Below are 144,179 nucleotides of genomic sequence, written 5' to 3' on the forward strand. Positions count from 1 at the left end.
CAGAAGGAAATTGCAAACCACTCCAGTATCTTTGTCAAGAAAACCCCAAATGGGGTCATGAAGAATTGAACACGATTGCAAAATGACTAACAAATTATACACATCAGTGGGGTTTTGCATACTGTGGTTTGGAGAGAATTCTGACATGTAATACCTAGAAGTAGGGCAACTCTCTTGGGATCCATGGATGAGAAAGACTGTCACTTCTACAAACATTTTTAGATTTTTATTGGGTAAAATATATTCATAAATAAAAGAGCTGTCACTAAAATTATTTCATTATGATTCCTGTCCCCCAAGCTCTTTTTTTTTGTCTCTTTTTCTCGTGCTATTTCTGTTTTGTTCTTTCTCCCTTCATTTAGTCCTGCCTCCCTTTTATACTAGTAAGTCTAGCTACTAAGGAAAGGTTAATGGTCCGAGTTTATTATATATTTGTTATCTAAAAGCTCAGAACAATTTTATTAAAGATTATGTTATTGAAACTCCTCACACTGGGGAGAAAAACCACTTTTAAAAAGTGGCATATATGATGAGCCCTACCTCTCTTCATGGGAAATTCTAGTAAGGGAAGGTGGTGATTTCAATTTTAGAGATTAGTCTAGAAATGACCTTTTTAAAATAGCCATATAATTAGAGCAATTGATAATAACTGGTCTTTCTAAATGCTCCATTGGCACACACCTACCATCAAGAGATCTAAGGAAGGTCCTCAGAATGTTAGCTGAATGCCTTGTGGAGAGCATACAGGTGGGTATGGTCAAGAATCACTTGGAATAAGACATGGATGGTTTGTGAGATGCACAGCTAAAGGAATCACTTATATCTCAGTGGTCACTGATCCTTCAAACTATTGTAAAAGTTGACCCATCTCGCTAACCCACTTCATCATACGTACATTGAAACAGGGCTTAACTCTTCTCCCTCCTCACCAGTAAATTTGTGCTTACATTCTTCTTCCTGTTCCCCTCCCTATTCCTTCTTTCCAGCTCCCTTTTATAATTTGTCTTCCTATTAGAATGTGAACTCTGTGACTATTGGGTTTTCTAATTTTTTCTACAGTACTTGGCACACAGGAAACAATAAATTCTTTTTCTGTCTATTTATCTATCTATCTATCTATCTATCTATCTATCTATCTATCTATCTATCTATCTATCTAATCTGTTTATCTATTTACCTACCACCTGTTTATCATCTATTTACCAATCTATCATCTATCCATCCATCTCTACTTTAAACATGACCTCTTAAATGGACATTGTCATCAGCATGGTCTAAATTCCTGTGAATTTTGTTGTTTTTATTTAGTCCTTAGTTCCATTTTTCTCAGGTCTCTGGAGGCTAAATTTTTTTTTATTAGGCCCTAGGCTAATGCATACCTGTTTCCTAACAGTGTTACACACACACACACACAACTAATATAATACTTTATCTGTTGTGCACTGTGTGGTCCTTTTTGCCTGTTCTCTTTATGACAACTCCATTTGTGTGTACAAGAGAGTGCATAAAGGCAGTAATGGATTTCCCACAATCACCTAGTGAATTTGTCCAATCCACTGTCTTTGCTAGAAGACAGTCGATTTGAATCTACTATTTTGCCAGTGAGGTTAAGAAAAGGATTCAGAATACAGAAGTTCCCAGTCCTAGTTTTCATCCAGACCTCCTCTGATAGTGCCTCTTACATCTTAGACTCTAAAATTGTCTAACAGGGACCAGTTCAGACTGCCTTAAGCCCTAGTGACCCAAACCATCAATAAACAATCCTGCTTATGGTTTGAGTTAAACTAGATCTGTCAGTCACTATACCTTTCAAGCCTTAAACTCTTGACATTTGTCATTTGACAGAACAAATATTTGGTCTTTCAGGCAGTTCTAAGTTTATTCAGTGCATCACTGTGTGCTATGAAATCACATATACCCTACCCATGTCAATCAAAAAGAGCCCTGATCAGATATCTGTTATTCTGAACCCTAGTCCATTAAGTTAAGATATATAAATTAGATTATAGCATAGGCAGAATTATGAAGGCCAGGGGCTCAGAGACCCCTCTATCCTGTTCCCTTAGGCTTATTAAAATTAATTCATTCTAGTTAAATAAAAATAATAACAAAGAGGTAAAATATAATGGAAAAGAAAAAGCAATAAAAGTAGGGCAGTAAAATCTTAGGAAAATGGAACATGGGTAATACAGTACAATAATGAGGAGAAAGAAAATTATACTTTATGTCACACAATGGTAGACTTAGAATTCAAAAGGACTTTAGAAGTAACCCCAACCAATATCTCCATGAAAGAATTCAAACTATAATACCAAGGACTAGTAATCATCCAAGCTTTGCTTAGTACTTAATACTTCCCATAACAGAGAGTTCACTACTTTTCATGTCATGAGGTGAATACTAAAACCATACAAAACAAACAACAAGGAAGTAATGACATGAGTCACTGTTAGTGCAGCTAGAACATAGTTTGGCTCCTTCTCCTGTAGCGTTTCTACCACTTCCAACATTCCTACAACTAAAAAGCCTTAGTGGAGAGCACTGACTCTTTATGTATATATGAGAATGGAAGGGAGGTGAGAGTAGTCACATGGTTTGTATCCTAAAGAAAGGAAGATATGAATGGAATTCACTTACTCTAATTCTAGTGGTAAAGGGTAGGAACCTTTTAGTCTAGAGGTCTCAACAAAAGGCTCCTTTTATAAGGTGTTGTGCAAGCTTTCAAGGCTGGCTCACAACAGAGCTGGCTATGTATTGATTAACCCGCAAGGCTTGCTTGTTGAGATCACCGGAGCCCATTCTATCAGAGGGGGTGGGGTGCTCAAACAGAGAGGTTGGCTAAGAGTCTGAAACAACTTTGTAAGCCCCTGGCAAAGGGGAAAGTTTCTTTGTTTATTGTTTCAGGCACAAATCCTTTTCTCTATTCTTAAAATTTTATATAATGAATAAAATGGTTAGTATAGTGCTGACAAGAGAACCTAACCCACTGAGAAGAAAGTTAGAAATAAGCCAAAGTCAAATGTTCTCAGGGGAACCCTGTGAGGAAGGATGAATATGATACAATTACACAGGTCTTTAAATTGAGCCCAATCTATCTGTCCTCATTAGACACTGGATTACATCCACCTTTACCTTTGATGAGAACACCAAGAGTATCTCCTATTGCCAATATGACATGTGGTGTCTCAGGTTGCATAAACCAAAAAGGAGATATTGGAGAGCCTGAAAACTAAGTTCTATGATAATTCAATGACAATCCCATTTTTTTCCCCTTATGTCTATGCCAGCTGCTCAAAATCTATTCCATTTTCAGAGCAAACCTCCTTATTCATAGGCCACCTCTTCCAGTAAGCTTTCCCTGATTCTGACAGTTTCACGTGATTGTCCATTCCTGCATGCTTATAGTACTCTACCTTGCTGGTTTAGCAGAAAGAACCATGACTGGAGTCAGAATATCTGAGCTTGAACCCTGATTGCTATGTGTTACCTCTGTGACTTTTGATAATTCCCCAAATTTCTCTGGGTCTGAGTTTCCCGATCTGTTAAATGAGGGAATTGGACCAGATGATAAATAAGATCACTCCCAGATCCAAACCCTATCCTTTTATTAAATTATCTACTCTGCTTACTGGCCTCCTGGTTGTTATATCTATTGGCTTTGGAGCTTTTTCATTAGCTATCCCTAAAATGCTCTCCCTTCTCAACTCCACCTATTGACTTTTCTGGCTTTCTTTTAAATTTAAACTAAAATCCCATCTTTTACAGGAAGCCTTTCCCAACTCTTCTTAATTCTAGTGTCTTTCTTCCATTAATTATTTCTGATTTATCCTGTGTATGACTATTAAAGATGTGCAAGGAGCACAGTCTGCTTGGGGTAGCCAAGTCTGCTGAGGAACCAGTCCTGCAGCTAACTGACCTATTTGACCCAGATCAGAAGGAAATTTACCATTCAGATGAGATCACTTGCTTCTTAAGGAGCCAGCCCAGCTGATCAAGGGAAGTGATTGGTCCATTGCCGATGCTTCAACCTGAAGCAAACTTGGGGATTTTATGAAAGAAGAAAAGACATCTCCGAGTCAGAATCATGATATAACCCTTAGCCACATTTATTCCCTAACTATTTGCCTTACCTTGTTTGTACTTTAAGTTTGAGCTCAGCCATGCCAGATTCTTTTGTTTGTGTGCAAAGGGAGAGCCTGTCCTCCAGCTTAAGTGAATTAGTTAATGCTCTTTTGGAAAAGCCAGCTGATATCAACTGACTGATTATATAACGGCTCCTAAGCATCAGTAATAGAAACTCCAAACCCTCAGATTTAATAGCTAACATTTATATAGCACTTACTATGTTCCAGATACTGTGCTAAGCATTTTATAATTATTATCTCATTTGATCCTCACAACTGGTTAAGTGACTTGCCTGGGGTCACACAGCTGTATGTGTCTGAGGCTGGGCTTGAACTTGTGTTCTGACTTGAGATCTGGAACTCTATCCACTGTAGCACCTAGCTGCTTCTAGAGACCTAATCTAGTATTTCAATATGAATTGGGAGAGTAAACCCAGAGTGGAGTTGGTTACTTCTCCTCTCAGTATTTGAAGGGTAACTATTAATGTATCCTTGGAAATTCCATTTCAGAAGTTTTGTTGTTGCCCTGCCATACAAACCTAAGTCATCACAACAGACAGAAAGCAGTCAGAGGCTGTGCATTCTCTAAAGTGGGGAGGTAGGAAGGGTTACTACATTGTGCATACATGGAAGCAAGTCCATTCCAAACTTTCTTATGGAATGCTAGTTGACCATGCATGCCTTTAGGTAGAGAAGGGTGGGGCAGAGGTGGAAGAGGGCACTACACTTATAGGATTAAGTGTATATTTAAAAAAATGTTCAGACTTCTGGGACCCAGAATGGTGGAGTAAGCAGTAAATCTCCCATATTTACCACTAAACAACCATAAAATAGTGACCCAAAACAAATCCTGAAACATCAGAATCAGCAAAAAGATGGAGTGAAACAATCTTTTGAGCCAAGAAACTTAGAACATAAACAAGAAAAGTCTGTCTCACTCAGGAAAAACGGGAGCGTAGTCCAGAACAGGAAGCATCCCAGAAAGCCAGCAGCAAGTCCCACCTCAGCAAACCAGCAGGACAACCTGAACACACACACACACACACACACACACACACACACACACACACACACACACACACACACACACCATGCCTCAGCATATCCAGGAGAATAGACAGACTTTAACTCTTGAGAACTCTACTGATGCTTCACCACAGCTCTGGGCAAGCAGGGTAGATGCCAACCCAATGGGTGCCACCCATAGCAAACAGGCAGCCACCAGCACCCCACCACCACCACCACCACATGCTTCTGCATAGCCCTGGGCAAACAAGTAGCCTCTAGTGACCAGGCCTCCAGGTGCTTCAATGTAGCTCTAGAGAAACACAGAAACACCCTACCAGCCTGAACACATGGCAGACACCAGCACTAGGAACCTGGCTCAGTACCAGGTAAGCTGTCAGATATCTAAGACCTCCAGCAGGGCCAGCCACCCCACACTGTACCCACTCAGTACAGCACCAGACACAAGGATCTCCCCCCATTGACCTCAGGGCAACACCAATATAGCTCTAAGTAAACAGCCTGGGCCTTCAGCTCCTGGCACAAGAAATCTGAGACAGTGCCCCTTCCCGCCTGGAAGCAGAGCTCAAATTTAAAAGAAAGAAAAAGGCCAAAAAAATTTGAGCAAGAAACAACAATAAAGAATCTGATCATAGAAAGTTATTATGTTGGCAGGGAAGATCAAGACACAAAAGAAAACAACAGTGTCAAAATATCTATGGGTAAAGCCCCAAACATACTTGGAAGTGGTCTCAAGTACAGAAAAAAATCATGGAAGAGCTCAAAAGGAACTTAAAAATCATATAAGAGAGGTAGAAGAAAAATTGGGAAAAGAAATGAGAGTGATAAATTATGGAGAATTGTGAATTATGAAGAAAAGAACCAAGAGTTTGGAAAAAGAAAACAACTACTTAAAAAGTAGAATTGCCCAAATGGAAATGAAGATACAAAAGCTCACTGAGGAAAACAACTGCTTAAAAGTTAGAATTGGGCAAGTGGAAGCTAATGACTCTATGAGGCATCAACATTCAATCAAACAAATTCAAAAGAATGAAAAAAGAGAAGAAAATATAAAACACCTCACTGGAAAACACAAAATCTGGAAAATAGATCTAGGAGAGACAATGCCAGAATTATTGGATTACCTGAAAATTATAATCAAAAGGAGGACCTGAACAGTATCTTTCAAGAAATTATCAAGGCGGAGACAAGATGGTGGAGTAGAAAGATGCACATACACATAGCTCCGAACCCACAACCCATGGAACGGCTACAGGGGAGTAACTCACGGCAAATTCTGCACCCAGAGGCCACGGAATATTGGAGAGAGGGAGATTTCTGTTCCAGAGAGACCTGCAAACCTCTCACAGGGGGTCCTTCGCGCTGTGGACTGGGCGCCGGGACTGGGAGCTGAGGGCAGCCCTGCCGCGGCCGCGGCACCGAGAGGAAAACATCAGAGTGGGCTTCAGGGACAGGATCTCCAGTGGCCACGCGGGTCCCTCCACCCACAGAGGGACCTGCAAACCTCTCCCAAAAGGTCCGTTGCGCTGCAGACGCGGAGCCCAGCCCAGACCTGCCGCGGCCGCAGCACCGAGAGAAACAGATCTGAGCAGGCTTCAGGGATGGGATCTCCAGCAGCCGCACAAGTCCCTCCACCCACAGGTGACGGGGGTCGGTGAGAGAGTCTCTTTGGCGGGTCGAGAGGGGAGTGGGGTGCCCCCATAATTCAGGCCCCCCCGGGAAGTAGAAGCTGAGAGGCGGCGGCAGACTGGGGCTCCCCAAGCGGGCGGGAGCCTGGATCCATTGTGGAAGGTCTGTGCATAAACCCCCTGAGGGAACTGAGCCTGAGAGGTGGCCCTGCCCTGACCTGACCACTTGAACATAATCTCATACTGAATAGCAGCCCTGCCCCCGCCAAAAGCCCTAAGGCTGGAAGCAGCATTTGAATCTCAGACCCCAAACTTTGGCTGGGAGGATCAAGAGGTGAGGTGGGTGTGAGGAGAATATTCAGAGGTCAAGTCACTGGCTGGGAAAATGCCCAGAAAAGGGAAAAGAAATAAGACTATAGAAGGTTACTTTCTTGGAGAACAGGCATTTCCTCCCTTCCTTTCTGATGAGGAAGAACAATGCTTATCATCAGGCAAAGACACAGAAATCAAGGCTTCTGTGTCCCAGCCCACCCAATGGGCTCAGGCCATGGAAGAGCTCAAAAAGAATTTTGAAAATCAAGTTAGAGAGGTGGAGGAAAAACTGGGAAGAGAAATGAGAGAGATGAAAGAAAAGCATGAAAAGCAGATCAGCTCCCTGCTAAAGGAGACCCAAAAATATGTTGAAGAAATTAACACCTTGAAAACTAGCCTAACTCAATTGGCAAAAGAGGTTCAAAAAGCCAATGAGGAGAAGAATGCTTTCAAAAGCAGAATTAGCCAAATGGAAAAGGAGATTCAAAAGCTCACTGAAGAAAATAGTTCTTTCAAAATTAGAATGGCACAGATGGAGGCTAATGACTTTTTTCAAAACCAAGAAATCACAGAACAAAGCCAGAAGAATGGAAAAATGGAAGATAATGTGAAATATCTCATTGGAAAAACAACAGACCTGGAAAATAGATTCAGGAGAGACAATTTAAAAATTATGGGACTACCTGAAAGCCATGATCAAAAGAAGAGCCTAGACATCATCTTTCATGAAATTATCAAGGAAAACTGCCCTGAGATTCTAGAACCAGAGGGCAAAATAAATATTCAAGGAATCCACAGAACACCACCTGAAAGAGATCCAAAATGAGAAACTCCTAGGAACATTGTGGCCAAATTCCAGAGTTCCCAGGTCAAGGAGAAAATATTGCAAGCAGCTAGAAAGAAACAATTCAAGTATTGTGGAAATACAATCAGGATAACACAAGATCTAGCAGCCTCTACATTAAGGGATCGAAGGGCATGGAATAGGATATTCCAGAAGTCAAAGGAACTAGGACTAAAACCAAGAATCACCTACCCAGCAAAACTGAGTATAATACTTCAGGGGAAAAATTGGTCTTTCAATGAAATAGAGGATTTTCAAGTATTCTTGATGAAAAGACAGAGCTGAAAAGAAAATTTGACTTTCAAACACAAGAATGAAGAGAACCATGAAAAGGTGAACAGCAAAGAGAAGTCATAAGGGACTTACTAAAGCTGAACTGTTTACATTCCTACATGGAAAGACAATATTTGTAACTCTTGAAACATTTCAGTATCTGGGTACTGGGTGGGATTACACACACACACATGCACACACGCACACATACATAGAGACAGAGTGCACAGAGTGAATTGAAGAGGATGGGATCATATCTTAAAAAAAACATGAAATTAAGGGGTGAGAGAGAAATATATTGGGAGGAGAAAGGGAGAAATTGAATGGAGCAAATTATCTCTCATAAAAGAGGCAAGCAAAAGACTCATTAGTGGAGGGATAATGAGGGGAGGTGAGAGAAAAACATGAAGTCTACTTTCATCACATTCCACTAAAGGAAAGAATAAAATGCACACTCATTTTGGTAGGAAAACCTATCTCACAATACAGGCAAGTGGGGGATAAGGGGACAAGCAGGGTGGAGGGGATGATAGAAGAGAGGGCATGGGGAGGAGAGGCAATTCGAGGTCGACACTCATGGGGAGGGATAGAATCAAAAGAGAATAGAACTAATGGGGGACAGGATAGGATGGAGGGAAATATAGTTAGTCCTATACAACACAACTATTGTGGAAGTCATTTGCAAAACTACACAGATTTGGCCTATATTGAATTGCTTGTCTTCCAAAGGGAAGGGGTGGAGAGGGAGGGAGGTAAAGAAGTTGGAACTCAAAGTGTTAGGATCAACTGTCGAGTAATGTTCTTGCCACTAGGAAATAAGAAATACAGGTAAAGGGGTATAGAAAGCTTTCTAGCCCTACAGGACAAAAGAGAAGACGGAGACAAGGGCAGAGAGGGATGATAGAAGAGAGAGCAGATTGGTCATAGGGGTAATTAGAATGCTTGGTGTTTGGGGGGGGGAGGGGATAAAAGGGGAGAAAATTTGTAACCCAAAATTTTGTGAAAATGAATGTTAAAAGTTAAATAAATAAATTTAATTAAAAAAAAAGACATAGGGCTGTCAACATCTTTAGAGTCACAAAAAAGACAATCTTAAGAGAAAAACACAACTAAAAAAAAAAAAAAAAGAAATTATCAAGGATAACTGCCCTAATATCCTGGATCCAGAAGGCAAAATAGGCATTGAAGGAATATACTGATAATCTCAGGAAAAAGATCCCAGAATAAAAATTCCAAGGAATGTTATATAAGCCAAATTTCAGAATTATCAGATCAAGGAAAAAAAACTGCAAGTGGCCAGAAAGAAACAATTCAAATATTAGGGGGCCACAATCAGAATTACACAGGACTTAGCACCTGCAACATTGAAGGATTAGAGGTTCTGGAACATGATATTCTGGAAAGCAAAAGAGCTAGGACTACATCACCTGCCCAGTAAAATTAAGCATAATACTTCAAAGGAAAAAAAATGTTCATTCAATGAAATAGAAGCGTTTCAAGCTTTTATAAGAAGACCAAAACTGAACAATAACAACCACAAAATTGATATCCGATATCAAGGCCAAAGGGAAAAGAAAACACAAGGGATTTAATGGAGCTAGAGTGTTTATATCCCTACATGAGAACCATTCTGGAGAGCAATTTGGAACTATACCCCAAGGGCAACCAAATTGTACACATCCTTTGATTCAGCAATACCACTTCTAGGTCAGCATCCCAAAGAGATCATGAAAAAAGGAAAAAGGACCTACATGTGCAAAAATATTTAAAGCTGTCCTTTTTGTGGTGGCAAAATATTGGAAACTGAGGGGATGCTCTTCAATTGGGGAATGGCTGAACAAGCTGTGGTATAGGAATGTCATGGAGTATTATTGTGCAATAAGAAATGATGAACAGGCAGCTTTCAGAAAACCCTAGAAAAACTTGGATGAACTGGTGCAAAGTGTAGTGAGCAGAAACAGGAAAGTGTATGCAGTATCAGAAAACTGTGTGCTGACCAACAATGAATGACTCAGCTCTTCTCAGCAGCACAATGACCCAAAACAAGTAAAAAGGACTCATAAAAGAAAGTACTATCCACATCCAAATAAAGAATTGATGAACTCTGAATGCAGGTCAAAGCACACTTTCTCATTCACTTTGTTCTTTTTTAGTTTTTATTCTTTTGATCTGTTTCTTCTTTTACAATTATGACAAATATTGAAATTACTTTCATCCTTCATTTTCGAAGAGTACCGTGATATCAGAGAAATGGTGACATGACTTGCACCTGACTTTGTTTTGAAAGAGGGAGAGCTGTGAAAGGTCACCAGGCTCACTTTCTCTTTCTGGGCCATCTAGATCTAGCGACCAGATATTCATCGAGATGATTAGAGACAGCCCAAGATGTGATGGGAGACCTTGGCCTTTTAGGCTAAGTCCTTTTCAGGTACTCACTTAAAGTGAGGTAATGTCCATTTATTGAATAGGCTTCTTTAAAAGGTAGTCAGGTGGATGACCCCTGTAATAGAAAAGAGAAAATAAATAGATAAATCACTCTTGGAGGGACAGGACCCTCAGGGTTGTTGCTCTGAAGAGAAACTGTTACTATTGACATTCACTCTAAGTCAGGAGGGTCCAAAAACAGCCACTGAGTGGAGGTTGGGCAGGGACCCTTAGCTGTTCAATCCATGGGCTTCAGAGTGCACAGGGTCCAAGGCTTTAGGGGAAAGAAGAAAGAAGGGAAGGGTAGTGGTTTGCCATTTCCTTTTCCAGGTCGTTTTACAGATGAGGAAACTGAGGCAAACAGGCTTAAATGGCCTGCCCAGGGTCACTAGCTAGTAAGTGTCTTAGGCCATATTTGAACTCAGAGAGATGAGTCTTCCTGACTCCAGGCCCAGCACTTTATTAGCTGCAGCACTACCTTGTCCCCAAAGGATGAGCTATCTAAGGCCATTGAGGGAAATTGTTCTAAGTATGGCTTCCCCTACAACTTCTCTACATTATTATTCAATTCAATTTAATAAACATTTATTGAACTATTGCTTGCAAGGCATTGCACAAGGAGCTGGGAATAGAAAGACAAAAACAGAAAGTTATCCCTGCTCTCAAGGAGTATACAACTGGGCAGTATGGTGCATGAAACTCTGAACTTTGAATTGGAAAGACCTAAGTTCAAATCTGGCCTTGGACTATTATTTACTATATGACTTTGCGCAAGTCACTTAACTGCTGTATGCCTCATTCTCTTCATGGGTAAAATGGGGAAAATTATGGCATCTGCCTCCTAGGGTTGTTGAGATGACCAAAGTAAATATTTGTAAAGCACATATACTAGAAGCTTAATAAATGCTTACTTTAAGACTATGAATAATTAATTAATTTATATTTAGTTTTCAGTATTTTCTTCCATAAGATTTTGAGTTGTAAATTTTCTCCTTCTCCCCTCTTTGACTCCCCCAAATGGCTTGCAATACAGACTCTACAGAGACATTCATATTAAACATATTTTCACATTAGTCTAGTTGTAAAGGAGGATTACAACCAATTGGAGGAACTACGAGAAAGAAGAAACAAATAAAGAGAAGTAATAGTATGCTTTGATCAGACTCCAGAGTTCTTTCTCTGGATGTGGATAACATTTTCCATCATGAGTCCTTTGGAATTGTCTTAGGATCCTTGCATTGCTGAGAAGAGCTAAGTAGATCAAAGTTAGTCATCATACAATGTCTCTGTATGTATAGTGTTCACCTGGTTCTTCTCACTTCACTCAGAACCAGTCCTTAGTAATTTTTAAAGGATGTAATATGTATGGAGGTAAGTCAGTGAAAAGTATATATAATACAAAGTAATTTCAAAGGAAATGGAGCACTAATGAAAGGGTTTCACTAATCTTTGAGAATATAATATAAGATGTGAGATTGTTGATGTGAGGGATTATCAAGGAAGTTCTCCAATTGGTTTAATCAGTTTGCAGAACTATGAGCCTTTGTTCAGAATTTTTTAATTACTTTATTCCTATAAAAGTTATTGACAATATTCCCTTCAGGAGAATAAGCTTCACTGATGACTGTTTCTACAGATGTGGATTGGTTGACTGACTCTCATGGGAAGATGCCTTTGTCCTGGTCCAAGAAATTGAATCAATGCTACTTTGAGTCTTAATTTTGGTGTTTTTCCTTCTGCTTTTCTTTGATGTAGATTCTGAAATACAGCAGCAGGATAGGAGGAGGAATCACTCCCCTTCCCATACCTCACTCCTGGGGACTGTCAGTGGTAGCTTTGGTAGGGGAAGAACGTGTGATCTAAGATAAGATTTCCTGGACACTGTTGTCCCTGATTTTTTGCCTTTTAGTTAGCTGGGGATTTCCTATTCAATGAGATCCTGGAATCTAGCCTTCTGATCTTTTAAGGGGGATTTACAGGGTAACACCAACCTTGGGAGTTGCTTGACAACTTACTGAAAGTTTTAAAGTTTCACTATGTTTCTGGCCTCTATCTAGAGAAAGGAAATTTCTGAAATAATATGTCTCTTAGAGAGAGAACAGGATTGTCCATGTATGGCCCTCTTACCCTATAGCTGAAAGATGGTGAGGAAAAGCCAGAAGGGAAATAGAGAGCAAAAGACTTAGATTTTGATCACACTATTGTCACAAGTTATTCAGGTAGTGTAGTTATCTACCCTAGGAATGGCTCTGAATGTCCTGCAGCCCCAAATTATTTCTTCCTTTTTTGAGGAAGTCTAAACTAAAGGTTACAAATCCAAGTCTAGGCTTAACTGTGCAAGACCTACTAGGGTTAAGAGTTACTCTAATGATAACTTAAAATTTATTTCCCTTTTGAGGGGAATCTAAAACATGGGCCTTATGAAAAAGTAGGACCCTTTTAAGAGAAAGAATTGTTTTGAATATTTATTTATTCCTATGAATCATTTACTCTTCTCCAGTGTTTCTGGGATGAAATAAATGTTTTTTTCTAGTCATTAAATACATGCTATTTTAAGTTCTTGTAGGAATTCAGCACAGCATAGTGCATAAAACTCTGAAGTTGGAGTCAAGAAGGCATATACTGAAATCCCACTTCAGATATATAGTAGATATGTGACCCTGGGCAAATCACTTAATGAATCTCAGTCTGAGCTTCATCCTCTAAAAACTGGAGATCATAAAAGCACCTCCCTCACAGGGCTGTTGAAAAAGATTATTTCAGATAATGAATGTAAAGTGCTTTTTAAAGTCTTAAGAACTATGACTATTATAAGCTCTGAAAACCTTTTACCCCCTATCTGCGGAAAGTTAATTAGTATGTTTTATTCAGTGATTGTCCCAAAGCAAATTATGAGATTGGAGCACCATAGATGTAAGAGAAAATGATTGTTTGAAATTATCCTCAAACTCAGACTTGATCAACAGAAACAAAGCATCAGATGGTGGTCCATGAGTTACACAAATAACTTGGGCCATAAGAAAAGGCCTCATATGGTATCTGAGCTGTGTTTCAAAGGTAGTTGGGGATCTTGAAACTGGCAGCAAAGAGGAAGTACATTTTAGGCATAAGGGGCTACCCCTACAAATGCATGGAAGCAGGAGAAATGTTGAATTGAGGGAGAAGCTAGTTTTACTAAAACAGAGAGTGTGGGAAGGAGAGCATTGTAAGATAATGCTCAGAAGGTAGGTAGCAGCCATTTTGAGGAGGGTTTTAAATGGTAGGCTGAGGACTCTGTATCCATTCCTGTTGGTTTTGTTGTGATTCCTTGTTTCTTCTTCATTCTGGAAGAGGACCAGTGACATCAGGAGGGTGATATCTTCACTTGCAAGTGAATTGGATTTAAGTGAGTCATCGCTGTGCAAAGTCATTATCAGTCTCACTCTTTCCTCCAGTCATCAGAGTCCAAGGGCAAGACATAGGTCAAGATGACTGGCAATGACCCTGGATACAGTGGGAGACCTTGTCCTTTTTAAGCTAAAATCTTTCCCATGTCTCAGTTTGTCTGAAGCAATACCCATTCAGTAATTAAAGGTTAGGTAAGAATTGAGGCAACAGATGGCCATGTTTGTCTTAATCACGTTTAATTCTAGAGACAATAGAGAGACAGCAAAGATTTGTGAGCTAGGAGAATATGTTTAAGAAGATACTGAATGCTCTTTTGCATATTGTTTTATGATATCAGGAGATTGGTTGAACTTCTCTTGAATTGAATAATCCTTTTTTTTTTTTTTTTTTGCACAGAGAAGCTAAGTGATTTATTTAGTGTCACGTAACTGAAATAGGATTTAAGACCCCAACTCCAAATCCAAAACTGTATTCGTTATGTACCTTAAGCAACAGTTTTCTCTTCCTTCTTCTGCATGCTGAGCATTTTTTTCTGTAGTTATATTTGAGGTGTTTAAATTATAAGCATGCCCTGTTGGATTTATCAAAGAAAGGAATTCTTCCCCATCATATCTGACAGTTGATCTCATCCCTGTAATTTTATTTATTTATTTTTAGTTTTCAACATTCATTTCCACAAATTCTGAATTCCATTTTTTGCCCCATTTTTCCCTCCCCCACCCCATAAGATCTTGCATTCTGATTACCCCTTCCCTCAATATGCCCTTCCTTTTATCACACCCCTCCCCTCCCTTATTCTCTCTTTTCTTGTAGGGCAAGATAGATTTCTATATCCCATTACCTATATTTCTTATTTCCCAGTTGTATGTAAAAACAATTCTCAACATTCATTCCTAATACTTTGGATTCCCACTTCTCTCCATTCCTCCCTCCCCACCCATTCCCACTGAGAAGACAAGCGATTCAACATAGGCAATATATGTGTAATCTTGCAAAAAGATTTCCATAATAGTCATGTTGTGTAAGACTAACTATATTTCCCTCCATCCTATCCTGCCCCCCATTTATTCTATTCTCTCTTTTGACCTTGTCCCTCCCCAAAAGTGTTTATTTCTAATTATTCCCTTCTCCATTTGCCTTCCCTTCTATCATCTTCCTCACTTTACTTGTTCCCTTCTCCCTCACCCTTCTTTAGTGAAAGATATACTTTTATACCAGACTGAGTGAGCATGACATTCCCCTCTTAAGCCAAATGTGAACTCCCTTTTTCCCTCTCACCTCCTCCCTTTTCTTCTCCACAGAAAAAGCTTTCTCTTGCCTCCTTTATGAGTGATAATTTGGCCCATTCCATTTTCCCCTTTCTCCTCTCAATACATTCCTCTCTCACTCCTCAATTTTATTTTTTAGGTATCATCCCTTCTTATTCAACTTACCCTGTGTTTTGTGTGTGTGTGTGTGTATGTGTGTGTGTGTGTGTGTGTGTGTGTGTGTGATCCTTCCAACTACCCAAATACTAAGAAAAGCCTCAAGAGTTACAAATATTATTTTTCCATATAGGAATGTAAACAGTTTAACTTTGGAAAGTCCTTTATGATTTCTGTTTCCTGTTTACCTTTTCATGCTTCTCTTGATTCTTGTGTTTGAAAGTCAAATTTTCTATTCAGTTCTAATCTTTTCATCAAGAATGCTTGAAAGTCCTCTATTTCATTGAATGACCATTTTTTCCCCTGAGGTATTATACTCAGTTTTTCTGTGTAGGAGATTTTTGGTTTTAATCCTAGTTCTTTTGACTTCTGGAATATCAAATTCCAAGCCCTTCAAGCCCTTAATGTAGAAGCTGCCAGATCCTGTGTTACCCTGATTGTATTTCCACAATACTTGAATTGTTTCTTTCTAGCTGCTTGGAATATTTTCTCCTTGACCTAGAAGCTCTGGAATTTGACTACAATATTCCTTTTGCAGACTTCTCTTTTTGAATCTCATTCAGGAGGTGATCTGTGGATTCTTTCAATATTTATTTTGCCCTCTGGTTCTAGGATACCAGGGAAGTTTTCCTTGATAATTTCATGAAAGATGATGCCTAGGCTCTTTTTTTGGTCATGGTTTTCAGGTAATCCCATAATTTTTAAATTGTCTCTACTGGATTTATTTTCCAAGTCAGTTGTTTTTCCAATTAGACATTTCACATTTTTTTCTGTTTTTTCATTCTTTTGGTTTTGTTTTGTAATTTCTTGATTTCTAATAAAGTCATTAGCTTCTGTCTGCTCCATTCTCATTTTTAAAGAATTATTTTCTTCAGTGAACTTTTGAACCATCTTTTCCATTTGGTTAATTCTGCGTTTTAAAGCCTTCTTGTCCTCATTGGCTTTTTGGCCCTCTTTTGTCAATTGAATTAGCCTATTTTTAAGGTGTTATTTTCTTCAGCATTTTTTTGGGTCTCCTTTAGCAAGCTATTGACTTGCTTTTCATGATTTTCTTGCACTGCTTTCACTTCTCTTCCCAATTTTCCCTCCACCTCTCTTACTTGATTTTCAAAATCCTTTTTGAGCTCTTCCTTGACCTGAGACCATTGCATATTTATTTTGGAGGTTTTGGACATGGAAGCCTTGACTTCCTCTGATGTAATGCTTTGTTCTTCCTCATCTGAAAGGATGAGGGAGAATACCTGTTCACTGAGAAGGCAACCTTCTGTAGTCTTATTTTTTCTCCCTTTTTTGGGCATTTTCCCAGCCAACTGTCTTGACTTTTGAATCCTTTGTCAATAGGAGGATATACTCTGGGGACCTCTAAGTTCTCAGTTCCTCCAAGGTGGCACAATCAAGGGAGAGGAGTTTATTCCTCCCCTGGACTGCACACTGGTCTAGGAACAACCAAAAACTTTTCTGCCCAAAATCTGCAATTGGAATTCCCTCACCACAACCACCTCCAGCTCCACTGCCAGTGCTCTTTCTCACCCCTGGATGGAGCTCGTGGCTGAGAATCAGGTCAGCTGTTCAATTACCCCAGGGCCTCTAGGTGGCAGCTGCCGCTGCAGTGCCTACTACACAAGGTCCACACTGGGTACCCTTCTCCTGGGTGAAGGGATCCTCCCACTGACCTTCGAGGCTGTCTGTGGCATTTGTGGGTTGAACAATCTGGGAACTGCTGCTGGTGGTGCCCTGAAGCCTGTTCCATGGGCCACATGCTGGGCATCTGCACGCTGCATGCTAGGCTGGATGGCATAATTATCTTGTACTCTTGGATTCCTAAAAAATGAAACTAAGAATGCCCTGACAAATAATTCAAGGCTACTTGTGCCTTTGTTTGAATTTGAACCAGGAAACACCAGGAAGGACAGAGATGAAAATATAACAAAAGTCAAAGAGTTATTCATATTTAAAGAATCATCTAAGGTTGAATTCAAGTAATGGGCAAAGTTTGGGTTTAATTTGTTCATTCCCAAAGGAAATATCTCTCCCTAGTTGGACAAGTTTTGTTAAAATTCACTATCAGCAAAATGTGAACCAAGACAGGTTTTTGCTAAGCAGGTTGATCTAGTGCTTCTTGAAAATTGGTCTCCAAATATGTCTTATTGTAATAACAGTACTACTAAGTCATTTATCAAAAGTTGCAATCCTTCAGTTTTGTAGTTATTGATACCTAACATTTGATAATAATGACAACCAGCATTTATATACAAGTTTAAGGTTTGCAGGTTTTGTTAACTATGTTGTCTCATTTGATCCTCATAATAACCCTGGGATGTAGGTGATTATTTTGGTGCTTATTTTATAGATCAGCAAACTTAGGCAAACAGGCTAAATGACCTAGTGTTATCTAGCTATTAAGTGTTCAAGATAGGCCTGGAACTCAAATCTTCCTGACTTTTTCCTGGACTGAAGTCCAGCACTTTATCCACTGTGACACCTACCTTAACACCTTGCTATTATTAAATGATGACAATATGTTATAATAATTATAGTTTTTGTTATTTAATCCCATCATTTAGTCATTTCCTTCTTTTTGACTTAACCTATAAATTCTCTGATACTGACAGCCCTATATGCACCCATTCCGGCATCAGTAACTATTCTTGATTCCTGCAGAATTGCAGTTCTGTCCTAGAAAGATTTGATTCATTTCAATTCCACAAATATTCTTAGATAAGATAACTCTGGGAGGAGGACATGGATCATTTTTCATCAACCATTCACCTCTGACCTTTCAGATTGCACTTTTTACAATTGAGTCAATTTCCTACCACTTAAATTGTCTGCTTTGTCACATACACTGTTAATACTCACTCCTGCCCCCATGATTCATTCAGATTGGAATCATCTTTGAGATTATGGGTGACCTGGGTCAGATTTTGAGTTAGATAGAAAAATGTTGATTGTAGCTATTTTTTTCCTCTGTTACCTCTTCATTTTGCTCCTTAAGACAAAGGAACTCAAGATAAGGACAAGGATGGTGGCTTGACCTTTTAAAAACCCAAAGGCAGTACTGCAATTCTCCCAGGGAGAGATGGTCTCATGCAAGGAAAAAGCAGGCACTTTTGTTGAATGAGTGCATGAATTCACTATAGCACTCTTTTTTTCTTTTGTTCAGCATGTCCAAGTCTTTATGACCCTTTGGACTATATAGTTCAAAGGATTTTCTTGACAAAGATGCTGGAGTGGTATGCCATTTCATTCTCCAGGAGATTATGGTAAACAGAGGGTAAGCAACTTGCCCGGAATCATACAGCTGGTAAGTGTCTAAGTCCAGATGTGAGCTCCTATCTTCAGGCTTGATGTGCTATCCACTGAGTCACCTAGCTACCATAGCACCTTACCAACACCTAACTGTCTAGGCTAACTTCTCTGACTTTTAGTTTATCATTTTATGATTCTTTTTGATGAAATAAGAGTTAGGACCTAATTACTAAAACATACAAAAATGATCCAGATATATTTCTGTACACATCTCTCTCTTTGCACTTGATCCAAGAACTTTTCCATTTTGTCTCAGTACTGAACACACCTAAAAATGTATTGGAGCTGATTTCATCACTAAGACAAACAAATTCTGTTACTCATTCTCTATTTAGCCCTGCTCATCTAAGCCTCTGGATTCTGATCCCTGATCTTTGCCTCTTCCACTCAGATTTAGGAAAATTTCAGGTGACATTTGGTGGTAATCTGGCTATTTTTACTCAGTGTATGAGAAGAATAAATTGGATAACAATCCAGGTGTGTCTACTGAGACCGGTAGGGAGTATTCTCTTAGGGAAGGGATACCCACCCCTAAAGTCAAAGATAAGGAAGGACTTCAGGGTTCATATGAGGTTTTAGTCTGAAAATAGTGTTAGTGGCATTGGCTTTCAAGTAGCAGTGGGAGGGGAAAAGCTGGGTGGGAGAGGTCCCAAGGAGAAAGGGTGGGTCCTTTGAGGAAGTGACACAAAGGCTTTGCTCTTCTATGTATACATAGAGTCAGTTCATCTGTAAATTGAGATGATAAGCTTCAGGAAAGGAAATTCCAAGTCCTAGCACTTCACAGTTAGAGCTCTGAGCTGGGAATTATAAACCACAGCCAGATAAGAAAGTATTTTTAGCTTCCCCTTTCGGGATGTAACAAAATTGATATACTGACTATCCAAGAGAGGACAATGTCTGGAAGATGCCAGCTGAGGAAAACAAAAAGTGTAGTCAAGTGAACTGTCAACTCTACAGGCTTTGAAGAGGGGAGAAGAAAAAAAACTTCTTGACTTGATTTCTGCTTATTCTTCCACCTACCAAGTTGAATATTTGAATATAATAAGCTGAAAATAGCTAAATCATTCACATTCTTACTATGTATATACACTTAATAAGTATATATGTGTGTGTGCGCACACACACACACACACACACACACACACACACACATATATATGTACTATGACTCTGCTCATTTCACTTTTTATCAATTTATGTAAGTCTTCCAGAGTTTTTCCTGAAACATTCTGCTTATCGTTTCTTGCAGGACAATAGTATTCCATCACATTCACATATAACAACTTGCTCCACTATTCTTCAATTGAAGCATGTCACTTCAATTTCTAATTCTTTGTTACCACACACACACACACACACAGACGCACACACACACATACACACACACACAAAAGAACTGCTATAAATATTTTTGCACAGATAGAATCTTTTCCTTTTTCTTTGATCTCTTTGGGATAAAGACCTAGTAGTGGTATTGCTGAGTCAGAGGGTATGCGTAATTTTATAGCCTTTTGGGAATAGTTCCAAATTGTTCTCCAAAATGGTTGGATCAGTTCATGACTTCACCAAGAATGCGTTAGTTTTCAATTTTTTCTACATCCCCTCCCACATCTGTCATTTTTCATCTCTGTAATATTAACCAATCTATAGGTAGGAGGGGGTACCTTAGTTGTTTTAATCTGCATTTTTCAAATCAATAGTGATTTTGAGCATTTTTTCATGACTACGGATAATTTTGATTTCTTCTCCTGAAAGCTACCTTGTTCATATCCTTTGAGCATTTGTCAATTGGAAAATGACTTGTATTCTTATACATTTGGCTCCATTTTCCATAAATTTGAGAATCAGAGTAATTTGTTGTAAATTTTGTTCTTAGTTTCCTGCTTTTTTTTTCTAATCTTGGCAGCATTGATTTTGTTTGTGCAAAAAAAAAAAGTTAATGCAATCTAGGCAAAATTATTCACTTTACATGTCATAATGCTTTCCCTCTCTTGTTTTGTCATAAATTCTTCCCTTATCCATAGATTTGACATGTAAAATATTCCATGCTCCCCTAATATGCTTATGACCTTGCCTTTTATTTCTAAATCATGTACTTATTTTGATCTTACCTTGGTGTATGGCGTGAGATGTTTGTTGATCTATACCTACTTTTTGCCAAATTTCCTTCTAGTTTTTTTCCCTGCAATTTTTGTCAAATAGTGAATTCTTTTTTCTAAAGCTTTGATCTTTGAATTTATCAAACACTTGATTACTATGGTGATTTATTACTGTGTATTAGGTATCTAAACTATTTTTGTGATTTATCATTCAATTTCTTAGCCAGTATCAAATTGTTTTGGTGATTACTACTTTGTATGTGTGTTTGTCTTTCATTGCCAAAGAAGACTATGCCATCAGAGAAATAATGACATGACTTGCACTTGACTTTGTTTTGAGTGAGGGAAGGCTGCACAGGTCACCAGCCTCACTTCTCCTCCAGAGCCATCTGAATCCATGACCAGATAGTCATCAGGATGACTGGAGATGACTCAGGATGAGGCAATTGGAGTTAAGTGACTTGCTCAAGGTCACACAGCTAGTGAGTGTCAAGTGTCTGAGGTGAGATTTGAACTCAGGTCCTCCTGACTCTTGCACTGGTGCTCTATCCACTGCACCACCTAGCTGCCCCACTTTGTAATAAATGCAGTTTAAGATGTAGGACTGAGATCTATGTCACTTTCCTTTACATTTTTTTCATTGCTTCCCTTGAAAGTTTTGATGTTTTATACTTCCAGATGAATTTTGTGATATATATTTTTCAAGATCTATAAAATAATTTTGGTAGTTTGGTATGACGCTGAATAAGTAGATTAGCTTAGGTGGAATTTTCATTTTTTATTATACTGGCTCAGCTTATCCAAGAGCAATGGGTATTTCTCCAGTGGTTTAGATCTGACTTTATTTGTGTGAAAAGTGTTTTGTAATTTGCTCATGTAGTTCCTGGGTTTGTCTTGGCAGTTAGGTTATTATATTGTCTGCAGTTATTGACATGGAATTTCTCTGTCTCTTCCTGATGGACTTTGTTGGTAATGTATAAAAATGCTAATAGGTTTATTTTATATTCTGCAGCCAATAATCTCTTAAGTTCTGAATTCAAAGACTTTTTTCTCAATTCTCATTCTAACTGACTTGTTTTTAGCATTTAACATTATCATATCCTCTTCTTAGAAGTCACCCTCTCCCTTAGTCTGCCCTCCATGATACTGTCCTTTTTGTTCAGTGGGGGGTATGGAGGTAGGGGGATGGTGTGGGGGTGGGGGGCTTCCTCCTACCTCTCTGACTACTCCTTAGTCCACTTCGCTGTTCTCCCATTCAAAAAAAATGAGTCCTCTCAAAATTCCAATTCTGAGTTTGGGGAGGAGACTTATGTAACTCTTGATCTTCATTTTTGCCTTTTGGAGATAGACTAGTCAGCACCAAACCTGGTCCTGGGAACTGGAAAGCATTTATTTTCTGATCAAGTATGAAATGGTTGCCTTGGAACAGGTACATGGCAAAGTGGCATATGATTGTACCCAACCAGAGAAGAGAGATTCTGAGAGTGGACTTTCCCAGGTCAAGAGAAGGTAGCAGATGAAACACCAAAATTCTACAAAGAAGACAAGGCCAAAAGACACCTTCTCTCTCCCTGTGTTGGTGTTACATGAGGAGTGAGAAAATATTCACAGCTTCCAAATACAGGTAGCAACTGAGACATAGAGAAAATTTCTTCAGAAAAATGTAGTTGCATGTATATGCATTCAGCTTGAGGCAATGGATACTTGGAGTGAACTTCCCCAGCTCAAGAGATGGTAATGGAAAGAGCACTATAAGAGTTCTTGTGGAAATACATGGCAGAGGTAGAGTTGAGCAGGCCCATTTAGACATGGAGAGGACTCCTAGCCTTGGTGGTTGCATCATCAGTAACATCAAGTTCAAGTACTCCAGAATTCAAGAGTTTAGACACTAGACCTTTGAGGGAGATAAAGTAATTTCTTGATCTATCACACCTCTAGTAAAAAGAATAGTTCTCCATAGTTCTTAAGGAATAAACAGTGCTTTGCTTCTACACAAAACCAGTTATTGAGATGATGCTGGTTCATTAAGAAAGGGATTACTTGGTTAGGAATCATCAAAATATGTTTACCTTTCTATGTAAGTCTGTGGTGGGCTAGATTGGGTTAAACCCAACATCTTAGAATACCGGTTATGGCTCTTGTGAGTCAAGGCACTCTTTAGCAGAAGTGGGGCAGTTTCTAGGTGGGTTGATATGGGACTTTGCTGTGAGTTCTTTGAACAAGGAATATATAACTATAAATTTAACATTCTACTGGGGAACACTTGAGATCCTCAGGGAACTTCCTTGCAGGTTATTTTTATCTCCTGTGGACTGCTTTGATTTACTTTTACTGTCTTAAGATTACTTTTACCAGAAAGTTACTTAATATATTTTTATTAAAGAAATGGTATCTCTCGGTCAGATGTGGAACTAGGACAGAGTTTAAAAGACAAGGCATTCCAAAAGTTTTGAAGGATTAGAAACAATCTACCTACTTACTGTAATATCATTTGAGTTGCCAATCTCCATAAGCAGAGGGAATTTCCAGAGTTGCCTACAGGGATGAAATAAAGAGTTCAAGTGGAAAATCAAAAGAAAATAAACAAAAAATCCTTTGTATTTAGTGACCCATATATATTCATTGCTCAATCTGCTCCCTCTCCCTCCTTAATTTCATTGGCCCCTCCTCATATAGGTTTTTGAAGCTAGGGATGATTTTGTTGTTAATCGGCACCTAAATGTGTATGGACTTGGATTCAATTAAAATGATCCTTGAAGGAATATAAGGCTACTGAGAGGTAAGTAAGGAGGCCAGTCATTCCTGGAATAGGAGATAACCTCTATAAAGGCACAGAGATGAGAAATGGAATGCTTGAGTTCAGGAAACAGCAGGTAGTCCAGTTTGGCTGGGAACATAGATGGAAGGGAAAATATGAAATAAAGCCAGAAAGTTAGCTTCCAGTCAGGTCGTTGATGGCTTTAATGGCTTTAACTGATAGGCTGAGCTTTTGTCTCAGAGGAAATAGGGAGTCACTGGAGATTTTGGAGTGGGACAGTGGAGTAATCAAATGTAGGCATTGAGAAAGATTATTGTGGTAACTGTGTGGAAGATGGATTAGTGAGAGGAAATACTTAGAAACAGTGAGAATTTCTCCTTTTCTAGAAACTGTACCTATTATAGCTGGTAGTATATTGGATAGAATACTAGGCCTAGATTCAGGAAGATATTAGTTCAAATCTGGCTTCAGATGCTTACTACCTATGTGACTCTGGGCAAGTCATTAAATATTTGTTTGAGTCAGCTTCTTCAACTGTAAAATGAGGATAATAATAGCATTTACCTCCCAAAGTTGTTATGAGGATCATATAAGATGCCATTTATAAAAAGAGCTTAGCACAGTGCTTAGCACATAATGGGTGCCATATGAACATTCATTCCTTTCCCTTTCTCTGTTAGTCCTAGGTCTTTGAATCCAGGCAGAATAAGTGTAATATAGCTTCTTTATGGATGTCTTTTGAATTCTTCAAGATAACTCATCTTCTTACTAAGGCTTCTTTTGGCTAGTCTAATAATAGCTGACATTTATAGCTGACTAGGGCATACAAAATACTTTGTAAAAAAAAATCATTTGATTTCTAAGCATCACTCATTCTTTCAGCTAATAATATGCCTTGCTCTTCAGTTATCTCAAGATCTTAGGTACTTTCACAGGACCATAGATTTAGACCTAGAAGGGACTTTTGAAGTCCTCTAATCAAACCTCTTCATTATATAGATGAGAAAACTAAAACCCCCAGAGATTAAATAACTTGACCAATATTGTGTACGTGTGTGTGTGTTCATCCTTTATTGCCTAAGAAGACCATGCTATCAGAGAAAGGATGACATGACTTGCACTTGACTTTGTTTTGAGTGAGGGAGGGCTGTGTTGTGTAGGTGGTAAATAGCAAAACAGCTTAAAATCCTCAAGTTCTGGTTCCAATTTCCTCCTCTGACTGTGGAATCATTTCGAATTCCCTTCCCCAAACTTCACCCAGAAGAAAACTTGATACTTGGGATACCTTTTCAGGGAAGACTATACAGGAATATTAGGAGAGAAATGTTGAAACATTTTTAAAGAGGTATAAAGGAGTATAGAAGGTCATTTATAAGAAAGCACAGATAAGCAGGACATTTTTGAAAGTAAAAGGCTGAATATATTACGTACTTTTTATGAAAGCAAGTGATATCAAACAAATTCACAGTTGTATAAACAATCCTCTTCTTTTGTTTCTCTTTGTATAAGGAAATGTTCCTTATTTTTTAGTATTAAGTTCAGAATAAAAATGAAATAAAATAAAAATAAATTTCATCTCATTTGATTCAGTTCATTGTTCTAAGATGATTTTCATATCTTAGCTCTGTCATCCTATGCATCAGTTATCCCTCCCAGTTTTATATAATCAGAAAATTTGGTAAGTATACCAGAGCTGTTCCTCCAAATTGACACGAATCCATTAATGGATCCTTTTTTTGGTATCCTAAGAATTAGTTCATCTTAACTTGCTGACTTGAATTAACTGAGAGTAGCTAAGAGTTCTCTCAAAATCTCCTTACTTAGCTTGGTATTCACCCAACAAAATAGTGTTAGCCATTATAAAAATTTCTTTCCAAGTAGTCTAAAGATCACTCTTAGCTGAGGCAAAAGAAGCAAAATAAAAACTATGTCTTCCTTTTTTCTACCATCTTTCTACATCAGTAAGTTGCCGAGCAGCCGCAATTGTTGAAAGTATTGTATTGGAAGCCAACCCTTGGGCCTCAGTTCCATCATCTGTAAAATGAAGAAATTGGACTAGATGACTTCAATGGTCCCTTCTAGCTCTAAATTTATCATTCTTTGATCTGTCATCATTGTCCCATCAACCCCAAGCTGTAGTCCTATCTCTTCCTTGATCTTCCTCTTGCTTCCAACATAAATATGAAAAAGCCCCACTTTTGTCCTTATCATTTGTAGGCAGTCTGAGCTTATTATAACTTTAATGCTTCCAAAGATAATCTTCCAGGGCTATGCTTCACTTTTTATATCAACTTTGCTGTGTTTTTTTTCCACATTATCTGCTTTTGCTCACATCTTTTCAAAATTCTCAGCTAGTTGACAAGTTCCCTTTGTATCCATGTCAGTCTCTTTATACAGTTTCCCTTTTTCCTCTTTATCTAAATTATCTTTTTGTTTATGACTGATTTTTATTTGCTAAAGCATTATATGATTTTCCATGGCTATAGCCTAACAGTAGTGTTACTATATGATCTTGAAAGCAATGAGTAAATTTCTTTTTAAAATGTTTTATTAGACTTTTGTCTAATTCCAACCAATTTTCTACCCCTATGTACTGTAGTTAAAATTACGGAACTTTGGTATAAAGTCAACAACCAGGCACCACAGAGTGCAAGAGTATCAAGAAAATAGAGGTATAAATTTAAAAGGGAGAAGAAAGAGAGAAAGGGGAAGAGAGATGTGGAAATTAATACGGAAATGGAGATGAGAGAGAGAGAGAGAGAGAGAGAGAGAGAGAGAGAGAGAGAGAGAGAGAGAGAGAGAGAAAGAGGAAATAATTAAGGATAGATAACAGGTATGGAATGGGGACAAGAAAAAAGAATGATGATGATGATAATGATAATAGCTAGTACTTATATAACACTTTATTATTTTTATTTGCCAAGAACTTTCCATTTGAAATTCTGCTTGGTTAGAACAGGATGCCCCCCCCCCCTCACTGGGTACCCCATGGTGTTCCCCCACCCCTTTGCAGTTTCCTTTTGTGCATTGTCTCTTTCCTGCTAAATTGTAAGCTTTTTGAGGGAAGGGACTGTCTTAATTTTTCTTATTTGTATTCCAGTGCCCTTAGCACAGGGCCCAGCACATAGCAGTGACAGTGAATATTATAATGTTTTGATATGTATTGTATCATATTATCTCATTTCCCCCCTCACAACAACTCCATAAGTGGGTTCTATTTTATGCCCTTTTATAGATGAGAATATTGAGGCTTAGAGAGGTGAGGTGACATAGGCAGTAATTGTCTCAGGCAGGATTTGAATTCAGTTCCTCCTGACCCTAAAAGCAGTATGCTATTTACCTCAAATAATAATACTCTTAAAGCCCAAACCATGGCACATAGGAGGAGTAGATGATGCAGAAGGAGTGGGGAAGGCAATAACAAGGAAAGAGAATTATAGCTAGGGAAATTTAGAGTGGGGACTTTTTCTACACTGAGACCAACAGTAAGTGGTTGTGAAGGCCTGGTAGGATCTCTGAAATTACAACTTGGGCTGTAGTGTTATCATCCACTTTGGTTTGCACTACAGTCGTTACAATATTTGACAAATCATCAAAGTCAAAGAAATATACAAGGCAATAGAGGTTTTCAGACTGACTAAAACAATCAAGAAGATCAACTTGACAGGGAAAATAAGAGAGTGGTATTCCTTCATAGTTTAGTGCTATAAGAAGGGAAAATACCCAAGAAGCAAAGAGAAATACTTGTAGCCTGTCTTTAAGAAATGCTTAAAGAAAGGACTGACTCCTGAGGATGGCAAACTATAAATGTGCATGAAACATGAATACTTTTATCATAGTATAATACTGTCATTTAGAATTCTTCTACACTGGCTTTTCCTTACATTTCCAATCATTTTACGCTTCTCTCCATGTGCAACACTGACCTTCTTGCAGTTCTTTGAATATAAACCTCCATTTCTCATTTCCATGCCTTTGTGCTCATTGTTCCCCAGGTCTGTAATGCTTTTCCCCATCATCATCTCTTAGTTTCTCTGGTCTTCCTTCAGCACTCAGCTTAAAGAAGACTTTCTGGATAAGGCCTTTCCTGGTCCCTGATCTTTTGTCTTACCCTCTTGTATTACCTTCCATCCTTTCGGAATACATCTTTTTTTTGTGCCTAGTTATTTACATGTTGATTTTTTGTGAAAGGGAACAGTTTTCACTTGTTTGTATCCCCAGAGCTTAACACAGTGCCTTCCACATAGAAGGTTTGCTAAAAGTTTATTAACTGAATAGTAAAATTAGGAATGGATCTTTAATAGACAAGGATTTCAGACTGCTTTTGATTAATGGTGCCCTTTGCTTTAAGTCATATAACTATGTATTGACAATGAGTATAGGCCAGCTATAAGAGATAACTTCACACTTAAGCCTAGGTTAGAGAAAATAAAAGCAGTTGCTAAAATATAAAAAGAGAAAGTCAGAGAAACTGAAGTCATGGATGATTATCACTTAATATAACAATAAAAATTATACTTAATAATAAAATGGATGACAAAATAATATGAATTCTCAAATGATTTTGTAAATGAATGGGCAAATTTAGACAGGAATTTTGGAAAGACCTTCTTGAGTTTAATGGCAGGAATTCAAATAGCTGACCAATTATGACAAAAATAGAGTAATTTTAAAAAGTTGACATTTGCCATAAATTCTGTGGACAAATGTAATCTTCCACAATATTTGGCAGAACATGCAAGAAGATTTTAGGTCATATATACAATAGCATATTTTGTGGTGGTTGTCATGGTTAGAACTATAGGAGACTGAAAATATAACAAATGCCTGTCAAGACATGGCTTATCAGTAAGAATTATACACCAGAACCTCACTATCTTTCAAGGACCGACAGTTAACAAATCCTTATGCTGTAAATATTCTTGAGAACTCTACCAATAAGCTGTATGGGAATCTGAATTATCTGCACTATAGCCCCAATCTCTCAGACAAAACTTTGATCCTTAAAAAATTTTAAGAACAGTATTTTTAATGGATTTTACCATAGTTTTAATTTCATTAATCTCCAAGCTACACTGAACAACATATGTTCAAAATACAGAGATCTTGCAGAAGAACTCAGAATAATGTGGAAACAGGATGTGTTATGTATCATCCCCACAATTCTACCTACTATGACAGTTATAGCAAGAATACTTTCGATGAGGCTACAGAAGATGAGTTTAAAGCTAATGCTTTTATTCAAATACACAATAGTGGCTATTTTATCTCCTGTTACTTTATTTTATCGACAAAACATTGACTACAAATAGATAATAACAATTATAGTATAGCAACTTGTCCAAGGACCAGTCTGTCTGAACTCCATAAAACAAAGAGGAATAATTTTTATTTATTTAACATATATACAATATAATAATAATTTTATTTATTTATTTAATAGTAACCAAAAAAACCATTAGCATCCTAGTGTAGTAGATAGAGCCCTAGACTCAGGAGTTCTATTCCCATCTTTGCCAGTAGTTTAAGAGTTTACATTTATATGATTATTTCAAGGCTTTCAAAGTGCCTTATTTATCTAATCTCGTGTGACCCTGCAGCAACACTGTGAAACAGACATGAAAGATATTATTATCCACACTTTACAGATGAGAAAACTGAGGTTCACAGATATTAAAGTACTTGTCAAAAATAATACAGACAGTAAATACTGGAAAAAGAGTTGAACTGAGACCTTCCTGACTCCAAATCCATACTGCTACAGACTATGCCACAAAAGAAAATGCAGAGGGAAGGGACAGGTATGGAGACATTTGCTAAGACTGCTGTACAATGTACTATTGAATTAAAATATAGAAAATAAGGTGATAGATGATCTTTCATAATTTTTTTAGAAGTTGAGGGATAAAGTGATAATAAGTGGAGGAATGATGATGTTAAAGAGGTTAAGAAAAGTTTAGGTAAAGCAGGGACTGCCTACTCCAATATTTAGCCTAAGATAGGCTGTACGTGCATATACATAGACACATACAGAGGGCCGATTGAGCTAGTTTTTGCAAAGAAGGTTCTTTGAGGGCACGTAATTCAGCTTCAAATCTGCCCAAAGCTAATCCAGAGGCCTTGTCATCTCCTTGAGCAAACCCAATCAGCAGCCAAAAGACTCAGGAACTGGCAAAGTCTCAGTCAATATTGGCCTCAACTGTGGAAACCTGTAACCTCAGCAACTGGCAGCTGAGCCCCATTTGATTCTGGCTCCGGTAATACAATATAAAGATAATACGGTTCAATAGACTATTTCAAAAAATGATTTATGATATAAAACACCCTTGATGAAAGCACAATCTTACCTAGTCAGCTCCCACACAGAGTTATCATGCAATTTAAAGTGAGCTCTGAAAGAAATGCCATGTCCTTTCTTAAAGTGGAAATCCTTGAATCCTATAAGAAGAGAAGTACTTGGCCCCTTTGGATTGATCTTTTACCAGGACAATCACTCCAAAGCTCAAAGGATGTTATTAACTCATCTGGGATAGTGAACAAATTAGATTCAACCAATATTTTTGAAGTTTGAACTGAGTATGTAAGGCACTGTGTTGGGTGCTGCTGATATAAAAGTGTGTAAATAACCTAGGTGCTGATCTCAAGAAGCTTACAGGATGATCAGGATGATGATGATGATGATGATGATGATGATGATGATGATGATGATGATGAAGAAGAAGATGATGGTGGTAGTGGTGGTGGTGGTGATAGTGACGATTGACAAGGGACAACATGCCATATGGATAGAGAGTAGCCTCAGATACATGGAGACCTAAGTTTTAAGTCTTACCTTTGGCTAAATGAATCTGTTCAAGTTATTTAACTTCTCAGTTCTCTAGGCCAGAGGTGCCAAACACCCTCAGTCCTAATGCTGATACAGTACTCTCTAGTGGCCTAAACTGAATTAAATGAAGTAGGAAAATATTTAAGAAAATAAAAATTTAGAAAATAGGCAACATAATGTTTTTAAATGAACTCAATATGTATGGATTACTGCCCTCTCCCCCCCCCCAATTCAATTCAAGTTTGACACCACTGTTCTAGGCAACTCTCTAAGGTTACAAATAACAGTAAAGGTGCTATTCTACATTTTCATTAGTAGAGAGAGTTTTCTCCCCGGGAAGCCCTATTCCAAATAGCAGACAACATTTACATGATGCTTAAAGTTTAAGCAAAGTATTTCACATATATAATCTTATTTGATCCCATGAGAGACATGCTATTATCTCTGATTTACAGATGAATATACTGAGACTGAGAGGTAAAATGATTTCCCCATGATTATAGAGCTACTATATATACATGTCTGAGGCAGAATTTGAACTCAGATCTTCCTGACTCAAAGTCCTGCACTGTATCCACAATGCTGCGTCACAGACATTGCAAAGGAAACTGAACTAAATACAAAGAAGTTTAGGTAAAATACAATTGAAAATTTGGACAGAAAAGTATCACTTTCCCTTGAAATGGGTCCCCTATTTATAGTCTTAGGAAGGGCTATATTATTGAGAGATTAAGTAACTTAATCAGTGTCACACAGCCAGTATGTGTCAGAGGAAGTACTTGAACACCAGTCTCTCTGGCTCTGAATCCAGCTCTCTATCCACTGCTCCATGAATATACTCTTCTAAGAATACACACAATAAACACAGGATATTTGGTGGAGAAGAACACGTTGCTGGAGGAATCAGGATGGGTAGACTCTACACAGGTGGTGATATTTGTTCTGAACTTTGAAAGAAATTAGGGATTTTAAGAGATGGGGGTAAGGAGGGAGAGTATTCCAGCCATGGAAGACAGAACAGCCCATGAAAAGACTCAGAGATCACAGATGGAATGTTCTCGGTGATAGACCAAATTGTGGAGGCTCTTAAATGCCAAATAGAGGATTTTATACTTGATCCTAAAAGCAAAGGAAAACACTTATAAATGAAGACTCCCCAGAGGCCCACATGGTACAACTGTGCTCCGCCAGGTACTTCCTAGGCTTTCTTAAGTCAGCTCTTCTCTCCACTGGCAGTCAACCTGTCCCCAGAATGACAGAATGGCTCTGAAGAGTTTGTATTTTATTTTAAAAGACCAATGAAGCACATACCGATTCCCACTTAAGGGAAGATTCCCTAGGGTTACCACAAAGTTTTGCAATTGTGATCTTCCATGAAACCCAAAGAGGTGTCTGCTCCTCTCTCTGCTAACAAACCAATCTATGCCCCAAACAGCAGAGTTGTGGCCGATTCTGCATCCACCAAACTGAGTACCCGTCTTTTCATTCCCTCAAATGTTTCAGCTAAATTCTGCATTTTTTACGGTAAATCTCCCTTGTTCTTTCCATCTCTCCTGAGTTAATTCATTGCATTGCTTGGTATGAGGCTCTCCTCAATCTTCTACTTATAAGAATATCTGTCTTAAGGCAAAACTGTCTCCTTTGGGCTCCTCTTGTGGGATGGCACTGAGAGGCAACTACCAGTTTTAGAATCATGTTCTAGTCATAGGTTTTTGAGTTAGGAAGAATATTGGAGGTCATCTAGTCCCAGATTCCCCCAATTTTGTATGAGGGCACAGGCCCAGAACATTTAAGGGTCTTGATCAAAATCCCACAGTTAGAAATCAGCAGAGTCAGAATTCAAAGCCAGATCGAACTCAAAATACAGTACCTTTCCCACTATACTGGTTTATAAGTGGGGCAGCACTGCCCAACCTGCTCATTCACGGCATTATTCTTTCCTTGTATAACCACTAACTGAAAAGTCAGCGGGACATACCCTTCTGTAGAGTACCTTGTATTTTATGTAGATAAACCTTTATAAAACTATGCCTTTATGTTTATAAAATGACTTTCTATGCATTTGTTCATTTGATCATTTCAATGTTATAAGGGAGCTAGAACTGAAGTCATTATACCCATTTTATAGATCAGGATACTTAAAAAAAAAAAAAGTTCAACATGGCAGAGTCTTCTGAGTTTTCTTGACCGTTGAAGTATTTTATCCATGACCAGTTTAAGGCAGTCTCTTTTACTCCTCTCTTCATGGAAGAAATTGTATTATGCAACCCCTAGCCTCCTTTTTTTATGGTACTCATCAAAAATTCTTTGCTGAAGGCTCCCTAACCGTATTTATTGCTTTCTATAGAATTAGAAGTTACCTATTGTGGATTTTTGCATTGTCAGTTCTAATTGTCCTTGCTATCATGGTTGTGGCCAAACTTCTTGGACATTTCTCCTGCTTTCCTTAGTTATTGTCATTCTTGTTGTTTTAAAACATGTTCCTTTTTTTACCTGCTTAAATGAGGAAAACAACTTGGCCTTCAGTTACAAATGCTGGAATTTAACAGATAAGCTGCACGTTCCTCCTCCACCATTCCTTCTCTCCTCCCCTCCCAAAAAAAAAATCAACTATGAAAAAAATGATGAAAGCCTAAGAATCTGTTCAAAACTCAATTTCTTCCCTCAGAAACAATTATTTAATTTGGAAAAAAAGTTTGGACCTGGCCTAATAGCATACCGCAGAGTGTGGTTTGGATTGAGCAAGTTAATGAAAACATTAACTGACACAGAACAACCCTTATGAAGCAAAAAGCCTTATGAATCTTGGTGATGATACACTTTTGTTTCATTTCCCTTCTTGGAGAATGTGGTTTGGCCTGATGAATTAATAAAAATTAAAATGCCCCTAAAGTAAACAGATGCCATTTCTGACATGTTGCTGATTAGAGGAACTAAAAATTATAATGACCTTGCTAGAAGCAATGGAAATTATTGATTTTTTTCAAACACTGACAAATCAAATCAATACATTTTTCCCCTTCAAGAATTTGGAAACATTTTTTTGCAATAAAAAGGACATTCACAGAAATGATAGGAACACACAAACCACTGAAAGGGGAAAAAACATTACAGTATTCTGCCTTTTCTTCTGCTAGAGCATGAGTATTACATTGTTGTCAATCTAGAATGTTTGGAGAATGGAGAATTCTGATTACTTGAATATCCATGTTAATTGAGTAATTAGCACATTTGGATTAGCCATATTGGGAGAATTAGAATACAATAGAATACAAGAATTAGAATACAATAAAACTTGTATAATATTCAAATGAGAGTGAATGCAATTTAACCTGGGGCTCTTATAAATTTCAGATATACAAACAAACCTTAAAAATTCTGGCTCTATCTCAGTGTTTTGGTTCTTTGAATTCTGGATAAATGATTATTTAATAATAATAACTCAAATATATATATATATATACACATACACATACATATATGTGTGTATACACACACACACACACACACACACACACACATATATATATGTATATGGTTTGAGGTTTCTACAAAGGTAGAGAGTACAGATGTTACTCTTCCCATTTCAATACATTTTAACAGTCAAGGAAACTGAGGAGCAGAGAATTTTTGATTCCCCCAGAATTAGAGGCAGGATTTGAAATCAGATTTTGACTCTGAAACTAGCCTGTTTTCACAATATTTTGCTTCTTTGAGTTGATGAATTCCTCTTTAAGTTTTGTCCTTCCAACAGCCTTTCAAAATTAGCAGCATTTTTTTCCTTTACTGTTAAGAAAGAGAAAAAGTCATCTAACAGGATTGCCTCCACTTCCTCACGTTCCATTGTTTCTTAAAAATGACTTCTTAGTCTAGTTTCTAATCCAGACAATCAGCTGAAACTGCTCTCTCCAAGGATGCTGATACCCCCTTAATTGCTGAATCCACTATCCTTTCTCAGGCTTCCCTTCTCTTTTCCCAGTTTTTAACACTATTGATCATCTCCTAGTCCAAGATATCTCCTCTTGCTGTTCTCTGGTCATGTTCATTCTGTTTCTTCCTACACTGGAAACCTATTTGCCCCAATCAGCAAGAGTTCCACATAACTATCCCCACTCAGACTCAGATTCACCACACTACCAGCTGCTTCTCTCTTTGCCATCTTTATACCAAGCATTTAGGAGGCACAGTGGCTAAAATCAAGGATACCTGAATTCAAATCCAACCTCTGACACTTATTAGCTGTGTAACTTTAGGCAAATTAATTAACTTCTATCTATCTCAATTTTCTCAACTTTAAAATGGGGATAATAACACTTCCATTCCAGTGTTGTTATGAGGAACAAATAATCTAATATTTTTAAAGTTTCTGACTCATAGAAGGAACTTAATAAAGTTCCTTCCTTCCTTCCTTCCTTCCTTCCTTCCTTCCTTCCTTCCTTCCTTCCTTCCTTCCTTCCTTCCTTCCTCTATCCTATTTACCCTTTCTTCTTTTTCTTCCACACCCTCTCTACCTCCAACGATGGGAATGGCAATCAGAACAATATTGCCATTCCTGGAAAGGTCATGTTTGTCAATTGTCCTGTAAAGCCACTCATCATCCCAATGATTTCCCAGGCCATATCACCCCTCCTTGGCCACTGTGTCCCTTACATGTGTTATCTTCCCTATTATAAGGTAAGTTTATTGAGGGCAGAAGTTTCCTTTCTATGTCTGTATTTTTCAGTCCTTAGAATGGTGTCTTATTTTCATTTGTTCATTTATTCTTCCCTGGGTTTTCATGATTATCTCTTGACTCTTATCCTTCCCAATCATCATTCCCTAGTCTTCCTGGCTGTCTCATCATTCATAACCTACTCTCTTTGTGTGAGTGTGTAATAGCAATTTAAATGGAAAGACCTTTCCCATTCATTAATAGATCCATGTCACCTCCTTGAATTATCGGGAAGCCTAAATCACATGTGTTGGGAAGAGCTTGCTGAAGGGGTGGAACAGGAAGGGTGACACGGAACTGGGAGGTAGTTAGTGAGAGTGTTCAGGGCAGAGGAGAGAGGATGCAGGCCAACATGCACAGCAAGGTTCTTATTTGTTTGTGAGAAGACCCTGGCAGGGTAGGGGAAGCTCGGGAATGACTTTGTCCCCAGCAGTGATAATGTGTATTGATTTCTTGGCTACCATGACAGATTTAACTTTCTGGTTCTGGGATGTGGCTTTCTGGTATCTGAATAAATGTTTTTCTTCTGCGTTCTATATGGAGAATCTGTCATACTTTGTGATTGAGAGCTACACTGGTACATTCATAGCCACCAACAGTGCTGTGAATATTGCCTGGGTAATACATTGTATACCCATAAGGCTCTGTCCTGAGCCCTCTTCTCTCTGTCTGTGATCACTGTGTAATCTCATCAGTTCCCCTGGGTTCAACTGTTATCTCTTTATATAATACCCAAAACTACATATCCAGTGTCCATGTCAGTCTTGGAGTCCACATCACCAGCTGCCTCCTGACATTTCCACCTGGAAATCTGATAGACATCTCCATTTCAACATATCCAAAATGAAGTTCATTGTCTCCTTTACAAACCAACCATTCTTTCTAACTTCCCTATTACTATTGATGACATTCAGATTTGAAACCTTAACATCATTCTCATTTCTTCCCTCTCTCTACTGTCCCTTCACCAGAGCCATTTACTTACCAATTTTTGTCAGTTCTACCTCCTCAACATGTTGCACATTTATGTCTTTCCCTCTATGCATTTGAATATTGCCCTGGTCCAGCCTCTCATCACTTCTCTCCTGACTATTATATTATTCTCCTTATTGATCTCCTTACATCTAATCTGCACCCTCACTAGTCCATCCTCCACACAACTGCATAATTGATGCTTAAAGCACAGGTTCAATAATATCACTATTTTCATCAATTACCTTCTCTTACAGCCTTTTGCCTGTAGGAAGAAATACTAACTTCTGTTTGGCACTGAAAGCTGTTCATATCTGGCTCAAACCAATTTTTCTAACCTGATTACAAATTATTATCCACCATATGTTTTACATTTCAACTCTGCTAGTTTACTTGCTTCTCCCCATCTGTGACTTTCCAGCTCCCACTGCATATCTTCGTACAGGTTGCACCTCTGTTTTTCCATGCTGGTTGGTAGTTGTTGCCCCACCCAATTAGAGAATCTTAAAATAAATTTGATCTAAGGTGAATTCTGGCTCACTGTGTTCTACTCAGGCTTGGGTAGGGCTAGATCCTTTGTCTAGATTGTCTATGACTGAAGGTGGTCTGGAAGTAAATGGCATAGTCAAAGTCACATTCCCTCAGCTTCTTATTAGAATAGGACCACCTTTCATTATAATATTCATTCTCTCATTACTTGTTAACCAATCAGAGTTGATTGCCACCCTCAGGAACACCCACACTTCCAAGATCATATAAGCATTGAATGGGTTCCATGAGGGGTGTTTGGCAATTGAGAGTATCACTGGCCTCTTTTATTAATTATATGATACCATAATTAGTAAAATAATTACCCAGAAACTTGTTATACATTACAGAACGTATATTTTATATTCACTTCTGGATATACATGTTGTCTTCTATCACAGAACTGAAGCTCCTTGAATGCAGGAACTACTTCATTTTTTAACAGAGAGAGATAGAGAAAAAAGAGAGAGAAAGGAAAAAGCAAGAAAGGAAGGGAAAAGGATAGGTTCTGAGAAAGAGAGAGAGAGAGAAAGCAAGAGAGAGTGTGTACATTTGTTCTGACTAAAAAGCTTAATATTATTGGCCATGGGGAAAAATATGAATCTTATTTCAAAATGTTACCAACTGAAGAAAACAGCATGACTCACACTGTGAGAACATGACAGTGGCATCAATACCCTCTTGTCTGAGAGTCAGTCTTCCTCTCTGTCTTTGGCACAATCACCGTTATGCCTTTGTTTTCTTGAATTATTATTAACTTCATTTAAAATCTCCAAACCTATTTTCTTGTAAAGGAACTGAAGTTTTCCAACAGTTTTCCGACTGTTTATTCTTCAATTGCCATGAAAATTCCAGCATCTTTGTCTCCTTTCTTGTCCCTTCCCCTCCTCCAATCCTCATGTCATTGAAGTAGTCAGTAGAGCTAGAGAGATACTCTAGTTCCAAAAAAACCCCCAAAAACCCCAAAGATAGCCTCTAAGACACAAAGAAACAAGTTGTTCTTTTCCATTTTCCTTGTTCTGGCTTTCATGAATGCTTCTGATGGTACATGCTGTCTTCCTAACCCTGTTCCATGGTACAGGAGGAAGGCAACATGGTGGAATGAAAAACATTGTGAGTCCATTGAATGAACCTAAATTCAAATCCTGCCTCTGTCATTAACTGCCTGCCTGATCTTGAGCAAATCATTGTTCTGCTCTGGTTTAAATTTCCTCTTTTTGGTTGCTGTTTGTCCTTCATTCCTGAAGAAGAATATGACTTCAGGAAAGCAATGCCATGACATGCAAGTGAATTGGATTTAAGGGAGGGAAAGCTGCGCAAAGTCACCAGCCTCACTTTCACCTCCAGAGCCTTTTGGGTATGGTGGCCAGTTATAGATCAGGATGACTGGAGATGACCCAGGATGTAGTGGGTATCCTTGGCCTTTTCAATCTAAGGTCCTTTACAGGAATCAGTTTGACTGAGACAAAGCCTCAGAATTTCCTCTTCTACATCCACAGAAATCAGTATGGCTTATGTGGGGCTAGAATGTAACCCAAACAATCAGTAAATTTTGTTGCTAGAAGATAGGAAAACTGAAGGAAGAAGTGTGGATCAAGGACTGAGGCAGATGGGTATGCTTGACTCTTTATAAGTATTCACTGGTCACATGTGCTTCACATAAAATATTTTCTATGCGTGTATATTTCCAGATCCCATGTGTTTTCATCATGTGCCTTTCTTCACTGGTGGTATGGCAACCTATGAATGAGTATACAAAATTCGGCACAGGGTATTTTCACTTAATCTACTGTGCTCTCTCATTAGACACATTTGTTTTCAGCTAATGGTTCCCTTGGTTAGTTGATAAAAGTAAAAATATCAAGGAGATATGGATTTAATGGTTATAGACCCATAAAGTTCCCAAAATTTGGGTTAACTTTTCTGGGGACCCTTGTGGGAGGGAGATCTCAGTCTCCCTGCATGTACAGGGAACTGAAAGAGATATCTAATAGAGGTGTCATGGTAGCAAATTGGGCACTTCATCCAGAATCAGAGGACCTGGGTTCAAATCTTGAGTGTCAATTACTGTACTATGTAAAATTGGATATGCCACTGAATTCCTCTGGGCCTCAGCGGTTAAATTAGATTAGTAGTTGGATTACATTAGATTTGGCCTCTAAAATCCTTTCCAACTTGAATCCTGTGATTTTACCATTCTCTTTGTCCTTCCTCCAGTGATTCCTTTGCAGGGGTCCTTAGTGCCAACAAAGAGACCAAGAATTCATAGCTACTGTGGTTTACATAATCTAGTCCTGAGGCTTCTGAATCACAAAAAATTTCTAGGAGGAGAAATAAGCAGATACGCACTTTGCTTTCACAAACCTTAGAACTTAGTCCTTGGAGTTCACCAAATTTGGGACTAACAAAACTGTTAGATAATTTGTTGTTTTGATGCTAACTTGAAAAAACAGAGAATTATTATCTATAAGGTAACTCAAAGGCCATCTAATCAAGCAATCTCATTTAATAAATGAGGACACTGAGGACTGAGGAAGAGAAGAGACTTTTCCAAAGTCACATGGACAAAGAAAGTGTTTTACATCAGATTTTGTGTCTCATTTTCCAAACAAATCTTTCTTATGGAAAGCCTCAATACACCAAAGGTCTATACATTTGCCTCTTGGAGATTTAGGAGGAGAAGACAGGGATAAACAATGGAAAAGTCTGGAAATGTACTGGGTAACATCAGTAACTCTCCTCTCAGAAGGTATCACCTGATTCAAGATCACAGATGGGTCCTCTTCATCATTTTTCACTTTAATACAATAAGCATTAAACACTTACTGCTCTTTGCCAGGCAGTCAGAATTCAAAGACACAAATGAAAACTGTCTCTGGCTTCAAGAAATTTGTATTCTACTGGAACTTTCCACTTGATGTAGAATTTTCCCAGTATTGTACCTTGGTATTTTCATCTTAACATTTTTTCTGAACAACTATGCTGGTAGCTTAGAACCTCATTAGAGACTGCAACTGTGTATGTGTGGGTTACCATTACTAGAGAAACAAGTTCTCTTTGTTCTTGGGTTACATTTTCCTGCGTTAAAGAAAAATGTGGTTACTATTAGTCTGGAACACATAACCTGCTATTTTTAGAGGAAGGATTTGCTTTAGAATATAATCTAGAATTTCATCATGTAGAATATAATTGTCTTTGGGTTAAAAATTGTTGACTGTGGAAACTAGCTTATGAAGCAAACAAATAAACTGATTTAAAGTTTTGGTTTGGTAACTTGAAATTTATTATATATCTCAGTAAACCTAGAATCATAAACATATTGAAATGTACACAACTTTTAGAGATTATTTTTAAAATTAAAATTTATTTTTTAGTTAATGGATATTCATTTTTTCTCCCTCAATAAATTGGTCTTTATTAAGTACCTACTGTGTGCCAACCTTTACCCCACTGGGGAAAAAAAAAGATAATTCTTGTAAGAAACACACACACACACACACACACACACACACACAGAGTCAAGCAAAACTCATTCCCTCATTAGTTGTGTCCAAAAAATACATTATTCATTCTGCTCTCTGAGATCATCATCATCTCTCCTTTAGGAAGCGAGTAGTATGCTTCCAATAATTTAGTCAAACTCCTACTTTTGACAGGTGGGGGGAGGGTGTGAAGAATGAGGCTCAGAGAGTCTGTTACTTATCTAAAGTCTCACAACTAGAAAAATGGTAAGATCAAGAATAAATCAAAATTTCTTGAGTTTCAGTGAGTTATACTTTCCAGCCAGCCATTGTTAATCAATGGTAACACAGTTCTAATGTACCACACTAGGAATTGCAAATTTACCTTTGTCTTTGAGTTACAGAATCTAAGATTTTCAGAATTTGAAGGTGTGCTAGAGAAAATCAACACCAATTTTCTACCTGAACAAAAATCTCCTCTACAAATGCTTATCTTGCCTTTGCTTAAAGACTTTTAGTGAATATAGGTAGGGGGCAGCAAGACACATTATCTCCCAAGGCAGCCCGTTCCATTTTTAGAAATTAATGATTAGTACAAATACTTTCCCCTTGTGTCAAGACTAAAAAGACCTCTTTGAAATGTCCATGAATTATTTTTAGCTCTGTCATCTGCAGCCTCTCCTACAAATCCCCACGCCCCCCAAATACCTGAACACATCTACTGTGTCCCTACAAAATCTCTTTTCGAGATTCTATTCCAATTCTTTCAAGAAAATATCCGGCAGGATTATTTGAAGGCTCTTCACTAATGTAGCTGCTTTCTTATCTAATTAATAAAGTCATTCCTAAAATATGACTCCCAGAATTCAGCACAGTGCTTCAGATGTTCAAATGTGGTTTGCCTAGTATAGAATACACTGGGGTTAGGAAAGTGATATATCTGAATATATATCTCTATATATCTATCTATATACATATAATGTATATATGTGTGTGTACGCATATACATATATGCTAATACTAGAGCTTATAAGAACACATTGGGAGTAGGGTATTTTTAAAAGGATGTTGGTAAGCTGGGGAAAAAAGTGTTGTGCTTCATCCATCATATCTGATCCTGCAAGGTCCTTTCACTTTCAAATGTCTCTCTGATTCATCTCTTTGATTCCTCATTTTCAAAGCCATAGTATACATTAATACCTTCATTTCTCATACTTCAATTACTTTACCAGTTTTTCAACTGCCATCTGTGACTCCAGGTCCTGAATTCTCCAAATGACAAAGGAGCTGAGGAGACTAATCTGAAATTTACCATAATCAAGATTTGAATATGAGATTTATTTGACTTTGAAATGCAAAGGAAAGAGCATATTTTAGAAATTTAGAAAACAAATGGATTAGGTTTGGATGGTCTTTTAAATTTGGAGAAGAGTCAAAGACAGATTCCATGTCTGGGTAACTAAGTTGATGAATATGTTTCTTATGATAATAAGAAGGTTGGTGATGATCAGACAAATAAAAGGACAGGGAGAAAGGGAGATGAGAAGCATGGTCTTTACAATTGTAGCCTTTTTTAAAAAAAAAATTGAATCCATACTTTCATCTTGAAGTAATGAGTGCATGAATAAGTTAACACTTTGGGGGCCATTGTGTTAATTTGTTTTCTGTATAATTAGGTTTTAATACAGTTTTGGCTTATCTATTTAATTATCATACTTTTACAGTTTTGGTAATAATTTAGAATGTGCTAGATTTAGTGCTATAAAATGTTATATAAGATTTCTTCATGGAATTCTTCCCTTTTTATTTCCAGTAACTGGCCTTGCTGTGCAAACTGTAATTATTTTCATGATGATCTTTTTGCAAATGCTTACCATTGTTATTGCAACATTAGATGCAACAATATCACACAAATATTTCCTGTTACCTTTAGGAATATGATAAAATCAACTCTAACAACTCCTTGCTTTGTTTCTCTGAAGAGTGAGTTCCTATGAACCATCCTTCCATTTAGGTATGACTTCTTTCTTCTGATTTTGTTTATAGAAAGAATTTCAAGATTGGTTGCTTAGATCCTCAGCAGTTTGTCTACTCAATAATCACTGGACAAGGATTTCACCTTTAAAATATCAAGAGTTACATCAAACTTACTAGTCTAAAAACTATGGGAGAAGTTTCTTAGTACCCTTTGCCCCCCTTAACACTGGCCCTGTGTCTATCAAAGAAGAAGAGGGCCTTAAATGACTAAGAGCCATTTCATATTTTCTTTGTTCCATGTGTTGCCATGGCCAAAAAAGTCACCATGGAGTAATCAGGGCCCTTAGAGAGCAGACAATCTATTTCAAGGTCCATATTGATGTCCCTTCGGCATGGTAGAACATTTCAGAGCCTATGCTCCAGTAGTACAGTCTTCAAGAATTCAGGATCATCTCCAGATCAAGATAAAACATCAAAGCAGGGTTATTTGGAATGATAACAACATAAGATCCTCCAGGCTAGTCATGGTGACACCTTCTGAATTCCCAAACTCTGGGTGTATGAACTTGAACACTGGGATACTTGGATGAGCAGACAAAGATCTGGTCTATTGTCTACATGATACCAGAATGTGTGAAAATTGGGCATCAGATAAATTCAGTCTATCAACAAGCTCACTCCAGAACTCCAAACAGAGTTCTCAATTTCAGACTTAAATAACAAGATTTAGAACTGGAGGGGTCATAGAAGGCCACCTAGGACAATTCCATTTTCTTAGATATATGGAAATTAAGGTCCAAAAGGTTAAGTGATTTACCCAAAATCACACAAGTAGTAAGTAGCAAAATAAGCATTCAAAGCAAGGACCTCTGACTCCATATCCAGCATTTTTCCATCTGACAAGTGAAACCTACCTGGGTAACAATTTTAGCTCTTTAATCATGAGGTATAGGACAGGATGTAGTAAGTCAGAAAATGGGAAACTGTTTTAGCTACAGAACATTAAAATAAAGTCAAACACTGAGACCTGAAATGAGGGAAAGAAACTAATTATTAGAGATTAGAATGCTTTATAAGAAAGTATTTGTCTTCTTTAATCTTAGGTTGTTTTATGACCCATTCCTTTTCCAGTCTGCAGTGATAAAATAAGGAATAAAATATTTTAGCATTTCTTAGCTGGAATTGGTTAAAAAAAAATTCTAACCACAATGACATTCTTTCTGGGTAGTGTGATCATAAATCACTTCTTTCCCTACGGACTTAATTAAATTCCGTGAAAGGACCTCAAATTCCTCCCTATATCTATCATTTCAAAATAAAAGATATTTACTTATTACACATACTGGAGAAATAATTAAATTCATTAAGAAATAAAACAAGGATGTCTTCATAAATCTAATTCATCTGTTAAAGGTACTTTATTGCTTCATTGAGTAGCTTTGGATTAGAGGAGATATGGTAATGCCCTGATACTTTACTCATTAGGGGAAATGTAGAACTACCTCTGGGTCATTCCAGGTCCAGTTTCTATGGGATGAATTGGGAAGCCCCTCCATTCATTTCTGTCAATCTCTTCATCCTGCTCCTCTCCTCCCTGATTGTTTAGACAGGTCTCAGACAGAAAATTGGAGGAGATAGATTTTTATTTACACCTAGAGATGAGCTGTTGTTCATCCTCTGATCTGAAGAGGACCAATGACATTACAGGGCGATGTCTTGGCTTGTGCATGAATTAGATTTGTGAGGCAGAGATGCACAAAGTCATCAGCCTCATCTCTCTTCAGAGTCATCAAAGTCCAGTGGCAAGACAAAAGTCAAGAAAACTAGTGATGGCCCAGGATACAATGGATTACCTTGGCATTTTTGATGTCTAACCAATCTTTAAGTGTTCCACAGTGCTTGCTTTAGCTGCCTTCATGACCATTGAAATGAATTGTTCTCTTCACCCAGTCCATGAAGGGAAGTTATTACATGCTTGGGGTGTGGGGGAGCGTCCCCCTAACTCACCAGTGGGTTTGAGTCTTGTCAGTTACCCTTAGCCTGGTTTAACTTGTCATCTAAGACAGTTTTACTAGTGTGTGGCCACTGTATATGCTTCGGCTGCTTGGTGGCACATGAGTGTTGAGTAAAAGGTGGATACCAAAGGTGGATGAACATCCCTGAAAAGAGCTTGGCAAGCCCTCACACTGCAGGAGCTAGTGCTCCCTGAAAACCCCCATACACTTGGTTAAAGGAGCTTGGTTAAAGCACGACCAGAAGAGGTGAATTAAGGGACTGGCAACTGTGAGATCTGAGTGAACTGGGTTATCAAAAAAAAAAAAGACTAAACAATAGGTGGGCTGGGGAAATGATGTGTCAGGACTGAGGAAGTATACAGGCTTTCAAACTAAGCTGCCTAAAATAGGAGACAAGATGCAAGGCTAGAATGAGGAAAACAAAAGTGAGGGGAAAGCCAGAAATGAAGACAAAAATGAAACTTTTTTCATCAGTCACTTCAAAAATAAGGTAGCTCCTTAACAAATAAGCATTTCATTTGATAGGAGAAGTGAGACAATTTCAAGTATTATACTTGAATAGATTAAACACTCAGATCTCAATTTTTTTTTCTCTTTAACATTTGCCTTTTAAGGAATCAACATGGGTCCATGGAAAGAGAATTAACCTTGAAGGCAAAAGGCCCAAATTCAAATTTTGTTTTTTCTGTTTTCTAGATATATGACTTTTGGTAAGCATGCTGCCTCTATGGATGTTTCTCTGTTTCTTCATCTGTAAAATGAATGAGTTAGACTAGATGAAATCTATGGTTCCCTCTACTCCAAGATCTATGATTTTATGACCCTAACAAATTAATATATCAGTGTATGTCTTTCCCAGATATCTATCTATTATGATAAGTCATATCAGCTTGTTAGAATGATAGTGGTCATTTCAATGAATAACTATGCTAGCATCACAAATAACTAAACATTATCTGTGTAGGGATGTCATGTAATATGTTGGTTTTATGGTAGAAAAAGTTCCAAATCTTGACATGTGATAACTACATAATATAATTCCATTCATTTGCCAATAGTTTGTTATTGCTAGCCATAAAACCAATACATGTAAGTTCCCTGGACTAGAGAAATTTTTTGTTGAGAAACTATGCATTAACTGTATAATAGAGGCAATGTGACATTTTGGATAGAGAGCAGTCTCAAAACCAGAAAGTCAACAAGCATTTGTTCAGCTAAATAAGAATTTATAAAGTACTCACTATCTCCTGGGCACTTTGCTAAGCACTGAGAATACAAAGAAAGGCAAAATCAGTATCTTCACTCCAGCAGTTCACATTCTAATGGGAGACCTATGTTCCACTCCTACTTCCAACATATACTGGCTGTGTAACCTTGAGGAAATCCCTTAACCTCTACATGCTTTAGGCACCCCTCTAAGATTTATAGGTTGTTGAAAATGTGCCAGCCTGTATTGGTAGAGGGTATTTACTCATCTAGGAATTCCTTTTCTATATTAGTGAAATTGAAGGTCCAGTTCCTATCCCCAAAGTATTGTAATAAAATCAGCATGGCTTAGTGGATAGACAACTGGTCTTGGAGTCAAAAAAGTATGCATTCAAGATTTGTCTCTGCGTATACTCTCTCTATTATACTGGGCATTAAACTCTCAGTGTCTCAAAGTACTCTCTAAGATTTTAAGTATCAAGGCAACTCTAGACCTATGTTAGAAAATGCTTTCCCAATGAGATTTTCCTATACCAATTAAACTGTCTTTTTTTTCTTAAAGAAAACTATATAATGGTAAATGGGAAGAAAAGAACATTTTTGTAAAATGAATCAGGATGATAACAGCTTACATTTACATGATTGGTACTTTACATACACAAATTCATAGAGCTAGAGTGGGAAGTGTTCTAAGAGACTATTTACTAAAACAGCTTCAGCTTACATACAAGGAAACTAAGACCCATGGTCATACAAGTAACAAGCATCCAAGGCAGGATTTGGATCCAAATTCTGTGACTGTAGAATGATTGTTTTTTCCACTGTTGGACATTGTATTCTAAAAATTCATTTTGAGAGTCACTCTGTGGTAGATTAAGGTGAAGTTTACAATCCAGTCTTAGATATGAGGAAACTGAGATATGGTGAGGTTAAGCAGCTTGTTCAAGGTTGCACAAGTGGAAGAGGAGAGAATTAAATTCAGGTCTTCTGACTTTTAGTCCGAGGCTTACCATGCTAAGGAGGAAAGAAGAGACGAAGAGTGAAGAGAAGTGAAGAAGAACAAACTAGGCAGAAGGGCTTCAAAGAAAGAATAAATCTACTCAGATGCAAATTTGGTGTAACAAGTCTGAAAATTAAACCATTTAAAATGGTTTTGCTATAATACAGTAGTGTTAAACTCAGGTGGAAATGTAGACCACCAAACTGTAAATAAAGGTCCCTGTGGGTCTCATATTGACTTAGTTTTAAAATGTAATATCATCTATGTTTGAATTTATTTTTATTTACTTTGTTACATATTTCTCAATTACACTTTAATCTGGTTTGAGCTATATTAGGGCATGTTGCAGGCTGTGTGTGTGTTTGATACGTCTCTAGTCTAAAGGCCTGGGGCCAGGATGACCACTGATAATCAGCAAAAAAGAACAGTAGAAACATTTAGACTGGAGTTGTGGAAAGGCATAGAATGGATAGTCAATAGTCTAAAGCTGTAGAAAGAGAGAAGGGAAAAGTGATGAGAAGAGTTTCCAGAATCTTCTTTTGGTGGTCTTAATTTTGCTTCCTCACTTCTGAGGGGATAAAAAGCATTTATAAGTGTTGTCCTTTGCAATCTCATCTTCTGTTCTCTCCTTCCCTCCCCTCACTTTCTTTCTCCTCTTCGTCTTTATTCCCCTTTCCTTTGTCCATTCCCCTATTTTCAGTTGGAAGGGATGCAGTGTTCATAAGAAATAACCTATCTAGATCTTTCTTTTGCCAACCTCAAGGACTGTAGATGTCCTAGCTCATAATTGTCCCAATGGGCACAAACAAAAACTCTTTCAGTTTATGAACAACTTGAAATAACGTGTCTCATTCACACTCATTTCCTGCTACTTCTACTAATCTTGGCAATTCTTTACTATGAAAATGCTCTTGTATGCTGGTAATACCTTGATCTGTGCAAAGTAGCATGGCCCTCTGACCCAGCTGTGCTTCAGGTATCTCCCCTCTGTAACTCCTCTTCCACAGAGTTGACAAATAATCACCCTACAACAAAAATTAAAATATATCATTCCCTTTCTGAACCATCTTGAGTGTCTCTTCTCCTGAGTTGCCTTCTCTTCACACAGTCACCATCTTAATTCAGGCCCTTACCATCTCTAACCCAGATAACCATAATAGCCTGCTAACCGGTCTCCCTGCATCAAGGATCTCTCACTCCATTCCATGCTCTACTCAACTTCCAAGTTAATTTTTTCTGGACTAGATCTGACCATGTTACTTGCCTATTCAGTAAACACTAGTGGCTTCCTATTACCTCTAGGATCAAATATAAACTCCTCTTTTTGCTATTTAAAGCTCTTGCTAACTTAGCTCCCTCTTATCTTTCCATTATTCTTATACTTTATTCTATTCCAGAACTCTACAATAAAACTTGTTTTTTCTTGTCTTATCTTGTGTCTCCCATGATTAGATTCATCTCAGCTTCTTAAGCATCCTCAGCTCCCATCAAGATTTAGCTCAAATCTTGTTTTCTGTAGGAGGCTGTCCCCCAGTCCCTGCTACCTCCACCCCATTGCTAATGTCTTTCCTTCTGAGGTTACTATCTGCTCTGTATAGTCCTTGTATATACATGATTGCTTGCGTGTTGTTTCCATTAGAATATTAATTCCTGATGGTAGGTCTTTGAATCAGTGGGGAGATGCCAAAGTGAAATTCCTAAAGCATACATCTGGCTATGTCACTTCCCTTTTCAATAAAGTTCAGTGACTTCCTACTACTTCTGGGATTCAAACTTCTCAGTTTGGCATTTCACAATCTGATAACAACCTACTTGTCCAGTCTTCCCATGCATATCTTTGAATCCCCAACACTTAAGAAGGTGCCTGGAGCATAATAAGAGCTTAATAAATGACTAACACCTGAGTTCTTTACATTTCATACTCTTCACATTCTACATTTTACAGATCCATTCCCACCATGCATTCATCATTCCACACAATGTGGTCATTTGCTATTCCCAGAACTCAGAAATCCATCTCCCACCTCTGGACTTCGTAAGGGTTGTAGTCCCCATTGCTTGAAATGGACTCCCTCATCACCCATGCTTATTAGAATCCTTATCTTCCTCCAAGATTTAATTTAGGTGCCACTTTCTATAGGGAGCCTTTCTGATCCTCTATGTTGTCAGTAGCTCTTTCCCTCCCATATCATTTGTGTTTACTTCACCTTTACATTTTGTATCACCCAGTAGAATGTAAGTGCTGTGTCCTACATATACTTGATTCCTAATGAATGTTTGCTGAAATAAACCACACGTTTCTGACTCAACTCCATGGTTATATACATAACCAGCAGATTGTCTTTTTCAGGATAAACTTTGTCAGACAACATAAAGCACATTTAGACTATCAACCAGTTCTTGTGCTCTCAAAAAGCTTTTTAACCAATTTTCTGCTTTCTGCTCATGCTTATAGTGATTCCACATCTACCATTCTCCTACAGAGGGAGGGATCTCCATTGGAAAGACTGAGGAACTGAGAGCTCCTTATGACCATGAGTATTCAGGCAGAGATTAGATGGCCTCTTCATGGAAGTTGGAGAAGTGATTTATAGATACATTCATTCAATCAATCAAAATGAATTTATTAAGTGACTACTATGTACTAGGCACTGTTCTAGGTACTAAGGAGCCAAAGGTAAAAATGAATTGCTTCCCCATCTTCAAGGAGCTTCTATCCTACTAGAGAAGATAATTACATATTTTGGGGTATACAAAATATACATGTCTGTGTGTTTGTGTGTATATATATATGACACATATGTTTATGTCTATATATCATATATACACATTATATGTATTACATACACATGCATATGCAAGTATGTATATTATATATATACACACAATATGTATACATATACATATTATACATAATATATATCTGCATGTATATGCAAAAATGATACAAGGACATTCTGAGGTGGAGGCACTAATGATTGTGGGATCTGCAAAGGCCTCCTATAGCAATTAGTACCTGAGCTAAACTTTGAAGAAAATTAGGGATTATAGAAGGAAGAGGTAAGAAAAGAACACATCACTGTCATGGGGAAAAAGTAACCTATGCAAAGCTATGGAGTAAGGAGGTAGAACTTTTTGTGCCAGTAACAGCAAGGAGGACAGTTTGGACTGAAAAGTGCATGAAGGAGGGAAGATATTCATAGGATGACAGGTTGTCAGCAAGTTGTGAAGGGCTTTAAACGCCGAACTGAGAAGTTTGGATCCCAGAAGTAGTAGCAAGTCACTGGACTTTATTGAAAAGGGAAGTGATACTCAGATATGTGCTTTAGGAATTTTACTTTGGCAACTCTGTGAAGATAGAATTTAAGGTCCTTGAGAATAAGGCTTATATGGCATAAAGCATAATGGCCCCTTTGTCATCCCCATTCACTTAATCTCAATCTGTCCCTCTTCATTGGCTCATTTTCTTCTGCCTGCAAACATGCAAATTATCTTCACCCTGAAAAAGCCCTCACTTGATCCTTCCACCCCCACTAACTATGGTCCTATTTCTCTTCTACTCTTTGTAGCCAAATACCTTGAAAATGCCATCCACATGTGTGCCTTCATTTTCTCTCCTCTCATTCTCCTCTTAACCCTTCATAACCCTCACAACCCCTCATTATCATTCCACTGAAACTGTTCTCTTGTTACTAATGATCTCTTAGCTACCAAATCCAATGTCCTTTTCTCAATCATTATTCTCCATGACCTCTTTGTAGCCTTTGACATTGTGGATCATTCTATCCTCCTTGATACTCTCTTTCCTTTGGGTTTTAAGTACATTACTCACTCCTGGTTTTCCTCCTTACCTATCTGATCAATCCTTCTTTCTCTCCTTTGCTAGATCTTCATTCAACTCACACACTTTAACTATAGGTGTCTCTCAGGGTTCTGTTCTAGGTCTTCTTCTTTTCCATCTCTCCTACTTCAATTGTCTATTTCATCATTTCCCATGGATTTAATTATCATCTCTGTGTTAATGATTCGCACTTCTATCTTTCTGGCCCCAAACTCTGCCAACCTCCAATCTTGCATCTTCAACTGCCTTTCAGATATCTCAAACTGGATGTTCAGTGGCCACCTTAAATTCAATAGATCTAAAACAGAACTCATCTTTATCCTCAAACACTCTTCTCATCCTACCTTTTTTATTACTTTAAAAGGCAGAACCATCCTCCCTGTCCCCAGACTCATAACCTAGGAGTAATCCTGTATTCCCATATTCTTCTTCTTCTTCTTCTTTTTCTTCTTCTTCTTCTTCTTCTTCTTCTTCTTCTCCTCTCTCTCTCTCTCTCTCTCTCTCTCTCTCTCTCTCTCTCTCTCTCTCTCTCTCACACACACACACACACACACACATACATACACATACACACACATGCATACATCCTACCATATGCAATCTGTTGCCAAGGCCTGTCAATTTCACTTTTGCAACATTTCTCAAATATACCCCTTTCTCTCCTCTGACACAGCCATCACTGGTACAGGCCCTCATCATCTCACATTTTGATTAATGCAATATCCTGCTGTGGGTCTCCCTGCCTCAAGTCTCTCCCCACTCCATTCCATCCTTTGTTCAGCTACTAAAATGATTTTCTTAAAGCACAGGTCCAACTATTTCAACCTCACTCCCCACCCCTACTTAATAGACTGCAGTTGCACCCCATAATCCCTAGAAACAAATATAAAATGCTCTGACATTCAAAGCCCTTCATGTCCTAGCCCCCTCCTACTTTCTAGTCTTCTTACACCTTACTTCTCAACATGTATTCTTCAATCCAGTGACACTGGCCTCCTGGCTGTTCCACAAAGACATTCCATAGCTCAGTTCCAGGCCCCCAGGCTTCAATGTTCTTTCTCTTCTACTTCAGGTATTGACCTACCTGGCTTCCTTTAAGTCTCAAATAAAATTCCACCTTCTAGAGCAAAACTTTGTCAGTCCCTCTTAATTCCAGTGCCTTTCTTCTGTTAATTACTTTCTAGTAAACCTGTATATAACTTGCTTTATATATTTTTGTTTGCTTATTAGCTCCTCCATTTTAAGCTCCTTGAGAGCAGGGATTATCTTTTGCCTCTTTTTTTTTTCTATCCTTAGCACTTAGGACAGCACCTAGAATATACTAGGCACTTAATAATGTCCATTGATTGATTGATTGATTAGTTAGAGAGCTGGCCGTGAAGACAGGAAGACCCAGGTTCAAGCCCTGCTCCTGACATATATGGGGTGGGTGACCCCGAGCAAATCACTTAACTTTCAGTGAGGGTCTAGGCAAATTCTCTAGGACTATAAATTGTAAAGGGAGTGCTAACCTTTGGCAGAATGGATCTTCCTCTCTAGGAATTTCCTATATCAATGAGATTGGAAGTCCATTCTTTATCCCTAGTACTTGGCACATAGTAGGCATTTAATAAATGCTTATGGATTGATAGGTCAGAGAAGACAATGACACAATGCATGAACAGTAATCAGGAGGCAGAGTCTAGGTAAGAGGTGATAAATTCCTAGACTAGAGTGGATGGCCCAGAGAGTGGAGAGAAAGGGAGAAATGTAAGAGATGTTGTGTAGGTAAGGGAATCCAACAAGATGAACTCTCGGGTCCCTCATGATGCTATTTATTTGTTTTATCTTGTCTTATTTTAATTTGAAAGCACAGCCAGAAGGTTCCATCCAAGACCAGAAAATAGAATTGCAGCTGTGAGATCTCCATTTCTGATCCATAAAGTGATGATAGAAATAACATATGTGTGACCTAACTTCCTAGGTATTCTGCATATTATCTCATGAAGAACTGGAAAATAATATAAACCTTGTTAATTTAGTCTGGAAGTCTGGAAATGCTCTAGTACTTTTAAGAAATTATATTTTCTAAAGAGAAAAAAAAATGTCCAGTGACTGAGACACCACAGTGAATGTTTGGGATGAAAAGCCCAAGGGCATTTCACATCTTCAACTATTTCTGAAATGTTTTCAGTTTAGCAAAACCTCAAACACATTTTATAAAGCCCTTCTTCTACTCTTCCCCCAACTTTTTAAACTGACATGCAAAACAAAGGAAAATCTACTCCATATGTCTCTGATTGATTCACACTTAACCCACGAAAAGGCTTGTGGAGAACTATTTGCCATTCAATGAGACCTCAGAATTCAGGTCAAGCTACTCTGAGTCCCTGAGGGTTTCTTGTGATGTTCTGTGCAGACGATCTATTCAGAGAGAAAAAGGAAAAAAGCCCCCACAGAGATCCTTCCCTGCCCTATCCCTTGTAGACCCTAGAAAGTAACATTGATGCATCATCTTCCCACCTCTATAGAGGCAAGGAGAGGAAAGGCAAGAGTTTTAGGAAGCAAGAATAACAACATAAAAGAATAGGTTTGGTAGGAAATGGACAGGAATAGGAAATGCCAATCAAGCAGTCAAGAAGTATTTTAGCCCCCATTATGTGCAAGGCACTGTGGACAAAAGACTTGTAACTGTTGAGTATGGGGAGCAGATTCAGGAAAGTTTTCACATTTGAAATATTCTATCTACTTGGATGAATTAAGGCTTCCATTCCCATCCTTGGGGGAATTATCATCTAAGGCCTTCACAGGCTTTCACAGACAATGTGACACAGTTTATAATAAATTTGATATAATAACCATCATCAGGAAGGGGAGGTTCCTTACTGCAGGGGGAGGGTCTAGTGTTATTTCTCCCTTTGGAACTGTCCTCTACTTTAAAACCCAAAAACGTCATGAATCTATAACAGCTTCTGGAAATAAAGTAGTGGAGAGAAGAAAAGGTGTTCTCATAATTAATTTCTAAAACATTAGTGAATTGTTATTGACAGCATCAAAGGATTAATTTTAAAATATGTTTGTGCTGATAGTTGGAAAACTGGCATATTTCAAAGTCTGTAATTAGCATGACTCAGTTGTTTTTCTTGCTGTCAAGAAAACTGTTGAAATGTGTTTCTTTTTTTTTTCCACTCTACATAATTATGCTCTGGAAGAAGAAGACAAGATTCTTGATGGATAGAACTGTCCAACCTAGCAGATCTGGGAAGAATCTGAAACAGAAATCTGTGAGGCCATACTGGATTCAGAGATTGTACTCAAAAACAAATTGAAACATTCTCCATCCAAAAAGCATAGGACAATATATGAGATTGGCTCAGAAGAGAAAGGGAGTGAGTATTCTTTTCCAGGACTCTGAAACAAAAAGTGATATAATTGTTCAAATTCGTTGGTGTGGTGCTTAAACCTCTGTTAACACTGAAAACTTTCTAAAAATGGGAATGTGGTAGGCTAGGCTTATAAATTCATATTAATTGTGCTTCATATTCCTCTAGTATAGTCATATTTCCCTAGGGGGTATCAAAACCAGGCTGAGGAACAAAGTGCACAGACTATGATATTTTACTGGGCCTAAACTCTGAAAGGATCGAAGGCACTGCAAGAAGGCTTTACTCACTGGAAAAGTCACTACCTGCACAGCTTTCCTAATTCATTCAGAAACCCAGACTCTATACATTATATTAAAAGAATTGCAGATGGTTGGATTGGGCATCTTAGATAAGTTTTCTTTGAATCCAAGACATATTCCACTTATAATTGGTCAAGATAATATGGACCCATCTCTGACATTGGCTAGCTGTGGGGGAAAGTCAGTCAGTGTCCCCAGTATTCTTATCTATAAGATAAAGGTGCTAACATTTATTTATAAGTTACTGATATCACAGAAGTGTTTATTAAATTAAACTGAATTGGTCCCACTATGTCCCCTAAATTCTTTCTTTATTCTTTAATTTTCATCCCTTACGTTTCATTCTTCTAGCTTAAGGCTTCTACAACCGTTAAAATATGAATGCCCCTGTAAAAAAAAAAATGAGAGTTAAACTGTTATTAGTTCTCAGCACCATAGGATTTTAAATCTTTCTCAAGGACAGATTTGCTTAGGAATCAGTGCAAAAATATCAGGATATTAGGATTTTGTGATGGTAAAAAATAGAGAGGAAAAATAAAATCTCAACATTCAATGCAACTTTAACCAGTGTGGAACTATCTCTCATCAGGCTCATTTTCTTATGAAGGGTCACCCCCTCACACACAGCAGGCTCTATTTCTCCTGATGCTTCCTGTTTTCTGTCTTCTGAATACTGACCATTTGCCCAGCTTGAGATAAACTCCTTTATTTTGTTGTATGCTAATTTATTTTGCATATTGGTGGTTGTGTTTCTCAGTGTCATATCACAGGATCATAGAATCACTAAGTCAGAAATTCAGAACCAGAAAATACTCTAATGGCAACCTCCTCATTTTATAGATGTAGAAAATGAGGCAGTTTGTTGATCAGTATCATAAATTTTTGGACACATGAGCCTTTGTTTGGAATCTTTGATTTTCAATATATATGGATTGGCCAATTACTACCTTGTAAAAGGCCAAAAGACAACTTTTGAATTAAAATACATGATCATAGATTTATTTAGTGTTGGAACATCAGGGGTCTTGTAGTGTAACCCTCTTATTTCATATAGATGAAGAAGCTGAAGCCCAAAGGTTCAGTGACTTGTCCAAGGTCACACTTCAAGTAAACTTGGTCTTTTGACTCCAAATACAACACTCTTTCCACTGTGGCACTGCTGGAGTTGTATCTAAGATGAAAGGTTTGGCTACCCTTGAGAGGATGAACTCTGCAGGAAGGTCCTATACATAGTCGATAAAAATGAGTCTCAACAGGTTGGCTCAGCATTTTTTCAATATTTTTCACTTTTTATCTCTTCCTGCAAGAGCTCAGTAGGTTGGAGCTGGTATTGGGTTGCAGCTTCCCTACAGAATAATAATAGCCGCCTTATAGCAGGACCACATAGGAACTTTGTGAAGGTGCTATCTACAAAGCTTGAATATTGGGACTTGATATAAAAGAACATGGAAGAACATGGAATCTACATGTGACCTGATGAGAGAATTCATGGACAATAACCTAGAACCCCTGTCTCCTAATTAGATTTCACTCCCCTTCCAAGGCCCCTGAGTCATGAGTTTCATCAATATAGACTGATTTGTTTCTCATACTACAGGACTTAGAATAGAAGTGGGGAACCTGTAGCCTTGAGGCAACAAGTGGCCCTCTAGGTCCTCAAGTGCATTTGTTTGATGGAATCTAAACCTCACAGAATGAATCCCCTTAATAAAAAGATTTGTTCTATAGAACTTGGACTCAGTCAAAAAAATCACACCTGATTTTTTTAATCACACAAGGCCACATGTAGCCTTGAGGCTGCAGGGTCCCCAACCCTGACTTAGAAGAACCCAAAACAGGGAGAAACAGGAAGAGTCAGAGGCTATGTCCTAGCATCATTAAATTTTATAACTTAAAGGGACCTTATCCAGTTTCCTGATTTGACAAATGAGAGAAATAAACCCGGAAATAGGGAAATGACTTCCTAACAGTCACACAACTTATTTGTTTATTTCACAATCAATACCTGGCATAAAGTAGATGCTCGATAAATGTTTATTGATTGATATTGATATAGAAGGGTTAGCAGGATCACCACATAAATCAATAGATTTAAATCTGGAAAGGATCTAAGAGTCCATCAGGTTTAACTCTTAGTTTGAAGATCTTTGCAATGACACAATTTGAATAACACCAAAATTTAGAGTTGACAACCTTCACATGTAGCCAAGGTGGGGCCAATTTCCTCTTACTCTGCCTGCTACTGGCTTATCTTTCCTGTTAATTCTTATCCTGGGTTCTAAAACAGTCAAAGGGTATACCAATTACTCAGAAGTCAAACATGACACAATGAAAAGAGTGATGAATCTGGAATCAGAGCAGCTGGGCTTGAATCCTAGCATTGCTACTTGTTTTCTGCATGTGTTTGGACGGATTACTTAACCTTTCTATCCATAAATTCTTATCCATTATTCTTATCCATAAATATGGAGAATGTAGTCCAAAGTCCCTTCCAATTCAAAATCCATAATCCCACACTTTTAAAGCATAATTCTCCTTGCATTATATACATTTTTTTTTGTCTATACCTATTTAGGGACATAGATTTCTTTTTTTGTTTTATTATATTTACTTATTTATTTTTAGATTTTGACATTCATTTCCACAGAATTTTGAGTTCCAATTTTTCTCCCCATCTCTCCCCTGCCCCCACCCCATAATACCTTGCATTCTGATTACCCTTTCCTTCAGTGTACCATCCCTTCTATCATACCCCACCCTTCCCTTATCCCTATCTTCTCTCTTTTCTTGTAGGGCAAGATAAATTTCTATACCCTATTACCTGCGTTTCTTATTTCCTAGTTACATGCAATAATAATTCTCAACATTAGTTTCTAATACTTTGAATTCCAACTTCTCTCCCTCCTTCCCTCCCTTTCTATCCTCACTGAGAAGGCAAGCAATTCAATATAGGCTATATATGTATCATTTTGCAAAAGACTTCCATAATAATCATGTTGTGTAATACTAACTATATTGCCCTCTATCCTTCCCTGTCCCACCCCCTTTTTCTATTCTCTCATTTGACCTTGTCCCTTCCCAAAAGTGTTTACTTCTAGTTACTCCTTTCTCCCATTTGCCCTCCCTTCTATCATTCCCTTCACCCCACTTGTCCGCTCCTCCCCTACTTTCCTGTAGTGAAAGACAGATTTTTATACCAAATTTAGTGAACATGTTATTCCTTCCTTAAGCCATATGTGAAGAGGATGTTTCACTTTTCCCGTTTCACCTTCTCCCCTTTCTTCTGCATTGAACAAGATTTTTCTTATCTCTTTTATGATTTATAGCCTGCCCCATTCCATTTCTCCCTTTCTCCACCCAGTATTTTCCTCCTTCACCCCTTAATTTGTATTTTATTTTATTTTTATGGATATCATCTCTTCTGATCCAATTCAACCTGTGCTGTGTGTGTGTGTGTGTGTGTGTGTGTGTGTGTAATCCCTCGACCTACCCAAATACTGAGAGAAGTCTCAAGAGTTACAAATATTATCTTTTCATGTAGGAATGTAAATAGTTCAGCTTTAGAAAGTCCTTTATGATTTCTCTTTCCTGTTTATCTTTTCATGCTTCTCTTGATTCTTGTGTCTGAAAGTCAAGTTTTCTATTCAGTTCTGGTCTTTTCATCATGAATGCTTGAAAGTCCTCTATATCATTGAATGACCATTTATTCCCTTGAAGTATTGTACTCATTTTTGCTGGGTAGGTGATTCTTGATTTTAATCCCAGTTCCTTTGAATTTCTGGAATATCCTAATCCAAGCCCTTTGATTCCTGCCAGATCCTGTGTTATCCTGATTGTATTTCCATAATACTCAAATTGTTTCTTTCTAGCTGCTTGCAATATTTTCTCCTTGACCTGGGAATTCTGAAATGTGTCCACAGTATTCCTAAGAGTTTCTCTTTACGGGTCTCTTTCAGGAGGTGATCAGTGGATTCTTTCAATATTTATTTTGCCCTCTGGTTCTAGAATATCAGGACATTTTTCCTTGATAATTTCATGGAAGATAATGTCTAGATTCTTTGTTTTATCATGGCTTTCAGGTAGTCCCATAAGTTTTAAATTGTCTCTCCTGGACCTATTTTCTAGGTCAGTTGTTTTTCCAATGAGATGTTTCACATTATCTTCTATTTTTTCAAAATTTAGGTTTTGTTTTCTAACTTCTTGGTTTATCTCATAGTCATTAGCTTCCCTGAACTCAGTTCTCTCTTTTAAAGAACTATTTTCTTCAGTGAGCTTTTGAACCTCCTTTTCCATTTGGCTAATTCTGCTTTTTAAAGCATTCTTCTCCTCATTGGCTTTTTGAACCTCTTTTGCCAATTGAGTTAGCCTATTTTTCAAGGTGTTATTTTCTTCAGCATTTTTTAGATCTCCTTTATCAAGGTGTTGACCTGCTTTTCATGCTTTTCTTGCATCTCTCTCATTTATCTTCCCAGTTTTTCCTCCACCTCTCTTACTTGATTTCCAAAATCCTTATTGAGCTCTTCCATGGTCTGAGATCATTGAATATTTATTTTGGATGTTTGGGATACAGAAGCCTTGACTTCTGTGTCTTTCCCTGATGGTAAACATTGTTCTTCTTCATCTGAGAGGATAGGAGAAGATATCTGTTCACCAAGAAAGTAACCTTCTATAGCCTTATTTTTTTCCCTTTTTTGGGCATTTTCCCAACCAGTTACTTGACTTTTGGGTCCTTTGTCAAGAGTAGGGTATAGTCTGGGAATCTGTAAGATCTCAGTTCCTCCAAAGTGGCACAATCAAGCATGTACACTGGTCTGGGAGTAAGTAGAGATTTTTGTACCCAGAATCTTAGCAGTTTCCCCTCCATAGACACCTGGCCTCCAGTTCTGCCAAGCCAGCTAAGGCTGGGCTGGGCTCCACTCCACGTCCCATGCAGCAGATGTTTCCTGTGGGCCTTTCAGGTCACCCTGGGCTGGAACTCTCCACTCTGTGGTTCTCCACTCCTGCTGCTTCAGAATTTGTTGAGAGTCCCTCTCTACAGGTATTTTATGGGCTGTATGGGGAGAGCCTGCATATGTGTGTCTTTGTACTCCACCATCTTGGCTCTTCCCCCCTCAAACATTCTCAAAGAAAAGACCAGAGCTGAATAGAAAATGTGACTGTCAGATACAATAATCAAGGAAAATATGAAAAGGTAAACAGGAAGGAGAAATCATAAGGAACTTATTAAAGTTGAGCTATTTATAGTCCTATATGGAAAGATGATATTTGTCACTCATGAGACATTGTTTGGTATTAGGGCAGTTGGAGGAAATATAAATGAATAATTAGCTAGCTAGATAGCTAGCTAGATAGATAGAGGGTATAAGGTGGGTTGAATATGAAAGGATAATATCTAAAAAATAAAATTAATGAGAGAGGAATGTATTGGGAAGAGAAAGGGATAAATAGAATGAGGTGAATTATCTCACATAAAAGAAGCAAGGGAAAGGTTTCCTAATGGAGAGAAGGGAAAGGAGGAGAGAGGGAGTGAGTGAACCTTACTTTCATTGGATTTGGCTTAAGAAAGGAATAATATACATACTCAATTGGGTATTTTATCCTACAGGAAAGTAAGGAAGAAGGGAAAAAGGCTGGGGGGGGGGGTTGATGTTAGAAGGGAGGGCAGATTATGGAAGAGAATAATCAGAAGCAAACACTTTTGAAAAGGAACAGGGTCAAAGTTGAAAATAGAATTATTGGGGGTGGGATAGGATGGAGGGAGATATAGTTAGTGTTTCACAATAAAACTACATATGTATAACCTATATTGAATTGCTTACCTTCTCAATAAGTTTGAGTAGGGAGGGAAGAAGGAAGAGAATTTGGAACTCACAGTTTTAAAAACAAGTGCTAAAAATTCTTTTTACATGCAACTGGGAAATAAGCTATACAGGCAATGGGGTATAGAAATCTATCTTGCCCTACAAGAGAGTACAAGGGAAGAGCATAAAAGGGGGGATAAAAGGGAAGGTAGATTGGGGGAAGGAGTAATTACAATGCATGCCATATCAGAGTTGGGGGAAGGGGAGAGATGGGGAGAAAAGTTGGAACTCAAAATCTTGTGTAAATGAATGTTTAATACTAAAAACAAATTAATTAATTTTTTAAAAATCATAGTTTCCAACCACTAAAAAAGAAGGGAGAAAATTATATTTTCTTATGGTTTTTTTTATAGTCTTAGTCTTTATAATTGTACAGTGCCTGATTTTATTATTTTTCATTCTTTCCAAAATAGACATTTTCTTAAAAAAGGTATATCTTAATCAGGATAAGTTTTCTATTGAATTCACCCTCCAAAAGAATTCTTTAATGACTTACTTTGTAAGATGAAGAGTCTTACAATGAAGATTTTTTATTTTTTAAATTCATTTATTGTCTAAACATATTTTCTTGTATTGAATTTACTTAAAGTGAGGAAAATCTGTAATTTCAGAGTAGAAATGCTCAAGATTTCAATCTCCCAGAGCTTTGTAAGGTTTACTTCCACCTTAGGTTTCCAGGTATACTGCTGTGATTTTGGTATATTTTACTCTACTGCTATCATCTTTAGATCCATTCTAATGTGTTCTTTCCCAACCCCATCCCCTTTCCACATGCATAACTCTTTTTATTTATTAGCCTGCTTCCATTTAGCCTGTTAACATAAATTAGTTTTTACCAAGGAATATTTACTCCAATGAGGTGGCAAAGTGGAGAGAATTCCAGATCTGGAGTCAGGAAGATGCATTTTTGAGAACTGAAATCCAACCTCAAACATTTGCTAGCTTTGTGACTCTGGGCAGGTCACTTAAGCCTGTTTGCTTCAGTTTCCTTATCTGGAAAATGATCTGGAGAAACAAATATCAAACCACTCTAGTATCTTTGCAAAACAAACAAGCAAACAGACCCAAATGAGGTCTCAAAGAGTCTAATGCAACTAAAAGTCAACCTAAAAATTACTTCAGCCTTCTAGCAAAGAGAGAAGTACCTATATTTCCTCCCAAAAACTATGGGACACACTACCTCCTTGAGGAGAGTGGGCCCAAACTTAACACAGTTATACATAGCACTGGTCTCATTAAGTTCATTTCCAAATGTGGCATTGCTGCTATTGTTGAAGTGGATGAGATACTTAGAATTGTTCTTTCTACCTTTGGACTTAGAGAGATCTCTGCATAGACTGCTCTCCCAGACTTCTGGTGTCTCTCTCTCTCTTGAACTTTCAAAACTCACATCATCATAGCTAACCTCAATTTTCTTCACCTAAACAAGGGAATAACAACTTCAAGAGCACAGAGAACAACATACACATATTGCCCTCAGGTGAGAAAAGCCTTGGCCTCTCTACTTCCCATTATCTCTCTCACCTGTATGCAGACAGGCAGGAAAGGGACAGAACAAGAGCAAGGCCCTGAATGATGGCCTTTAGATTGCATTCCTAGTTCTGGATACACAGTCAACCAATAGACCTAATCTTAATCATGTGGTTAGAAGAACAGAATGAGATTCGCAATATTTGCACATGTTTCCAATAGGGGAGCAAAGGAATAGACTTAATGAAATAGAGATATGAAGAGCAGAAGAAAATAAAAATCCTGAAGTATAAAAACAGGAATCAAAAGAAGTAAACATAATTGAACAATCACAAAGAAATAAAAAAGAATAAACTACTTGCCTTCTAACAGGAGGATATTACATGTGTCTCCTCTGAACCCTATGATAATCAGGAGTCAAATTAGAGAAGGGAGAAAGTCTAATCAGAAAAAGACTGATTATAGTTCTATTATGTCTTAATGATCTTAAAATAAGAATGGAAAGGGAAGGAAAGATGAATATGCTATAAGGGGAAAGGAAGAAGAATGTTATAGAAAATGATCTCATATAATCTGGGTTTAAAAGTAGAACTCTATATCAATAATGAAATGTGGGGGGGGAACCTAACATTTGAACTTAACTCATCTGACATGCTCAAAGGAGAGATGAATATGCACACTAACACATACAGAGTTGGGTACAGAAATGAATTTCATTTAACACAAAAAAATGGAGAGGAAAATGCATAAACAGTAATTAGAGCAAGGGTAATTTGTCCTAAGAAAAACAAACTTTAAATAAGGATTACAAGATACATGTTTAGCTCTTTTTGTAGTGGTAAAGAACTAGAAAATGAGGAGATATCCATAAATTAGAGACTGGCTGAAAAGTTATGATGAAGGAATATTATTGTGGTATAAGAAACGATGAAGGGGATAGTTCCAGAGAAAATTGAGAAGACAATGAACTGATGCCAAGTAAAGTGAGAAGAATTGGTAGAACCATTTCTACAAAGACAATAGTATTCTAAAGACAGCTAACTCTGCAAGATTTAGGAAGTCTGATCAGTGTAAAGACCAACCACAATTCAAGAAGACTTATAATGAAACATGTTACCCTCTTCCTGGTGGGGAGATAAAAGACAGAATGCAAAATGTTATATATCATTACCTTGGTCGTGTACTTTCCAGGGATGTACACATTGACAATGAGGTTGATGCATGCATTGCCAGAGCTAGCTCAGTGTTTGGAAGACTCTGAAGAAAAGTTTGGGAGAGAAAAGGTATTGGACTGACTACCAAATTGAAGATCTACAGAGCCGTTGTGTTGACCTCATTGTTATATGCTTGTGAAACATGGACAGTCTACCAGCGCCATGCCAGGAAACTGAATCACTTTCATTTGAACTGTCTTAGGAAGATTCTCAAGATCCCCTGGTACCAGACACTGAGGTACTTGCTAGAACTGAACTGCCAAGCATTCAAACTATGTTCAGAGAGCACAACTCCTATGGACTGACCATGTTGTTTGAAAGCAAAATGTACACTTGCCAAAAAGACTGTTTTATGGAGAACTTACATGGGACAGGTGATCACATGGTGGTCAGAAGAAATGATACAAAGAAACTTTAAAGGTCTCTCTCAAGAACTTTGGATTTGATTGTGTGACGTGGGAGACACTGGCACAGAACCACTCAGCATGGTGTGCCCACATCAGAAAAGGTGTTGTGCTCTATGAGTAAAGCAGAATTGAGTCAGTGCAAAGGAAATGTAGGATGCCCAAATTTGGATTATCCATCTCAAATGTTCACAGGGACAATCTGTGCCTAATCTGTGGTAGAGCATTCCAAACTCGTATTGGTCTGAGCAACCACAGTTGGAAACATTGACATTTGACCTTATCATAGTGATGTCATTTTGGTCCTCTTCAAGAATGAAGGGCAACCAATCAACACACACACACATACACACCCATACACATGTATACAAATATATGTATGTATATACACATGTATATGTAAATATGTAAATATACACACACACATATATATGGGTATATATAAATATGTAAACATATAAGTATATATTAACATGGTCAAATTCAGGAATTGGATTTACTTGATTACGCATATTTTTAGAAGAATTTTTCTTTTGCTTCCTCTCTCAGTTGGAGGAGGGAGAAGGAATGAAGGTTAAAAAGTCGATTTTTATTCATTGAAAAAATAATTTTGAGAAAAAGAGGGAATTTCCTTGAATATCCAGAAGCCAAAATGATGGAGTAAACTGTAAGTGTTCTCACCTTACTCTTGTTGACCTTGGAAAACCCAGATAATGTTGCCTCAGGAAAATTCTGGAATAGTGGAGTCAGCAGAAGTGGAATGGCAGTCTTTCAGCTCAGGAGACTATATCACATGCAGAGGCACAAAAACATTATAGTAGAGGGAAAGAAGGGAGGGAGATAAGCATTGTTTGAACTTTACTCTCATCGGATGTGGTTCAAGGAGGGAACAACCTACTCAGTTGAGTATAGAAATCTAACTTGCACTACAGGCAATTGGAAGGAAAATGGGAAAGAGAAAGGAGGGAGTGGTTAGAAAGGAGGAAAGACATAGTAAGGGAAAGGAGAAGGGGGTTAATAGAAGGGAGGGAAGACTGAGGGAGGTACATGGCACTTACACAAAAACTGAACATATAACAGGGCATAAAAACCTCACAATCCAGTGCAGAAAGACAGATAGTCAATGCATCCTTCTCAGGTCATGATGCAATAAAACTATTTGTAATAAAGGGCCATGGAAAGATAGACTAAAAATTAATTGAAAACTAAATAGTCTTATCCTAAAGAATGAGTGGGTCAAATAACAAATCATAGAAATAATCAATAATTTCATTCATGAGAAAGACAATAATGAGATACCTGCCAAAAATTATGGGATGCAATGAAAGTAGTTCTTAGGGGAAGTTTTATATCTCTGAATGTTTACATGAATAAAATAGAGAAAGAGGAGATCAATAAATTGGGCATGCCACTGAAAAAGCTAGAAAAAGAAAAAACTGAAAATTCCCAATTAAATACCAAATTAAAATTACTGAAAACCAAAGAAGAGGTTAATAAAATTGAAATTAAGAAAACTATCTAATTATAAATAAAACTAAGAGCTGGTTTTGTGAAAATTTTATCATAAAATTGATAAACTTTGATTTGGTCAATTTGATTTTAAAAAAAAGAAAGAAGAAAACCAAATTATCAGTATCAAAAATGAAAAGGGTGAACTCATCTCCAATGAAGAGGAAAGTAAAACAATAATTAGAAATTACTTTGTCCAACTGCAAGCCTATAAATTTGACAATCTGAGTGAAATAGATGAATATTTACAAAAATATAAAATGCCCAGATTAACAGAAGAGGAAGTAAAATACTTAACCCCATCTCAGAAAAAGAAATTGAACAAGCTATCAATGAACTCCCTAGGAAAAAATCTCCACAGTCAGATGAATTTACAAGTGGATTTTATCAAACATTTAAAGAACAGTTAATTCAAATACTATGTGTATATATATGTATGTATGTATGTATTCTTCACCAGTTTTTCCAAATAGTCCATATATGTGTGGACTATTTGGGAAAATTGGTGAAGTACTCCTACTAAATTCTTTTTGTGATGCACATATGGTTCTGATACCTAAACCAGGAACCAAAACAGAGAAAGAAAATTATGCACCAATTTCCCTAATGAATATAGATGGTACTGGCTAAGAAATAGGGAGATAGATCAGTGGAATAGGTTAAGTTAGGTCAACATTTATAGCAATCTACTGCATGACAAACCCAAGGACCCCAGCTTCTGGGCTAAGAACTTGCTGTTTGACAAAACTGCTGGGAAAATTGGAAAATATTATGGCAGAAACGGGGCCGAGATCAATGCTTAACAATGTATACCGGAATAAAGTCCCAATGGGTACATGATCTAGGTATAAAGTCTGATACTATAAACAAATTAAGGGAGCAAAGAATAGTTTATTCATCAGATTTATGGAGAATGGAGGATTTTATGACCAAACAAGAGGTAGAATTATGAAATGCAAAATGGATAATTTTGATTACATTAAACTGAAAAATTTTTGCACAAAGCCAATGCAACCATGATTAGGAGTGAAGCAGAAAACTGGGAAAAAATCTTTACAATTAGTGTCTGTGATAAAGACCTCATTTCTAAAATGTATAAATAACAGAGTAAAGTTTATAATAATACAAGTCCTTCACCAATTGATAAATGGTCAGAAGATATGAACAGGCTGTTTTCAGAGGAAGAAATTAATGCTATCCTTAGTTATATGAAAAAAATTCTCTAAATCACTATTGATTAGAGAAATGCACATCAAAACAGCTCTGAAGTATCACATCACACCTGTCAGATTGGCTAACATGACAAAACAGGAAGATGATCAATGTTGAAGAAGATGTGGAAGAGTTGGGACACTAATTCATTGTTGGTGGAGCTGTGAGCTGATCCAAACATTCTGGAGAGCATTTTGGAACTATACCCAAAGGGCTATAAAACTGCATACCATTTGACTCAGCAATACTGCTTCTAGGACTGTATCCAAAAGAAATCATAAACATGGGAAAATGACCCACATGTACAAAAATATTTATAGCAGCTCTTTTTGTGGTGGTCAAAAACAGGAAATTGAGGGAATGCCCATCAATTGCAGAATGACTGAACAAGTTGTGATTTATGAATGTAATAGAATTATGACTATTATGTGTTTGTCCTTTGTTACCGAAGAAGATCATGCCATCAGAGAAATAATGACATGACTTGTACTTGACTTTGTTTTGAGTGAGGGAGGGCTGTGCAGGTCACCAGCTTCACCTCTCCTCCAGACCTATGTGAATCCAGTGACCAGATATTCATCAGGATGACTGGAGATGACCCAGGATGAGACAATTGAGGTTAAGTGACTTGCCCAAGATCACACAGCTAGTGAGTGTCTAGTGTCTGAGGTGAGATTTGAACTCAGGTCCACCTGACTCCTACACTGGTACTCTATCCACTGCACCACCTAGCTGCCCCTATGTAATGGAATACTATTGTGCTATAAGAAATGGTGAACATGAGTTCTTTGAAAAAACCTAAAAAAATTTATATGAACTGGTGCTGAGTGAAATGAGCTGAACCAGGAGAACGTTATACACAGTAAGAGCTACAATGTGAGAGGACTGTATCTGATAAATTAGCCATCCACAGCAATGCAAGGACTTAAAACACTTTGAAAGGACTCATAATGGAAAACGCCATCCACATCCAGTGAAAGAACTACATATAGACTGAGGTCAAGCCCAATGTGTCCAACTGTGACTGGTTAGATCAATACAAGCTTGGAAAACTACCACATTTCGGATACAAATGGTCCACTGATCCCTGAGGCAACTCACTCCACTTTTAAATAATTCTAATTTTTAGGTAACTTTTTCTTTCATTAAGGTAGTATTGACTTCTTGGCAGCCAAGATAAACAGAGGGAATGAGGAAACACATGGTAGGTGCATGACAAGATTGTGCATACAAAAAAATTGTATATGTTAAAAGTCGCTTTAAAAATGTCAAAGATATTTTTGACCAAAACAAAAGATCAGATAATCATGCCTTTTCCCACATTCTTCTATTGACTAAACATTCTCAGATCCTTCAGAAAATCTTGAATGAACTTGTGGGCCTTTCACCATACTTTGGGCATTCTCTACCTTATCAACATCTTCTTCTGTGATGGCCCTTGTATTCAAACATTAGATTTTCAGATTTAGTTTGATCATGGTAGAATGCAGTGGAATTGTCATCTCCCTAGTCTTTCCAATGTCCATCCATATGTTTTAATGTTTTTTAAGCTTTTTGGTCTCCTATCAAACTGCAGCTTTATATCGAGTTTGCAATTCACTAACACTTTCACACTTTCTTCAAACATCTGGCTCACCATGTAGTCCTCACCTTGTGCATCTAGCACAGCGCTTGGCACATGGTAAGCATTTAATAAATGTTTATCCATTGATGATTGATCTAGAGTTAATCTTTTCAAATCCATGTTTCAGACTTTGAATTTATCCCTTTTCATTTCATTTTTTTTTTGGTACCGTAACAGTTATTTGGCATGTCAAGAAATTTGAAAACCCTTATTCCATTTTCAAGTGTATTAACTTCTTCCCAATATTATGTCATCTAAAAGTTTGATAGGTTTGCTCTCTATGCTTTATCTGCACGTTGATTTAAAATGTTGTATGACACAAGGACACACACAGATACCTGAGACACTCCACTGGAGTCCCTGACAAATTAACATCAAATTTCTGACTATTCTGTAGGTCAGTTAATGACACCACTTCCATGTTCACTCTAGCATTCATCTCTGAAATTTTCGACAAGAATAATGTAATAGATTTTGACAAATAATTTGCTGAATTCTTTTAAAACTATTTTACAATATTTTCCAGATTACACTAGACTAATAACCCTGGCAAAGAGGAAATAAGCTTAGTCTGGTATGATCTGTTCTTGATGAAGTCATGTAGCTTTTCCTTGTTCACTGCTTCCTTACTCATTAACTGTGCCTTTGTTATTACATTCTTAAAATTTTCAAGGAAATGAAGCCAAATTAAAATGTATTTACAATCTCTATTCTCTTTGCATCTCCACTCCTGCAGCATTTTCCCCATTTTCCCTAAGGATTTCCTTTATTTAATTTGTGTCTTTTGGTGCCAAGATCCAACCTAATAGAAAGTGAATTAGACTGAAGATGGATTATCTTCCCAGCTCTGTCATTGTCTAAGACCTAGCAGTGTGGCTTTGGGAAAGTTACCTTGCTTCTTTATGGAAATAGGACCAACTCACATGTCTATAAAGCTTTCAAGTTTTCCGAAGTGCTCACAGCAACTAAGTAGATAAGAGAAATACTATATTTCCATTTTATACATAAAGAAACTGCAGCCATGAAGTCAAATCACCTGGCCAAAACAAAACAACTGCTAAGTGTCAGAGGTGGGATTTAAAATTATATCTACTGACTCTAGGGCCAGAACTCTTTCTACTATACTATCCCAAGTCTATTGACTTGGAATGAAAGGACCTGAGTTCCATTTTTAACTCTGCTAAGATTCACTTATGGGATGCTATTTTAATGTTATTTCACTTCTCTGGGGCTCAGTTCTTCATCTATAAAATGGGGAGAGGATTTTGGATCATATGATCTCTAAGGTTTCTTCCAGATGTTAATTCTGACCCCATAGCTAGATAAATTTTAAAACCCTATTTCAGCTTTAATATTCCTTGACATAAGATCTATGGATTTCAATGAAAAATAGTGAAGAAGAGAAAGCTAAACAAGATTGATTGGAAATAATGATCATAATCTAATACTCAGAGAAAACCTATTATCTGGGTGTATGAGACAAAGTGTCAGAAAATGAACCCTGAGACTATAATTTTGCAATACTTAGTTGTGACTTTCTCATTCCAGTTAGCCATTTGCCCTTCGAGAAACAAAATAAGTCTGGTTATAGGTGCTGAGGCAGCAATTCATTAGCCAAAGGCACCAACTTCTACAGGGGATGTATGAGTATATAACCTACTTATACTGATGCTACCTGGCTAGTTATTTTCCTATGCTGGTCCAGTTTCTTCACTGGCTTCAGCCTATTCATTAGTTCCCATTCCTATGCATTTCTTCCCAACTTCATTGATTAGTTCTTTCCATATCTAAGACCTGTGATCTATATGTTGTAGAAAGGTCCCTTAGAAGGACCTGAGCTGAACCTGTAAAAATTATCTGTGAAGAAACACTTCCTATTATCTCCAATGCTAAGGTTCTGGAGGAGGCAGTCCAGTTTCCTAGCAAAGGGCTTTGACCTTGACCAAGGATTTTGGTGGGGTGGAAGGTGGGGTAAGGGTAGAAAGCACGAATTGACAAGAACCTTAAAGAATTTTTTTTTTTAACAATAGAAAGGAAAGGCCCCTAGATACTTCAAACTCTTCTTCCATTAGTTCACTGTTTTTATTTTTTTATTCTTTTAAATAAATGCATTTCCTCTGAAGAAAGGGCAAGTTGTAGAAGGCTCATTTAAATCCCTTTTAGTTTGAGGTTTGAAGTAGATGTCTACACTAAAAGCACTTGTTAAAGAGAAAATATCTCTGTCTTCTCTCTTCTCTCTCTCTCTCTCTCTCTCTCTCTCTCTCTCTCTCTCTCTTTCTCCCTCTCTCTCTTTCTCTCTCTCTCTCTCTCTCTCTCTCTCTCTCTCTCTCTCTCAAAAAATTAGGTGGTAGGAAATGTGATGAATCATCCAAATGTATGCTAGAAGCTATTACACTGAGAAATGAAAAATAACAAAACCTGTGTAAATTTACAAATATTCAGCCATACTAAAAAGCAAGGAGGATTGTGCTTTATTACCTAAAGAATTGATTTTTTCCAACTCCAATCTGCCTCTCTCTGGCATATTTCACTTGCAAATATAAAAACAAAACATTCTAGTTCCTTGACAATTTAGAAGCATAGCTTTTTCGTGGATGAAGGAATTTCATAAAATGTTGTGTAATATAGTAGCTCTGTAGGTTAGCTGAGCCTCAGCATGATTTACTGATCTGGAATTATAGATCAATTATTTTATTACATTATAATTCAAATTCATTCAGTCAAGTATGGTAGGGAACCAGACAACATGCATCCAACATATCCAAGTTCAGTTTTGGGGAAAAGTATGAATGTCAATTGTTTTTCCTAACAAAGTCCCTTTCATCCTGCTCCCTCATCATCCCCTCCAAGAAGAAGCAAGGTCATTGGCAGAGATTGGATTAAGGATTTATTCATTTATAATTACTTGTGATTGATTGATTTATTCAATTCAGATAGCTGGGCCTTCTGTATTTGCATAAATTATGGTAGTAGTTTCTAACACAACCCATACATGTGTATAGATTATTCTCATAAAGATTTTGTAACAATGGATGGAATAGTAGGCATATCAAAATGTGATTTTTCATATGACTAAGTTTATACGGTATTTAGAGGAGTAAATTCAAAGTTTTGGCATATCATTCTATCTTTTCTCTGTCTCCAAAAGAAGCTGTATGTAAACCATCTTAGATTAGAGTTCTTAACCTTTTTTGTGTAGTAGACCTCACTGACAATTTAGCAAAGTCTAGGGACCCCTTTACAGGATAATATTTTTAAATATGTAAAATAAAATACAAAGGAATCTAATTAAATTGAAAAAGTTATTAATATGTACATATACGTATACATAGATAGAAGGATAGATAGATAGACAGATAGATAGATAGATAGATAGATAGATAGATACCCTGACTCCAGATTATTAATCCCTGACCTATACAGATGTGTGTATTCATCCTTTGTTGCCAAAGAAGACCATGCCATTAGAGAAATAATGATATGACTTGCACTTGACTTTGTTTTTGAGTGAGGGAGGCCTGTGCAGCTCACCAACCTCACTTCTCCTCCAGAGCCATCTGGATCCAGTGACCAGATATTCATCAGGATGACTGGAGATGACCCAGGATGAGGCAATTGAGGTTAAGTGACTTGCCCAAGGTCACACAGCTAGTGAGTGTCAAGTGTCTGAGGGGAAATTTGAACTCAGGTCCTCCTGATTCCTACACTGGCGCTCTATCCACTGCACCATCTAACTGCCTCTATACAGATACAGTTAGAAGAGATGAGGTAGAGTGGTACTCTCCAACAGTAATAGAAACTAACATTGATAGGACATTTTAAATACATTATTCCCTTTGATAATGATAATGATAAGGTAAAAAGTAATTAGATGTGGTGGCTACAGTGAGAACTTTGGAGTCAGGAAAACCTGTTTCAATCCTCACTCTGACACTTGTCATATATGGAATTAAATGACAACTTTTCTGAAGCAAAAGCAATTCTCTAAGAATATAAGATATAGCAGGGTGTATGGGGCATTTAAGGAAGACTAGCACCTCTGGTAAGAGGGCTGGTCAAGCCCTTTTCAGGACTGCTCCTCACCATTGGCACTCACTCAGCTCTTACCTGTGATTCTAAGATGCTGTAGCATGCACAGCAGTCACACCTCCATAAGCCATCTCAACAGATGAGCTAAAATGAGGTTGAGGATAAATGCTGGGCCTCAAACCCCTTGGTGGGTAAGGGGGATATCTATCTCAAGCATGTGAAGACTTGTGGAATTGGCTTAATGTGAATAGGATTGTTCATACTATCTATAATGTGGTTTGTGATCCATTAAACACACACATATACACATATGTATATGTATATGGCCATGTTTTATTTATACATATATATGTATATGCGTACACACACACACACACACACACACACACAACATGGTTAGTTGTTGTCCTTTGTTGTTGAAGAGAATCACAATGACATCACTATGCTAGAGTCAAGTTTCAATATGTCCGCCTGTAGCTGATCAGACCAATACAAGCTCCAAATGTTCTACCACAAGTCAGACACAAACAGTTCATGTGAACATTTGGGGCAAACACATTAAAGCTGTGCATCCTGTGTTTCCTTTGAGCTGTCTCCATCCTGCTTTGCTCATAGAGCACAGCGCCTTCTCTGATGTGGACATGCCATGCTGGGTGGTCCTGTGCCTGTGTCTCCCATGTCACACAATCAATTCCAATGTTCTTAGGAGAGACCTTGAGAGTGTCCTTGTATCGCTTCTTCTGACCAACACGTGAACTGAACGCATGCCTTGAGAGAGTTCTCCATAAAATAGTCTTTTTGGCAAGCATATGTTTTTGCATTCAAACAATGTGCCCAGCCCATCAGAGTTGGGCTCTCTGAAGGAGAGTGAATGCTTGTCAATTTAGTTCAATAAGGACCTCAGAGAGGTTCAAGGGATTTTCTCAAAAACAAACAAAGTGAAAGAGGAGAATATAGCAAAAAAATTGAAAAAGAAAACAAAAATCCACAGATATTATTCTTCCTCCCCAAAGATAATTAGGGAGATATAAAAAAAAAACCCTCATTTTTATGTGTCTACTATCCCATGCATTGTTATAAAATCTTTATGAGGATGATCTATACACATTGTAAGAGTGACCTTCTGGACACAGATGGTCCAGCTATCTGGATTGAACAAGGTACTCAATGTCTGGTACCTTATCTTGCCAGGTGATCTTCAGAATCTTCCTAAGACAAATCAAAAGAAGCCAGTTCAGTTTCCTGGCATGGCTCTGGTATGCTGTCCATGTTTCACAGGCATGCAACAATGAGGTCAGAACAATGTCTCTGTAAACCTTTACTTTGGAAGTCAGTCTAATATCTCATATATCTATTATCTATCTATCTATCATGTATGTATCTGTGTATGCATATATTTATATGTACATGTACACAATGCATATATGTATGTACATACATATACATAAATAAACACACACACACATATATATACATATATATGTGTGTCTGGGTGTATAAAATGAGAGGGAATATATCTGAGTTTAACAGGAAGTTGAATATAAAGGTCAGGCCCTTGTGATTTCTGGTAATGACAGAAGAATGAAGCAAAGTGGCTCACCAGGAATTGTGTTCAGATTATGGAGAGGGGAGTAGGAATATGTATTTATATAGAGTCTACTATGTTCCAGGAACTGTATTAAGTGCTTCATAAATATAATCCCATTCAATCCTCACAACAACCCTGTGAATTAAATTAAAGATATTCTGTTTTCAACTGAGGTCTAAAGGACAGAGAAAGAAGAAATGTTCAAAATCAAATGGATCAAAATATCCAGAGGCTCATTTAGGGTGGGGAGCAATGGACCCATTTGTTGATGCCAAGAGTGCATGGAGTTAGGAAATTTGTGACATAGACCAGCTTATCAGTGCAAAGGAGGCCAGTTGCTAGAGGACAGAGAACAAATGGCCATAATCTATTTTAGTCAACTAACAATTGACTACATATGGTGCCTCAGTTTTCTGACATGCAAGATGGGCATGGTAATGTGTTCCTATGTTTTCTATTAGTAAGAAAAACAGAAAATGTCAAAAAAGGCAAAAGAACTGTCAACATTTTTATCCAAACAACTCTTTCCTTCAGTGAAAGTAGAACCCTGCCATTTGGATTCGAATATGTCATAGTCCCATTTGTGTTATATGAATAAGTAGGAAAAATCACAAAAGAAAATGAAGATAGGAAAAACACCTAGACCAATCGAAATATACACAAAATAGTTCTATTATAGAGTTAACAGAATTTTGACATGTTCAAGGGATTTTCTCAAAAACAAACAAAGTGAAAGAGGAGAATATGGCAAAAATTTGACAAAGAAAACAAAAATCCACAGATATTCTTCTTCCTCCCAAAAGATAATTAGGGAGATGTAAATACACTCATTTTTGTGAGTCTACTATTCCATGCATTGTTATAAAATCTTTATGACAATGATCTATACGCATTGTAAGAGTGATCTTCTGGACACAGATGGTCCAGCTATCTGGATTGAGCAAATAAATCAATCACAAGTAATTATGATTGAATAAATCCTTACTCAATTTTGAATTGAATGGTAACTGAATTTACTTTCAAAGGACTCCTGAAGGAAATTGTCCTCAGCTACTGTGAGGAAGCAAGATAAGAGGAAAGACAATTTTTTTTTCTTTCTTGACCTCCCCTACCCCCCTGATCAAGTGATCTTATGAACTTATAAACATGGGAAAGCTTAGAGTAGGAGTGGGGAACTTGTAGCCTTGAGGCCACCAGTGGTCTTCTCGGTACTTGGGTGCAGCCTGGTAACTGAGTCCAAACTTTACAGAACAAATCCTTTTATTAAGGATTAAAAAGTGCCTACATAGTGTCTAGCACATAGTAAGTACTATATAAATGTTAGCTATTATTATCATCATTATTATTGCTATTACATGATTTCGATTTCTTTCTCTAAGCTTTATGAAAGCTTTTTGTTCCATGTAGATAATTTGGGGAGTATGAATATTTGGTATGCAATATCTATTATCCTGGTGATTTCAGGCAACAAATCTGTCTGTAATTGCCCAGTCTGATGTTTTAAAGTTTATATTTGTAGTACAGGCATTTATCTCATATCATCTTATGCAACATAGAGAGCTTCTGATTATAATTCTAGCCACCTGGTCCTGCCATGCCAAACATTTGGTAGGTGTTAAATTTTTGCAACCTGCAGTAATGTATTAAAATATTTCTATTATTGATTTGCAAAAATCTTCATGGATAATAGCCTGATCCCTTAAGGATGTCTTCTGCAATTGTGATGGTGATGACCTGATCCTGAATCATCACCATTAACAACTTTTTTTTATGCACAAAGATCCATGACTTAACCTATATGTTCAGTGTTTTTTTTTTTTTTGACATATTGATAAAATATTTTGGTATGTCTCCCTGTTTAATGTGGAAATAATATTTAGGAGGGAAGATAATTAATTTAGGGCTAGACAGAAACATAAATGACTATTTTTCTGGAAGATGATATACTTTTATCAATTGTTACTGTAATAAATGTGTTAGAGACTTATTTGGGGAACTATTTTTCATGTGGATATCAAAAATGCTAGAGTTCTCACTATAGCTGACTATTTTATATATATTTTCAAAATATGAATAAGCCATGAATACAGAAGTGCATTAAAGACTTTGTGATGATAAATGAAGAAAGTATAAAAGCTACATTGCATCTCTTAGACTTTGGAAAACATCCTTTTTTCTCCTCATACAAAATATTTCATTTTGAGCATTTATAAATTTTTTCAATGATATGAGCTCTCAATGCTTTATGTAAGTAAATATGTTTGTCCTGTCTTCAGAGGGCTTATTACTTTTTTTATATTTTAGTATAGATACATGATTCCTTCAGGTAAGGAAGTTGAAAATAGTCTTGCATCTGATAAGAAACTGGTAAAGTCTCTTTCTAGTAATTCATGTGCCACTATGAAGTGTATCGGACAATAATTATGGATCTTGTCCGTCTCCACCACTTTCCAATTTTGTAGAGAAGAAAGACTTGCAGTACTTTCCTTGGGATGAATATTATTATAACAATATGTAGCATTTACCTCACAATCTGTGAATATCAATACAAAAAGTGCAAAATCAAATTTGTATATAGATTTTCATATTTTAAAGATGGTGCAAATGTTCAGTGTCCTTAATAATCATGAAAGAGAAAATGTAGAGTACACTTATGGCAATTTACAAACATTGATTAAGAGTTTAGCAGTCTTCAACTGTTTTAAGAGCTGTTATGAGTAAGAAAGAAAAACGACGCCAATGAGTTAACGTAAAAGGGATATAGATTTTGGTAGCATTTGAACTTACTGAACTATCTGTCTCATGGAGTAGTGAGTTTCTCATCATTAGAAATGTTTCAGCACAGGCTGGATAATATAATATTATTGTTTATTATTATATGTTACACAAGTGCAATTAGAAAGATGTGAATCTAAGCTCAATATAAACTTTTATAGAGGGAAGTTTGCATTGATAGAGGGATCTAGGGAAGTAAAGATGAACTTAAAAGGATGTGCAAGAATTCATTAAGCCAAGAATTGAAGGGAGGACATTTCTATCATATAGAATATGCATTCAGTAGGAGGTTAGATAATGTTCAAAGTACCCTATAGAACTAGCCATCACCAGGATTTCTGGCATACATGGCAAACATGGTGAAATGAAACCACCCTTGCACCAGCTTTTACAGACAAATAAAGTTAAATGTAACTGGAAAGAGGAGCTCATCTGGGTGGCAACAACATGGATTAGGAAGGGTTCCATTTAATAGCTTCTTATTTTAACAAATTATTCTTAAGCAACCTATAAAAGGAGTAGAGGTGCTGTCATCACCTTCTTATGCACAGTGCAAAGCCCCAGTCACCTCACCCTAATCATAGTTTGGTTCCTGCCAACTGTAAGGTTTCCTGAGTGACCATCACATGCTCTGGTTTGAGGACCACCAGACATGGCTTTCTGTTTCCAAATATTAACTCTATCATCTGTCACTCCTTCATTTTAATTTTATACCGTTAGAATTTGACAGTTTTCTTATCTTCAAGAGGTCTTTCTATTCAAAAGCAAATACCCCTGGCCAGTGAGTAGGCTTGTCAGCTAACATCTTGACTGAACTGGCACCAAGTATAATGTGGAGGTATGGTGGGAGATTGGCAGGAAATTCCTAGGGAAATTTTGCCAACATCACAGTCTGGTTCAGGGCCTACCTCAGCTCTCATCTGAATTCTAGTCATGTTACAAAACCAAACTATATGTGGGGACTGGGGAGGAGATGAAGAAAGGCAGGTGGGGCAGACAAGATTTCCACAGGGATTTTGCTGGAAAGCTTTCTTCTCACTTCACAAATCTGACTTGAAATCAGGAAATGTCGAATGCATGTTCAGAACAATTCTTGTTGAGGCTACAGTCCGTTATTGCTATTGTCCATAACCACTTCCCACAGTTTCCCCCAGGAGGAAGGCCAATTGCCTAATTTTCCAGAAAGGAAAAGTAAGAGGGTGAGAGATTTCTGCTATTTACTCAGAGCTATGTTTCTGTCAGACTCCTTTTCCCCTTCCCCACTCCCATGCCATGTGCATTTCTTTTTCTGGTTTCGCCTGATGGGTGCAAATGTTGAAAGGGTATTTCATGCTCCACTGAGCCAGTTACTTACCATGCTAAGGCACCAACAGCCAACAGCTGTGTAAATGAACTTATTTCTAGCAGGTTCTCATATCTCAGTAAAGCAAGGCAAATGTATTCAAAGCTTGAAATGTGCTTTTTTAATGCAGCCTCCCCAATGACAATGTGACAAGATCCTTAAAAAAGATTTGTAGAAACCAGAAGGAATATTAGATTAGGTTGGGAATCTTCCCTGGAGACTGCTGTTCCAAACAGTATTGGAAAATGAGGATTCATATATATTTAAAAATTTAGTTTTTCCTTGTACTCTGTAAACCTATGAGATCAGAAAGCTATATAATTTCTAATGCTATGTAATTTCTAATCTGTTTTCATTTTCATCAGGCTGAAAAGTATATATTCTGTAAGTGTTTCCACATAGGAGGATACACACACAGACACACACGTATATGCATATATATACACATACGTGTGTATGTATATTTAAATTTCCTTATTTCACTCACACTGGATAGTATAGAAGTATGTATATTGCTGGATTGCTCTCACTAAACATGGGAGGTTTAACCTGCTACATTTCTAACCTGGACTAGTTGGCCCCTTGCTACCTCAGACTCTCCAGATTGATGCCAGACTTGGAGATATTCAATTGGCTTACTCTACTACAACTCAGAATTCCCAAGCTCAGTAGATCCACCAACCTCAGTCACTTCAGTTGTAAAGATTATAGGCCTGGGACCTGTTATCATATCATCATATCTTTTAAAATATCTTCACTCTTCTCTTCCCTACCCTCTTTAAAAAAAGGGGGGAAATCATGTGATCACAAATATAAATTGGAAGGGATCCCAGAAGCAATTTAGTCCAATCACTTATTTTAAAGGTGGGAAGGAGGTCAGGTAACTTGTCCAAGTTTATATAGGTAAGAAGCACAGCAATGGAATTTAACCCAGGTCGTCTGACTTCAGAGCACCACCCTTTCATTCTGGAGTGAGTGTGCTGTCCATTGTACCCAGATACCTCTTACTACTTTCTTAAACTTTCTCCTATATAGAGAATTTGATTCAACAAGAATTCAAGAATCTACTATTTGTCAGGTACTGTGATCAGTGATACAGAGTAATGAGATAGTCCCTTCTTTTAAGATATCATAATCTATTGGAGGATATTATATCATAATATAGGTATCAACTTAATGGACAGTTCTGGGGCTTAGAGAGAGAAAGACATGGGTTCTCATCCCTACCCGTGATTCTTACTAGCCATGTGACCCTGGGCAAATTATTCGTATGCCACAGTAATGCTCTAAAATATGCCCTAGTAATAACTGACTTAGTCATGAGCAGGTTTTGAGCTGTCATGATAAAGGAATTCTCATACTGGTATACTCATATATCTGTTAAATGAGATGGTTGGATTAAATGACTTTTAAAATCTCTTCCATCTTCAGAGCAGTAATCCTGTGATATTCTGTGGCATTTTGATGACTAAAATTCCAATTTTACGTAACAAAATTTAAGGAAATAAATAACTTTAAATATATTACTTTACATAAATTTAGGATATAAATTTATCTCAAGATTAAGGATAATTTAAGGAAATTTAAGGTAAATTTAAGAAATTCTCATTTTTATTTTCACTCAGAGAGTCATAACTTTTTAAAGATGGAAAGGACTTTGGGAATCATCTACTCTGAAGACATTATTTTATAAACTAGGACAAGGGAGCTCAAAGGAGTTAAGCGCTTGAGGTCATGTAGCTATTTAATGGCAGAGCTGAGGATAAAACCTGTCTCTTGGCTCTTAGTCTAATTTGTTGGTTCTACTATACTGTACTGCTTATCTCTTCCTAACCAAAGCTCTTCAATCCTCAGTTGGCTGGAAGCCCAAGGCTTAGGGGACCAGGAAAGAGAGAGAAGCAATTTAGACATATCTCCTAGACCACACTCTACACCTGAGCTTGACTGGGCTGGCTCCCTATGTTTGATTTCAGTCATATTCCCATCCCACATAAAATTACCTGCTTCTTCTCTCCTTTTTTAACTTCTCTGGACTAAAACTCTAACCCATCTGATGTGTAAGATCTGACCCCTACTTTTCTGTCTGTCAAAGTGTTGAGATCAAACATCTCATGATCTGGCCCCTTGCTATACAGGTTCTGAAGTCACTGATACCTGACTGGGTTCACTATTTTCATTCTGTCCCATGCCTACAAATAACATTCAGTTTCAAGCATACTTTATTTAAAAGTAAATACTCTTGAGTTAAACTGGACAAAAGAATATGAATAAAAAAATAAATAAAGCAACTGGACAAACAACTTCCCAGAACAGTGGTGGTCAGTGGAATCACCTTTGTTTATGAATTAGAGCAATTGAGTTAGAATGTTTGTATCTATCCCTGTGCCACCCCACCATCCCCAGATTCAAATTACATTATAAAGGCAGACAAACATAAACACTCATATACACAATCACGTGTGGTTTTGTGATCCAGGATTGTTTAGTCAGAAGAAATTCTGACCTAGGATCACAAAAATATACTATTGATTTTCTTTTGGTTTTAGCCTTAACCCCTGGAAGTTTGAGAAATGCTGATTTCACAATAATTAATGACGTTTCCTCTCCAAAAATACTTATTCTTCTCTTCTTTTCTGTCTCACTCTCCTGTCCCACTGTGCCCAACTAAAGCTTGCCACTTTTTCAGTCCAAATATGATAATTAGGAAGACCAAAAGAAAAAAAATCCAAAGGTAAGGGGAGGGAAAACATGTGTTCCAAAAGTCTACCTAGATAGTCAAAGACAGACAGTTGTTCAATATATGGTAAGTGGACAAGGGAATGTGTGTGCTGAGATAAGCTTTTCTTTGTCTTTTATTAGCTGATATTTCTCCCTTTTCCTACTTTAATTTATTTATCACATATTTTATAATATATGAATTTTCATTATATCAGATCAAATTGTGCTAAAATAGGAAAAGGATATGTATTCATAGTATCCCATTAGCCCCCACACATGCACATAATGGTGCATTAATTTGCCATGATCAGAAAATGAAGAAGGTGTTATATTCACACAAATATTTCAAATTATTAAAATTTTTAAAATTAAATATTAGGTTTTTTCACTTAATAAAATCTATTTTCTCTTCCTTCCACCTCCATGCCCCACTCCTCCCTAGAAAAAAAAGAAAAGCTTTATAACAAGTAGCATAATTAAAAACAAATTCCCATATTGTCCATGTTTAAAATGTATGTTGCAATATATGCTTTGAATCTATAACTTCTTACATTCATGCAAGCATGTGTTATGACAAGGGATTATTAATTAGAAGAAATTCGGATCTAGGATTACAAAATGTATTTTCTTTTGATTTTAACCTCAGCACTAGAGAGTTTTGAGAGGTGGATAGCTTGTTTCATCAAGAATCACCTGGAATTGTGTTTGACCTTTGCATTGATCAGACTTCTTAAATCTTTTAAAGTTGTTTGCATTTGCAATGTCATTATTGTATAAATTATTGTCATTACTGTATTAATTGTTCTTTTGGTTCTTCCCACCTCACTTTGAATAAGTTCATTTAAGTCTTCCCAGATTTCTTTGAATCCATCCACTTCATTTCTTACATCACAATAGTATTCCATTACTTTAACATATCATATTTTCTTTCAGTCATTACCTAATGAATGGGTAATTATATGGTTACTTATTAGTTTCCAGGCTAATTCCACCAAACAAAGAGTATTTATACTTCTGGACATGAGTCACTTTCTCCTTACTTTGATCTAGGAAACGCCTGCCACCTAGAAGGGATTTTAAAAAATGCTTGATAAATTGAAGTAAGCCTTCAGTACAGACATTGTTGATACTCACTAGTATCTGCCATCCATTCTCTCATTCTATATTTTTGTACAGTTCTTAGCTTGCCTGGTCTCTGACAATAGTCAGCGTCTGAACTGAGATCACATCTATGCTGCCTTAGACCCTCTCAGTGGTTCAGCAGCAACTGCCATCTTTGTCTAGTCATTATCTCCTCCAGACACAATCTCCTTGCTTTATAGGCAAACTATCTCCTGAAAAATGGAATCCTGAGTGTTTCTCCAAATGAGTGGTCATATTCTAGGTCCTGGCATTCTGGGAAATGCAGTTTCTGATCTGGTATGTCTCCCACATTAAGAGAAATTGCATATGGGATAGTTCTGGTTAGGGCAGTCCTGTCTCTCCTATAACTTCCTATCAGAGAAGAAAGTTATATGAGAATTATGTGGTATGTCACACCTTGAACCTATATTCCTCTTCATCTGCCATTTTGATCTTGACTTCTGCTTATCCATAAAGCTTCAATTTATTTTTCCAGTGGATTCTAATACCTGTTTGTGACCACATGTCAGTCTATCTTAAGATTGTCATTAACTTCCTTATGTTACCAAACCATTGGCTATTCTCTTCCCCAGGCTGTATTCTTGCCTGACCAAACACACTTTCATTTGATCCCTGTTCCCACCATCTCAGCCAGCCCGCTGGACTATAACTGCTACTTATCTGCCCACTGACCTGGGGCACAGCCACCAAAGCTAACACTAGGCATTAGGACAGTTTGTCCTAAGCTGTCATGCTTTTCTAGTTGGTAATCATTATTTTCTCTTCCATTGTCAAATGTCATATTTCACTTTTCAGTTTGTATGCTTTTTGAAGTACTGGAATTCCACCCTGATGTGGCCAAATTAACACACTTCCCATCATTTTTTTTACATTACAGCTTTTATTACAACTTGAAATTCATGTGTGTATGAGAGATATAGTTGATTAAGAATTTTTTACAAAGGAAAACATTATCCATCCTCTTTCCCAATGACTTTTCCCAGGGAAAAAGTCCATGACATTATGTTAACAATTTTACAAGAAAGCAGATGTGTGTTCGCAGCTCTCCTGGGAGTGGAAAATGGACCAAATTAATACACTACACCAAACAAGTTCAGATGTGTGTTTCAGAAAGTTATTCAATGACTGGAAGTGTTTATTTAAACCAAACCATATTCTTTCATTAGAAAACTGAGAAAGACAAACTTGAAAGTTAACCTTTTACTCCTTTTTCATTAGATTGCCTTGGACCAGTTACTTGATTGCTGCTTTCAATTTTGTAAATTGTGGATAAAATTTCTTGGTGCCTCTCTCTTTCACTCAGTCCTTCTAAGGGATAATGCAGTAAGTATTTATTATAAAGAATTTGGTGTTCCTTGGAGAGGGTGAACATACTATGTTAAATTAATTTTCCCTTTCTTATTTCGAAGACACTAACTTATTATTATGGGAACATATCTACAGATCCCTTAACATGCTTAGATGAAACTAGAGGCAAAAAAGATAGGCTAAGGTTTCAGAAAAGATGATTATTAGCAAGTCAAAAGGAATTCGTGTTATTATAGGTGTTTTTAGTTGTGTCCAACATTTGGTGACCCCATTCGGGGTTTTCTTGGCAGAGATACTGGAGTAATCTGCCATTTCCTTCTCCAGGTCATTTTGCAGATGAGGAAACAGAGGCAAACAGGCTTAAGTGACTTGCCCAGGGTCACGCAGCTAGTAAGTGTCTGAGACGACATTTGAAGTCAGGAAGATGAGACTTCCTGCCTCTAGCTAGGAAGAACACTCTGTCTATTGCACCACCTAACTCTCCCAGCTGTAGCAGCAGAAGCAGCAGCAGTCATAACAGGAGTAGTAGAAATGGTAGTAGAACTAATAGTAGCAGTAATAGAAAAAAATAGCGAATCACTGAGTGTGATGACGTCTCTCTGAATTGAGGTAAATTGTCCTTTGGTGATGGACGTAAAATTTATCACTATCCCATACTTGTTACCTGCTCTTTACATGTTCATGACAAGGGAGACACCAAAGTGTGATTGGAACAGCACTTTTATTTGAATTCTAATACATGAGTCTGATAGACTGGTTGATTTGCAAGGAAACTTCAAGCTCTCAGTCTGTATTACAGATGTTATATGTTGAGAAAGGGGATAGAGTGATAGGATGGAGTAGTGTTGGTAAAAGGAAAGGGGAAGTGATGGTGTGCTGAGCCAGCATCAATGGTTAATACTTACTTTACAAGGAACCCACCTAGGAAAAAGTGATGCTGGGAATCAGGCCAGCAGGGTCGAGTCCTTTGGTGCACAAAGGCACTAGGTTATTTTTTTAAAAAAGAAAGAAAAGAGGCCTATCATTTCCAGACAGATCTCAGATGGGTTGAGACCCCGTTCTATAACATAAACATACCCAGAACTGAGGAAGTACAAAGGGAAATGTTTACTGAGAACGGGCAGGATTGTGCAGCAGAGTTTGGGGAGACAATACGAGAGAGCCAAAGACCAATTATACCTGTAGTAACAGAAGTGGCGCCTGGAGTTTTTCCCTATTCCACCTGGAAATGTTAATCCTATTTTAATTGTGAAGTAATGGAATTTGCAAAACATGAGAGTCCATTGTCTAATTCATAATTTCTAACCTGCCAAATTTAATACGATTATTGCTAAAAAAAAAAAAGTATGACAATGTACTTAATAGCATGATTAGACCTGAAACCAGAATTGGGCTACTAGGCCTTTTTCTTTGAGCATTGAAATTTATCAATTTTAGTCTTTTAGCAGCCTGAAACAACTGAGTTTAGCAAAAGGCTAGTAAAAAGAATCAAGAAGCCTCCTCCTCATGCTGAGCACATCCTAGAGAAGCTCTCCTCCAGCCCTCAGCCTCAGCAGTGTTTGAGACTTCATACGTAAAAATTGCTCGTTATGATGCTGAAGATGGCATCATTCATTCAGCAACCATTTGCTGGTGTACATAGCACTATATGTAATACATCCATCTAAGAGAAATATGTTTGGTCCTCATGACAAACTGTGTAATCTTGGACAAGTCCCCTTCTTTCTCTAAGCCTTAGATTCCTTATCTATAACATAACTAGGTTAGATTAGATATCCTCTGATATTCCCTCCAGCTCTGACATTTAGGAGTCTGTCATTTTAGGATTTATTAAACTCAGATAAGCTGTGCATAGAACATAGAGGCTGGGTTATAAGGACCTTTGTATACTAAATTTTACCTTACTCAAGCCTATCCCCTTATAGTTTAGTTCAGATATGGGAATGAAATGAGATGCCAAAGGTCATTTAACAGTTAACAAAAAGAGATTTATTTGATGGTAGCAGGGGAAGAATATTCAGCATGGGTATTCAGTGAGGACTCCATGTTGATTCAGTTAAGCATAAGTTCCTGGAGTTGACTGTCTGTCAATTTATAGTCAGAACCTTCTGGCAGCTAGGTGGTGCAGTGGATAGAGCACCAGTGCAAGAGACAGGAGGACCTGAGTTCAAATCTCACCTCAGACACTAGACATACACACTAGCTGTGTGACCTTGGGCAAGTCACCTAACCCCTATCACCTCATCCTGGGTCATCTCCAGTCATCCTGATGAACATCTGGTCACTGGATTCAGATGGCTCTGGAGGAGAGGTGATGCTGGTGACCTGCACAGCCCTCCCTCACTCAAAAACAAAGTCCAGTGCAAGTCATATCATTATTTCTCTGATGGTGAGGTCTTCTTTGGCAACAAAGGGAGAACACACACAGTCAGAACCCTCAGAGAGGGAGCTGGAACTCCAAATGGCCTCTTGTAATCAGGCAACTAGGAAATCAGGCAGCTAGGAAACCTGAGTCAATCAAGTGTCAAAGGGAGTTTCAATACCTTTTAAGGAAGTAAAAAACAGCACAAACAAACCCTGGCCTAGGATAGGGTCTTCAAGAGAAACTAGGGGAGCCTACATGGCAGGAGATTAGGAAATACTGCTCCTTTCATACAAAGCAATGTGTCTTAGTACATGACTGCAGTCAAACTATCTAGCACTAATGCTTTGATCATGTTTGTTGAATTGAATTTTATATACCAGGTAAATAATATATGTTGGATGAATGACTAAAGTAATGAATTAATGAATAAATATGAATAAAGGAATCTGTGCCCATACTACCTGAAAACAACTAATTTAAACCCTCATTTATCATTCCTTCCCACTTGTCCAAAAAAGTCCAAGAACCTTGATCTATCGATTCAAGTGATTTCAAAAAAACCAAACAAACCCCAAAACAAAACAAAACAAAAAACTCTTTGGGCAGGTAGGTAGCAGCACAATGGATAGACTACCAGGCCTGTATTAGGAAGGCCTGAATTCAAATCTGACCTCAGACACTTCTTGCTGTGTGACTCTAGGTAAGTCACTTAACTGATGTTTGCCCCAGTTTTCTCATTTATAAAACAAAGACAAAAATATCACCCACCTATCAGGGTGCTCGTAAGAATCAAATGAGTTAAGAATTGTAAAGCATTTAGCATGGTGCCTGGCACACAGTAAGCACTATATAGATGTTAGATAGTAGTATTAATTATGGACCTTGTATATTTGACTGTCCTTCTGCCCTTGGTAGAGATGGAGTTTGGGGAAGGTCATTTTTGCCATACTTCACAGAATCATAGAATTTCAACTTTGGGAGGGATCTTTGGGATCATCTTGTTTGACACATATCTTCAGCGAGGAAGACCCCTGCCACCTCACAAAGTAATTCACTTAACTTTTGGATATTTCGGGTAGGAAGTTACTTTTTTCTTTCATGAAGTCTAAAATTTCTTTTTTAGTGAGGACAATAGGAGCATAGATTTAGTCCTTAATGGGATGTTACAGGTCAACTAAGGGGTTTATCATTTTACAGATGAAGAAACTGAGACTGAGTTTAAAGAACTTTTTCAAACATCTCAGATCGAATATTTCAGGGATAGGATTCATCTAAGGTCCTATGATGTCAAATTTAATATCCATTTCATTGTTAACATGATGCCTTTTATCATTTCTGCCTTTGGGGTTCAAGCAAATGTCTAACACCTTTCTCACATGACAACCCCTCAAATACTTGAAGACAGTTGGTGTTGTTTGTGTCCTTTCTTCTCAAAGAGGACCAATGACATCACAAGAGTGATGCCTTGACTTGTGGGTAAACTGGATTTAAGTAAGGCAGAGCAGGGCAAAGTCTTCATCAGCCTCACTATCTCCTCCAGACTCAGTGAAGTCCAGTGATAAGACAAGTGGGGATTACCCAGGATACTGTGGGTGACCTTGGCCTTAATGCTTATGAAAAGTACTGACACCTTTTTTGCAATGAAGTTTGGTTTCTGAAAGGAGAAGAAAAAGAATAATGATTTAAGGATAATTTATAAGATCCACTTGTGAAAAAAAAAAAGAATCTCCGAAATAAAATGTTGAGTTGAGACAGGACCACTGTTTGGAGGACCAGATAAAGTACTGCTCCTCAGATGAATGTTCTGAAAGGACCTGGTAATATACAATAATATAAATTACCTTTATAGAGATAATGATGTCTTCAGGGTATTGTGATCCATTAGCTTATTTACATGTAACAGTTTTTAGAGCTCTAAAAGTTATTGCTGACAAAATTATAAATGAAATCTTGAGAGGCCTTGGAAAGGTTATAGAAGGAATGTTGAGTTCATCCTTGACTGAGGGATCATTTCTTGATCTTTACTTCACGAATTTACTTCACAAAAAAATGCACCAGGATACTATAATTTGAGGCACTGGCATATATAAGAGGCCAGCAAGATCAGAACTTTTAACATGAAATTTGAGGAAAAGGTAAATAGAGGAAGAGGCAGGTGAATACATTGAATTCAGGTTAAATCATAAGGCAGTAATCAAAAGCAGAGAGGGCTTCTACATAAGAAAACTGTGACATTAACTGTTTTGTTGAAATCATACTGATTGAAATAGAGCATAGGTTCCCAAAGTGAGTGATATTACCCTCTGAGGGTGCTGGGATGATCCAGGGGGGCTGAATAAAAATAAAAAGGGTAGTGGCAGCATGAAGAAAGAAGCAAATTCTGAAAAACTGTTCATACATATTTCATCTGTTGTGTAATAAAGTTGTAGTGATTACATTATTTTCTAAATAAAGAACACAAAATGCAAGTTATAACTGATCAGTGGTTAAGTCTGCCAACAGGTCTTAACAAGGAAGTGTTGGCAGGTGAGCCTGTTGCATAAGTCCAGCATGCACCATCAGGAATATGTGTCTGTAATAACTTATTTACAACAGGATATTATACAGTTACATAATGGAATGCTGCATCATCAAAATTGCAATGCAGGAGAAACCACACAAACTTACAATCAATTAAGATGTGTCATTTAAAAATATTTTATATATTTTTTGAAGTGATGAAATTTTTTTTTAAAAAAAGGGTTAAAGAAAATATATTTTTCCAAAAGTGTCCAGTAGGCCAAATAAGTTTGGAAACCTCTGGAATAAAGGAAATGTTTTATTGATTAATTGGTTGTTGTTTTTACTGTTGTTTGTCCTTCATTCTGGAAGAAGATCATGACATCGGGGAGGTGATTTTTTTGGAGCAGTTGCTGGAAACTCATTGGAAGGTGTTTGAATTCTTCTACTCTATGAACATCTATGAAAATTTATTTAGATCTAAGAGAAGTAGAAAGGCCAGAATGATAAAGCACTAGGTTTAGAGTAAGTAGACCGGAGTTCAGATGCTCTCTGGGATAACTTCTTAGCTGTATGATCATAGATAAGTCAATTCTCAGAGCCTCAATGTCATCATCTACAGAACAGTCCTAATAATGTTCATTTGTTGTTGTTCAGTCTTTTCACTCATATCTGACTCTTCATGATATCATTTAGGGTTTTTTTTGGCAAAAATACTAGAATGGTTTGCCATTCCCTTCTCCAGCTCATTTTACAGATGAGGAAACTGAGGCAAACAGGTTTAAGTGACTTGTCTAGGACTGCACATTAGTCTAGGACTAATAAGTGTCTGAGGGCAGATTTGGTCTTCTTGACTCCTGGTTCAGGAGTCTATCCTCTGTGACATCTAGTTGTCCTAATAATGTCCATACCAACTGTCTTACAGGGTTGTTCTGAATAAAGCACTTTACAAACCTTAAGATACTGTGTAAATATGAGTTATTATATCATATTATCTATAGATATCAGTAGACTTTTCGGTATTTATGACAGGGGAAGCAATCCCATGGGCACATGGCTATATTTGACTCTTCAGTAATTATATGTGACCTTTAAAGGAAAGACCAAAAGATCTTTGAAAGACCTAAAATAAATACTATGATGATATGCACACAAGGATCTCTAACTAACTGGCAATAGGAAAAAATTGTTTCAAAGCAATAACATTGTTTCAGGAGAAAAATAATATAATCCTTTGCCAATGATAAAAGGAAATTTTAGTTCCCATTCCAACAAGAAGTGAAAGACAAAGAGGCAAATTTGAGTCTAATATAAATAAAAACTTTCTTAACAAAGTCATCAGAAAGAGAAATAGCCTGTTTGTGTAGTTAGTAGATTTCATCCTACTAGACATGTTTCAGTCAAAGCTAACATCTGTTCAAGGGGCTATTTAGGGGATTCTTGGTTAGCCTGGAGGATAGAGCTACAGAGGTCCTTACTAATTCTGAGATTCCATAACTGTGGTTTTAGGGGCATATTGGCCATTCACTTTTAGGATATGAGAGTAAAATCAAAACTAAAAGTTGTCATATTCCTAGTAAACAAGGTCTGGAATAAGTCAGGCCCTAGAATAGAACTATTTAATTAATATTATCATTGATAAGGTTGATGGTGATTATAATAGTAAAAATGATAATTAATATTCAGATATTGCTTTTTAAAATTTAGCAAAGCATTTTATGGGCAGTATCTCAGTTTATCTTCACAATAGTTCTATCAGGTGAAGTACACATACACACATACACAAACACACAAACATGTACACACACATATAGTATAAAATAGCAAAGTATATATAGTAGAGTATAGTATAAAGTGCATAGAGTATAGGGTATTTATAAATAGTATATATATGTATATATGTATGTGCGCATATGTGTGTCTGTTTTACAGATGGAATAACAAGTACAAAGAGATTTAAGCATCAGAGCCTTGAATCTAGGTCCACTGATTCCTGACCTGTACCCATGCCATTGTATCTCCCTTAACCACTTACTAATTGGTCCCATTCTTTTATTTACATTGTTTCCTTTCTACTTTATTCTTATCACTATAACAGGTTGTTTTTCTCTTTTCTAATCAATTTAATTCAACAAATACTTACTGTATCTACTACACTATCAGAAGGAGTTCTGTTAGGTGTTAGAAATACATGTGAAAAAAAGCAACACACATTTGATGTCCTCATGAAGCTTATTTCTTACTAGGGTCTTGGAAGCATTATGACAGGCACACAGATAAATAAGTGTAATGTGTACATAAAGTAATGCAAAGTGATTTTTAAATAGAAAACATCAACAATTTTGGCAGCTAGATGGTGCAACGGATAGCTTACTTGGCCTGAAGTCAGGCAGACTCATCTTCTTGAGGTCAAATCTGGACTTAGACATTTATTAGATGTTTGAACTTGGGCAAGTCACTGAACCGTGTTTGTCTCAGTTTCCCCATCTGTAAAATGAGCAGGGGAAGGAAATGGCACATCATTCCAGCATCTTTGCCCAGAAAATCCCAAAGGGGTAACAAAGAGTAGGAAACAACTGAAAAAAGTGACTCAACAACACTAAAGACTTTGGCTACCTCTTACTTTTTCTTGAAGCTAGGCTAAGTCACCATGGAAATCTTTATTTATGGGTAAAAATCTAGTAGCTTTGCTGTAAGCAAAACCTTGAATTTTCATTGTGTGACAATAGAAGCTGAGTCAATAAAGACATGAAACATCAGTGTGGGTGGTATCAGTCATAATTTTTGAAGATCTATAAATGTCTTTTGGCCTCTCCCTAGAAGTAATTTCAAAGAAGAATACAGGTAGCATTTTGCTGTACAGTATGGCTTGTTCATACTCATCCTGGATTATGCCAGAGGGCAAGATCATATATTCCCAAACATGATAGTTAAATGTATTAGGGATCAAAAAAAAAACTGCCAAAGGTAGTATGTGAAAGGATTTGAAGCACTAGCACAAGCATGGGGTTAAGATATGAATTGAAATGTAATTCATAGTTTGTATTTATGTAACACTTCATAATTGAAAAACTATATATATACATATATATATGTGTGTGTGTATGTATGTATGCATGTATCATTTCTAGAAAGGTATCTTTTTAAGCTGCTTCTTGAACACATCAACACTTATGTTTGCCATGTTTATTTTCATTGCTCTTTGGGGTCCCCTATAATTTTAGATTGACTGAGATGGAGGTATCTATGTTTTCACAGTCAAGTCACACCAATCTTCATCTGGGGAAGCAATGCCTCTGGAGAAAGGGCTAATCATCCTCACCACCTGCTAATCAGTGACCCCACACAGGGCAAGCAAGCTAACCTACCTGAAGCAACAAGGCACCCTGAGGGAAAGACAGAAGGTTGCTACAAGTCAAACACCAGCATTACCTTGATTATCATGGCCACTGAGACCCTGATGGGGATAGCCCAATACCCAGAACTTGAGAGCACTGGGAATAGTAATATTAAATAACACTGAAGATGTATTAACAATAGCTTTGCCACCACACCCTAAGGACTATTGTACTTTTCATTTTTGACTCATAGCTTCACAAGAGAGAAATAAAAATAATAAAAAAGCATAAAAACTTGAATCCATAGTGGCAAATCTCATTAAAGAGAGAAAACAATTGTTTGGAAATTAAAATACACAGAAGGAATGGACAATTTGGAAGGAGAAAATCAAAAAGCAATAAAGTTAAAAGAAAGCATGATTTCTATAAAGAAAAACATAGGATGCAGAGAGACAAATGAAGTTTCATAGGTCTTCCTGCACAAAGTCAAAAAACCCAGACACCATAATACAAGAAACAGTGAGAAAAATTCTGAAACCAGAAAACAAAGTGCCAATTAAAAATATACAGAGATCACTTTTTTGGGGGGGAGAAAGCTATTAAGCAAACTTCAAGACAAAGAGTGGCTAAATTAAAAAAAATACATTGACATCCTCTAAATGACTAAGAGAAAGTCTTATAAATATAAAGAAAAAAATTTGAATAACATAAAACTATTCTGTACCCACCAGAAACCACAGAAGGGAATGGAATAATGTGAATTAAAGAGAAAAGAACCTCAAGAGGCAACTCAAGGTGCCATAGTCTATAAAACTGAGCCTATTCATCCATTTTAAAAGAAAGATTGGTGTTTGAAAAATGATGATTTTTAAGCTTCTTACAAAAAAAGTGGGCAGATTATTTCCTTCACAAATACCTCCAACAATAGAAAGGAAGATCAACAAATACATAAACCAAGGAAGATACAGGTAATAAAATATATTACTCTAGAAAAAAGGAAAGAACCAAAAATGAGAAAGAAGTCTATAAAATTTATGACAATTACAACAAAACAAAAACAGAGGAATCATTGAAAGACTTCTTTGTAGAGGTTTACAAGGAGATAAGGTTGAAATCAGAAAGGAAAGGAAAGACCTGATAGTAGAAAAAAACAGTCCTGAAATATCATGGACTAAAAAACCCTCATAACACACTACCTACAAATAAATCAAAGCGTTTTGTGGGACCAAACTGAAGAATTGTAGGCATTTATAAAAGGGGAGAGAGGGGGAAGTTGATAGAGAAGAATATGGGATGTAGCCAAATCAAGCCAATGGTTAAAAATTAAGAGAACATAATTTCTATAATCTTTTAGGAAGAAGAGGGCCTGCCGGATAATGGATGAGGTAGTAAAGGGAAGGATTGAAACAGGAAAAAATGAAGAGAAAAATCTTGATTCACTTGTATCATAGGATCCCACTGAAGAACATTCTGCGGGGACAGGAAGCAGGGGAGATAGATATACGTTGTGGACCTTACAATGAAATCTATATGGGTGTATCTCGCTCGAAGTGAGAATGCTATAGGACCTTAGCCTAAAAGGGCCAGGGTCTCACATTGCATTCTGGGCCATCTCCCGTTATCCTGTTGATATCAGGCCACTGGACCCAGATGGCTCAGGAGAAGAAAGTGAGGTTGGTGACCCTGCATAGTCCTCCCTCACTCAAATCAAAGTCAACTGCAAGTCATGTCATGTCATCGTCTTGATGTCATGGTCCTCTTCAAGAACAAAGAGCAAACACAACAACAACAGTGAAAGGAAATGACTTCTGAAAGAATACTTAGCCTCCACGGACAATATTCATTCTCAGAAAGGGACTCAGAGAGTGTTCCTGGGGTGGGGGAGCACTAACACCCAGAAAGGTGGAAGGACATGAACTCAGAGAGAAGATTTCATGGCAAATAAGGGTGAGAGGAGAATCAGGGAAAATAGGGTAGTAATGAAATGGACAATCATAGATAACAGGAAAATTTCTGACCTGGGACAATAATTCAGTGCTTTCTAGTCTCTCTGGCAATTGGTACATCTGAGAGTGAAGCACAATAACAAAGTTTAGTATACATATGGTGAATTTTAAAAAAAGTAAGAGTTGAAATCTCGCCGTTAGAAAAAGCAATACATAATCATGACATAAAAAAGATAAACAAGGAAATATCATTAGGCTGAAACACATACAAAAACCACTCCCAATATTAAATGTACATTCTTTAAGCGTCTTAACTTCTAAATTTAAAAAAAAGAAAAATTGGCCAAATTGCAAAAAAAAAAGCATACAGAGAAATAAAATAAAATAAATAAAATAATAATAAAATAATAGCAGGGGACTTTAATTTTCCTCTCATTATTTTTTACAAATCTAACAGATTAATAAAAAAGAAGTACAGAATTTGAAAAAATGGTATATTCTAAATGAGACTGCTAAAGAATATGTGTATTTCTAAATCAAACTATTAAAGAGATACTTTACAAAACTAGATAAAAATAATTAAATTCATTTAGAGAAACAAAAGATCTAGTATATCAAGGGAAATAATTTTAAAATGTAATATCTAATGGGGAATTGTTCTTCCAAACTACATTATAAAGTAGCAATCTGATACCAAAACCATTTTTATTAGTTTAAAAATAAAGTAGATCAATGGAACAGACCAGATAAGAGAGAATGAGAAACAATGGAACTCAATATTCCAGTATTCAATAAACCTAGAAAACATAAATTTTATAAGAAAAGACAACTTATTTGATAAAAATTGATGAGAAAATAAACTGCATTATACACACAAAATAGAATATTACTGTGCTCTAAGCAGAAATCATCATGTGAAATACAAAGAAACATGAAAATATTTGTATGATTCTATGCAGAGAATGAAGTAAGAACCAAGAAATCAATATGCAAAGTGACTAAAATAGTGTAAATGGAAAGAATGATCATAAAATAAACAAAAGTGAATCTTGCAAAATTGCAAAGGGTAGGCATTACTCCAAAGAAGAGATGTGAGAGGTAGTTACCTCTTGGCCCCTGTCCCTCACATCACTGGAAGTTCACAATTATGGTATATTTCACATGCTTTCAGATAAATATACATTGACCAATTGGAGGGTTTTTTCTCCCTCTTCCTTTTACTTTAAAAATAGTGTTTGTTACATAGGAAGGGAAAGATACTAGGAGAACTTTTGGTGATAACCAAAATGTTTATTTGGTGATGTAGTTTTTTTTTAAATCTATTTTTAAAAAACGAAAGCATCTAATGAGAGTTTACATACTTTTTCCTAGGTGACTGACAGAGGTAGATAAACAGGTTCCACTATCTACTCCATCAAAATCCTGACTCATATTGGAACAAAATGATTATGAAACCAAACAAGAAACTGGAGGAAGTGACTTCTCTTACCCTAAAATAATACAAAATGTCAGCAAGACACCTATAGACAGTAGGAGACCAGGCCCTAACTAGCAAAGCAGTGCCAGTGAAACAAAACCTCGCAGAATGACCACAGAAAGGACATGTAGCCTATAAGGCCCTGTGACCAGAGCCATTAAGGGAAGAGGTCTACTTTAAGAATGGCACAGGGTGGTGGGAAAACCCCAGAGCAGGGACCTTAGAAACCAGAGAGTAATTCTGTGCAACAGCCAGTGATTCCTCTGATGCTGTAACACTCAAATTCCACCTCAGGGTTTCTATTCCCTAGGACTCCCCTGAGATACCAGAGACAACCCTAAAGAACTAGTGCTCTGAACTTCAACTATCTAGAGGGGCCAACCCTGGGGGATAAAGGTAAATGTAAAACCAAAGGGAAGCCAAGGTTAGAATAAACAGGGCCAACCACTTCAGTTAAAAGTGAAGGGAAGGTGGGGAGACAGCCTGGCCTTGGCAGGGAGCCCAATTCAATAACTAAAACTAGAGAGATGTGTACATCAAAAAGAATACCAACTAATATCAACAACTACAAGCAGAGATTCAAAGCTAAAAAATGATTTCCTATGAGAACAATGTGAATATCTAGAAGAATTGAAGTGATAAAGAAATTAAATAAAAGATCTGAAAGAATTGGGAGGATAAATAACTTGCATGAAAAGTCATAAAACTTTAACCAAGACTTATACTCCCTGAAAACTAAAATAAACCAAATAAAAATAAATGATTTGTTGAGATAGAAATATATATATGTATATATACACATATATAATTTTGAAAATTGAAAAAAATAGAACAGATGTAATGTGTTTATATATACATCTGACCCGAAAAGGAGGTCAAGGAAATGTTATTTTACAATCCCTGAAAATTATAATTTAAAAAAAGTCTGGACATTAGATTTTAAGAAATTATGAATGAAAATTATCCAGATCTACCAGAACTAGAGGACAAAATAAGGAAGAAGGGAACCTAGTAATTATTGCCTGAAAGATACTTCCAAAAGATGTTAAAGTAAAAACCCCAAACTCTCACATCAAGAAAAAAATACTGCAAGTATTCAGAAAAAAAGTCAAAGTGCTAATAAATTAATCAGGGTTATGCAAGATCTTACAGCTTCTCACATAAATGAGAGAAGATTCTAGAGGATAGCATATAAATATGGGGTGAGGGGAGTTCTCTCACTTTAGCAAAAGCAAAATTTCTGGAAATCCTGGAAGCAAACAGTTCTGAGTAACAAATACTTCAGAATTTTAGAACTGGAGACCTTAAAGATCATTTAATTTGATCTATTAATTTAATATCAGAGGGAACTTAGGTCCACAGATGAGGTGGTTTATCCTTACACATAGAGGCTTTCAATGACTGGGCAAGAAGGAAAACTTCTCAGCATAATTTCTGGTGGATCCCTATTATCTCTGGCATCAAATACAAAATCCTCTTTTTACCTTTCAAAGGTTTTCAAACTAAGGTGCCTCCTACCTTCCCAGGCTTCTTCCACTTTCCTCTTTTTTACTTACTGTGTGATACAGTGGCCCTGGTTCCTTGTCTTCTACAACAAATCATTCTGTCTCTGAATTTAGATATTTTCACTGGCTCTCCCTCATGTCTGGAATCCCTTTCCTCCTCAACTCCATCTCCAGCCTTCCCTGGCTTCCTTCAGATCTCAGCTAAAACTCCACCTTCTAAAAGAAGTCTTTCTTGAACACCTTTATTATTACCTTTCCCTTGTGGACTCTCCCCAATTTTTCTGGTATGTATCTTTAAGGTATTTTTATTTACATGTTGTCTCCGCCATGGGATTGTGTGGTCCTTGAGAGCAGGGACCATTTTTGGCCATTATCAGTACACCAAGCACCTAGCATAGTATCTGGTGTATTGTAGACATTTAATAAATGAATGTTGACTTGACTTGATGCAACTTCAGTCTGTAACTCTTCCACAGCCCAATCCTCTTTGACCCAGTGGAGATGACAATATTTGTCCTACTCACCTCAAAAGAATTTTTAGGAAAGCCTAAAGAGGTGATGATGATGATGATGATGATGATGATGATGATTCAGCGTGTGTGTATGCATAATATGTATATATAGAAGTTTTGTTGTCCATAATATACTGTTCAAATGTATATCTTTATTATGCACTTTGCACATAGAAAGTGCTTAATGAATTTTTACTGTTCATGATGAATAGATACACAGAGAAAGAACCTAGTTCTTGTCTGTGATTCTTTTAGGAGAAGGACCTTTTCTCACTCCTTTCCCTAAAGACAAGCTTGGACTTTTCATTTCCCAGATCTAAAGTAAATGAATTTTTAATTCAAAGCAACAAAATGATTCCATAATTATGTCATAGACTTAAAAAAATCTATTTGCCAAGTCTAACTTCAATTACCATAAATAATTTTGACATATTTAGAAATACAGGCTTTTTTTATCTTAACAAAAGGAATGTGTTTGACTCCACACTACCAATGATGATTCCCTACTGGGAACTGACTGCACTAGGATGGAGTCAATACATACTTAGGTAATCTGAGGCCCATGAAAGTCCAGACTTGCCCTAAGTCAGATAGCTAGTAAGAATTAAAAGGAGGATTTGAACTCAGGTCTTCCTGACTCCAATCCAGTCACTCTACTACACAACACTGCTTCTTTTGCTAACATATCACCAGTGACACAATAAAAAACAAAATGGAAAGACTCCAAATTTTTTTTAAAGATCCCTATAACAGCATAAGTCTGAATCTTGTGAAATAGATCTTGTACCACAAAAAAAAATCTAAATTTAAAAAAAAATTAGAAAAAGATGCACATTTTCTGAGTATGAGCAGTGTATGACTTGTTTCATTTCACTATGTATATTTATTACAAAGGTTTTATTTTCTCCTTGTTATGTGGGGGTAGAGTGGGGTGGAAGAGGAAAGCCCTTCTCCAAAAAGAGTGTCATTGAAGCATTTTTTAAAAAATAAAAGTGGTAAACCAAAGGAGGATCAGAAGGAAACCCACATGAGCAAGACAGCTTTGAAAGGGACATATTGAATTTATTATATACTAAAAAAGAAAATCAATCTGTACGCAAAAAAAAGATTCATGGTTTCATGTGCAATCTACATTATCTACTTTACTTTGTATATGGAACTGCTCATTTTATTTGGTGTTTTTTGAGTTCAGAATAACAACTTTAAAAAAAACAGTGGACAGTGATCTCATTTTACAAGGAATTTGCTATTTTAAAAGAGCAATGTTCTTTGAAATAATTGCCTCCCATTCTGTGATTTAAAGTAGAAACTGTGATTTTAAAATTATTAATTCATGGGCTTTTTTTGGTTCATTTAGGAAGAAAATGTTGAAAGTTTCATTCTTTTGAATGAATTTATCAGCAATTTCTTAAAGAAACGAATTCATTAATAAAAATGATGTTGAATATTCACTTTTGTATTTAGTGTAGAGTTTAGCAAGTGAATGTGCTTTTCCTCCAGTTTTTGCTTTGCAGTTCATTCCTGATTTAAAATGGAATTTGTTTAATAGAAATCTTTAAGATCTCTTCTTTTTAGTAGCAATCTGTGAGCTTGTTCATTCTGTCTGCACAAGCTTGGTAGATATACCTCTAAGCCCAGAACAAGACTCATTCTTATTTATGTTGTGGACTTAGATTTTCTTCAGGAAGAAAACATTAAAAAGTTTGCTTGAACTGTAAGGGCAAGCTATATTCCAAGGAGCTAACTTTCTGTTCCTTCTTACACACAGGCCAGATTTTCCCTTGAATTCCTGCCTATGAGCCATATGTGATATACAAACTCTTCATATCTGAGAAAACATAAGAAAGTGCTAATGGAATACTTAAAATAAAACCATGCCTTTCAAGTTATTGTGGTCAGCTGGGGAAGTGGGGAGGAAAGTTTTTGAATTCCATTTGTTTGATATTGGTGTTTGAAAAATAAAAAGCTGGCTTGTTCGTTTCTGAGCAGATTTGGGGAGTGACAAGTCCAAGCTTATTTTGGGCAGATGGTTCCTGACTATCCTAACCTGATTTGGGTTCTGGGCTCACATGACACTTCAATAAAGTTTACCATGGGTTATGAGAGAATGTGGTTGAGTGCTTTGCTAAATTTCCAAACACAAATTCATCCAAAAAGTATTTCTGGCAACCTTAAAAAACGGAAAGCTAGAATTCTTATTTGCAACTTGGCAAAATAAACTCAGAGTAAACTAGGTTAGACAGGAATCCCTTATAGGCAAGCAAATTCACTTCAGTCTGAGAGAGGTAATTTGATTAGCAAAGTTCCTAGAAATACACATCAACAAAAGACATGGGTTTAGGGGGAAAAAAATCCAAGATGCAGCTCTCCATGTTTCCTGTATCCACCTGCTCTTTCCCTTTCTTTGTCCTTACGAATTGGGGGAGGTGTGGAGAGAAACCTGGTACCTTTGGGTGAGTTCCTGTATAGGAACTCACTTTTCTATTTTGAAAAGTTTTCCTTTTTAAAAAACATCTTATAGGTACATCAATATTCCATTTTAATTCCTCCCTCTAACCCAAATATGACATTGATAAGTAGAAAAATATGAGGAAGTGATGAAGTCTTAAGAATAGGTACTCTTCAACGTACCTTTTAATTGTAATTACATTAATAATGATGATAATGGCAATTATAGCCATGGCCAATAGTCCTGACTTTTCTTGTCTCTGGATTTTGATGACTCAGGAAGAGAGAGCGAGGCAGATGACTTTGTAAAGCTCTGCCTCATTTAAATCCAATTCACACGAGAGTCAAGATATCACCCCACAATGTCAATATTCCTCTTCGAAAACTGACAAGCAACAATGGCGGTAATAAATAATGATAGAAAACAAATTTGTTTTACATGAAAAATTCTTTCCAATCTGGCTTCAGACTACTTTTTCAGGGTTATAGCATACAGTTTTGCCTCATACATTTTATGTTTCATATAAATTGACTTGTTTGTTATAGACAACATTCCATCTCCTGTCTTTGAACCTCTGCCCAAATTGTCCCCCATTCCCTGAAATGTTTTAGAATGCCTAACTTGTGTCAAGGCTAGTTGAAGTGTCAGAGGCATTGACTGATACCAGTGATTTCTAATGCTCTTGCCCTTCCACATGTGATTTTTAATTTACTTATTCAAGTACATGTCATATCAGTTCAGAAGAATATAAGCTCCTTGAGGTCAATGACTAATTCATTTCTATCTGTGCCACGTCCTTCGCAGAGTATCTGATACAAAGCAGACACTTAATAAATGCTTATGGAATTGAATGGGAGAAGGAAAGAGAATAGACATTTATATACTGTCAACTGTATGCCAGGCACTGTGCTAATCATTTTACAACTATTATCTCATTTGATCTTCACAACACCCTGTGAGGTAGGTGCTTTTATTATCCTCATTTTATAGTTGAGGAAGCTGAGGCAAACAGGTTAAGTGATCCGCCTAGGATCCCATAGCTAGTAGGTATTTGAAGATGGATTTGAACTCCAGTCTTCCTGATTACAGGTTTAACGTCCTATCCTCTAGGTCAACTAGCTGCCTCAATAATGAGTAACGGAGTATTGTTCAGGATCTGGAATCGTACCTTCAGTCAGAAACTCTTTAATCTACACTTCTACCCCAGAGAGAGCCATTAGTTTAAAGTCATCGTAATCAACCAGAGATTTTATTCCTATAGTGCTTTAAGACATATGAAGGGCTTCTGTGGCAACTGTTCTGAAGGAGTATTGATAATGCTATTTCATTGTTCAGACTTAAGGTTTTATCTGGGTAGGGAGTTTCCTGGTGAGGAAACTCAAAGCTCCCTTTGCCAGTGCAGATCAGCCACAAACTTTTCTCCCACTTGCTCTCATCATTGTTTGAAACATTGAGAATTTAAGTGACTTGTTAGGAGTCTTATAACCAGTATGTGTCAGAATCAGAACTGTAATCTGATTCTTTCTGACTTGGAGAACAATTCTCTATTTAACATACTGTACTGCTCTTCAAGGTCTGAATCAAGAATTTTTTTCATTAGTTTTAGGGAAACCCAGGTATGGAAACTCTGTCCACCAATATGGACAAGCAACTTGGAGAAATAGAGAGATAACTTGGTCACTATGGTTACATACTTAATATTTCTCTCTGTCTCTCCTGCTTTGTTTCTTTCCTTCTTTCTTTCCTTCCCTTCTTCCACAATTAGGGTTAAGTGACTTGCTCTGGGTCACACAACTAGTAAGTGTCTGAGGCCAAATTTGAACTTAGGTACCCCTGACTCCAGGACAGATGCTCTATCCAATGCACCATCTAGTATTCTCTCTTCACTCCATCCCAACACCATAGCTAGTATTTCCAAGGCAGGACTTGAATATGAATTCAGGTTTTCATGGCTCTAAGGCTGGCTCTCCATCATACATATATAATTATCTTCATATTTTAAATAAGAAAATCAAGGGGTAAAAATGTTTTTACAGTACTGTTTTATTTGAAAAAATATATAGGGGTGGTGATGATTGGAGATCATTTGGCTGAGCCAAATGAAGGGCTCCACTTTTCTGTTTTCAGCCTAGCCATCTTTGCAGCCCCATGAGCACCATTTGTTAACATCTCTCCTGTCACTACATGCAACAAGTACAATGACCCTGATGTCATTGCCTCAGTTATCTTATTTTTAAAGATGTATATTTATCTTCTTAAATATTTCCCAATTACATGTAAAAAATTTTTAAATCTTTTTTAAAATTTTGAGTTCTAAATTCTCTTCCTCCTTTCTTCCCCCCCCCCCTTCACTGCAGAAGGCAAGCAATTTGATTTCAATTTTAGATGTGAGGTCATGGAAAACATATTTCCATATTAGCCATACGGCAAAGGAAAATACAAACAAAATAAAATAATAAAAATTAAGGAAGTTAAAAAGTGCCTCAATCTGAATCCAGAGTTCATCTGTTTTCTTTCTCTAGAGGTGGACAGCATTTTTCATATCTTTTCTTTGGAATTGTCTTGGATGATTGCCTTGATCAGAATAGCTAAGTCTTTCACATTTGATCCCTCATTACAAAATTGCTGTTACTGTGTACAATGTTCTGTCTCTGCTTATTTCACTCCTCATTATTTCATGCTAGCCTTTTCATGTTTTTTTCTGAAATCAACCTGCTTATCATTTCTCACAACACAGTGGTATTCCGTCATAACCACAACTTATTTCACCATTCCCCAACTGATAAGCATCTTCTCATTTTCCAATTCTTTGTCACCACAAAAAGAGTTGCTGTACATATTTTGGTATTACTTGGTCCTTTCCCCTTTTATCTCTTTGTGATAGGAAACTTAGTGGTGCTATTGCTGGTTCAAAGGGTATACACAATTTTACAGCCTTTGGGATGTAATTCCAAATTGTTCTCCAGAATGGTGGGAGTAGTTCACAACTCTACCAACAGCACATCAACATCCCAATTTTTCTACATCTACTCCAACATTTATCATTTTCCTTTTCTGTCACGTTAAGCAATCTGATAGGTATGAAATGATATTTCAGAGTTGTTTTAATTTGCACTTTTTCTCTAATCAGTAGTTATTTAGATATTTTTTTCATGTGATTAATGATGACTTCATTTTGCTTCAGTTATTTTCTAATGGAACCTTAAGAAAACAAGTGATTAGTAAGGTAACATTTTTCAAAACCAACACATGCCACATGTGTAAACTGAAAACAGCTTTTTTTTGTAAATATCATTGCCAGTAAATTACATGTAAAGATGGTTTTCAACATTCATTTTTATAAGATTTTGAGTTCCAATTTTTTCTCCCTCTCTCCCTCCCTCCCTCTTCTCTCCTTCCCAAGATGGCAAGCAATCTGATATAGGTTATATATGTGAAATCATATTAAATATATTTTCATGTTGGTCATATTGTGAAAGGAGAAACAGAACAAAAGGGAAAAATCACAGAAAAGAAAAAAGTGAAAATAGTATGCTTCATTCTGCATTCAGATTTCATAGTTCTTTCTCTGGAGGTAGATAGCATTTTCCATAATGGGTATTTTGGAATTGGATCATTATATGTCTGTCTTAGATCACTGTATCACTGAGAAGAGCTAAGTCTGTCATCAGGTGATCATTGCACAATGCTGCTATTATTGTATAGAATGTTTTTCTGGTTCTGCTCACATCACTCAGCATCAGTTCATGTAAGTCTTTTCAGATTTTTCTGAAATCTGTCTGTTTGTCATTTTTTACAGAACAATAGTATTTCTGTTCCATTCATATGCCACAGTTTATTCATTCATTCACAACTGATGGTCAACTCCTCAATTTCCAGTTATTTGCCACCACAGAAAGAGTTGCTATAGGTATTTTTGTACATGTAGGTCCTCTTCTCTTTTTTATGATCTCTTTGGAATGCAAATCTAGTAGTGGTATTGTTAGATCAAAGGATATGCACACTTTGATCACCTTTTGGACATAGTTTCAAAGTGCTTAAAGCCATCTACTCTTAGAATATAGATTGCTCTGTCCCACCATAATTATAGTACAAAGAACTGGGTTCAAATTCTAATTCTACTACTGTTTTGTGCTGTCAGCTTGTCAGCTATGACCAAGTCATATCATCCTGCTAGATTTCAGTATTCTTCTCTGTGAAATTAAGCAGGGTGAGGGTATAACATGCTTGCACGTGGGATGGGGAGGATCAGGATTAGATTTAGTGATTTCTAAAGACCTAATCAATTTCAGGATTCTAGGATTTTCATACCTCAACTTTGATCTGGGCCTGTGATTTCTGCTACTATAGAAACTTTCCCTACTTATGCATACCAGCAACTCATCTATAGCAGGGGTGTGCTGGACCCACCTTATAACAGTTGTTAAATTTTCAGTGTTGATCACTTACACCTCTGAAATCAGCAAGTTACAAGTCATGGTTGATTTGTTCTTTTGTTTTCTAGACTGAGAAAGTCATGGAGAAGATAATGTAGATTAAACTAAAAAGTGTGTGATGTGTATTTTTTTTCAGAATGACAATTAAATATTTACCATCATGCCACTGTTTGTACTTTATAGCCTTCAAAAACTTCCAAAGACACTAATGGACTAAGTAATTTGCTTATCCTCATGCAGTAATTATGTGTCAGTGACAGGGCTAGAACCTAGTTTTCATAACTCCAAGATCATAATTCCAAGCTGCCTTCAATAGACTTTAGATTAACTCTATGATACCACTATCAGAAAGGAGTGTCATTTCTCACCTATGTTTTTTCCTTTTGAAAAAAAAAATTGGTTGAACATTGAAGGAAATTATATCCCATTCCACTGATGACCAGTCCTTTGGTTTTTGTATCAAAATGAAAATGAAAGAATCAAAATGTGTCTCAGAGATCATCTGGTCCAGCTCACCTGTTTTATAGATGAAAAAACTGAGGCTCATTTTCTCTTAATTCTATCTTCACAAACAACAAATTATAAAGTAAAAGGACTCCAAGATAAAATTAGATGGATTTTCTAGAGGCAAAAAATGACTTTAGAAGGGCTTTGAGAAGTAATACCTACTGTTTTAGAGTTTCCTCTTGCTTTTGAAATATCTGCATGCTGAGAAAATGGAGGCTGCCAACCAGATCCTATTATAATTGTCTGGTCCATCAGGCACTGAGTCAATGCCGAGGGGGGTGGGGAAGGGGGAAGAGGATCTGTGAACTAAGGGTTTTATATCCTCTCAGCTCCACAAATCACAGAATCAGACTGTGCTTAATTATTCCTATAATTTTCTCCAACTCTACGGACTGTATAACAAGAAGTTGTCTGGGAGTCTATTCTAATGAGATGAGTGGAAGAGGAGGGGAGAGGCAGTTTTGGGGACCACTCAACATACAAGAAAAACAGTGTGCTACTTAATTAAGAAGCAGCTAGCTGATGTTTTAAAAAAGAGCTCTTCACTAGGAGCCATAGGTTTGCTTATAGTCCTAAGCCAGTATTATTACCTCTCAGTGCCTCAGCTTCCTCATCTGTATGATAGGGAGAGTAAAATCTGCTCTGTCTACACAGTTGTTGAGAAAATCACATGACATAATAGTTGTGAAAAAAGCTTCAAAAAGCATGAAGTACAATAGAAAACACTTTGTGTTGACCCCCTAATTACCTTTAGAAAAAAATTTTAAATCCGTAGTCTGACTGTGGATTAATATCCTCCAGCCCTATTATGACATACATGTCCAGTTGTATTTCATATTACTTCATTTTGTGCACTTCTGGTTCTAGTCAGGCCTGCAAAATGCTCCCTATACTTAGCAATCTATCTCCTAACTTCATATCTTTGTACATGTAGTTCCCTTCATTTGGAATGGGTTCCTTTCTCATCCTTCTTGGTGCCTCTAGTTTCCTTCAAAGCACATCTCTTGTGCAAAACCTTTTCTGAACCTATCAACAGTAATGCTCATTCCACTCTTGAAGTGATTTTGTATTGTTTTGCAGGCTCTTTGTTTTTGCTTATCTGTGTGACTGTCCAGTAAAGTATCAGGACATTGAGGATGTTTTGTTTCTCATTTCATATCTCCAATGCCTAGTATAGTAACCAATGTGTAGCAGATGGCAAATTACTGTAGTTGAACTGAATTGATTGCCAGTTAAAAAGGAATTGAGTGTCATTGGCACTAATTTTGGCTCAGTCTTGACTATGTTCCCTACCTCCTCCATGCCCAGGAAACTCCAACTTCCTATTAAAGGACTATGTACCTGGAGAAAGCCAGTTAGGTTTATAAAGAAACCATATACTGCATTTCTGGCTTGACATCATTTTAAATGTATTTTGAGTGCCAAGTTGCTACCCAGAGCTGAGGTTGACACTATTAGTTTGGGTTTTTTTCCCTCTTTGTGTGTTTTTGTAGCAGTTAAGCACGGATATCTCAGATCCAAGGCAACCAAATTGTTTCAAAAGGCAAACAAAGATATAGCTGAAAGCTATCAACCAAGCTGGCACCTCACTCAGTCTTTTTCACAAATCAAATTCAGGCAGTTTAATTGTAGGAGATGCCTAGGAGTACTTCAAAATGAATGACAGATTTATAAACAAACTAAAGATAACTAGGTGAACCCCCTATAAAGACAGCTTTCTGAAATGGAGAAAGTGTCCTTGGACTGGAATATTGACAGTCATGCTGGTTGGGGTTGCTCTCAAAGGTGACTCTTCTTCTACTCTCCTGCATTTCCACCAACATATGTTTACATTAGTTTTATAATGAAACGAATGCTTTCTGGGCCGGGGGAATAAAGAAAAGAAAAGGAACTATTTCTGGTTTCATTTTATTGGTAATAATAACTCCAGGAAGCCAGGCAGGTTTCCTAGATTTAGGATTTTAGAGCCAAATTATCTCTTTGCCATCTCTACTCCATCTCCAACCCTGGAACCTCCGCACATCTCCTAATGGTCAGAAGCTAAGAGAGATATGTTAATTTTTGGAGGTCAACCTGACTATCAGGGAGTGGCTTGGGCTACATCGTGGGTGTCAAGAAAGAAGAAATCATATCGCAGTAGCTGCTTTTATTGCTCGGTTTTTTTTTTCATGTTCCATACTGTTTGTTGATATGGAGTGACAGAGGTGAGAAATGATGACATGAGACTCAATCTTAGTCAATCCATCAATAACTGTGCAAATCCAAAGCCCCAAGCACTGTGTTAGGTACTGGGGATACAAAGATGAAAATGAAATAGACCTTACACTCAAGGAGCTTACATTCTATTGGAGAAATATTTGTATTAATGTTTTGGAATATTTCATGTTTTTTCTATATTTTCTATGTTGTATATTTTTCTACATTCTAATTGTTAATATTATTAGAAAGTTTAAAAATACTTACTATTGTAAAATATTACTGGATGAATACAAACATGTTGGGAACAGAATATTTGTCCAAATAAATGAATGATCAAAAAAAAATAAGCAATAAGAAATCTTGCCTGTACAAGTGTCATGACAAAATAGGATATAACAGAAACAAAAGAATGGGAACAGTCACCATGAATCAAGAGTTCATCAACCAGTGACCAGTCCTCTGGGTGATAGTCTTGAGAATGCAAGTATAACCTGGAGTCAGAACCACTCTAGCTTGGAAAAACTTGCCAGAGCTTACATTCCGTTGGAATAGCCTTCAGGAACTCTGAATCTACTCCACACCACAATGAGCAATCAGGCTCAGGGAACTGTAAAAAATGAAAATCTCAATAACAGCATAATAATTTTGCTGTCAAGATTTTATTGTTCATAGCTGTATGTCCTGGCTTATCGCCTGCTAAAACATTTATTTTTTGAAACTGATTTATTTGATTTTGGCAGAGAAGACTTGAACCAGCACCACTGTGTACTGATGCCAATGACCTGCCACATAACTGGTTGGCTCAGTTTGTTAGAGCGTGGAGATGAAGAAAGTAACCACGGGGTTCATTTTCTGCATAGGTCAATTAGTTTTGCTTACTTTACTGCTGTAAACTGCATTCCTAATCTTAGGTAGCCATGTCAAAAATAGATACTATGGGAAAGAATATGTATAGTTCTAGGGAAATGCATCTCGACTAGGAGAAAAATAATTCAAGGTATATATAATCCTTACTGAAGGTCAATAGATACATAGATAGATAATTTCGTGTATACTATGTGCCAGTTACTGTGTTGAACACTAAATATACAAACATAAATAAAATTTCTCCCTCAAGGAGTTTACATTCTACCAGTGGAAGAAAACATATAGAAGGGTATTATAGAAGAGGAGGTGGATGGTGAGGATTGATTCCCAGCAAGTTAAGGTAAAAGGGTCACCTATTTATTTTAGGAGGGAAGCCAAGGGTGAAGGGGTTCAGGTTTCCAGAGGAATAGAAATAAATGATCAGAAAGTGAAATGGTAATGGTGTGGAGGCCTCGTTCCCAGAGCCAAGGATGCAGTAGCTGACTCCATATTTCTCATTGGGTGAAAAAAGTTAGAGTGTGGGGCCATCACAAGGACATTGAATCAAAAACTTCATCTCTTGTATGTGGAAGATACTTTGTTGCACAATATTTCTGATGACATCACTTTTCCTTCTCCTCCTCATTATACCTTCTAAAACAATACAGTCTTGGGGGGTGGGGGATGACAACCAAACCATTCAAGGTCTACCAATAGTTCTATCAAAATTTGCATTCAATTACAATATAGAGAAGACAAAAATCCCTGAATATGTAATTAGAAGACCTGGATTTGAGGCTTACCTCTTTCATATTCTAGTTGTGTAGATGTAGAGTATCCAACAGCCCTCAAACCCATCAGTGAGTTAGGAGGATGTCTGCCCAAGTATGTGAAGACTTTCCCTGGTGGAATGGGTAGATGAGAACAATTTGTTCCAGTGGCCATGAAGGTGACTGAAGCAGGTACTGTGGAGTACTTAGTGTTTGGTCAAGTACTGAAGACTCCAAGATAATCCCCTGCATCCTAGACCATCACCAACTGTCCTGACTTTTGTCCAGCCACTGAAATTTTATGACTCTGGAGGAAAAAAGTGAAGTTGAGTAATTTGTGCAGCTCTGTCTCTCTTAAATCTAATTCACTCACAAGTCAAGACGTCATCCTGTCATGTCATTGGTTCTCTTCAAAATGAAGAACAAACAACATGTGGGTTTAGGCAAATTGCTTCATTTCCCAGGACCTGTTTCCTCATCTATTATGTTCTGGCCTTACTTACCACAAATGTTTTATAGGAAGCTAAAATGAGAATGTATATAGAACTCTCTATGTCATAGTTATGAAGTACTTTATAAAAGTAAGCTATTATTATTGAGCTACTGTTATTAAATATTTTTATATCACAACATTCATGAGGGAGTACTTGCTAATGCACTCTGGAATTCTAAGAAACAGGAAAACATCAATATTAAATGCAGTTTATCTCTTGCCTCAAATTACCCTTCTAATGTAAGACAGCTCAGTCTTTTGGGAGAAAAAAAGAGAAAACTACTGATTTTAGGATATTTATGGCCATCTAAAGAGGCAGACAATGATTTTGAGATATGGCACTTTCCAGTTGTACATTATCAAAATGTCAGGCTGTCTTTGTTAGTATACTAGTCTTTAAAGGAAACAAAAAGCACAGTGACATGCTATCTCTACCCCTTTGTCAGCAGTCAGGTCTGAGAGCTTTGTTTACTCTGTAAAGTAAAGCTGAGAGGAAGGTTTAAGTGATTTGAAGGAAAAAAAATCCACCAGGACAAAAAAAGTTCTTTTTCCTCCCTGGCAACCCAAGTGTGCTCCCTATCTCTTTGTACCCTGCCATTCACTAAAAAAAAAAAAATTAGTTTAGAACAAAGAAACAAAAATTCCATTCTGTTCTCTCTCAGAATTAATTAGAGAATTTGGAATTTGAAGGAGAGGAGGAGGGAAGGAGGCAAGAAGGTAAGGATGCCAGCCCATTCATTTTATAGATGAGGAAATTAAGGTCCAAAGAGGAGAAATGACTTTTCCAAGATCTTACAATAGTAAGTAGGAAAACTTAAATGTGAGCCTTGATGATCAAGAAATGGTTAGAAAATAGTATTAAAAAGTATTTAAGTGGTTTGGTGGACAACAAGTTAAATATGACTCAACAGTTCAATATAACAGTCTAAAAGGTGAACTGTAACTGTGTGACACATTAAGAGGGGCATAGCTTCCAGAAAGAGGGAGGTGATGATGCCTCTATAAGATATTGTGGTCTGTTCTGGGCAACATATTTTATGAGAGACTTTGCTAAACCAGATGCTTTATACAGAAGAGTGGATCAGAATGGAAGAGTGAGATCAGCAAAGATAGTAGAGTAGGAGGAAGCAGAAAAGCCCAGCTCTCTCCCACAACTATTTCAGGTAAGAATTAGGAGACAGACATGGAGGATAAAGTCTGTCTAGGAGGGTTCCATGGAAAATCTTCCAACGTAGACTCCACTGGGGCCTTCAGATCTGCACTAGTGTGCGAAAGCTCCCATATCAAGTGGGAATGGGCCTGACAACGTACAAGGAGCAGGAATAGGTGCCAACTGACATCTTTGCTGCTCATACTTGCAGTGGGTCTCATAGGTGGCTTAAGAGGTGTGGGCCAAGGCAAGAAGTGACAGACCTAAGGCTATACACTAAACAAGCAAAAATAGAGGCTAGCAGTTGCTGTATGATTCTGAACGTGGAGCAGAGTTTTGGATTTAACCTCCAGCACAGTGTGAGACCAGTAACTGAGTAAACAGAGCAGAGGCATCAGACCAACATGAAACTTACAATTCCTTTCTCTTAACTTGAAAATATTCTAGTTAACTGACTGGGTCTGGGACCAGCAGCAGCTTATTAGAGCTCTAAGGTTAAGTCTTACAATTTTGTCACTAAACCCAAACTAGAGTCAGGAGTGTGTGAAGCTCAAACCAAAATGACAGCCATCAGATAAGTGTTCAGGCACTAAGCCTTAGCTGCTCCACAATACAGGACCCAGTACTCAGAGAAAACAGTAGCAAAACCTGAGAAAATACAAAACAAATCCAAGCAAGTCTCAGATATTCCTTTCAGAAGTGTGTAGAACCTGGTTTTTATACAAAAGTAAAACTGGCAAAAGCAAACAAACAAATAAAAAAAAAAGACTTTTACTCTAAAGGGTGAATGTGATAACAGAGATGTCCAAGACATAGAACCACAACAGGATGACTCCAAAACATCTTCAAGTAAGGCCTCAAAGGAAAGGACAACTTGGACACAAATTCTAATAGAAATGCTGGAAGTAATGAAGCAAGAATAAAAGATTTTGAAATGATTTTGCATATGACATATGTAAAGAATTTGTTCTAAAGAATTTTAAAACAGAAATGAGAGTAATGGAGGAATGGCTTGGAAGATCAACAAATTAGGATTAGCTGTCTTGAAAATTGGAAGTTACCAAACAAAAAGAAATGCTAAGAAAAAAAAAGTGAAAAGACTGAAAAAAGAAGAAAATGCAAATTGTTGCATATTGAAAAAAATTGACCTGGAAAACAGATCATAGAGAAAAAAAGTTTTAGATCCTTGGACTATTCAAAAGACTTGGCATGGTTCCTATCTCTTCTCCTAACAAAAACCAAAAAAGATCATGGACATCATATTTCAAGAAATCATGAAAGGAAACTTTCTAGATCTCTTATAAACAGAGGACAAAATGGAAAGATAATCCACCAATAATTCTTGGAAGAAAAGCCTAAAAGCAAAATTTCCAGGAAAATCTGAGTAAAATTCATAGCTTATGGGTCAAGGGAAAAAGAATACTGACATAAAGAATTTAAGCAAAATAGCAAAAGGTTTAGCAGCTACCACAGTGGATACAGTACAGAGCCTGGAGTCAGGAAGACTCATCTTTGTGAGTTAATATCTGGCCTAAGACACTTACTAGCTGTGTGACTCTGGGCAAGTTATCTAACTGTTTGCCTCTGTTTCTTCATCTATACACTGAGCTGAAGGAGGAAATGACAAACTACTCTAGTATACCCAAATGAGGTAATGAAGAGTTGGACATGAGTGGAAAAAGACACAACAACAAACAATAGAAAACAGAGAACTTGCAATATGATATGACTAAAGGCAAAAGCTATAAGCTTATAGCCAAGAATAACTTGGTTGTAAAAGCGAATATAAGAATAATCCAAAAGGAAAAAAATAATTGGTCTCTAATAAAATAAAGCTCTTCCAACATTCCTGATGAAAAGACTAGAGCTGAGTAGAAACTCAGAAATAAAAACATGGGAGTTAAAAGAAAGATAAAAAGGAAAATAAGAGCAAATGATCAGAAGAGACACAAGGAGGGGGTGTTTATACTCTAATAGTAGGAAATAACAAAGAGGGAATTAAATAAGACAAAGCACTTGAAAATAGCTTTAATATGTTGTGATGAAAAGAAGGGGAGGAGGAAAAAGATGGAAAAGTGAGGGACAATTTGTTGTTGTTCAGTCATTCAGTCATTTCCATGTCTTCATGATCCCATTGACTATAGCACGTCATGCTCTTCTATCTTTCACTATCTTTCAAAACTTATCCAATTTCATATTCATTGGTGCTATGATAATATCTATCCATCTCATCCCCTGCTGTCCACTTTTTCTTTTGCCTTTGACCTTTTCCAACATCAGGATCTTTTTCCCCAAGAAGTCCAATTTTTGCATTATATAGTCAAAATGTTTAGGCTTCATCTTCAGTAGTTGACCTTCTGGTGAATAGTCTGAATTAAATTCTTTAAGTATTGAGTGATTTCATCTCCTTGCTATCCAGGGAACTTTCAAAAGTCTTCTTGAGCACCACAATTCAAAAGCATCAATTCCATGGCACTCAGGTCCCCTTACAGTCATACATTGCTCTGGAAAAAAAACAAAAACAAAAACATAGCTTTGACTGTACAGACCTTTGTCAGCAAGGTGATGTCTCTGCTTTTTAGTATGCTGTCCAGATTTGCCACAGCTTTCCTGTCAAGGAGAAAGCATCTTTTAATTTTATGATTACTGTCACCATCTGCTGTGATCTTTGAGTTAAAGACTATAAACTCTGAAAATGCTGCCAATTCTTATCCCCTCTACTTGCCAAAATGTGATGGGACCAGTAGCAACATCTTAATTTCTTGTTTTATTTTGTTTTTGCTTTTTCTTACATTAAGTTTCAAGCTGGTTTTTGCTCTTTGCTTGTCCCACATACAGGTTTCTCAGGAGACGAGTGAGAAGATCTGGTACTCTCATCTCTTTGAGGACTTACCACATTTTGTTGTGATCCACACAGACAAAGAATTTATTGTAGTCAATGAAACAGAAGCAGATGTTTTCCTGAAACTCCCTCATTTCTTCATAATCCAGTGAATGTTGGCAAGTGGGTCTCCGGGTCCTCTACCTCTTTGAAAACCAGTCTACTCTTCTGGTTCACATTTCACAGGCACACAACAATGAGGTCAACACAATGGCTCTGTAGACCATCAGTTTGATAGTCAGGCTAATAATACCTCTTCTCTCCCAAACCTTTCTTTGGAGCCTCCCAAACCCTGAGCTAGCTCTGGCAATGCATGCATCAACCTCATTGTCAATGTGTACATCCCTGGAAAGTACACTACCAAGGTAAGTGAACTTATCCACAACATTCAAAACTTCTCCATTTGTGGTAATTGATGGTTCCACATATGGATGGTGTGGTGGTGGCTGATGGAGTACTTGTATTTTCTTAGTGTTAATTATTAGGCCAGAATTAGAATAGGCAACAGAGAATTGATCCCTCCACTTTGGTGTTGGCTTGTAGCCTTTTCAAATTGAAGAACTTACCATCAGTATGGTAGTTGACCTTGATGCAGTGTTCATCCTCATTGAAAGCATTTGACAACATGGCTGAAAACATCATGCTAAAAAGCATGGGAGCAAGCTCACAGCCCTTTTTCACTCCATTGGTGACAGGAAAGGCATGAGAGGATTGTCCACTATCCAAAACCCAGGCAAATATGCCATCATGAAATTGGTGTACAATACTGATGAACTTCTCTGGGCAGCCAAATTTTAACATAATTTTCCATAAGCCCTCATGATTAACGGTGTCCAAGGCCTTGGTCAGATCTACAAACATTGTGTACAGACCTCTGTTCTGCTCCTGGCATTTCTCCTGGAGTTGTCGGGCAGAAAATACTACATCGACTGTTCCTTGGCCCTTTCTGAAGCCACACTGTCTCTCAGATATATGACCATCTTCCAGGTGAAGGATCAGCCTAAGGAGGACTCTAGCAAGAATTCTGCCAGCATTGACTAAGAGAGAGAACTTCGCCCCACTGTGATTGTTGCAGAACAATCTATTCCCTTTACCTTTGTAGAGATGGCCATGCCAGTGCCATGCCAGGAAACTGAATCCCTTCCATTTGAACTGTCTTAGGAAGATTCTGAGGATCACCTGGAAGGATAAGGTACCAGACACTGAAGTCCTTGCTCAAGTTGAACTGCCAAGCACTACTTTTGTTAACTATGACAGTTACTCCATTTCTAAAGAACTCTTACCCACACTAGTATATGTAGTGAAAATCTGAACTACATTCACCCATTGTTATCCACTAAATTTCATTGATACTCAAGATATCCATGTTTAATTTTTCCTTTTCCTCTTTGACCACATCCTTCTTATCTTGGTTCATATCTTACGTTCCATATTCCTATGCAATATTGATCTTTACAGCATTGGATTTTCCTTTTGTCACCAGACATAACTACATCTGAATTTCCTTTTTGCTTTTGTCCACCTACTTCATTAGTGCTGAAGCTGCTTGTAGTTATCCTTTGGTCTTCCCCAGTAGCATATTAGACACCTTCTGACCTGAGGGGCTCATCTTCTGATGTAAATTCATCTTTTTTTTTTTTTTATCATTTTAGTACTGTCCATGGAGTTTTGTTGGCAAAAATACTGGAGCAGTTTTCCATTTCCTTCTCTACCTTTTGTCAGAACTCTTTGTTACACCATGTGTGTCCTGAGTAACCCTTCACAGCAAAGCTCATAATTTCATCAAGCTATCCAAGTTCTATGCCACAACAGGGTAGTGATGGGGGTCATGGAAGGACAAAGTCAAAGGGAAATTATCACACATAATTGGTGTGTTCAAGTAGAAAACTATAAAAAAAAAAGAGAAAGGGATGAGGAGAGAGATTAACACTTGAAACTAACTTTTTAATGTAACAGATCAAAGAGGTCTATAATACAAAATCATATAACTAGATGAAGAAATACATTTCACTCAACAGGGAAATGGAAGGCAATGGGGAGAGAATTAGTAATAAACTAAACAAACTCTAGCCTCAGAAAGTTAAATTACAAATTGGCTGCAAAAGTATATAATCAATCTAAGAAAGAAAGAAAGAAAAAGAAGAAAGAAGAAAACAAAGAAATGAAGAAAGAAAGGAAGAAAAAGAAAGAAAGACAAAGGAAAGAAAAGAGATTGAGTTCTGATTGAGAGAAAAGAAAGAAAAGTTGGGGATAGAAACATTAATTAAGCAGAGGGCAGTGGTGCTGAACGGACTCCTTTCTGACTGTCTTTTTTATTCTTTGTTCAGTCTTGTTCTTTGTCTTGCAGCCAACAGAGTTAAATAAATCTGTTTGTGTATTTGTGGCTGACCTTAGTATTCATTGACAGCTGCAATTAATTTGTGGTTTTAGTTTTTCTGACATTATATGACCATGATACTTATTTGAATAGTTACACAATAACCTGAGTACATGAAAAAAAGGGAGGTCACAAAGAGTCAGATACAACTGAAAATGGCTAAATAAAACAACCACAGGAAATTAGTCAAAACTGACATACATAGACAATGGAAAATTAAAAAAAATTTCTTAAGAAAAAGGTCTCAACTAAGTATATTCCATCAGAGGAGGACAACCTTGGATTCAAGTGAGCATTAAAGAAAAAAACCTCTTCCTCCCTCCACATACAAAGGAAAGGGTTTGAAAAAAAGCTGATCACAGGAAACAAATCATAAATCAACTTCAAAAAAAAAAAACCTCTAGTACCAAAGATCAAAGATCTTCACAAGTGAATTCAAGCAATCATTCAAAGAAATTCTAATTCCAATATTATATAAAATATTTGCAAAATTAGCACAAAAAGAGAGTAGGAATGGTGGGAGATTCTACCAAATTCTTTCTGTGACATAGATGTGGTCTTGATATGTAAACCTGGAAGAAAATATTAAATCAGAAAAAAGAACATTCTACACCATTATCTCTAATAAACACAGATGGAAAAAAATAGAAAAGATTAAAACAATGGATTACAAATAGCTCAAATAAATCATTTCAACAAACTTTTTTATTTTTGAAGATGCCACAGAGTCATCTTCTGCTTCTTCACATTTTATCCTCGTTGCCTATAAGAGAAAATGCAAAATCCCTCTCCCTGTCTTTTCAGTCTTATATCATGTTGCTATCCTGAGTGTATTATCTGTTTCATTCAGACTGACCTACTCATTATTCCCCATACTTGACATCCCATGTCATTCTTCCATGACTTTGCACATGATTTTCTTTCTGCCTGGGTAGAACACACTTCCACTTCACCTTTGACTATTAGAATCCCTAGTTTCTTTCAAATTGTAGCTTGGATGTTGTCTCTTCAAGGCAACTTTTTCTGATCTTGTCAGAGTTAGTAATCTCTTTTCTCCTTGAAATTATTTTATTTACTTTGTATAGTTTTGTATTTATCTATGTGCATAAATGAAATAGCATCCAAATATTTAAAGGAATACCTAACTGACTTATAGAAAGAAATGTATAGTAAAACAACAATAGAAGGGGACTGTAATGTTTGCCTTTGATACACAGAAAAAATCTAACCAAAAGTTAACAAGAAGTTAAGTTCCTGAATGGAATTTTAGAAAAGTTAGATATGACAGATTTCTGTCAATTACTAAAGAATAGATATAAGTATGCATATTTATCGATTGTGTATAGCACCTTTACAATAATTAAACATGTACCAGGACACAAAACATTATAAATAAATGCAGAAAAGCATAACTATTGAGCACATATTTGGTAGCTACACTACAATAAAAATTATATCAATAAAGAACATTGAAAAAAATAATTAAAATTAGAGGTTAAATAATGTAATCTTAAAGAATAGGTGAGTCAAAGAACAAATCAAAAAATAGATAATTTCCTTAAAGAGAATAATAAGGAGGTAGCATTCCTATATCTTTGGAATTCATCCAAGGCGAACTTTAGGGGAAAATTTATATCTGTAAATATGTCTATCAACAAAAGAGAGAAAGAGTAAGTCAATGAATTGACCATACAACTAAACCAACAAATATACATTTTCTTAGCAAGCATCAAATTTCAATTTAAACTCAAAAAGTGAAAATCTGAAAAATCACACAAGAGATTACCAAAACTGAAAGCAAACACATTACACCAAATTAATAAAAGTAGTAACTGGTAAAAAAAAAACAAACAACAAAGGCAGAATAGCCATCAGCTGATTGATTTTAAAAAGAAAGCAAATTACCAGCTTCAAAAATAACAAGGAAAACTGAAAGGAAAAAACATTACTAGAAACTATTTTGCTCAATTACATACCAATAAAACTGACTGGCTAAATTAAATAGATGAATATTTACAGAAATATAAAATTGCCAGATTAGTAGAACAAGAAATAGAGTATTGAAGTGGCCTAATCTCACAAATAAGAAATTGAACAAGTCATATATAAGCTTCAAAAGGTAAAAAAAAAAAAAACCCAGACCATATAAAAATAAAAGTCAATTCTCTCAGACATTCAAAAAGCAATTAATTCTAGTATTACATCAATTGGTAGAAAAGATAGGAAAAGAACACAACATTCTGAATTTTTTCCTGTAATTCAAATGTTACCCTGATCTTTAGCCATGAGGGAAAAAGAACACTATAGACCCAGATACCTCATGACCATTAATGAAAATAAAAGTTTAAATAAATTATTAGCACCAGGAATGGTGGTATAAATTTGTAGTGTCTGCTGCTCGGGAGAGTGAGGCTGGTGAATTGTTTAAAGGAATTCTGAGATTCAGTGTGCTAAGAGGGCCAGACATCTATGCTAAAAACCAGCACAAATATAATACGTCCAAGAGAGGTGGGAGCTAACAGATTGAATAAGGTTGATCAGCACAGGACAGAAACAGAGAAGGTCAAAGGGCAAGAGTGGGATCAGATGCATGAGTACACACTAACAGCGTATGCTACCCAGGGTTGTTGTAAGGATCAAATGAGGTAATAATTGAAAAGCGCTTAGCATATTGTCTGGCACATTAAATGCTATGTTGATGCCATGATGTTATGATGATAAAAGGTGGCATAGCTTCTGTTTATTTGAGATTACTCTGATTTTTAAGACAAAGCCATCAAAAAGGCTTGGTGAGGTAGGGACATCTAGTCTCAATAGATGGATATATATGCATGTATTGTGTTTATATGTGCATTTGTGTTTAAATACATATATATATACATGCATGCATATGTGAATATATACCTATGTTCATACATATATATAAGTATATATATATATTTATATGTATGAAATATATATGAACAGAGAGACACAGCAACTTAAACTTACTATAGGGATTATATGCTATGACCAAGTTGGATTCATTTGAGGAATATAGAATTGGTGAAATATTAGGAAAAGTATCAGTATAATAGATCTTAGTAGTAGTGACAAAGCCCCAAATTATGTGATTATATAGATTCAGAAAAGCCTTTGACAAAACACAGATCCCATTCCTATTAAAATAACAACTAGAAACTATAGGAATAGCCAGACCTTTCCTTAATATAATAATTAGTATCTAAAACCAAGAGTCAGTCACATATACATGTTACATATATAATTACATAATATATATGTCATATATAATATATAACATATAATATCTGCATTATGTATGTATTATATATATAAAATAGAATGAATCCCTTGCAATGTGACCAAGTGAAAAGCCAGACTCTCCATTGCCACTACAGTTTGCTATAGTGCTAGAGATACTAACTAAAGCAATTAGAAAATAAAAGAAACTGAGATAGTAAGAACTGATAAAAAGAAAATTAAATGATTTCTTTTGTGGATGATATGATAGTTTACTTAAAAACCTTATAGTGCAAACTAAAAATTAATTCAATGAATGACTTCAGCAAACTTGCAGAATCTAAATGAAACCCACAAAAATCATCAGCATTTCTGTACATTTCCAATAAAACCTAACAGGAAGAAATGGAAAGAGAAATTCTATTCAAAATAACTAAGGAATGTATAAAATACTTGGAAATCTACCTGCCAAAACAAACTCAGCAACTGTATGAGTAAAATTATAAATCATTCTGTATAGAACAACAGACTTAAATAATTGAAAAAAAAATATTAAATGCTCATGGGTGGGCTGAGCCAACACAGTAAAAATGACAACATTGCTTAAATTAATTTGATAACAATCACATGACCAAAAAGCCACATTAGAGAGTTTTTAAAATAATAATGAAATTCATCTGAAAAGAAAAAATATCAACAAACTCAAAGAAAATAATGAAAAAACAATGAGGCAGAAAGAGTACTTAGAAGTATCAATTCTTAAACTATACTTCAAAAGCATAGTCATCAAAATGATTTGGTACTGGTTAAAAAATAGGGTAGCCATTCAGTGGAGCTGATTAAGTAAATGACGTATGGAAGCAAATTAACATAGCAGCCTGGTGTTTATTGTATCCAAATATATCAGCTATGTGCTCCAGTGGAGAAAGTACTAGACTTGGAGTCAGGAAGATTTGAGGTCAAATCTAGCCTCAAATATTTACTAGTTATGTCAATTTGAGCCAGTTACTTAACATTTCTTAATATCAATTTCCCCATCTGTAAAATGGAGATGATAATACCACTTACTTCCCAGGGTTGTTGTAAAGATTCAAATGAGATAATATTTATAAAGTGTTTTGCAAATTTTCAAGGAAGAAAGGTTAGGTGACATGGCCAGGGACACTTAGACAGTATGTATCTGAGTCTGGATTTGAACTCAGGTCTTCCTAACTTCAGGTCATGTGCTCTACTCACTATGCCATCTAATTGCAACTAAAAGGCCCTCATAATGTACAAAATATCCTCTAAAAGGACCCATATGCACAAAAATACTTATAGCTGTTCTTTTCATGGTGGTAAAGACCTGAAAATTAGCAGGGTCCCCATCAACTGAGGGATGCTTGAAAAAATTATGGTACGTGAAGTTGATGGAATACTATTGTGATATAAGAAATGATAAAGGGAATGGTTTCAGAGGAAACTGGTAAGATCGGTATGAAATGAGGCAGAATAAAGTGAGCAGAACCAGGAGACAATATGGATCATGATGGTCAATACATACCAACCACTATCTTGGATACAGGAGCTAAGATCAGTTAGCAACAAAGGAATTATACATACCTATACATACATACATACATACATACATACATACATACATATATATATGTTTATTTATTTCTTTTTAGTTTTCAACATTCATTTCCACAAAATTTTGAGTTCCAAGTTTTCTTCCCATGTCTCTCCTCTCCCCACCCCACCATGCATTCTGATTATTCATTCCCCCAATATGCCTTTCTTTCTATCACACCCCTCCCTTCTCTTATCCCTATCTTGTCTCTTTTCTTGTAGGGCAAGATAAATTTCTATACACTATTATCATATCTCTTATTTCTCAGTTGCATGCAAAAACAATTCTCAACATTCATTCCTAAAACTTTGAGTTCCAACTTCTCTCCCTTCCTCCTTCCCCACTCATCCTCACTGAGAAGGCAAACAGTTCAATATAGGCTATATATGTGTAGTTTTGCAAAAGACTTCTATAATAGTCATGTTGTATAAGACTAATTGTATTTCCTTCCATCCTATCCTGCCCACCATTTATTCTATTCTCTCTTTTGACCTTGTTCCTCCCCAAAAGTGTTTGTTTCTAATTACTCTCTCCTCCTATTTGCCCTCCCTTCTATCATGTCCCCCACCCCACTTATTCCCTTCTCTCTTACTTTCCTGTAGCGTAAGATAGATTTTCATACCAAATTGAGTGAGCATGTTATTCCCTCCTTAAGCCAAATATGATGAGAGTAAGCTTCACTTTTCCCCTCTCACCTTTTCCCCTCCATTGAAAAAGCTTTTTCTTGCCTCTTCTATGAGGGATAGTTTGCCCCATTCCATTTCTCCCTTTCTCCTCCCAATACATATTCCTCTCACACCTTAATTATATTTTTTTAGATATCATCCCTTCCTATTCAACTCACCCTGTGCCATATATATGTATATATATGTACACACACACACACACACACACACACACACACACGTTCTCAGTTCTTCCAAGGTGACATAATCAAGGGAGAGGAGTTTACTTCTCTCCTGGCCTATGCTCTGCTCTGGGAGCAACCACAAACTTTTCTGCCAAGGATCTGTGAGTAGGATTCCCTCTCCAAAGCCTCTACTAGCTCCACCAGCCAATGCTCCTTCTCTCTCCAGGACCATAACTCAGGGCTGAGACCCCAGGTCAGCTGCTCAATTATCCCAGAGTCTTTAGGTTGAGGGCTCCAAAAATGGATGCTGCCACTACAGTGGCTGCTGCTGGGTGGGGCCAGAGCCCGTTCCCTTCTCACTTGGGTGAAAGAGCTTTCTCACTGACCTTTGAAGTTGCCTTTGGCATTTGTGGGTTGAGCAATCTGGGAACCACAGCTGCTACCCGGGATTTTGTGCCCTGAGACCTGCTCCATTTCTGTCCCTGTCACTCCACATGGCCAAGGCTACACTGTACTCCATGGGCTGTGCTCCACTCTAAGTCCAGTGTGATAGACTTTTCCTATCTGACTTCCAGGCTGCCTTGGGCTGGAAATCTCTTTCACTCTGTCTTTTTGTGACTTCTGCTGCTCTAGAATTTGTTTAGAGTCATTTTTACAGATATTTTATGGGCTATGGGGGAGAGCTTCTACAAATCCATCCTCCTAGTCCACTATCTTGGCTCTGACCCCCCAAATGTATATTTTAAAGAGCAAAAAGCATAATGCAAAAGCAAGTTACCATGTGCCTTGATTATCACTTCATTATCTCAAGCTACCATGTGCCTTAATTATCACTTGATTATTCTGTGTCACATTATCAAGTACATCCTCACTGTTTAGACCACAAGTTTGGCTACATGACATCCTAGGATAATTACCTAGGGGATGAGGGTGGGCAAATGGCATTATGCATGTCACTCCTGGAAAAAACAAAAATGAGAGAGCAAATGTCACTTAGGTCATTGCCAGGTTAGAATTACAGAGGTTGGAGGAAGTGCTTATTAAAAAAAAAAAAAAGACTTTAGGGATGGATCAGATTCTGGATGATTCTGAGGCACAGACAGAAATTCCAGTGACTTAAAATACCTGAAAAGATGAAACCAGTTGAGATCCAAAACCATCTGCTTCAAGGGAGAGAAAATGTCATCTTTAATTCTGACAGGGATCTGTTTGTTTCTGTTTTTTGAGGCCTTGCAAGTGGCCCCAGTTTGAAGTGCTTTGATTTTTGGTTTATGGAAAAGAAGGTAGAATTCACTGATGGATATTTGTCAGCCATTTATGGAGCTTTCAAGATCATCCAATCCTATCTCTTCAGTTTGCAGATGAAGAAACTTGGATTTTCAAGGGTGAAATAACTTGTCCAAGGTCACACAGATAGTAACTGGCAGAATCGTGGCTAAGCCACAGACTTCCTGTTTCACAGGCCAATTTCCTTTCTGTTATGCCAACTGACTCCCAGAAACTGCATTTAATTCAAGCCAAATACTTTGACACTGACTTAAATTAGGATGTGCCATACATACCTCATTCAGACTTCAATTGTGTCCAAGACATGGACAGTTTATTTTGACAACTTTTAAAAAAATAATAAAGCAATCTCTTTGTCTCCAAAAAGACAGCATTTTTCAGGGTCACAAGATCTAATTCTGAAATCTTGACTGATTTAAGTTCTAATTGGATCATATAAACTCAAATCTCTTGATCAAAGCAAAATTTTCCATTACCCTTCTTATTAAAATGTCATATCACAGCTACAGGCATATTTAAATTTAAAACTTGGATGCTTTTGTTCAGAACCAGCTTCAATAGCCCAGCATGATGTTCAGATTAATCCAGTTAACTGACAGCACAAGATAAAAACCAATGCCAATTTTTCCTCCCCTATCTATACTGGTATTAGTAACACAAGTTTTGCCTTCTCTGCCCAATGGATTTACCAAGAGAAGTGCTAAGATATTTATATCCATTGCAATATGTTTGTGTTTGGGAGGTAGATCCTTGAAGGCTATTCTAAAAGAATACAAAATGTAGTAGGTCACAAGGTTAGGGCTCTAGCAAATAGTGAACTGAAGACTGGCATAATTCATTGGGAAAAGATTCATTAACCAAAAAACCATTAAGCTTTTGGTCATAATAACTTATGAACATGAGCTACAGGGATCATGATATGCACTGGTGAGAGAGAGAACCTCTCCCTCCCCCAAGGATGCAAACAAGTAAGTCATTACACAATGTAATTTTAACTCAGTTCACAAAATACTATTATTTTAATCTTGAAAGAGACTAAATTGTACATCTAGTTCAACTCATACCCAAGAAGAATCTCCACTTTCAGGAATCTGACAAGTGGTCTTTCAATCTCTTATTGATACTTACAACTGGAAGTTGTAAGGCAAGAAGTTGGAAGCTGTAAAGGAAAAAACCCACATTAATTAATTGTTAGTTTGATTGAGTGAATTTGTTCTAATCTCTCTCCTGAGCTCCAGTCTCATATTACCAACTGCCTGGTTGATATCTCCACTTGGATGTCCTTGGGAAATCTCAAATTCAATGGTAAAAACAGAAAAACCTGTCTTTCCTCTTAAATCTGTCCCTTCCCCCTCCAAAATGATTCTCTCTCTTTTGAAGACAACAGCACCCTTTTCAGGTACTGGGGTTGCAGCCTAGGAAACATCTTTGACTGTTCCTCTTTCACTAACCCCCATGCTAAATTGTTTTCCAAATCTTTTATTTCTACCTCTGTGACATCTCTCAAATCATGCCCTTCCCGGAAACATGGTCACCAGCTTAGTTCAGGTTCTCATTACCTCTTATCTGGATTATTATAAAAGCCTGCTAATTAGTCTTCCTACCTCCAGCTTCTCCCTTGTCAAATCCACCTTCTATATACACCAGCCTAAATAATCCTCTTAAAGAACAACTTTGACCATTTAATTCTCCTACACAACAGGGACACTTAAGACTCTATGTCATTTGAAGGCACAGATTCAAACTCCCTAGTTTGACATTTAAATCCTTTCACAGTCTGGCTTGAGACTGCCTTTCTAGATATTTCACATTAGCCAGTCAGTCAGTCAATAAGCATTTTTTAAAAGCCTATCATGAGTGAGGCACTCTCCTAAGCATTGGGAATACAAAAAAAAAAAAACCAACAAAACCCAAAAGAACAAAAGACAAAAGACAGTCCCTGACCTTAAGGAGCTCTCAATCTAACAGGTGAGACAACAGACAAATATGAACAAAGGAGAAAATAATTAAAAGAAAGAAAGTACTAGAATTAATAGAAGTTGAAAAAGGCTTCCTGTAGAAGATGAGACTTTAGATTAGACTTACCAAGGCAGTCAGTAGGGTGAGATGAGGAGGGACAATATTCCAGGTACTGGGGACAGCCAGAGATAATACCTGGAGCTGAGACCTCCAACAAGCAATGAAACTGTGGTTATGTGACTTAGGATCACACAGTTAGTTTCTGAGGCCAGATTTGAACTCTCAAAGATGAGTCTTTCTGACTCCAAGTCCAATGTGCCTCCTAGCTGCCTTTAATGGGAATATCCAGTGATTATTAAAAGAATATTGACATTTTGTAAGTAGCATCCTTCAAACACCTTAAGTTTAAGTTAATATGAAAGTTGTACTTTCAATGATTATTTCTAAGACATCAGTATAGGAATTCATAGATGGTAACTCTCTTTCCTCACCTCTGGCCTTGGAATCCAGGATTCCTTCAAGACTCAACTCAAACTCCTTTTTTTTGTGTGTGTGAAGATTTCTTACTCCACATGGTTGCTAGTAATTTGCCCTCTAAAGTTGCTTCTGCTTTATATGTGTGCTATATTTATCTATATATGTATATGTCGTCTTCCTTATTATTATGTAAGCTCCTTAAGGGTAGAAAATGATTCATTTTAATATTTATATCCCCAGTGCCTAGCACTGTGCCTTGCACATACTAGACAATAGATGTTTACTTACTTGATTCTGAAACTGTCAACTACTTTCCCGGTTTTTATTTTCAAGTGGAGTCTTATACCATTTTATGACTATATGAGCATCATGAAGATAATGGAGGGAGCCCTCATCTTAAATTCAAGAGACCTGAACTCAAATCCTACTCTGGTTCTCACTAACCTTATGCAAGCCACAAACTCTCTGAGCCTCAGTTCCTCATCTGAAAAATGGGGATACTAATATTTTCTTTTTTCACATCACAGAATACTAATGGTAATTAAACATGATTATGTTATATAAAGAGTTTATAAACATTAAGAATTATGAAAATGTTAACTATTATCTCAGAAACCCTTAGTACTATTACCTGGCCCTAAAAGTTGATTTCCCATTTATAACAGAGGATCAGTTAGTGAAAGTGGAACCACAGGAGACAAAAGAATTGAGGATGGAGAAAGATGACAAGTTAGGGAACATGCTCCCCAGCAGGACATTTTAATTGCAATGGGGGATCAATAGACTATATCAATGACTAGAATCAGCTAGATTCAAGAGAATTTTAGGAGCCATTTGAACCCAACAACTCCCTTTCTCCCTTTAGTGACTAAAGAGATTTTAAAAGTCAAAGAATGGACAAGATGAACTATTTCCAACATGAAAAATAAACTAAGTCAGTTGTCTGTTGAACTCATGAACTCCTTTGGGTACCTTTTTTCCAACCAGTATTCATGACAACACCATTTCCCAGGGTCCCTAAATACTTTGTTCCATGATGATTAATCTCTTCACCTTGTGAGAAAACCCAAAACAAAAAAAAGTATCCTCTTAGACTCATTCTTCACAAAAGTGAGTTATGGCAGTCATTAGAGTAGGGGATTCCTTCCATTAGTAAAAATTCCCTCCCCTGACTAATGCAGATAGCAACCTATCTATAATTCTAATAGGTAAGTCCAAGGGAGTTGTTAGAGGCATAAAGGTGTTAAATGACTAGAAAAAAAGCATGTTACAGGAGAAAGAACACAGACCCTAGAGTAAGAGGCCCTGGTGGGTTCAGTTCTTATCACAAAGGCTTACTATCTACATGACCTTGGGGAAGTTATTTTTTATAATAACTACTCACTTTTATATAGCCCTTAAAAGTTTGCAAAGCACTTGTCAAGCATTACTTTGGTTGATCGTCACAACCTTGCCAGGTGGTATTATTATTATTCCCATTTTACAAATAAGGGAACTGACAGACTTAGGTTAGCTTTACCCTGTATCACATAGCTGGAGTGCCATTGGACAGACTTAAACTGTATTCTTCCTGACTCTAAGTTCAGTTCTATGTCCACTGGGACATCTAAACTCAGTTTCCACATCTATAAAATGAGGAGTTTAGGCTGAACTAGATGGGTAATGAGGTCCTCCACAGTTCTAGATCTATAATATATAGTCTTACAGTGTGCCCAATTTCACCTACATAGTGATTGTCAGATATAAGATTTGAACCGCTGTCCATTGGTATGTCTTCCAGTACTACACTCATGTAGCATGGAGGTGACCTTAGGTTCTTCAAGACTATGATCATGGAGCAACAAACTCAGGCAGCTTCTACCAAGATGGCAGGGATTTGGGAATGGGTCCAGCACTAGACTCTGCGCTCTACTCTTGAAGGATCATCCTTGTTTAGCACCCTACTGGCCAGAGGTGAACATTTTCATTAATTAATTATTTTTTAAAAGTCTATTTATTTATTTCCATGGCTGACTCACATGGCTGATCAAAGCACTTTGGGAGGGTTTTGCTCCTACAATCTTTGTTACTGAAAAGAATGCACAACAACAGAACTAAGGATCCTTGAAGACAGTGTTGCATGGTAGAAAGAATACTGTCTATGGAGTCAGATGAGTTGGGTTTGAAATCCTACCCAGAGGCTAAGGGATGTATTCAAATTCGACAACGATCATGGCCCTTAACCTCCCTGGGTCTGTTTCCTCATCTGTAAAATGAACTGTGTGTCACATTTGATGACAGCCAAGGTTCCTTACAGTTTTATATCTATGAACCTGGAAGTATCGAAATGTAGAATCAAAGGGTAGAGAAGGTTTCTAGAGATGATCTAGTCTAGTTGAAATCCCTCATTTTACATATGAGGAAACTGAAGCAAGAGAGGGGATGGAATTTGCTCAAAGCTTGAGGCAAGTCTAGAATATAGACTTTATTTTTGATCTTGAATTCCAGATTGTAGTGATATTGTATCAAAGGAAAGAACCCCTCCCCCCAGTTTGTGTGTTAAGAATAACATCCTCTATCATGATAAACAGTTCTATGCTCCTCCAAAATGTTTTCATTTGGAGAAACTTAGGAATTGGCTTGTATTACAGCATATTTTTTTTCAAATTACTTTCATCATTTTCTCTTCTGCGGTGAAGGAAATCATTTCAAAGATACATATCATCATTCAGTGTAATGGATGTTTATACTAGCACTAATAGCTTTAGCAAAAATTACTTCAGAAAAGATCTGACAAAGTAATGTGTGCCGAGGGAGGGGGGGTTCAGGGTATGAAATCACTGGCAAAGCTATTGTTTGGAGGCTGTAAAACTTGGATTAAATCATAGTACACGGGCAAAAGGGTATCGCCTTTCACTTTTTCACACCCCCTGGCCCTTTTATGTAGTTTTAAATAGGTTTACATAGGTTTAAATACAATGGGCATTCAAGACAGTAGTGGGGGGAGAGAGCAGAGGATTAGCTAAGAGAGTATAGATGCTGGCGGAATAAAGGGAAAATGGCCCTGAAGAAAACACGGATCCCTTGAAATAAATGAGAATATTCAGCCTGGCCATGAGAAGGCTCAGGAGGATATCACAGCTCTTTTCATGTATTTGAAGAGCTAGCATATAGATATTTTGCTTGATACTAAAAGTTTTGTATCAAAAGTTGGAAAGAGAGGCAGGAAGATGTGGGTCTCAATTTCCTAGCAAGAAGTACTTTCCAAAAAGAGAATGAATTGCTTTTTGAGATAGTGAGCATCATATCAGTAGACATCTTAAAGCTGGATTATTACTGGTTGGGGATGTTGCAGGTGAGATTCAAGCTTCATTTAGATGTCATCAGAAGTCCATTTGTTCTATAAGATTTTACAAATCTAAACCTGTGATAGAATAAAGGAGAGGGGTGCTCAGACCAATTGTGATCTGTTTGCATTTTGAATTATTGTTATATATCATTTTAGTGGTTAATAATTTTTACTTGCTTTACTAAAGTCCTACTCTCATGCTTTATGGTAGCATAGAAGTGTCCCAGGATTCTAGGGTTAGCAGAGCCAAACATCTGACTGGTCTTAATGAGTTAGTAGTATTTGGTTTGTGATAGAATGTTTGAGCATTGTCAGAGGACCAGCCTACCTAAATTCATTGCCCTTAAGCACCAGATTAGTCATAGGACCATAACTGTTTTTTCAACCACAGAAAATATCAAAGACATGCTAAATCTGCAATATTCACTAGTAAGTTGAGTCATCACATGGATGAAACCACAGGTCACTGAATTATTTAAATGAGTGAATAAATGAAAATCATTAAATGCTTATTATGTGCTAAGCATTATGGTACTGGGAATGCAAATAGATAACAATAAGATAGTACCTTCTCTCAAGTAACTCATACTGTAATTTAGGGAAAGAATCATAGAAAAAGAGTTTAGCTAAAGGATAGTCAGAAAGGGCAAGGAATCCTAAAGGTACAGACAGTAGAGACAAGGCCCAAGGGTCCTTAGTGTACACCAGTGGTCAGATGATAGCCTTAAAAGATTTTAAGACAAAGTAGTAGGGGAGATGGCAATGGGTGTGGGGGATCCTTTATCTCACTGGAATGGTAGCAAATGAAAAAGGGAGAGAGGAAGAAAAGAAGGAAGAAAGAAGAAATGAAAGAAGAGGGAGGGAAAGGAAGGAAGGAAGGAAGGAAGGAAGGAAGGAAGGAAGGAAGGAAGGAAGGAAGGAAGGAAGGAAGGAAGGAAGAAACAAAGAAACAAAGAAAGAAACAAAGAAAGAAAGAAAGAAAGAAAGAAAGAAAGAAAAAAGAGAAAGAGAGAAAGAGAGAAGGAAAGAAAGAGGGAAGGAAAGAAAGAAGAGAGGTAAGGAGGGAGGGAGAGAGGGAGGAAACAGGGGAGGAAGGAAGGATTTCAAAGAGAGTAAAGAGAAGAGAAAATGAATTTCTAAATGATGGATAATTGCAGATAAAGGTGTTTATTGCAGAGTACATGACGACAAAGAATAGAGTGTAGGGTGGTGGAGACCGAATTGAAAGAACTAAAAAGGTTCCACCCATTTTTTTAAAACTTTCTCAACAGAAGCCAGCGAGTATAATGAATATAGCAAACACTGTAGATGACAGCTGAAGATAAGCATGAAGAATGGGTTCTTTGTTCTACTCCCATCTGGAGCAATAAAGTGACAGAAAGCAGACTTTCTCCAAGAAGCAGAGATAAGATATCAACAGTGTAACTGACTAGAGAAAAAATAAACTTTGTAACAAACTCTTAAGACAGCTCACTTTGCAGCAGTAAGTGTGACTGTCGTTAATTCTCAGAGGTTCAACAAGAATAATTCAGCTTTTCTGTCAGCCACAGTAATGGAGCTAAATGTCTTCATTTAAAAAAAATCCCCCAAAGGAAGTTTAAACTAAGGTTGTTTTCTTCATGTTATTTAATATCACTCATACAGGAGCATATTCCCTTTACAATCTGATTCCAAATTACTTTTCCAACCTTATTATGTATTACATTACTTCATGCATTCTTTGGTCTAGCTAATCTGTTTTTTGTTTTTTTGTTTTTTTTGCTATTTCTCACATAAGACATTATCTCCCATCTCTGTGCCTTTCTACAAAGTGTCGCTCTTTCCCCATTCGTCTTTGGGATGCCTTCCCTCCTCACTTCTAAGTCTTAGGATTTCTGGTTTTCTTTAAAGCTCAGCTCAAGTGCCACCTCCTATGTGAAGACTTTCCCCATAGTCTTCCTCCTAATAATGCCTCCACACTGTCACCCTCAATTATCTTGTATTGATTTTGTTTCTTTTTTATATATACCTATATGCTATCTATCCCTATAGAATGTAAAACTGATGAGGACAGAGATAATTTCACCTCTAAAAAATTTGTATCTTCAGTATCTAACAAGATGCCTAACACATAGTAGGTACTTAATCAATGCTTGCTGATGGATTGAATATGGCTGATGGTGGGTTAGAGGCAACTAGATGACTGTGTAGATAGAGCTCTGGGCTTGGAGTCAGGAAGACTTGAGTTCAAATTGAGGCTCAGACACTCGTGTGACCTCAGACAAGTCCCTTATATCTGTTTGCCTCTGTTTTCTCAATAGTAAAATGGGGGTGATAATAGCACATACTTTGCAAAGTAGTTGTAAGGATGAAATGAGATAATATGAGTAAAGCCCTTAGCACAGTGCCTGGTGTATACTAGGTGCTATAAGAATATTTTTATTATTATTATTGTAATGGGAATCATTCTTGATCTAGCAAGTTCTTCCTCCTCCCAAGTGAAAATAGTCTCTTTCATTAGGTGTTGACCTTTGAAAATAGACATGAGGGAAACCTCATACCCATACTCTAAGAACAAAACTGAGATAAATAGCCTGGGACCTATTTTCATCAACAGTCATCATTCCTAGCAATCTAATCTCTTCAGGCAAGGTCCCTAGTTGCTTCCTGCTAACCACAAACACAGACTGATAGGGATCCTGTTCTCTTTCCTACAAACATAAGGCACAATACATTCTCCCTTGTATTAGTCCCTGATGGAACAGCTCAGAGGGAAACACTCAAACTCAAACAGACCAGTTGCTATAAGGATCATAAAAACTGAATGAGGGAAAAATCATGTTTCACAACAATCCTCTTCAGAATGGTCTACTATAACATAGTCTCTGCTAGATTTAGAAAGGGAGGCAGAGCAGATCACAAGCACAGGATGTATTTCTAATGTCAATTCTTGCAAGATTTGGCTAACTGCCTCCTGGGAGGGCAGGAACTGAAAATAATGTACTTCTGTTGCAGAGTGAATGATTACTTTCTCACTCCCATATGACTGACCCTGAATGGGTAGATGTGATTGTTAAACTACTGTCAATGATCTTTGAAAGACTGTTGAGAATGAGAAGGGTACTTCAAGACTGAAGAAGGGCAAATGTTCCAATTTTCCATAAAAGGAAAAGAATATAAGCCAATTAGCTATAGCCTGGTGAGCTTGACTGCAAATCCTGGCAAAATTTTAAAGGATTTGGGTATGAAAATTTAGAAAAGAAAGTGGTTGTTTCCATGAAAATTCACAGTCAAGGGAATCGGACATGCCAGGGTAAATTCATTTCTCTTTTTGACAGACTAATTAAACCTATACATCAGGAAAGTACTACCTACATAGTATACTGAGGTTTCAGCAAAATATATGACAGTCTCTTGCGGGTAAAGGAAGAGAATGAGGCTAGCAATATAGTCATGTGGATTCAGAATGGATTGAATGATGACCTAATTAAATTCAACATATGTTTCTTAAGATGCCATCATCTACAAGACCCAATATTAGGTACTGGGGACATAAAGATAATTTTTTTAAATGATCCTTGCACTCAAACTTCATACTGGAATGTAAAGATGTTATGCCATATAAACAGAAGGTAGTTTTAGCAGGGAGAAAGCACTATCATCTTGGAGGATCAGAACAGCATGATTTCCAGTAGGAGGATCTAAGGAGGAAAGAGGACAACCTATGCAAAGGCATGAAGGTGGGAGATGAAAAGCTGAGATTAGAAAACTAGAGATTAGAGTTGTCCAAGTTCACTGCAACTTGGAATAAGTGAAAGAGAGGAAGGTGATATCCTTCCCAAATTGAGAAAGACTTTATTACCAAACTGAGAAGTTTATACTATATCCCAGAGGCAATATGAAGGTACTTAAGACAACTGAGATGAGGAGTGACATGATGAAACCTGTAGTTTAAGAAGATTATTATGAAATTTTCATGGAGGATTAATTAGAGGGAAGATCCTAGAGGAGAGGTTCTAAATCGTTTGTGAGTGTGTCATGGAACCCTTTGGCAATCTGGTAAAAATTATAGACCCCTTCTCAGAAGAATATTTTAAATACATAAAATAAAATACATAAACACTACAATGGAAATGAATTATTTTGAAAAACAGACATGAAATATTTTAGTATTAAGTTTAGAATCCCCTTAAAAACTCCTATACTGGAAGGAAAGAAATTGGAGCTAGAGACCTAAAGAGGCTGTTGAAATAATCCAAGAGGGGGTGACAAGGATTTGAGCTAGAACAGTGGCCACATTAGTAGAAAGAAGTAAATAGAAATGTCAAGATAGAATCAATAAAAATAGGCAACTGACTACATGTAGAATGATGCAGGAAAGTGAAGAATTTGCATTCAGTGGGATAGAAAGATGAGAGAAAAATGATATTTCATCAGTAGTGTGAGACTGTTTTGAGGCATGGCCAGAAATATGGGGAACATTTTTCCCCCAAATTGAATGAGTATTGTAAAATTTTACATCAGAGATAAACATTTGTAGTTCTTTTCTAGTCATGACTTTGATGTTCATAGCTAGGAAATCTTAAGCAAATGATTTAACCTCTCTGGGTATTACCATCTACCTCTGTATGATGAAGATATTAGTACCTAGACCTTCTCACCTCAAAAAACTGTGTGAATCACCCAAGTTAACATATTTGAAAGATCTTTAAATATAGTAAAGCTTTCTACAATCATTTAAATCATGGTTTGCAGAGTTTTGGAGTAGGCTGTGATAGTCTGGTGAATAAAGTGTTAGTCTTGGGAGGTCTGATGGTTTTGTGTTCAAATTCTGACTTTCATACTTGCTACGTCACTGCATGTCTCTTAACCTTTTTGTGCCTCAAGCAGCATTTTAGGACTTATCTATTAAATCATGCTATTTGATTTGGTGGAAAGAACACTGTCTTTGGAATTAGAGGATTCAGGTTCAAATTCTGACTGCCAGGTACACCCCTACACAAAAATTCCAATGTGCACCTATTGCCTCCAAGAACAAATCAAATACAAAACACTCTGGCATCCAAAGCTCTTTATAACCTCACCTAGACCCCTCTTACTTTGCCAATCTTCTTACACCTTACTCTCCACCAAATTCTCTTGGATCCAGCGACACTGGCTTCCTGATTATTCCACAAATGTTACACTCCATCTCTCCAATCTGTATAGCTCCTCTGACTGTCCCCCCTATCTGGAATGCTCTCCCTTCTCCACTCCATCTGCTGATCTTCCTGGCTTCCTTTAAGTTTCAACTAAATTCTCATCAATTTTCCAAAGTCTTCCCCAACCCTTGTTAATTCCAGTGTCTTCCCTCAGTTAATTATCATATATGTATGCATGCATGTGCACATATATATATATATATCTTGTATATAGCTTGCTTTGTACATTTATTTGTTTGCATATTGTCTCTCTCAGTAGATTGTAAGTTTTGTGAGGTCAGGGACTGTCTTTTGACTTTTTGTATACCCAGTGCTTAGGGAGAATGTGCCTGGCAAGTAGTAGGTGCTTAATCCATGTTATTGATTGATTATTACCTGAATGACCTTGGGAAAGTCACTAGCAAAATGAAGGACCAGACCAGATGACATATGAGATCCCATCCAATTCTAAAACTCACTGACTGTGATTGTCTTTTAATTGCCTACTATGTGTCAGGTTCTGTACTAAAGTGTTTGCAATATAATGTAGAAAAAAATTCAATATCTCTGCCCTCAAGGAGGTTACATTCTACACAGAAGGAAAACACCTGAATATATAAATGTCAAGGAGGATTTTGTTATCCTTTTTAGACTTTCTCAGGATCCATGGCCATGGCAATGTCTAGTTTCCAGGTGTTAGAAAATAACTCCCAGAATAGCCCCAAGGATTCTAGATAGTAATTCTTAGAATCATAGCGATAGATAGTCCTACTGAGGCTGTGCTGTGAAACATGGGGTGACACAATGTGATATTTACCACATCTGTGCCAAGTGATGATATTGCTAAAGTAACCTATGAACTTAAGCTTGACAAGGTGCCTTCTTTGTCTGTTGCCTTTTAAAGCAAGTGGGCACTGGTCAGTGAGTGGGGAACCCATAGGGGAAAACCATGGGGAACTTAAAGAGGAACCCATGGAGGAATATGACAGTGTAATGCTGTGTGTGCCTCACCTACCCCCATTGAGACTTGAGGTGATTTAGGGGAGGGCACAAGCTGTGCCTGTCTTGATTGACCCCATGGAGAGGTAGGGATAGCTGCACCCCCCACCGGTTCATGATGACTTCTATGAGAAGGATTGTTAGGGAATGCTGTAGGAGCTGGTACTCCCATTATCAGCAACCCTTTGAGAAGACTAGACTAGGATAAAGTAAGATTATTAACCCCTCCAAAGCTTTCTTTTTGGCCTTCCTGTCTGACCAGATCTAGAGTGAACCTGTCTAAAAACTGCATGCCTCCTGTGTGTTATCTGTGAAATACTTATACGCAAGGTAATTTCAGGGTGAAAGAAGGCATCAGCAACTGAGGGGATTAGACAAGGCCTCAGACAGAATCTTAGCCTTGAAAAAAGGCAAGAGGGGAGGGAGCAGGGCATTCCAGGTAAAGACAGAAAATGGAATGTAACATATAATGTTGCAGAATATTAGAGAGGGAAAATACTGAAAGCAGGGGGAGTAATTAGGGAGAACTTGTCCCCACCCAGGAAAGAGGTGATAAAGTCCTGGATTAGGAGAGGGGCTGTGAATGTGTGAGTGACAAGTAGGGGACATATGCAAGAGATAGAGTGGATATAATATTGAGAGTAATTGCATGGATATGAGGACAGGGAAGAAATGGATACAGAAGAGTCAAGGGTAATTTCAAGGTAGCAAATCTGAGTTAAAAGATTCTATGCCCTCAATAGAAAGAGGGATGTCTGAAGGGGGCCATAGGTTTTGTTTTGTTCTTTTGTTTGTGAAGTGTTGGTGGGGAAGATAATGAATTCAATACTGGACACTTTGACCCTTACTTAAAAAAAAGAGTAATTGGTGGAGTGATGTCACTTTAGAGTGAGGTCTTTAGTGGAGTAGATCTATCCTTGCCCCTGGGTTGCTCAAAATTTTTATCAGTGACTCAGATGAAAGCATAGAAGACGTACTTCTTAAATTTGTAAATGACACAAATCTTGAAAGGCAGCTAATATTTCAGACAACAGAGGCAAAAACGATCCCAACAGGAGAAAAATTTGATCTGAATCTATTAAGATGAAAATTAGAGTTCCAAAAAGACAAAACTAGGGACAATGGGTAGAAGTTGAAAAGATGGAATACATGAAAGGAAAAATCTCCTAACAATAAAACTATGCAAATTTACAATAGTCTGCCTAAGAAACTGCCATTCATGGGAGGTTTTCCAGGAAAGTCTGGGTGATGCCATTTTATGGATATTGTAGGAGATGCTGTAGGGATTTCCAAGCATGGGTTGATCTTGATATCTTCTGAGTTCCTTCCCAATTCTAAGATTCAATGATTTTGTGAAAATGCTTTAATCTCTAGATATAGGCATAAGGATATGCTCTTCAATTTCATTGTGATTACTAGTTGAGGAAATTCTCTCTATTAGTGCAGATTAATAATGGACAGCTAGATTGGACAGTGGTTAGAGCCAAGAAGACTCATTTTTCTGAGTTTAAATCTAGCTTCAGACACTTCCTAGATGTGTGACTCTGGGAAAATCACTTCATTCTATTTGCCTCAGCTGAGTGGCCCACAGACACATAGCCAGTATATTTCAGAAGTTGGACCTGAATCCAGGTTTCCCTGTTTTAACACTACTTCTCAATTATGCCAGAGTACCTTTCTGATCTTCAGAGCTAAGGGAGATAGATTACATCATGATATAAATTTCCTCATTATGAAAACTACCTCCCTTAGACTTTCTCCCTGCCTTAACACATTTGTTACAATGGAGTATAGCGTAGGTCAATCAATGGTTCAGTAATTTCAATTGTATTTGACTCTATGTGACCCCATTTGGGCTTTTATTGGTAAAGATACTGAAATGGTTTGCTGTTTCCTTCTCCAACTCATTTTAAAGGTGAGGAAACTGAGGTAAGCAGGGTTAAGTGACTTGCCCAGGATCACAGTGTCTGAGGTCAGATTTTAACTCACAGAGATGAGTCTTTCTGTCTTCAGACCTGGCATTCTATTTCACAACCTACCTGACCCAGGTCCATCGATACTTACTGATTAATTGAAAAATGTTTCATGCCACTGTATTTTTTGTACTTTCTCACACTGTGTTTTTATATGACCTACCTTAAAGACTGGAATAGTCAAACATTATATTATTTTCAGAATTATTTTATTTTTGATTTATCTGTCATCCTAAATTATCAAAAGGAAAACATAATTTTCATCAAAAGAATATTAACCTTCTCCAAAAGATGTGGCAATGTTACAAATATTAGCTTGTTAAGTAAAACCTAGGCAGACAGATGCATTCATTTTATACTGCCATATCACATAACTCCCCATGTAACCTCTATAATTAATAACTAAAAAATAATATTGTGGCAAATGAATAGATTCCAGTTCTCTACTCAATTCAAGCCAAAGGTCAAAGAAAGCCTACAGTAGTGCACAGAGTTTGGTATATTATTAGATATGATCTTGACAATTAAATTTCATTCTATAGGAGAAACTAGGCATGGGAGTAACTACTGAAGGGAGACAAGTCATTTGGCATAGGATGCAGTTTTACTTTATTTCACTTCAGCTCTGCAGGACTGTATTTTACCTTCACATGTTCTCATACACACACAAACACATATGCACACACATGCACACAACTCTCCCTTCTATTGTGTTCTACTCATCCCATACGTACACTTTCTCAGATATATGATGTTCTATATGAAGTCAAGTTCCATAGATTACATATAGCATTTCAGAACTGGATCAGAACTTGGAGGTCATATAACCCAAATCCTTTATTTTACAGAGGAAGAAATTGAAACTGTGGTTATTCTAAATAGTGTAAAAAGGGTGGGAAGTCATTGGAGCTTGGTCCTGCCCCAAACCTGCCACTCTTGAGCCAAAGTAAATTTAGAACAGAAAGGATAAATTTCATTACAATGATCTGAATTGATTGTTCCAATGTGATTGAAAGAGAAGAGCAGAGAATCTCTCCATCAAATGGAAATAGAGACTACTCTGAATTTTTCTACCTTATTTCTTTCCCAAATTTTAATAAATTAAAATATTTTTCTCAACCATTATGATATTTTCTTTTCCTAGTAGCATTCCTAGATGAATGATATGTCTCAACAATTCAAGAAACCATAAAGTATGTATAACTGAGTTTGAGATCAGGAGAGGACTCTACATGCACAAATTCTGCAATTTTCCCCAGTCCCATGTCATCCATTTTCCTTCCTTTCCACCCCAAAATGAAATCATGATCAATGTATGTGAACACATGAGTTTTATTTCCTTTAGCTCTTAGGGATATTTAATCGAGGTTGGTCAAAGACAACTGGTAAAACACCCAAAGGAGTTTTAATACTGTTGTAAAAGGTTGAAAGTTCAGTTCTCTGGGGCACAGGTCTGCTTTAGAGGTCTAAAAGAAGCAGTTACTGAGTTGAATCTAACCCAGAGTTCTAAGAGGGCAGTTGTTCATTTGCATATGGCTAGCCACAGAACACCGGAGTAAATAGAGAACAGTGATTTGCATATGGAATAATGAAGAATGGGAGTATGTTTAAATTAGTAACTGGGGAAATATAGACCCAAGAACTCCTCTATAATTGTGGGATACATGTAATTTACATTACATTCAGAAGACAAAAATTTAGTAATTCAATCACTAGGTCATGCCACTCATAGAGAAGACACAGATGTTGAACCAAGAAATGAGAGGACAAAAAAGTGTAAAAGAAGAGATTTTAGAACTGAGTCAAAAAGTTGTCCTATCAATTATTGCCAGCTACCAGGGGCAATGAGGTGGCTCAGTGGATAAAGTACTGCCTTTGGAGTCAGGAAGACTCATCTTTCTGAGTTCAAATCTGGCCACAGGTACTTACTTAGTAGCTGTGTGACTGGGAGCAAGTCCCTTAAACCTGTTTACCTTAGTTCCCTCATCTATAAAATGAGCTGGAGAAAGAAATGGCAAACCACTCCAGTGTTTTTGCCAAGAAAACCCCAAATGGGGTCACAAAGAGTCAGACATAATTGAAAAATGACTGTACAACAAGTATTGTTTAGCCAATGAAATTCTCGAGTGTTCTCTACTGTTACCCATTACCAAAAAGAATAAAAAGAAAGAACAGAGAGAACATCCTCTGCTCTTTGTTATTTAACTGGCTATCAAAAATAATGAGTAGAGAGAACATATTGTGTTCTATAGCATAGACTCTATACTATGATTTACTGCTGAGAAGAGAGGGGAGAAGACAGAAGATATTTCACCAATTATTGCTGAGAAGTAGAGAGAAGGAAAGGAATCCTGCAAAGTAGCAGAATTGGAAAAACTTTTGCCAACTTTAAGATAAGACTATTGTCTTTTTCTAAAAGACTTAACACAATTTAGCTAAACGTATCATCTAAGTCTAATGTTAGAATTGGTGAATGCCAGTTGCTATCAAGGAGTTAGTCCAGCTGGTAGTCGGCAAGGAGAAAACGAACAACTTGGAAGCACAGAATTAGAGAAGGGACTCTCCAAATGAACTAGCTTGGCAAAGATGCTATTTCTTGTGGGGTGTTAATTAAGCATAGGATGGATCAGCTCAGTTTAGCAGTGGAAGTATTTGATTAACACAGTACCTTTACTTATCAAGGAACTTTTTATCAACAATTTTTGTGGAACAATTTTATGGACAAAAAGGAAAATGGGCCCTGAGATGTACAGTTCCAGAGTTGTGAATTTCCCTTAGGAGTGGGGAAACTGCAGCTTTGGAGCATGTGACCTCAAAGTCACAGGTTACCCACCTCTGCCTAGGGGATCAAGAGCCATAGTACTGGTGAGAATAGTAACCCACCAGGGTTACCCGTAGGTAGTAGCAGCTGCATGGCTGCCTCTTTGGGGAACCACCCCAACCTGCCACAGTAGGTGCAGGTAACTGAGAGAACAGCCCCCAGCTGAGGGAGAGATCCTGTGGAGGCTTTAGGGCCAGTGCCACACCCAAGCTATACTAATTCAGACATTATTTTACTGCATAGCTTCTAAGAAAATAATCAAACTTAGGCACCAATATAACTCTGTAGACTATGCAAAACTAGCAATGTTCATTACATGAGTTTTTGAAACAATATCTAAATTAACATCTTCACAACAATTACATACGTAAGGGTAGCTACATAGCTCAGTGTGTAGAGCACTAACCCTGGAGTCAGGAGGACCTGAGTTCAAATCCAGTCTTAGACATTTACTATTGTTATGAGTGGGCTAATATATACATATACATACACACACACACACACACACACACACACACATATACACTTACTGGCTGTATGACTCTGGGCAAGTCATTTAACGCTATTTGCTTCAGTTCCTCATCTATAAAATGAGCTGGAGAAGGAAATGGCAAACCAGTCCAAAATCTCTGCCAAGAAAATCCCAAATGGGGTCATGCAGAGTCAGACACAAGTGAAACAACAACAATGACACAAGGAACTCACAAGTCAATTTAAATTTTATAAAGAAATAAACTAATAATGGAAGCGAAGCAGGGCCAAGTAACAGAAGATGAATATAAAAGCATGACTAGAGCCTACAAAATATTGTCAAGAAGATTAAAGTTCAAAATGACTGGAGATGGCCCAGGATGCAATTATCAAAAACCTGTCAAGTAACCATTGGGTGCCAGAATCATGTTAGGTGGGTTCTGAAGGTTCAAGTATACTCCCAGGGAGCTTACATGCCAATGAGGGATACAGCAAGTGTGTGTGTTTGTCCTTCATTGCCAAAGACCATGACATGAGAGAAATAATGACACATGACTTCCACTTGACTTTGTTTTGAGTGAGGGAGGGCTGTGCAGGTCACCAACCTCACTTTTCCTTCAGAGCCATCTGAATCCAGTGACCAGATAGTCATCAGGATGACTGGAGATGACCCAGGATGAGGCAATTGGGGTTAAGTGACTTGCCCAAGATCACACAGCTAGTGAGTGTCAAGTGTTTGAGAGATGAGATTTGAACTCAGGTCCTCCTAACTCCTGCACTGGTGCTCTATCCGCTGCACCACCTAGCTGTCCCAGACAACAAGTACATTCAACAAGATAGCATAAGCCTGGTTAAACAGAAGTAGTTCTGAAAAAAAAAAGTTTGAATCTTTTAGTAGATTGCAAGTTCCCAGTCAATAGAGTAATGTCAGACCCTTCCTCATCCCTTTCCATCAAATGTTAATGGCCTCTTGGGCTACATTAAAAGAGGTATAGGGATTCCAGGAATATTCCAGGAATAGGGAGTTGATAGTCTCACTATATTCTGAACTGGTCAGACTTCATCTAGAGGTCCATTTTCAATTTCCCAGTTTGAGAGTACCATCAATAACTAAAGCATATTGAGAGGAGGGCACAAAAATGATGAAAGTCAATGAGAAAAATGTTTGTTTTCTGAATTATATGGGACGCAAAGATACTTTTTATTATTAATAACCAATTATTAGAAAGTCAGTTGTTAGTAGGGTTTTTTTCTCTTCTTTACACTGTTGTGAAGGACAGGGCTGACAATGAGACATTCTCCTCAATCTTGGGTGAGATGGATCCCAACTGGAAGAATCTTTTCTTATTAAAAGATGAAGAATCTAATATAGGTGAATTCTGGCCCATTGTTTAACTCAGGTAGGACTGGGTAGAGCATGGAGTCTTTTGTCTAGGTTGCCCAGGTGGGAGTGGTTTGACTTGAGATAAGACTCTTTGTCCTAGAACTCTGACATGATCAGTGTTATGTCCTCTAGCTCCTTATTAGAATAGGCCTACTTCTAATTATAATATTCATTCTCTTACTAATTCTTAACCAATCAGAATTTATTTCCACCTGTCAGGGACAACCCCTTTTCCAAAGGTATTTAAACATTCAAGTGGCCTCCTTGAGGGATCTTTAGTTTCCAAGGGAACAACTGACTTCAGTTTACTGAGTATCTGTTAGTCATAACTAATACATTGATTATTAATTACCCAGAAATTCTATTTCTCGGACTTTTCATTTGTTTCATCTCTCTAAGTCTATGTCATGAGATCAGCCAAAAGAACTGGTTATATTAGGGTGAAGGGAAGACTCAAGGAGGACATGGCAAATACCTTCATGTATTTGACAAGTTGTCATGTGGAGGAAGGATTTGCTTTGTTCTGGTAGGCATTAAAAGACGGAATCAGGAAGAATGAGAATCAGTTAGGAAGAAAACAATTTAACCTTGATGTCAAGAAAATTTTCCTAATAATTAGAGCTTTCTAAAAATGAAATAGGCTGCTTTGAGAGATGGATCTCCTTGGAAAGCCTCAGACAGAGACTAGAAGACCACTTCTCAAGTATACAGGGTGCCCCAAAATTCTGAGTACAGGTTTAAGCTGTATTATGGTGGGCATTCTGTTCTTCTGTGGGTTGGACTAGATGGCTACATGATTCTGTGACCTTCATCATAATCTAGGGCACCTCCCTTTGGACAATTTAATTCACTAAGAATTTTTCAGTGAATACTATTTGAAAGGGACTTTTCTGGGTTCCAGGATAATAAAAATATAACAAAAGTTATTGATCTTAAAGAGATTACATTTTATTACAGAGTGGCATGGACAACTTCTTTACAGACAAAACAAATGAAGATAATTTTCTTATGAAGAAAGCATTCCATTAAGAGGTGGCACCTGAGTTAAGCCACAAAGGAAGCTAAGGATTCTAGGAAGAAGAGTTAGGAGAGAATATATTACAAGGTGTGCAAATGTACAGAGGTGGAAGTTCAGACAGAATTTGGAGAATAACAAATAAGCCAGACTGACTGCAGTGAGTGATCCATGAAGGAGAGTAGTGGAAAATAAATGTAGAAAGGTAGCCTAGAGCAGAGATGTCAAACTCAAATAGAAAGGGGGGCACTAAACCATAGATAAAGATCCCTGAAGGAGCATGTTAGCTTTAAAAATCACATATTATAAGGGGTGAGGGAGGAATGTACTTAGAGAAAGGGAAAGGGAGAGGCAGAATGGAATAAACTATCTCACATAAAAGAGGCAAGAAAAAAAGCTTTTATAGAGGAGTGAAAGACGGGAATTAAGGAGTAAGTGAATTTTACTCTCACCAAAATTGGCTTAAAGAGAGAATAGCTTACACACTCAATTGGTTATAGAAATGTATCTTACCCTACAGGAAAATAGGAGGGGAGAGGAATAAAAGAAGGGTGGGGGGAGGGGTGATAGAAAGGAGGGCAGATTGGGGAAGGGTATGGTCAGAAGCAAAACACTTAAGGAGGGACAGGGTGAAACGAGAGCGAATAAAATAAATGGGGGTGGATAGGACGGAGGGAAATACAATTATCAATAGGAACTGTGAAAAAAAGTTTGGAAGCAAGTTTCTCTGATAAAGGTCTCATTTCTCAAACATATAGAGAACTGAGTCAAGTTAAGAGCCATTCCCCAGCTGATAACTGATCAAAATATATGAACAGTTTACAGAGGAGGTAAGAAAACTGTCTACGGCCATATGAAAAAATGCTCTAACTTACTATTGAATGGAGAAATGCAAATTAAAATAATTCTGAGGTACTACCTCATACCCATTAGACTGGCTAGCAGGACAGAAAAGGAAAATGACAAATGGTGGAGGGGATGTGGGAAAAAAAATGGGGCAATAATGCATTTTTGGTAGAGTTGTGAACTGATTCAACTTTTCTGTGGAGCAGTTTGAAATTATGCCCAAGAGTTATAAAACCATGCATACTTTTTGATCTAGCAATACCACTATTAGGTCTGTATCACAAAAGAGATTTTTAAAAAATGAAAAAGACGTATGCACATAAAAATATTTATAGCAGCTCTTTTTGTGGTGGCCAGGGATTGGACATTGAGGGGATGCCCGTAAATTGGGGAATGGCTGAACAAATTGTGGTATGTGATTGTGAAGGAATACTATTATCCTATGGGAAATGATGAATAAGATGCTGTCTGAAAAGCCTGGAGAGACCTGCATGAGCTGATGCAAAGTGAAATGGACTGTCTACAAAACAGCAGCAATACTGCATGATGGTCAACAGTAGATGACTTAGCTCTTCTCAGCAATACGACGATCCATGGTGACTCTGAAGGACTTATGATGAAAAATGCCATCCATCCCCAGACAAAGAAATGGTGCTGTCTGAATACAGAGTGAAGCATATTTTATCTTTTTTCCTGAAAATTTTTGGGGGGGTCTCTTTTTTTCTTTTGAGGTATAAAATGTTTTGTAAAACTACACATGTATAACCTATATCAAATTACTTGCCTTCTCAATGGTGTGTGGGGGTGGAGAAGGTGGGACAGAGAGAATTTGGAACTCAGTTTTAAATGGATATTAAAAATTGATTTTACATGTAACGGGGGAAAATAAAATAGTAAACAACAAAATCACATATTTATTTCATCTGTGCTTTATTGTGAAGCATCTGGGTGATGCAGTGGACAGAGTTCCAGATCTGGAGTCAGGAAGAGTCATGTATGTGAATCCAAATCTGGCCTTAGACACTTACTAGCTGTGTGACCCTGGGTAAGTCACTTAACCCTTTTTGTCTTAGTTTCCTCATCTGCAGAGTGAACTAGAGAGGAAATAACAACCTGCAACAGGATCTTTGCCAAGAAAAGCCCAAATGGGGTAAGGAAGAGCCAGACGCAACCAAACAAGTGAATAACAAAATGTTTTATTGTGTTTTTATTTATTTTGCTAAATATCTACCATTTACATTTGGGTTTGGTAGTTTGCTTGGCATCTCTGATCTAGAGCATCTCTGAAAAGAACTTTGGATCATAACATAACAGTTTTTGCTTTATCCTAGAAGCATTGATAAATGCTTGTCTTCTTCCTTCCTTCAGTATGGAATCAGTGAAGATTCTTCAGGAGGAGAGGGACTTTGGCAGGCATGTCTGTAAGAAGATTATTTTGACAGCTGTATGGAGAATGGATTAGAAGGGAAAGACTTGAGGCAGGGAAACCAATTGTAAATCTATTGCAACACCTAAGTGAGCAATAATTAGGGCTTAAACTAGGGTTGGCTGCGTGAGTCAAAGAAGAACAATGAGGTAAGAGATGTTGTGGAAGTTGAATTAACTTGGGCTTGGCAACTGATTTGAATGGGTGGTGGGAAGAGACAAGGACACCTTAATTATTAGAGATCTGGACTTGGAGATAGGAAGAAAAGGATTTCAGGACTGCTTCTGACATGTGACCATTAAACTGTAATCTACAAGATGACAACAGCAACACCTACACTACTCACAAGATTATTGTTAGGTTCACATGAGTTAGTAGAAAATGTTTTATAAATTGTATAAAGTCAGTTTTAATTATCCTTCAGGTTTTTTTGCAAACTACCTTGCCCACCACTACTCTCCACTATGATAAAAAAGGAAGGAAGGAAAGAAAGAAGGAAGAAAAAGAGGAAAGAAGGAAGGAAAGAGGGAGAAAACCAGTATTAAGTACCTACTATGTGCCTGGCACTTCACAATGCTTAAGTGCTACATGTTTGACATATGTCATTTCACTTAATCCTTATAACAACTCTAGGAGGTAGAAGTTATTATTATACCCATTTACTGTAAGACTCCCTACAGTAATATATATGACAAGTAGCCACCCAGTCTATGCTTGAAGTTTTTTGTTGAAGGCATACCTACCACCTCTTGAGGTAGCCCATTGCATTTTAGACAACTCAAAATATTGTGTTCTTTTCCCTGACTTAAAGCATAAACTTTCCTCCTCAGAAATAGTTTTTGGTTCTTACCTCTGGGGCCAAAGAGAAGTCTTTCAAATATTAGAAGAAAATTGTTATGTTCCTCTTTTCTTTTAGAGACTAAAGATCCTTAGTTCATTCAATTTATCTTCATATGATGAAGAAATAATAACAATAACAACAATTATATATTACTTTAAGGTTTGGGGCAGCTAAGTAGTGCAGTAAACAAAGTCAGACTTAGGTTAAGGAAGCCTCACCTTCATGTGTTCAAATCTGGCCTCAGATACTTACTAGCTGTGTGATCCTGGGCAAATCACTTAACCTTGTTTGCCTGGGTTTCCTCCTCTGTAAAGTGAGCTGGAGAAAAAAATGTCAAACCACTCCAGTATCTCTGCAAAGAAAATCCCAAATGGTTTCATGAAGACACTGAAAAATGACTGAACTAACTTCAAGGATTCCAAAGCACCTTCCATTTATCATTTCATTGGATTATTCAGGGACTCTCACCTCCTTATTCATGGAAGCTATGTCTCTTTTACTTCAGCTCAAATTTACATGAACTTTTTGATTGTCACATTACACCGTTTACTCATATCAAGCTTACAGTCCACTAAAATCCCCAGATCTGTTTTGTGTTTTTTGGGCTTTGGGTTTTTTGTTTTTTTTGTTTTTTTGAGAAAAAACTATTATCTAACTAGGCTTTCCATGTTCTGGGACTACAGAGTTTGTTTTTTATTCCCTCATATACAGAGGGATTTTCTAGCCATGGACACT

General features: G+C 37.2%; 1 long non-coding RNA gene across 1 annotated transcript; it reads right to left on the bottom strand.

Moving 5' to 3' along the window:
- Nucleotides 1–10,345: 10,345 nt before the first annotated feature.
- Nucleotides 10,346–107,188, bottom strand: LOC140520592 (uncharacterized). Its single transcript, XR_011972586.1, has 3 exons — nucleotides 106,889–107,188; nucleotides 23,331–23,385; nucleotides 10,346–10,707 (listed from the first exon to the last, which is right to left on the bottom strand). It is a non-coding gene; the product is annotated as an uncharacterized lncRNA (long non-coding RNA).
- Nucleotides 107,189–144,179: the final 36,991 nt, after the last annotated feature.

The sequence above is a fragment of the Notamacropus eugenii genome, chromosome 1 (genome assembly GCF_028372415.1).
Source record: "Notamacropus eugenii isolate mMacEug1 chromosome 1, mMacEug1.pri_v2, whole genome shotgun sequence".
In the NCBI taxonomy this organism is placed as follows: domain Eukaryota; kingdom Metazoa; phylum Chordata; class Mammalia; order Diprotodontia; family Macropodidae; genus Notamacropus; species Notamacropus eugenii.